General features: G+C 37.6%; 7 protein-coding genes across 10 annotated transcripts; 3 read left to right on the top strand and 4 right to left on the bottom strand.

Annotated features, from left to right (window-relative positions):
• The first annotated feature begins 4,525 nt into the window (after positions 1-4,525).
• Positions 4,526-11,727, top strand: LOC131982129 (uncharacterized). 2 transcript variants are annotated; one of them, XM_059346704.1, is made up of 4 exons: positions 4,526-4,661; positions 5,556-5,690; positions 6,197-6,354; positions 11,414-11,727. In XM_059346704.1, exons 1-3 carry the CDS (start codon positions 4,578-4,580, stop codon positions 6,329-6,331), a joined length of 354 nt encoding a protein of 117 aa, XP_059202687.1. In that variant the 5' UTR covers positions 4,526-4,577; the 3' UTR covers positions 6,332-6,354; positions 11,414-11,727. The 2 variants fall into 2 exon arrangements, with proteins under 2 accessions (XP_059202687.1, XP_059202686.1); XM_059346703.1 differs by lacking the exon at positions 11,414-11,727 and having other exon boundaries at positions 6,197-6,918.
• Positions 11,728-14,253: 2,526 nt separating this feature from the next.
• On the top strand, positions 14,254-19,162 carry LOC131981969 (zinc finger and BTB domain-containing protein 11-like). The gene is made up of 4 exons (XM_059346514.1): positions 14,254-14,558; positions 16,750-16,946; positions 17,255-17,326; positions 18,592-19,162. The coding sequence occupies exons 1-4, from the start codon at positions 14,435-14,437 to the stop codon at positions 18,961-18,963; spliced, it is 765 nt and encodes a 254-aa protein (XP_059202497.1). The 5' UTR covers positions 14,254-14,434; the 3' UTR covers positions 18,964-19,162.
• Positions 19,163-24,256: 5,094 nt separating this feature from the next.
• On the bottom strand, positions 24,257-32,590 carry hopx (HOP homeobox). Its single transcript, XM_059346356.1, has 2 exons — positions 32,245-32,590; positions 24,257-24,560 (listed from the first exon to the last, which is right to left on the bottom strand). The coding sequence occupies exons 1-2, from the start codon at positions 32,389-32,391 to the stop codon at positions 24,483-24,485; spliced, it is 225 nt and encodes a 74-aa protein (XP_059202339.1). The 5' UTR covers positions 32,392-32,590; the 3' UTR covers positions 24,257-24,482.
• A 16,029-nt stretch (positions 32,591-48,619) lies between these two features.
• sec24b (SEC24 homolog B, COPII coat complex component) lies at positions 48,620-79,171 on the bottom strand. Of its 3 annotated transcripts, none has more exons than XM_059346362.1 (24): positions 78,915-79,171; positions 77,150-77,812; positions 75,403-75,543; positions 73,638-73,778; positions 67,077-67,160; positions 65,725-65,888; positions 64,993-65,177; positions 64,764-64,866; positions 61,314-61,440; positions 61,003-61,112; positions 60,141-60,253; positions 59,822-59,940; positions 59,082-59,137; positions 58,762-58,968; positions 57,952-58,075; positions 57,240-57,398; positions 56,650-56,823; positions 55,833-55,943; positions 55,095-55,270; positions 53,789-53,926; positions 53,379-53,483; positions 52,483-52,575; positions 51,757-51,860; positions 48,620-49,947 (listed from the first exon to the last, which is right to left on the bottom strand). In XM_059346362.1, the coding sequence occupies exons 1-24, from the start codon at positions 79,006-79,008 to the stop codon at positions 49,833-49,835; spliced, it is 3,606 nt and encodes a 1,201-aa protein (XP_059202345.1). In that variant the 5' UTR covers positions 79,009-79,171; the 3' UTR covers positions 48,620-49,832. The 3 variants fall into 3 exon arrangements, with proteins under 3 accessions (XP_059202345.1, XP_059202346.1, XP_059202347.1); XM_059346363.1 differs by having other exon boundaries at positions 61,314-61,437; XM_059346364.1 differs by lacking the exon at positions 73,638-73,778 and having other exon boundaries at positions 48,621-49,947.
• A 1,124-nt stretch (positions 79,172-80,295) lies between these two features.
• LOC131981759 (thiosulfate sulfurtransferase/rhodanese-like domain-containing protein 2) lies at positions 80,296-85,881 on the bottom strand. Its single transcript, XM_059346207.1, has 9 exons — positions 85,485-85,881; positions 84,340-84,629; positions 84,124-84,232; positions 83,449-83,568; positions 83,039-83,144; positions 82,780-82,895; positions 82,370-82,528; positions 81,696-81,834; positions 80,296-81,589 (listed from the first exon to the last, which is right to left on the bottom strand). The coding sequence occupies exons 1-9, from the start codon at positions 85,614-85,616 to the stop codon at positions 81,354-81,356; spliced, it is 1,407 nt and encodes a 468-aa protein (XP_059202190.1). The 5' UTR covers positions 85,617-85,881; the 3' UTR covers positions 80,296-81,353.
• Positions 85,882-86,587: 706 nt separating this feature from the next.
• Positions 86,588-96,828, top strand: LOC131982298 (nuclear cap-binding protein subunit 1). The gene is made up of 23 exons (XM_059346916.1): positions 86,588-86,799; positions 89,710-89,798; positions 89,975-90,075; positions 90,165-90,321; positions 90,406-90,513; positions 90,656-90,777; positions 90,934-91,003; positions 91,275-91,490; positions 91,568-91,665; positions 91,765-91,828; positions 91,923-92,033; positions 92,344-92,408; positions 92,515-92,577; positions 92,675-92,749; positions 92,978-93,081; positions 93,256-93,378; positions 93,472-93,574; positions 93,882-93,975; positions 94,116-94,219; positions 94,353-94,470; positions 94,585-94,725; positions 95,593-95,706; positions 96,224-96,828. The coding sequence occupies exons 1-23, from the start codon at positions 86,763-86,765 to the stop codon at positions 96,335-96,337; spliced, it is 2,391 nt and encodes a 796-aa protein (XP_059202899.1). The 5' UTR covers positions 86,588-86,762; the 3' UTR covers positions 96,338-96,828.
• Positions 96,829-97,836: 1,008 nt separating this feature from the next.
• On the bottom strand, positions 97,837-113,611 carry slc49a3 (solute carrier family 49 member 3). Its single transcript, XM_059346875.1, has 10 exons — positions 113,135-113,611; positions 108,056-108,214; positions 107,327-107,546; positions 106,237-106,313; positions 104,741-104,878; positions 103,359-103,475; positions 102,549-102,701; positions 101,532-101,689; positions 100,571-100,674; positions 97,837-99,779 (listed from the first exon to the last, which is right to left on the bottom strand). The coding sequence occupies exons 1-10, from the start codon at positions 113,297-113,299 to the stop codon at positions 99,613-99,615; spliced, it is 1,458 nt and encodes a 485-aa protein (XP_059202858.1). The 5' UTR covers positions 113,300-113,611; the 3' UTR covers positions 97,837-99,612.
• Between the last annotated feature and the right edge of the window lie 4,729 nt (positions 113,612-118,340).

The following is a 118,340-nucleotide window of genomic DNA, read 5'->3' as shown; positions in this document are numbered from 1 at the left end:
AGTTAGTGGAGGGAAAGCTGTGATAGCAGCTCCAGAGGCTTTTATTTTGATATTGTTTGTTGTTTCTCCTGCCCGCCTCAGCTGTCAGATTAAAACATGTAGTGTAACTCAATCAGAAGCCCACACAGGAAGTGCAGCTTCCACAACAAATGACAGTCATTTAGTGTAATTGAAGATGACGGCGGTCACCTGCTGGTTTGCTTCTAAGCTGGATGTTCATCAGAGGTTCTGCTTTTGATTTAAGCTGTTGAATACATGCAGGATTAACATATACACATTTGTTTTGCATTGATTGGTTGAATGCAAAATTTAGATGATAAATATATTCTGTTACTTCTCATAATTTCACTGCTGTTCCACGTCTAATCACATCACTGCAGTCGAGAAGTCTCGTCCATTTTGTTAATTTCTAATCTGATTATGTGGCAGACTGTCTGGTCCTGCTCCACAAAATCAAATATCATAATATTAACAGTGTATCAACTCAGTATCAAGAGGGGAGTAAAATGTAGGGTATGGCAGATGGTGCTTTCGTTTAATATAACATTGCAACTACTGATGATTTACATTACGGATTAATCTGCAGATTATAATCTTTCGGTCTATGAAATTGTAAAAAATTATAATTTCACAGTTTCTTAAAGCCTCCGCTGATGTCTTTAAAGTGTTTGTTGTGTCTGAGCAGTGGGGCAATATCCAAAGATACTCAGTTTGCAATTATTTAAAAATGGAGAAAAGCAGAAAATCCTCACAGTTGATAATCTGGAACCAGTGAATGTTGTTGTTGTTGTTGTTGTTCTTGTTCTTGTTCTTTGCTTAATTCAATTGTGAAAATAATTTCTGTCCATTGACTTGTCCTGTTTTTGAGAATCTAAAAATCTAAGAAGACAGAAACTTTCATACTTTTTTGATACTACTGTAGGTGTTTAAAACAATATAATTTCCAATAAATATATATTCCACAGTATTACAAATACAAATTTACTATCAGATTTTCAACCCAAGGCTACAATAATAACATAAAGAATGTGTAGGCCGACAAGGTAGTGAACACATTTAAGAATAGTAATAATAATGCTTATTAGTTACTATTGACTTTATCATCATTTCTTTTTTGTATTACCAAAAGAAATATTTTTTTTTAATACAAGTATCTTAGCATCTTAGATTAACCTTTATAATCATATATTGAGCAAAAATGGCAAATGTTTGCTATTTCCAGCTTCTCAAATGTGATCATTTCTAGCTCTTGTTAATTTTACATCATTTTATGCCTGTTTATGGTGCTCACCCCTCATGGGCTCATTGGTTCTTGAAGACGTACATGCTGAAAAAGGCCGCACAAAAATATATTTTCACTTTTGTTGAAACAAGCACAGTAATTTCCTAAATGTTGCATTTGTATAGGATTCTTTTCAGTGGGATTGAGTCAATACTTGTTTGAAATGTTGGTCTTTTATAGAACAGAATATCCCCAACCAACCCAAAGGCATATATTATATGCCTGAAACACATGTGCTTGAAAAGCAGAACAATGAGCCAAAATAAAACTGTCAGCAGGGAGCATGTGACCCTGGTTGTGTGTCCTCCCTCCGTCTCGACTAAGTGTTTAACAAATTAAAATGTTTCTGTGGCTACAGATGCTTTTCCACTCGTATCTCCGTCATGAACCGTGCACTGACACTCATCCATTGTTCTGTGTCTCCCTCCTCCTGATTCCTCCTGGCTCAAGACATTCTTTTGTCCCAGACACACAACATAACATATAATGGATGTGGTAATAGCCTCCACTTTCCTGCAGGAAGGAGGAGGAGGTGGAAGACCAGGACGAGGAGGAGGAGGAGGAGGAGGAGGAGGAGGAGGCGAGTTTCTCCAGGAAGACCCAACGTCCTTCCTCCAAGGCATCCCAGTATGAGCACATTGTCCGCTTGTCAACACCCAGAGCCAGGAGCTGCAGCTCCCAGGAAGTGCGGTAAAAGCCTCATTAGACATCAAACACAACAAGTGAGGAAAATGAGGAGCTGAAGCAAACAAACCCAGGTCAACTAGAGCTCTGGTGTTTAAGGTTATATAGAGGCCAATTATTTGAGCTTTGAGTTCAGTAAGCATTGGTTTTCCTTGGAAATCATCACTGAAACAGACAGCCAGCAGTTTGTTGTGGTGCTACACTCTCACTATCATTACAGCAATTATATGAAATGTTATGGTTAATCTGTTTCAAATTAATAGATTGAAAAAAAACAGACAAATAAGAAAAATACTGAGAATAAAAGCCAGTTTTACTACTGACAATAACAGACTTGTACTTGACCCAAGTCTAAGTTGTGTGGGGTTTTTATTTTGGTGGTTTATTGGTCAAAATCTAGATGCTTAGATTATAATTGGGCTATTTTTCATTTGGATTGGTCGTTTCTTGGAAGAATTTTGGGTATATTTATGCCTTTCATGACAAACAAATGATAGAGAAATGATAGAATGATATGTAAGAAGCTGGCCTGTTTTAACTTAGTTTCAGCAGATAAACTGCACAGTTGAATGTGGCATTTGTTGGAATTTCTGAATGCTGTTGTAACCTAGATGTCAAAAAAAAATCTGTGTATCAACATGAATATTAGAAGTCACAAAATGATTAAAGCAAAAAAATATATATATATTCATGACTCTTTTTTTAAATCTTTTTTCTAGTTTTACCACTCTAAGACTATCAAAAACAATTTTGAGAACTATTTGAGACGAAAAAATATTGTTTTGGTTCAAATGCCCACTGTTTATCACACAAAAAAGAGAAACCTGAAGAAGTCATGCATGGGCTTAGAATCTCTGATGGACATTTTTCTGAAGTTTTTTGACATTTTATGGACTAAACATTGAATTGATAAATCTGCAGCTTGAAATGTAACTTAACCAAGGAAAGGAAAGCATGAGTCAGTATTCTTCGATACAATACATTTTTACTATTGTATTTAGCTTCATTTTTCTCCACTGACCGCAATAGTTTGGAAACATCCACCATATCTAACAAGTTATTTCTGTTTCTATGTGAAGGAACATTTAAAATAAGAACACAAGCAGCAGCTTCTGTTTTAGAGATTATTTCCACATTCCACATTTTTGGTAGATTTGTGGCTTTAAAACTCCAAAAAAAAAAGCTTTTTCTTCTCCCTCAGTGGGGTCCACATACTAACCAAAGTCTAGAATTGAATCTTAGCAGAATACAACATATCATAAAGTTAAATATGAGAAGCCAAGGCTGCGCTCCAACACTAACGTCTCCACGCTGTGTGAGGAAGCCAGCGTTTGGACATCTGTTATTTCAGTGTCAGACTGTGGGAGAGCGAGGAGAGAGACAATAGAGCTTATTGTCCAAAGTTCAGATCCCCCGGGACGCTCGCAGACAGCCGCGGAAGTCTTTTTATAAATCCAGCAGGAGAACATGTTGTCTGACATGGAGATAGATTTTACAATCTAGATTCAATAAACAAAGTGTATTTGTGCTTCTGTCATTTAAATAGTAGACATTACATTGATTGCTGGATTTAATTCTCTGCACGAAAATAATCATCTCCAGCTGTCTGAACTTAATCCTCTCATCTTGTTGCTCCAAAAAAACAACACATAAAAACATTTAAATAAACCAGAAAAAACACAAAGCAGCAGATAAAAATCGAATTCCTCTGAAATTAAACATATAGTATGTGCCACTGGGGAGTAAAACTGCTTACCGAATAGATTACTGTAATAAAAGTTACTGGAACTAATTTAAAAGTATAATATTTAACTTATATCACGTAGACCTATGTTATATATTTTGTTGATTTTTGCACATACATTATCCCAAATGTAATTTTCAAACCAAGACATATTTTTTTTAATGGTGTCATATATTTTTTGTTTTCTCCCAGAAGTCATTAATTGATTATTTATCCAGTTTAAAGCCACATTTTTATGATTTACATGTATTTTAACCGGATGAAAGATTTAAGTCATCGGACGTCTTGATCTTAAGTTAGAAGAGAAACAAGCTGAGCAAACGTTAGCAGCAGCTTCACTCACAGCCCCTCCAAAATGTCTATTTTTCAATTGAACAGTGTCAGCAAAACGCTGTTTTTTTTTTAACATGAAGCTGCTTTATTCAATATTTTTACTGTTTTTAATCAGCGGGTCTGTTTGTTTTGGAGAGGAGGAGACCTCTGTGGATATTTTTTGTCACAGTCCAGCTCTTAGGCTGCAACGAAAATGGGAGACCCAACAAGAGCATTAAATAAGCATTTATTTTACAATTATTGATCAAGAACAAAAAAAAACTACTCCCATAATCCTATGCTATTTCATAATGTCACCAAACTCTGTCTCTTGTCATTGTTTTGATTAAGAGACCCCTAGCTGCAGTTAAAAGCTCCAGTACTTACAGTAAAAGCACTTCATTTAGAAGAAAAGGCCTGTTCATGTATTTAGGAGACAGTACATGACTGTACAATACAGCTCAATAAGAAGCCACTCGATTTGTCTCCCACAGGCCTCCTCACACACCTCACTGTGACAATAACTGTCCTATCTGGCACGTCGTTGATCCCAGCATGAAAACTGCTGTTATCACACCGAGACTGCTGCAGCTCTCCAACCCCAAACTGAACCACCCAGACTTCCAGAGCAACAGAGAGGTAAGATCACAGCACACTTATACACTGAGAAAATAAACAGACGGTGCACAATGTCAGATGACAAGTTGCATCAAGATTGTTGATCAAATGGATTTTTAAATGGACCCTGATAGAGTAGTTCTCTGTGTTTCAATTGTTTTTATTGTGAAGCATCATTTCCCTATAAAACACAAAAGTCGGACAAAAAAACTTAACAAATCAAGGCAGCAATAAACCAGCAACTCCAATGATCTGCGAGGTAAAGTGAATGGCTGGTGGCTTTAAAGAGAGCATCAGCTTCAGTTTCCCCACTGTCTGACAGCAAAGTAATATTAGTGGAAATACTTGTGGAAATATTGTAAAATAGCATAGACTAAAGCTAAAATACATTTTTCTGTTGCCCCCGTCCACAGCAGTACATTACTGCTGTGGCTCAGTTGGTAGAACAGAACATTGGCAAGATACTGAACCCCAAATGGCTCCTGATGCTGCATTCATCTGTGTATGAATGAATTCACAATGGTGGCAGGTGGCACTGTTTAAGGCAGAATGTGTGTGAATGGGTGAATGAGCACAGTCTGTACTGTAAATCGCTTTGAATAAAAGTGCTATATAAATGCAGTCCATTTACCATTTACTTTGTGTTTCATTACTTCTGTACCCCACTCAGTGTGGATGAGTACCTCATACAGCCCCACTTCAAAAAATCTGAACTATCCCTTTAATAAGCCTCTAGTCATAAATGTCAGGAATGAGGATAATTTGAAATGGAATTTCTGAAAACTGTGTTGCGTTGTGATGATAATAAATCTTGACCTTCCTCAGCAAGTTCGTCTTCAGCTGATGGTGGAAGGCCAAGTTGTCTAAGATCATAACCACAAATATATATTTACTCCTTCTGTTTGTGCTCCACAGAGTATTGCCTCCATCGTTTCTTTTGCTTCCAAGACGGCTCGAATCTCTCAGCGGCTGCTCCAGCTGTCACGGCCCAGACTGAAGCAGAGCAACATCTGCCACGAGCTCGGACGCCCAGCGGATCCAATCTGGACTGTAAGAGCAGCTACTGATAAATCATGTCATTATTCATCCCTCTTGAAGAGGAGAGGACTCATAAAACAGATATTATGGTGCATTCTTTCAAAATAATCTTGGATGAAGCAAAGGAGGAACAGTTTTCACTGTATGCTTGACCTCACTCACTTAATTAAAATATTTTCCAGCTGTTTGAACCAGCTCTCTGTCATAAGCTGTCGAGTTGTTTTCACATGATGAGTCATTCTTTCAATTAATTGTGGAATTTTTCAATCATTGTCGTCAGCCAAATAACTATTGATGCATCCATTTGTATTGGCCTTAAGATCAGTGGTTTGCAGCCTGGCTCTTCTTATGATAAATGAAACACTAAATAACATACAGAAAAAAGTATATTGACAAAAGATCCTTTGTTTAAACTGCAGCTGCAACATTATTAACATCTTTTAAGACAGGATTTGGGACTGGTAGTTTCTGATTTTTCTACTGGAAGCCACTTTAATACCATGTTTCTCTAAAACCAGGTTTCAAAGGCAGCGAGGAAAGCCACAGTGAGCGCTCGTGTTGAAATGCTGGCGACACCAAAACTTCTTTCCGAGGACTACATCCCTCCACGAGAACCGGAGTGGAGCCGAAAAAACAACTTACTGTCCACCTGAGCTTCACTCAACATCTTAACCAAGTCAGTGATAAAGCTACTAAAGAGGTCTTAAATATATTTAGGTCCTGATTTCTTAAAGTGATAAAGACAGTAATGACAATCATTGTGGAAATTTAACTTCTTTTGGTGCTTTATGTACACCAGCGTTTCATATTATTTTGAGCTAAAAATGATAAAGCTGTAATGCAATAAAAAAAAAAAATTGACAATGAGAGTCAAGTAAAGATGAGAAAACACACCAGGATTTAGTAACATGATCTAAATGTCAGAAAATGAACTAAAACACGTTAATGTAAACTTTATAAAACTATTTTAACAAATGACTACATTTGTAGATAACCAAGCGAGTAGTGCATGTTTACACAACTTCAAATGATGTATTAAAGCTACAAGGCCTTTGTATCATTCATCAGATTTACAATTTCTGTAAATATTCTTAAGTGTTTACTTTTTCTCTTTTCTTATTTGTGGAATACAATGTGACAGATGTACACATCCATCCATCCATTATTACTGGTATAACAAGTATTATTACTGCAACTATTTACTGCAACTATTACTAATGATTATTTTACTGTTATTTTAATAAGATTTTATTCATTGCTAATAGTTTTTTCTTACCCAATGCGAGGGTCAAAGGACTGACGCTGTACAGACCGTAAAGTGTGTTCAAGGCATTTTTGTGTTTTTGGGCTATTTAAATAAAATAAAATTGAATTGAAAATCAAGTTGAGCAAAGACACCACAATTCAGTGAGATAATCTAAATGACAGCATGAAAATGAGCTACAACAACTTGTAAAAAAAAAAAAAGCCAAACGATTCTTGATTCTTTCTTCAACAGTCTTGAATATGTTTAAATCCCAAATTAAATTTGAGACGTCTGGAGAGGAAATGTGAGTTAGAACTACCAACATAAGTGCTCCTGTTTCTTTGCAGCTCTGTTGATAGCGTTACCATGTGTATAAAACCTTGAATAAACGTTTTGGAAAGCGATGTTAGACTATAAAAGATTGACGGTTTAAATGTCAACCTTTTGAAAAATCAGAGCCGAGAAGATGAATAATATCAGGAATAAAATAAAATCTGAGCCTCAGTATGAAATGGTGATCCACAGGGTTTTTCCTTTGCAGTTCAGCTGGATTTTGCATTTAAATATTCATATCATGTGTGTAAGAATCTTTGCACACAGGCTGTATCAGTTTCCTGACTTTTATTTTGTAGGTAGTTTAGCCTTCAAAGAGTTCCACTGAGACGACATTACGCTTTCTTTGTCAGTTTCACCACTTCCTCTCCATCTCTCTCTGAAGTTTTGATATAGGACAGATGTGTGTCTGCCTTTTTTTCAGTCTTAGATATTTTAACCAGCTTCTTTTGGAGGTCATGACTTTTGAAAATACCACAATCTGGTTATTTTGTTTACAAAGGGTGCTGCCGGGGCCTCAGTTTGGAAATCCACTGTAATCCCACTTACACTAGTGTAACACAGTGTCACATGAAAAATAGTTATTTATTATATATATATTAAAAAAAAAAAAAAAAAAAAAAAAAAATATATATATATATATATATATATATATATATATATATATATATGTCATCTTACTTACCTTATTGTAAATTGTAATTCATATGTAACTTTTTATATATATATTTTATATATATAAAAGTTACACATATATATATATATATATATATATATATATATATATATATATATATAAAAAAGTTACACACATATATATATATATATATATATATATAAAGTTACATATGAATTACAATTTACAATAAGGTAAGTAAGATGATAAAATAATTTAAAAGGTTTTGGGGGAAAAATAATTAAATATAGTAGATTAGTTTACAGATGTTCATACGCTTACGTAGTCAGGGCTTTCCCATATATACATACCTATAATATCTACGTTTACATCTCCACCGACCTACACATATACATTTAAAATAATAGCAATAACACAATAAACAATAAAATTAAATAACAAAGTGTAATAAAAAAGTGAAACATAAATATCAATATTGATTTTTGAAGAGTCACAGTTGATGTGTTTAGAGATGGAGGCCGTGTGCTGTAATTTGATTTGGAGCGCTTCAGGCGGTGGCGGCCAGCGGTGGCGGCCAGCGTGGCTTTAGATCAGCGCAGGTCTGTGACCAAACTGGGCTCAGCTCGGCTAGACATCAAAGGAGATTGACTCTGTGTCCTGCTGGGAGGCTAATCTGGTCTTAGCCTGCCGCGATGGTGACCTGGGTCCACAAGGTAGTGAGGAGGAGGAGGAGCTGGGGACAAACATTGAAAAAGAGAAAGCTGAAATTTAACAAACAAAAATTTAAGGAGCGAGTTGAGGTGGTTTGGGCATCTGGTAAGGATGCCTCCTGGGCGCCTCCCGTTAGGTGTTCCGGGCTCGTCCAACTGGTAGGAGGCCCCGGGGAAGACCCAGAACACGGTGGAGGGATTATATCTCTGTCCTGGCCTGGGAACGCCTCGGGGTCCCCCAGGAGGAGCTGGACGCTGTGGCTGGGGAGAGGGGCGCCTGGAATGCCCTGCTTATCCTGCTTAGTTTAGTCAGTCTAACCTTCAGTAACCAGGTGGAGCTAAAGGGCCGTAGTTATCTTATTCTGGTTTCTAGTTCACACCAAAACAAAAAAAAACACTGCTCTGTAGCACCACTAGTGGTCAGAAACTCCTCAGTCCACCTTTAAGGACTATTCTGAGCAGCGTTTTATTTTCTGCAGATAACATTTGTGTTTCTGAAGATTGTGCTTTCCATTTTTTTCCAACCATAATGTAAAATTTTCCCTCCTGTGACAGGAAAGAGTCAGAGGTGTTCTTTGTATCTTCTCCACCTCTTTAAGCCATGATACGTTGGTAGGCTGTCACAGAGTGACTCATTGGTATTGGTACGTTTGCATGGCTGTTTTATTGTATTTTTGTATCCAGATGTTGCTTTTATTGTGTCCAGACCCGTGCACTGTACATGCAGATGCATATTTGTATAAACGCTTTATGGGTTGCAGTATAGATCATTTCTATGAAGGTCAGTTGTGCACAGTTAATATGTTTATTTATACTTCCTGTGCTGATTTCCATTGCTATCTTGGTATTTTCACGTGTTCTGTGCCAACAGACTCACACAGGATGTTGGGTACATTCAGCCAACACCTTCTGCAAAACACAGGAAACAGTTAAACCAAGATGTTCTCATGTCATCGCCCTGCCCTGCCTGATAATGATACAATCACTTTAGCCTTCTTTTGGAGGCTTATATTTAAGGTTGTTCTTATATGATAGCTTCCTGCTTGACACCTGAGTGATATAACTCACATTTAACAGTTCAGTTAATAAGAACAATCTGCTATTTGAAGAAAAACCTGCACCCATAAAACTACTGAAGATCATTAACTTAACCCAGTTAAAATAAATCTCATAAAGAAAGTAGAACTATCCCTATTTATCTTCATTTTTGATTGCACGGTGTAACTCTGCAAACAACCATGTCAGGGTGGAGTTACAGGAACTCTCTCCAAACAAAACTGTCTTTGGTAAATATTCCCTGAGCTGTGAGAAACTGGCAGCAGTGGTACTGTGTGTTTATGGTTTTGAACTAGAACCAGTTGGACCAATACATATGCTGGACTGGAATTCACTTTTTAAACTTAGCATTTACTTAATTAATCGCCATTTATGCTGCATGGGAAGAGGTATATCCATGTGGTTTCACTTTGGTTCATTCATTGAAGTAAATGGCCCAAAACAGGAGAACCAGATGTGTGAAAAAAATGTATTTTTAAAGGATAAAGTGACTTCCAGCATGACCAAGTTTATCCAAAAGTGTTTGAGAGGGTTCTATAAGTCCAGAGGCGGTCACATTTTAGTTTGGAAGTACTTAAAAAGATTCATGTTGCTTAACTTTGTTGCTAAATTCCACAGATTTTCTAAATGTATTGATGAAGTTTTGGTGCACGATGAATCTCTTTTGGTTGTTTATTTAAGTGTCATATTTCTCCTTACTTTTTCAAAGGCTCTGTGGTCCTCCACGTCCTCAGTTTTCCTCCCACATGTTGATGTTTTGAAAGTCTACTTTGAACTGTGTTGACATTCGGAGCATCAACAGGGACATGTTTTGTATGTGGGAGTGGTGCTGGATGCTAATACTAAAACAGGGAGTGTGCTGTAAATGTATGATATCAACTGTTGTTTTCAGTTACTGCTATCATCTGTGAACATTTAATGCTTGATAGATTCAGGAAACAGATGCATCAGGCTTGAATTCCTGTTGCATTCAGTTAAATTAGAGAGAAGCAATGCAAGCCAGATATCAGACTAACCCCCAGGCATGTTAAAATCTAATATATATAAAATATAATCATTTAAAAAAAAATCATAGTATACTATTACATAAAAATGTATTTTTAAAAAACCCCATTATAGAATAGTATGCCAGGTGAAATCATAAAAAGTGTTATTAAAAAAAGTACATTTTCTTTAAAAAAAAACCATCATAGTATAATATCTCAAAAAATATTGTCTGTCCAAAAATGCCAAAAAAAAACTCTTTAGAATAATATGTTGATAAAGATAATAGTACAGTATATCCAAAAAAATATGTAAAAGCCCTACCATATTATAGTATGTCCAAGAAATAAAAAACTGTTTTACGATAATATGTCAAAAAATGTAAAATGGTCAAAGTTTAGTTTGTCCAAAAATTCTAAAAATAATAGTACGAATAGTACCTTGATCATTGAGATAGTATAGCATGTCCAAAAATATATATAAAAAAACATATTATCGTATCCCCAGAATAACCTCTAGCAAAAGTTCAGTCAGGAAGACTATCTCTGTACATGCTGAGGCGTAGTTTTATTGTCATATGTGCGGTGTTCACTCCTCACGCATGCTCACTCATATTTCCTTGCTTGTCTTTTTCTGAGTCTGTCAATCACATTATTAACTGTTCTTTCAGCTGACCACATATCCAATAACTCAGTGATACACGGACCTTGTTAGCCTGTCATTTTGCTGCCTCTACCTGCTTTTAAATATAATTATCTCTCTGCCTTAGTAGTTCATGCTGCTGTTACCCACCTCCCCGTCCCCGCCGAGTCTTTGCAGACTCATCACCTGCAGGATCTGCAGCCAACACCACTGTCTGGACTCCACAGGGAGAGTTATCTTGCTGCTGGACAGGGTGGATGCCCCTCAATTACTAATCTCCCTGTAGATCCTAAGCATCAAAGACTTTCTATACAGAACAATTTATGTCATCTCAACTGTTGAACGACACATAATTTCCTTCAATTACCACATATCATCTGTTGTAATTCAGTATTTCTTATAAGTCTCTCGTGTTTTCTGTGAAATCACATCATATGTTATAATAAAGTTTTTATTTACTTCGTCTCTCCTGATTGAACTATAGCAAAAAAAATTGTCATAGAATAACATGTTAATCATGGTAAACACCTCCATATTGTAGTATACCCCCCCCCCCCCCCCCCCCCCCCCCAAAAAAAAAAGAAAAGACCATAGTATAGTATGTCGAAAAAATTTTACAAAACAACCACATTTTTTGTGTCCAAAAATCCTTGAAATAAATGGTATAGCACGTTGATCATGGTATAGTATGTCCAAAAATCTTTTTTTAAAAACACAATATTGAAGTACGTCCAAAATGTGTGGCTTAAATGTGGCAAAAACACCAAAGTATAGTATGTTAAAAAAAAGTTTCCTAAAAATGTTTGTTGATAAATATTATTGTATAATCTGTTCAAAAATGGCAGAAAAACACCAGATTTCGAGATGTCCAAAAGTGGAAGAACAAAAAGGATACATTTGTCGAAAAAAGCAAAGAAAAAGGGTCCAACTTTTTTTTCTTAAAAAATGCTGTAGAAGATCATTTTAGTATAGTATAGTATAGTATAGTATAGTATAGCAAGTCCAAAAAATATCACAAAAAGCACTATTGTAGTATGTCGACAAAATTCCAGAAAACAACCAATTTTTTTTCCTCTAAAATGCTTTAAAAGTCTCATAGAATAGCACGTTGATCATGGTTACAGTATAGCATGGCCACAAATATAAATAATTAAAACATATGGTACATTGAAAAAAGATTTTTAAAGTGTCATAGTTTAGTATGTTGCAAAAACTATTGTGTCATATAGTGTCATAGAATAGCAAGTTAATCATAATAATATAGGTATGTTAAAAACATGAAAAATCACAATATTATAGAATGTCCAAGACAAACAAAACAACCAATTTTTTTTTATGTCCAAAAATGCTTAAAATATGAAATAGTATAGCCTGTTGATCATGGTAATAGTACAGTATGGCTACAAATGTCATGAAAACATATTATGGTATGTCAAAAAGTTGAAAAATAAGGCTTTAGTGTATGGCAGAGGTGTCAAAATTAATAAATTATTATTCCTTAAAAAATCCTTAAAATTAGAATGTAAATGTGTAAATATGATAAACATAGAATACAGCATTGGATTAATTAACATATTTATTTTGTTTGCAAACATTAAAGATGGTTTATGAATTTAAAGCTTGTATCACTTGTACTCATGGGGTCCTTTTTGACCCCAAATCATTTTCAGCATATGATTAATATAGGTTAACTTTCATTGCTTGAAGTTTTCAGCATATATATTAAAATATTCAGGTTTTATTATTTTATTTTAAAATTATATATCAATGTGTTGGTCATGAGTTGCCTTAAAAGGTGAAAAAAAGTTGGTAATTTTTTCTACATGTCCTAAAACCAGTCAAATGTCATGGGGTCCTTTTTGGCCTCTGAGGACCATGGGTGTGATTCTTTTTTACATTTTTGCTGACATCCAAAAACAATGCTTTCAAAATGTAAGTTTCACTAAAAGCTGACATAATCTACTCTGTGCATTCCCATCAAGAAATGATTTCACTATAACTCTTAAAAAATATATTCAGGTTTTATTACTTTTTTTTCTCTTGAAATGAGGCCTAATTTTGTATATTTGACTAAAATTGACCAATAATAATGAAAAAAAAATTTGAAAATTATATATATTTTTTTGGTCATGTCCTGCCTTAAAAAGTGAAAAAAAAAAGTTGGTAATATTTTTTTTTCTACATGTCCTAAAAACAGTATTGTGTCATGGGGTCCAACTCAAAACCAAGCAGTAATTGCACTTACCACGGTCTGCTTTGGATATATATACTAATTTAAACATAAAAATAATAGAAATTATATGTTTATTTGAAAGGTAAATTATTATCTAGATAGTGATCAAGTAAAAAAGTAAGATAAAATTATATTAAGACTAAAATATAACATTACTTTATAATATTAAGTCTAAAATATGCAAATCTTTGAATAGAATTGTTAAATACATTTAACAAAATCAATTTGAAAATGTTTATTCACTGAAAGCAAAATACGACAACATTGTAGTTACTGCACTCTGTTTGTGCATTACTATTAGAACCTTTTACAGCAAAACAAGAGTGCAGTAACTACATTTTTGGGATCAAAGTTCAAATGAATCATGATTTTTGACTATCAAAATTACATCATCAATACATGTAGAAGTAAGTGGCATATCACTGACCTACCTATTAACCCAGTTGGCTGGCCAGTTAAGACACGTTAAAAAAACTTTAAAGCAGTTTTCCTCAGTTTTACCATTTGCATACTTACTGCAGTTAGGCTTTGTATGGCAGCACAAGTATATAGTCGACGGAAGGAGTACACAAGGGTTAATAATTATGAGTATTAATAAATTATACATCTATACATTTCCAGTCGCTTTCTATCTAACAGTCCAATCACAGTTGAGGAGGGGCGGGACAAATGCCTCAGTGACCAATCATCACAGCTAACATGTTCACGTGCTGAACAACATCAATAACAACAACCAGGGAGGAGAAATGAATACCGGTGGACATCGAGCTCCCGCTCTGTACCAGATCAGCTGATGTCAGCCAGCTGATCGGGATATTACTAATCAATCCGCACCGGAAACGCGAAATGATGCTACTTCCGGTCACCGCTATCGTTTACGTTGGTGAATAAAGTGTTGTGAGTTCCCCTGATATCATGGATCCTTTCACCTTTTACCGACATTTACTGAAATTCATCTTAAAAGGTGAATTTGACCCGGACGTTGAACGCGCAGATCAAGCCAAATTGAGACGCGTATCCTCAAATTTCATCGTTAAAGGTAATAAATAGGTCGATTTTTAACAAGAAAAAGTAAAAGTAACGCCAGCTAGCCAGAGATACACGAGTTACTGTACTGTTCTAAGAAATGTTTAAGAAGTATTTCATATGGCGGTTTAAAAGAACTGGCACTCTCTGTTTCATAACATTTTGTGATGGGTTTAACACACAAATGCAAATTGTTTAACATCGTCACTCTGTATAAATAATCGCCTAAGTAATTTTTTGTCAAAATTGTTTTTTTTTTTGCCTAAATCATCTCCTCATGACGCCGGCCACCTGTGGTAAAATCGCCTACATCCTCAGTTGATCAGATCATGTGATTTTACCTCTTTAAGATCATCACTTCTTTGACAATTTGCCACATTCATAGGCATCAGATAAGAACCCAGCAAAGAAGAGCTAGAGGGAGATTGTTTAGTTATCAGTTTAGTTTATCAGTGTTTTATTGTTGACATGAATATTGGTAACACTTTACTCTAAGGTATCTACATAAGAGTGACATGAGCGTGTCATAAACATGACATGGGATGTGTCATGAACATTAATGACACTTTGAAGTGACATTAATGCTCATGATACTTGTCATGTTTCTGACAGGCTTGTGTGACTCTTATGTAGACACCGTCAAAATAAAGTGTTACCATATCTTGCGTAAGTCACAAAGGCATGTTCATAAAAATTGCCAAGTCATTTATTTCTCTTAAGTTACATAATTTACACACAGTGTTATTACTTTGCCAATAGCCATCCTTTGTTACATCCTTTTTGAGTGAAATGATCAATAAATATCATATTTTAAACTTTTGGTGAAGTTTTTTGTGTTTCCAACAAAACTTTAAAAAATGAGTTAGGCGATTATTTTAACAGAGAGAAGAATGAGACCCTGGGCAGAGACCTGCAAAAGGCCCCAACATCTTTGTTAAGCAGGAGCAAAACTCTTGCTGCATCCCACAATCCATGATAATGTCCAATTTAGTATGCTAAAACAGTGAATGAGATTTTTAGTACATCCAAAACTTTGAAGTTTGAAGGAGAGCGCCATCCACTGTGCTTTAATGCCAATTTGACGCATTTAAATACCTTGAGCTATCAGAAGGTTATGTCATTGTCCCACAATCCTGTCGAACACTTTTAATAACAGTCAGAGCCTGTCAGCAGAAAAAAAGTAGTTTTAACATCCATAAATTCCCGCTGCAGCTCTCCTCCTTTATACTCGAGTGATTTCAGAAGTAGTTACCTAGACAGACACATGAGGGAATATAGGGTGCAGGTTAAAAAAATACCAAAATTCACTTATTAGGATGTTCTCAAAATACAACAAAGACTTTATTAACTGAGATCTGTTGGTCAATGTCAATTGGTCTCCTGCAGCATGAAGTAAAAGGTTAAATCTGGATATATACTAGATATCAGAGTAGAACAGAACCATAAAACCAGACAATCAAATCAGAATACACAGATAACCTGTCAAAGCTATTTCTTCTTCACTGTCAATATAAAACAATATATTTCCTCTCTTGCTGTTAAAACATAGGCTGTCACATGTAACATTTTATTTTATAACATTTTTAACACAACCTTTAGTCCCCCTGCTCTGTTTGTAAAATGACACATGTGGCCAAAGACTCCAGGAAGCCTCTCTCCTCAGTCCTCAAGACGTATTTAGAGAATTGGGATGTCCTTTGAGATGCTGTGCTGAGATCAATTTATCAATTTCTAGGTCTCAAGTCAGAGGAGTGAGGAGAGACAAAATCTGGAATTGAAATCCACTCTTTCTAGTTGTTGTGGACTCTTTGTGGTCTATTTGTAGTCGTTTTAAAATCAAGATCAAATCAAATCAAAATTACTTTTTTTATCCCCAAGGGGAAATTCAGAAATACAGATGTCCAGAGATCTGAGCTTCCTTTTTGTAGAGAGCGTCAGTGTTTAGGGACCAGTCCAACTTATTATCCAGGTATACACCTAGACACTTATAACTTGGCACCACCTCGATGTCCACCCCACAGGTATTCACTGGCTGAAGAGGGGGCTTTATGCTTCCTTATTATCATTTTTGCATCACTTTATGGTCATTGTGTGTCTTCATGTTGCAGATGAAGTCTTTTGATCAGATGTTTAGTCATTTCTTTTTACTTTAAACTGCAGCTTTCTCATTTTGTTTTCTTTTTTTTTCTTTGCTCTTCAAACAGACAACAGACTCTTCTACATCGGCCCCAGCTATCAGTACATGCGGCTAGTTGTGCTGTCAGAGGAAGAGAAGACATCTGTTCTGGCAAAGTGCCACATTAACCCTGGTACTTGGAATCACAACGGCGTCAGGAGCACCAGGGACAAAGTTATCGCTGGCTACTACTGGCACAACCTGATACAGGATGTTAAAGACTGGGTAATGCACTGATCAGTGATAAATATGCCTGTGACACATCTGCTGATTTTAAATGACACAGTTTCACAATTTGAATCTTCCAGGTGGAGCATTTGTAACAAACAAAGAAAAAATATGTGAATACATCACCAAGGGTTAGGAAATGATTGCATTCTGTGTCATTAATTTTATTTTTTTATTTAGTGTTCTCAACATTTTGGAATCAGGGTTGCAGGATGTGATATTGTTGTTGGATGCTGTTTTTATTGTTATCAACTTGCAGCTGGATATTAATTTGGTTCTAAAAATGTGTTCATTTGTTTTTTTAGGTCAAGAACTGTGAGCGCTGCCAGGTTGATGATCGCATCAAGACTATTGTGTCAGTGACACAAGCCATTAAGGTATGTTTCCTAGTTAAATTGAATCTTTTTCTTGCCAGTGTTGCATTTATATTACTGTTACCTGACACGGTTTATAAGTGCCATGACATTGTGCCAACGTCACAGTAGTCAAAGGAAGTTTTTAGAACATTAACCAAGTTGTTTTGGTGCATAAACCTAAACACTTCTTAAACACAGTGTCACACCACAAAACATTATTATTAAGAAGCAAGTCTGCATAATCCTTGATTTTAACCATTGCGTTTGCAAGGTTAGAATTATGCTTGACTTGTAATATACTCCTTAAAAATGATTGAGTCGCAACATAATCTGGCGTTTCATCTACACAATCACACATGTAAATCAAAAATCCTTTGAAATGAAACAATCCATTCACCATATTTGTTTGTTTGCAATTTGAAGGCATTAAACAATCCTGATCGAGACATACAATCAAAGTTATTAATAACAGCTGGTAAAGTCTCAAAATGCATTGATTGCTGTGGTAAAAAATTTAGTGTGTAATTTTTTTTTTTTTTTCCAATTGCATCTATAGAAACTATTTAGATGTGACAATATTTTATATAGGTCATGAAAGCAGAATATTCTGTTTGGATATTAAAAATTAGGTATTTTTGAGAATGTAGCATTTTTCAATTAAGACAAAAGGGTATTTGGTTTTAGAATCATTTTTTGGTCATATATACAGCACATTCGGCAGTTTAAAGTCAGCTCCGTGTGACCTACTTTTAAATTTTATGTACATCAACATGTTTTTGGATATGTGCAAATATTAAAACATTTCAACAACACGTTACATAAAACGCTGTATGCACAGCCGCAAGAGGGTTATTAGTGTAATATTCATTAGCACAAGCCATATAAACAGCTTTGTAGTAATAGTCTTTTTCAGAATAAGGGCAAAATCTAGAATAATCTGTGCATGTAGAGGCTCTCTTTAAGTTTTGATTAACCCATTGAGGCCTGAAAAATCGCTGGGCGATTTTAAAATAAGCCTCTAATTTTCTGGAAATTCTGGAAAATTCTGGAAAAAAAAGTGTCAACTCTTCTACTAAATAATAGATTTTTCAGCCTCTGTAGCAGATAGAAATGAAATTCAAAAAGGTATTTGAGAGCTTATACAAATACTACAAAACGACGTATCCGCTTTCCAGGCGTCAATGGGTTAAGCCCAGTGAGGGTAAAAAGTGCTGCTGTATTTGTTTTAGGTCTGTTAAGAATTGTAGGGATGTACATGTTTACAATGTCTGATTTGTCCCCCACAGAAAACAGAAAAGAGCACACTCAAATCAGAGATCAAGACGGAACAACAGTCCATTACCATACAGCCTAACTCTCCGGACTCCCCTCCTCCAGCACCCAGCACACCTGAAATACCTGATACACCTGCTGCCCCGACTCGGAAGAGAAAGGCAGAGCCCGATGTGTCCGACTCTCAGCACCGCGTCCTTAATGTTATTAGTTATCAACCAGACGAGGAGGAGCATTTTCTTCTGAGTCTAGCTGGGGCTTTGAGGCGACTTCCTCCACGCATTCGATCAGAGGTTAAAACCAAATTTCAGTTGATTCTACACGACGCAGAATTTTGCTTTGACACAAGTAAAACACACACATGCAGATGCTCACAAACCGAATGAATATGTACAGTAGACATAGCTTTATTTTTTATTCCTGTTGACACTTTGTTTTGTTATTATAAATCTCTACTTGAGAATTAAAATATGATTGAAATGATTCATCCTTCTCAGTAATTACTTTTCCTCTTTTGATCAAGATAACTGTTTATATGTTGCATTGTGTAGCTTTGTAGAAAAATAAAACTTCTGCTACAGGAAACATGCTCATTTTCCGATGTTAGTCCTGAAGCTGGTGGTGGGAGTTGAAGAGGCATTAGATCAGTTATTCCCAGAGTCTATTATATATTTGGATACAAATATGAGTCACAGGAGATTTTATTTGGCTTGCCAAATAGGTTTGCAGAGTTTCTCCCATAGTGCAATATTAAAAAGCAAGCAGGTCCTCCAATCACATTAGCAAGGTGTAAGTAAAATGATATCTAATGAGGTGTGAAGTGGAGAAGACCTGATGTGGTTAACTCTATGGAGTCTTGGGCTATTTTGTCCATTTTTTAATAGTTTTCATGTATTTTCGTGTCTTTGTAAGTCATTTGTGTCTTTATTGGTTATTTGTGTCTTTTTTGGTAATTTTGTGTCTGTTGTGTCTTTTTTTTAGTTATTTTGTGTCTTTTTTTTTGGTCATTTTGTGTCTTTTTTCTTTTTTTTTGTTATTCTGTCTTTTCATTTTGTGTCTTTTTTTGGTCATTTTGTGTCTTTTTTTTGTCATTTTGTGTGTCTTTTTTGGTCTGCTTTGTTTTTACATCTGGATGTGATGAAGAAGACATTCTTTGGCGCTTTTGGAGACTCCAGAGGGTTTACAGGTTGATTTGTTGCATGCTCAAATTGATTGACTTACGGTATGGACAAATTTGCTTGATATGATTTGTAGATAAGGACAATATTGGGAATTTGGTCTTCATTTTTAAAACGGTCCTGGGAAAAAAACTTTGAGAAATACTGCACTAAATGACAGAACTGCCGTGCAACTTCACCCACTGGAGAGAACTAGGTGACTCTGTCTAACTTCCAGAGCTCCTCTAGAGGTGAGGAAGGGAGGTCTACTCACTGGATGGGCTCCATGGTGAGCTGAGGCTCGTATGGCAGTGCCGTACACCTTTTTTCCTCTTCATCAGCCTCCTCTCGCCAGAAATAATCGTGGAGGATACAAGTGGCCCTCACTACTGTGTCTGAAAAAGCTCTGTGTCCTAGAAAATGCCATAAAAACGTAGTAATAGTCATAGGAATGTATTTAAAGGACAAAGTATAATATGCCAAAAAATATAGTATGTCATAAATATTTAATGTCAGAAAATGGAAGTCCTAAAACTCATAGTCAATTTTGCCATAAAAATGTATGTCATAAAAAAGTTTTTAAAAATTGTCTAAATGATATCTTGTATTATAGTATAATATTCTTATTTTCAGTATCTTACATTTAATACACAAAGTAGCTACTGCATCAAACTAACGTGCTACTGTGTTGGCTAAAATCTGTGTAAAATTTAGGACAACTCAACAGTTTAAAGTGGAGTTGAGATCCAAAAAGATAAAAAAAATTCTATTTGTCATATACTGGCTTCCCAAATTGTCACTAAGTCATCAAAACTTTGAGAACCCCAGGTATAGTGTGTCATAGAAGATGGCATTAAAAGGTTATTTAAAAAAATATCTATATAATCTGTAATGTAAGAACCCCTGCATTAAGTGGAACAAAGTCAGGTTTCACACAGTGACGCAGACTGACCCTGGCAGCTTCTAAAAGGCAGATTCCTCACAGCTCTGCAGAGTCTGCTTAGCAACTGACAAAACCAGACTCCATTCAAATTCTGCACACACTCTTATGGGCTCTTATGGCACGCCATCAGACACTCAGATCATCCTTTCACTTGAATGACTCGAGGACAGAGAGAGAGAGGCACATGTTCTGTCGCACACGATGAGTGCAGGAGAGAAGCATTGTCTGTTCAGGCTTCATGACCTCTGACAGTCATATTAGTAATCAGGGAATTAAGTTTATTCTAATTCTAGTTTTTGATTTTTCTTGAGCCAAACATCACCTTGCTAAAAAAAATATTAAATCACGGGTTTTAATCCAGAATCCTGAGCAATATCATGATCATTTTAAGACTATTAGAGGTAGTAACAATCTGCCACATCTCCAGCCGGGGAATGTAACAAAGTTAATTTACTTAAGCACAATTTAAAAAAGGCTTGTACTTCACTTGAGTATTTCCATTTTCTGCTATTTGATGCTAAGAAATATTTTACTTGGGTTAATTTTATATATAAAAACATGAAAACAATGACATTCTTCATGCTTTTATGAAGTACTATACTACTAATCTACCCAGTAGTAAACAAAGTGTCTAAAATGGGTCCAGGTTGACAAACTACAACTTTAAAATGATTATACATTTAAGTTGTTGGTTATATTCTGTATATAAAATGAAACACAGGAGTCATTCTGCATAATTAGGTTTTTTTTATACTTAAGTATATTTTGCTGATCTGTTCTTAAATTAATTATCATTTGAATCCAGGACTTTTACTTGTAACAAAGTATTTTTTGACGATGGTATCTGTACTTCTCCCAGGCTAAGGATAGGAGCACTTAAATCACAACTACATATCACCAGAGGTGGAAAAGTATTAAGTAGATCCCTTACTTAAGTACAAATGCTAATACAAGTAAAAGTCCTGCATTCAAAACTTACTCAAAACAAAAGTAGCATGAAATCGTATTTAAAGTATCAAAAGTAAAAGTACTTGTTATGCAGAATGACCCCACTCAGATTGTTTTATATATTCTAAATATATTATTAGATTTTTTTGTATTGATACATTTTTGTAAGCAGCTTTTTAATTCAGTAGATAGAGCTTATTTTAACTACTTGATATACTGTTATAAGGTTTAATTAAAAGAAAAGGTCAAATCACTTTAAATTGATCATGTATTTTATGTTAAATCTCGACCTGAAAAGTAACTAAAGCTGGCAGCTAAATGTAGTGGAGTAGGAGTATGAAGTTTCATAAAATGGAAATACTCAAGTAATGTAGACATACCTCAAAATTGTACTTTAACTACTTAAAGTAAATGTACTAATTACATTCAATGGCAATATAAACTGTATTATTAAATTGAGATTTCTGAGTGAGAGAGAGAGGGCCAGGCTCTCACATATAATGTATATTTTCAGCAGGGGTTTCAGCAACTGCATGTGTTCCAACTATTTAAAAAAAAATGCTTGTTTTTCAGCTGAACTGAAGAAAACACCTCCAGGCTCGCAGGAAACAGACGCCACTGTGTGATTTGTATTTTTTTATACTCATGAGAATTCAGATGATCTTATATGCAAATATAAAACAGTTAAATCATCCAAAAAGAGGGGGTTTCTGCAGATTTACTGTTAAAATTAAAGCTATCGTTTCAGGAGTATCAGTGTTAATGTGTTCATACTTTATGAATGTGTTTGTGTGTACAGCAGATGCCAGTGTAACCACTCTGTCACAACAGCCTGTTAAAAAGCAGCAGAGTGTTTTATGAGCACTTGAACTACCTGTTGGGTCGGTGTTAGTTTCTGTCGAGCTTGCTGTGCAGACTGTTCCCACAATCAGAGTGTTTTCACTCCAGGCTCTTTGGCAGGAAACTTCATCCCCTTTCTCTCTTTCTCTCTTTCTCCCACCTTCTTCAGTCTCGTCACACAAACACACAGGTCAGGATTTTATTTCTGTCCTGTAAAACGAGAAACTGTTCTCACTTCCTCGCTCCAGAATATTTTCATCCATCTACAACAAATATCTAATACTCCAAGTTCTTTAAATATCTCTGTCTGAGTCAATCTTCAATCATAAGTTCATTCTTAGAAGATTTTGTTGAAACTATCCTTAAGACCTTTATACCCAGTTCTCCTCAAACCACACCCTCATTTATTTCTGCTAAAAACAACACAAAGAATTTATTTTACCTCTCATGTGAGCTTAAAACTCGAAGTGACCTTTTGCTTTCTCTTTTTTTTGGCAGCTGAAGAAAGAAGTGAGGGCTTCTTTTGTTCTGGAGGACTGACAGCAAAACCTGACCTTTTAGATTAAATATAAAACTCCTGTAGTTCCTTGAAATATCTCCAAATCACATCATGTCCTCTGTTTACCTAATTCTTATTTCATGTTTGTTCATTTGTTTTTGGGGCCTTTATGTGTACATCAGCATGATGATCTTATATATTATGAGTTGGAATATATGTCAGTAAAGTTTCCTTTTCGGGTTATCAATTGTTTTTCAATAAAAAAATATATTTAAAAAAGTAAATAAATACTGGGCTGGTGCAGGACTTAAAAATGAAAAAAATGCTTTAAAAAACTTAAAGGTTGTCTGGTAATCTGGTGCTAAGCACCAAGTTGTAAACCAATTTGTTTTTAAAATGTCCTGCCAACAAACAAACACTCAAACCATCATGACTAAACAAAAGATGTCACTGGAAGCATAACAACCCCACTAAAACAACAGCAAAAGTAGGAAACAGAAAATTGATATTTTAAAGATTCAATTGTTGTGTTATCGTCATCAAATCCAATGAAAACACAACAATATTGTAATCTGTCTCTCAATATTAACCTTTCCTTTTTGTGGCATATTTAACCGAGCATGCTACTTACTACTGAAAATGTAATATTAAAAAATAAATAAAAATGTTTTTTTAAATGATCGTAAAATAACTGGGAACTTTAGCTTTTAGCAAACGTCACTCAAACAGGAGGAAAGTTAAGCACTTTTTGGGGACTATTTACAGTATTTTTGGGCTCCATTAAGAACTAGAGGAGCCTACTAGATAATACTTGATAACAGGAATTCATTGTTGGTTTTGATGTTTTCATGGAATAGGCATAAAGCTCAATCAGGCTGCTGAGATCACATCCTTTTTTACTAAACAGTGATCATGGGGGAAAAATGGACAATGAAATGACATCACCTGTCATTTGTTTAGCCCAGGATGCCATTCAGCTGGCTCACATGTCAACTTCCCTCCTCCTCCTCCCTCTACAGCTGGAAATGTTCCAGATTTGTCCCTGGAAGTCCCTTGACAGCAGCAGCTGATTCCAGCAGCATCTATTGTAATCCCAGCACTTCCCCACATCTTTTATAGTCCCGCGTGAACAGCTAAACGCCCCGCTCTGCTCCCCTGCTGACAGACATACATGTAAACAAAGCCTGAAAACAAAAGAACACTATCCTCAACGCCCCCTGCTCTACCGACACCATACTATAACTCTGCTGTACCGTAGCCGCAAAGCACTCTCAAGAAGTCATTTTAACTTATAATAACAATATGTTTATTTCTGTAAACATGGTGATTATATTGGCAACAACACAGAAACACCTTCACATTCCTTACAGTAAGTTAAAATAGCTTCATAGATACAAAAAGAGAGACATGGTGGGGAGGTGTATGAGGAAGAGGTGGTGGAGTCAGTTCGTCCAGGAGAAACAAGGTCAGCGTAGACTCTACGTAGAGCTTCAGGCACCCAGGAGATTCTTCTCCGTCTCAATCCAACACTGATCCGCGTTGAGCTGGAAGACCCTCCGCCTGCCTCCACTGTGCATTACGTAGCTTAAACCATTTCTGCAGGACACAAATAAACAAAAACGGAAAATTACAAACACACCCATTGGAGTAGTGAAAGACAGGTAACACAAGGTTTTGTTCAGAATAAACTGCTGCAAGAGCCTGAAACACGAGAGCAATGAGGTAACAGAGGCTGACAGAAAACAGTCATGACATAAATATTCCTGAGAAGTTTCACAGGTGGAGTTTTTGTATTGTCAAGAATAATCTGAACTGAATACTTAGTTCTCCAAACTCATTGTTATACTTTTCTCATCCCCAGGCCACTGGTTACATTTACATACACAACAATTATTTAACGACCTCTGAGAAGTGTCAGACACATGAGACACCAAAACAACTATGCACCTTAAAGACCTTTAATATCCTCCTCAATAGTAGCGAGCATGGCAAGTAGGATGAAAAACACTAAGTCAATCGCATGCCTTTATAATAAAAAAAAAAACTGTTATGGTTAATGTTAACCTACCTTAGCACTATGGAGGTATTGCCAAATATACTCTCCAATTGCTACCTTGACTGTGTACGAAAAAACAAAAAAACTACTGAGCTAGCTGCTGGTAGCCAAATGACAATTTGTGATTCTATGGGTGGTTGCATGTTGAAGCAAAATGTTGAAATATTCAGTAAATGAAACAAGATCAAAGCAACACACACATTTCATAATATTGTTAATACTTCTAAAGTTAGCATGTTAACATCAATTTTATAGGCTATCCAATTGATGACATTTAGCATTTAACATGAGGTATTTTAGGATGCTATTGTTTGTGTAGTAATATCACACTTAATTACTTGTCAGCTTGTTAGCTATTGTTGTCCCTAAAGTTGGTTCTTTAAAATGCTAATGTTTAGCACATTTGTAATATATTTGTAACATCAGTTGGCAGGCCAGCATGCTAATGATTAGCATAGGCCTATGTACATCTACAGTTGGAAAGTTAACATGCTACTGGTTTGCATAATATTTTAACCATAGTTGGTAGACTAACATGCTAATGGTAAGCATATTAATGTCACGACAGTTGGCACATAAACATGATAATGTTTAGCATTATTAATTTGCCTAAAGTTAGTTTAAATTCGAATGATTAGAATATTTGTAACTTCAGTTGGTAGGTTAACATGCTAATGTTTAGCATATTTGTAGCTACAGTAGGTCGCGTTAACATGCTATGTTTGGCATATTAATGTGTCTACAGTTGGCATGCGAAGAATGCTACTGTTTAGCATAAGAAGGTAGCTACAGTTGGCACCGTAACATGCTAATGTTTAGCCTATTAATATAGGATGAAGTTTGTGTTTTATGATATCATATAAAGTGCACATTAGAATATTATGTCTTGGCTAAAACAACAAAATGAAAGCAGAGGGGTTTTGGTCGTAAATTAAATAATAAAAAGGTTTCAGGATGGTCTGAAAGTGAATATCAATGCTCATGGACATGTTCATACCAGCTGTGAAACAACTTTCTTGTTTTGTTTGTTTGTTTGTCTGTGACCATAGTGCGAGCACCAATACAGAAACCACAAATATGAAATCTATTATTAAAAGAGAGTCATTCACTTTCTGACATTCATTATCCTTGTAATCACATCGCAGTCACATTTCTTGGTGCATGTAAGTATGGTCACTGACTCACACAGACACAGCAGTGACCCTGAGGCTAAGTTGTATCAGGGAAACCACAAAAGACGAATGTTTCCATCCAATTTTAACAGACTGCTCCGCCAATAACTGCTCCACTGAAACTCTGACCAGATGATGACTGTGCTGAGAGCCTTGACACACACCCGTGACCTGGCGCATTGCTGCTTTGTGGTTCGTGTTGTCAAGGGACTCACAACAATGCTGACATCATCCCGATAACGCCAAGAGGAAAGGGAGGGATTCGGGATGGCGGCCTTAAGACACGATACCCTGGCTGGATTTGTGAGACATGCGCCTGGCAGGACGGACAGTTTCCACATTTTGTAATGAGATTCCCATTTGGAGTCGTCTGGGCTTGCACTTAAGACTGAATCAATTGGATAACTTGGCTGCTCAACTGTGTGTCGGTATTTCATATTTGTGTACCTCGTTTCTACAATGCAGGGCAAACATTTAGGGGGAAGTTACTATAGTTTGTCATTACACAATTCACAATACAGTTTGTAAAGGTTTAGTCCTGAAATTGCCATTTTCTCTTCCAGGTTTTGAATGGAAGTCAGCCTTTTTGTACTGTCTTTTGTTAGTGGCTCTTTTTCAAGTGAATGTCTTGAAAAAGCATTACACACATGCCACTTCAGAACAATGAGATTTATAATCCTTCTGACCCATACAATGGTGCTTGTGTCATTTTTTCCCCCAGTTGACTAGAACAGGATTACATAATGAGGTCTTTCAAACTTGACTCTCTACCTTTACTGACTGCAGCACTGAAAACAAATAAAAAAACGTCTATGAAAGGGGCTCAAACGTGCCGAACAGAGGCTGAAGCACGTTGTAAATGCTGTTAATGTGAAACAGGGAGTGGTAGCCGGGGCTGCAGCTAAACCTTCACCAATGAGAGCTTTGTTAGCACTTGACCGAGGGGGGGCGGCAGGAAGAAAAAGAAAGCCAGAAAAAAAGAAACCCACATCAGCTGGAAATGAAGTCAGGTCTTTTGATGAGGGGCCAGACTTTTACCTCACCCTGGACCAGGCTTCCCCTGTCAGGTTTGCCCGGCACCTCACACCTTTGTTTACAATGAATGGAAACAGTCACTAACACTGGAAGGGGATTTAGGAGGCAGCACAGTGCAGTTTTAGTCTATCTTAAATTGTTCACAACTGCTCTGTGGGCAGAAAAAGCTGCACCCCAGTGATGGAGCCAAATAATGAAACACCCCTGCTATTCTACAGTAGTAATGAAGATTGGGCTTGGCAGCAAGAGTTGTTAGCTAAATCAAGTGGGCATTTTTCTAAATCTTTTCTTGTGCAAAATTCCCTCTTTGTGTTGCCACTCAAGTTTTTCACTGCTGAGCTGTTGCACTAAGGTCCAACATCCTGATATAGTTCCATGTGGGTTTGTTGCCAGGAAGAAAAACAGGCCATAAATCTTCACACAAATTCCAGGATGAAGATACCCACTTGGTTTGGTTTACTACAATTGCTTTTTTTGCCCAAACAGAGAACTGGATTTAGTCCCATCTTACACAACCTAGTGAGGTGAGGCTGAGAATAAAGAGCAACAAAGTCCGCTAAGGGTAGAGGTTGGATGGTAGCGGTCAAACAGAAACAGACTTTGACCCAGGAGACTGAAGCTTGAGATAAAAAAAAAAATCCGTTACATTCTGAGAGTCAGCTTTTTCAAAACCAACATGGCACAGTTCAAAATTTTGTTTCAAAACAAAACTGCTGGTTTTGAAAATTGGACCATGTTCTTTACAGGGCTAATCAATACTCAGACACACTCTACAATGTGACACACAGATATCAGATTACTGGTTATGAGGAGTACTCAAAAAACTGTATTCTACTGAGTTATAATATAGGCACAATAGGATCCAGGGTCCATTTATACTAGGTGTTAAAAGCTCTGTCCATTTTAACTATTATTTAACCCGTTTTTTCTGAAGTTCCTTGTGGAAAGGCAATACTCATTCACGTAATACCGCTTTAAGTTTTGATGTTGTAGCATACTTCTCTGGGCTGAACACAGATGTTTGCATGCTTCCTTTATAGGTGTATGTACAATTTGAGTAATATTGTATCTTGGGCATTGTGAATCCACCCCCTGACAAGATTTTGATTAACTAAGCTTTCTTTTTTTTCTGAGCAGTGTGATGTTGTGTATGTGTTTTGTTCAGATTTTACTTTCTTTTGTCTTACCCACATCAGATTAAAATCATAAAGATGACCATATCGGTTACCTAACCGCTGGTGTTTCACTCATTCTTTATGCACGAAACTGCAATCCAAAGCATTAAATATTTCTTCCCTACATGCGTGACTACAATGATTTTGCTTTTTCTATGCAGCCAGCCAAGACAAGGTATAATAGAGGCTATATCTGCACCTATACTACAAATGCTTCACCTGCTTCAGATTTGCTGTGCCTGCGCTACTTCAGCCCTGAGAAATCTAGAGGAACTGGTTTTACGGAGTCGAAGTGGAAAAACCAGTCACAAGCATGAGTCTTTCATTCACCACTTATTGACTGGTGAAAGGTTTGTACTGTGCGAGCTAATTATGAAAAGGACACACGCTCTGACATGTGAGAGCCCCGTCATTTATTATCTGTCAGCCTCTGGAGCACAGACACGAGCAGAAATTTGCCTATGATATGAACCTGACGTTACGTCAACTCTAATGACAGAATTTACATGTAGGGTTTCGCCTCCTGATGAGTACAGCTAAGCAAACAGTCATGTCGTTTCCCTGCCAAACCCTGAAGAGGAATACCAGCCCAAAAACTAGAGCTCATTATGATGACGACTGAAATTCTCAGAGTGCCTTTACAATGATCTATCTATCAGAGATATGCTACTGAAGGTGCCTGCAGAGCTTCAGAGCTCTTTCAACATGTTGTTATCGGCGCTCTGAAGCTTCACATCTGGCTCCTGATGTGACAGTTGCACAGACTTTACAGTGAGACATTCCTCAGATAGAGGGATGGTGGGAGTATTTACATGTGGGAGACAGGGGGTGGTGGTAGAGATTAAATACCGAAGTAACAATGTGATGTTTTATATCATTGTCAGTTTTTCTTCTTCAACTATAAAAATGGTCTTAAATGGGCTTCTTGTGCTCAACAATTATGTGGGAGCTCTTTCCCACAGGAGTGGAAGATGTCTTTCTGGTTTGATTTGAGTAATGATGTGTTCATTTATAAACGTTAGAGATGCAGTGTTCAATCTATAAACTGACTAGCTGATGAAATTTTGATAATCATTTTTAGAGGGTAAAATCCAAACATTATCTTGTTAAGCTTCTCAGTTTTGAAAATTTGCTACTTTTCCCCATTTTAATATTATAGTATGTTGAATATTTTTGAGTTTTGGACTTATGTCGGACTAAACAAGACATTTGATGACATTGCAATAGTCTCCAAAACACTACTATGGCTATTTTGAAAAAAAAAAAAAAACATTCATTTTTATTGATAATGAAAATAATTGTTACCTGCAAATCTATTTTTCACTTTTTAAACTTTAAACTCTTTTTCTTACTTGCACACTGAAGAAATATCACTGGAAAAAGAAACCTACAAATGTACTATTTGTTAAGATCACTTTGTCCAAGAACTGTCCAAGACTATACTTTCAGGTTTGTAAATCTGTTTGCCAATCAAATTTGTAACTTATGCTGCAACTAACTATGATCAGCTGTGAATTTACCAATTGATTTGACAATGAATAATTTCCTTTGGTCAATACAATGTCAGAAAATGGTGTAAAATATCCATCGCAGTGTCATAAAGTGATGTCTTCAAACTATTTACTATTACTACAGTGAGGCTCGACACAGCCTGTCGTTGGGGAGGGCCACATGGTGCTTGCAGTGGTGGTGTGGACGCAGGATTATGGCACAACGGATAGTAACATCTTGTCCTGTGTATTAACGTATGTATTCCCAGAGTACTCGCACTTTTCCTTGCTCTCTCTTTCACAGGGTGTGGAGCTGTGGTCCTGCTCGGCATCACTCCTGCTGGTCTCACTGCTGTGGATCTGGTTCGGCCCCAGATGGGAACGCTCCTCTCCTGGTCCACTCTACACTCACCATCACTACTGGCCAATGGTGGCGCTTCATCACCTGCTGCTGTGCCCCTCCCAGAACTCCTGCTCCTCTCTGTCTCTCTCCCTCTCAACCGTCTCTCTCTATCCTCCCTCCCTCTCCTCTTTCATCCTCTATCTACTCTATTCTACTGTTGATCTGCCCGCGTACAACAACATCTATTTCACATCTGTCCGTCCAGGGAGATGGATCCCTCTTCTGTCGCTCTCCCTGAGGTTTCTCCTTCTTTTTCCCCTGTTAAAAGGGTTTTGAGGAGTTTTTCCCTGGCCGCTGTGAGGGTCTAAGGACAGAGGATGTCAGACCATGTACAGTCTGTAAAGCCCATTGAGGCAAATATGTGATTTGTGATTTTGGGCTATATAAATAAAATTGACTTGACTTGATTATTTGTTTTCAGTTTACCGTCACATAAAACAAAGAAATGCAACAAATCCTCACATTTAAGAGGCTGAATGTAGGAAATGTTTGGAGCACCTTTGCCTCAAAATATACACAAACTCTTAATAAATCATCCAAATAGTATTTTTTTCTTGAGCTTGACTGATCAATGAATTGACACATCATTTCAGCTGTACATTAAAGTTCCTGCTGCATATTATTAGTAGCTAAGCCAACCCTTCCCCACATATGTTTTCAGTTTTTTTCCCCTCCTTGCACATCAAAGCAGCTCAGTAAAAACACATTTCCCACATCCGACCAAATATGAAAGCAGCATAAACACGAGCAGCAACAGCGACCACATTAGAAACCCAAACTTTGCCAACAAATGTGTCGTCACAGTCCTGCCCTCACGGTTTGACAGACGGATGATCTTTCCTTAAAGTCGCCTCTTTAAACTTTAAGTCACCCTGAACAGATGAATCAGTGTTTGTGACAAAGGAGCAACAGTTTGTCTCAAACAGCAGCAGGAAACTCGGCTCTGACATGACTTCATCAGGAAAAACAAGCTGGAGCTGCTCCAGAGACAATCAGAGGGCAGTGTTTACACTCAGAGGGGGATTATTTCATCAGACTGTGACACTTTAACAGATTTATTAGCCAGGATCACACTGAGCACTGACACTGTCCACAGAGCTGCTCCTCTCACTGTCAGCAGAGCGGTTCCTGAACTGCATCACTGATTTAAAGACTTGTTCTGCTTTTGGAAAAACATCTTCCTGCAGACAAATATAAACATGTACTTCTTGTCTCTTTATACTGGAAACACTTGTGAACTTTCTTGACACAGTGATGTTACCATAATTTGCACGTTTTTTGTTGTTTGTTTTTTGTGTCTGTGCTGGTTATTTCAGTTAAAACTCTAAAATTTAAAAAGATGGAGAGTAACAAATTACATTCACTCAAGTAGGCCTACTGTCGTTAAGTAGTTTTTTCTAGGCATTTTACTTTTTCTTTCTATACCTTTCTAGTTAGGTATAGTTAATTCATATATCACATATTATGACCACCATAAATTTGTATTGCTTTTGATTACAATAATTCATTCTTCTATAGAATTTCACTATATTAACACTTAGTATCACTGGAATCTGCATTTCAACACATTACAGCAATGTTTTAAGGAATGTGCTACTATTACAAATGTGTTTTTTGCTATTTTAAGTGTGTTGCTTAATTAAGAGCGCATATGGCACACAGAGACTTCCTATGGGGGTAAATTAAACTGTATAAATATCACAGGAAAAACATAATTTACCAAAAGCCTGAGGGAGAATGATTAAATCACCCTTAAAATAAGAGTGACCTCAAAGGAAATCACAAAATGAGCGTGTATTTGTTACAACATAACAAAAAAACAAAACATTTAAATATCGAAATAGACTCATCAACATTAGAAAAACTTTGACCCTCCTATTTTCTACCAATCCACACAAGCACACGGTAAAAAGAAAAGAGCGATTTGACATTTTTAGGCTGTTACTCACTTGTGTTTCCTCCTCTGACAGCCCGCACTCCGCAGCCACCAACGTGAGCGTCATCCCGTCCGGATGCCTGGTGACTTTAAAATTGTCCTCCAGCACTCTGACCTGATCCTCCGACAGGTTCAGACACTCCATCGCTTTAGAAGTCATATTCCTGGTTTACTCCTGATCTCCGGGAGTTGTTGAACAGTTCAGCTTCAGTCTTGGTCGGAGCTCCGGGGCGCGCAGTGGACGCACAGCTGGGCGCGCAGAGCAGAAGGCAGCGCGGCGCGGAGGTGGAGGTGGAGATGGAGAGGCGTGGAGCAGCGGCGGCTCTCTGGCAGCTCGGCGGGAAGTGTGCGGGTGAAGTGGAGGCAGTGTGCGTGTGTGTGAGGGTGTGTGTGTGTGGAGGCTTTACTACTGTCAACAGAGGCACGTCATAAGGCCAGTCCCACCAGCAGAGCCCTCCCATAAAACACGCAACTCCCCCAAACAACTCCGCTTAAAGGGACACCAGGCTGTGGGAATATTATAAGGATTATTGCAGTATCACGCTAATCACTAGAACATTATCATAAACCAATTAAATGTATTGGCCTGCACTGTTATCACGAGGAAATGCCATGAAGTGAGGTAGTTACTGGAACAGAAATTAAAAGTATTATTACACAACGGAGTAAAGCACAACAGTAAAACTGAAGCATGCAAGTTTTTAAAGCATATTTCAAATTAAAATTATTATAAGGCTACCTCTGTCACAGTCTCATTATTATTATTACAACCACTGGGGGGAGCCAAAGTTGATTTTCTTTTATAGTTTTATTGGTGTTTAAGTCTACTTTTATGTTGCGTTTTAGATAAAACTTAAAAAAAAAGTTTAAATTCACGTTAAAAGGTTTTAAATGGTTTCTAGGTTATTCAAGATTGAAAACAATCATTAAATGATTTCCCCCCAACATTTTAAGAACGATGGATATGCTTTTTTTTTTCCCTACAGCTAGCTTATTAGCATAATGACTGAAAATAAGTGGGGAAAAATATATATCTAAATCTCAACAATCAACACACTTGTTTTATTTACTTATCATTTACTACAAAGATATTTTTCTTTGTATATTGACTTTATAGAATCTTGTGGTTAAATATAACTTCATAAAATAAGATGAATGCTGTAAAGAAGGATAAAGGTCTATAGAATCATACAGAAAAGTGCACATTTATAGGAATATTATGCAACAAAAGATAACAAAGATCACACCGGTTTACCATTAACTTACCATGCTGCAGTATTACAGCTACATACATGCACCTGTAAGATCCTATAACATGGTTAGAAGATTTTTGAAAAATAACAAGGCTACTCCTTAAACTGTAGAAAAATATTAGGAATTGTAATATGAAACAGGATAAATGTACCACAATGCAAACTTAAGGTTGCTTTAAGACATAAATCCCTTAATAACTCACTTTTTTTAAATACAACAGACATTGTTTATGCACCAACAGAAATATTAAGGTGAATTTATCGGCATAATCTCTATAAATGTTCATACATCTTATCTTATCCTGTTCACTGACTTGAGGAGAGCACCATACTTTAGGAGGCAGCTGTTCAAGCACAAAGATAAGATACTTCTTTTGAATCATAAACCTCCTCACTCTCTCTCTCTCTCACACACACCCTTGATATGAACCTTTTAATGCAGTTTTCTCTGTGCTGTTCTGAGCTGAGTATTTACAGGACTCACTTTGATCAGATAGATGTCGACTGTTGTGTTGAGTCTGCTGCAAGGGAAACATCCTGACCAAGCATGTAGAATTTCACGTGGTACGAACAGTAAACGCGGACCTGATAATGCTCCTCAACACATACACACAGAGTTCCTTTTGATGCTATCTTTGGATTTTGATTAGACCCGTAATTATGTGGTATTCTCAGTGAAAAGCTTCGACTTAAGCGATTGCAAAGCTTGCTGGGTGATTTCCTTTTGCCTGGATTTTGGTGGCAAATAATATATCGCCCACACAAAGCTTGGACTAGTTATAACATATTTATCTTGTTTGTATATCCTTTAATGGAGTCATTTTTGCACTATTGTTTAGGATTTACTTTATTTGACTTGTAAGCTCAGTCTTTAAGGTGTTCTGAGGCGCATTAAACATGCCTGGAACTGTTTGTTTATGCTCCAGAAGGGGTTTCTCTTTATGTTTGAATAGGAAAAAGGATCTTTTTCACTGCAAAATTGCCCTCTGTAGCAGGGTTGTGGGACTGTTTATTTGTACCCAAAACGTAATATGAGCTAGCATGAGGAAATGACCCAGAAATGCAAGGTTTTATGGGTAAAAGAAGTCGGATGTTTGTGTCCGATAGCCAGCAGGTCCTCAGGCATGAAAGAAAATATAAAGAAAGAAAATAAAGACATTTGTGTATTTCCAACCAACTGGAATGGACACCAAAGAAGAAGATGGAATATAAGGCATGGAGTCACTTATTGTTTTGCTTGCAGCATTATGTAGAACTGGAGGACTGGGAAAAATATGTAAAAACACATTTATATGGTTATAGGTAGCAATGCATTGTACTAAAGGTAACCTGATCTTTTTAGTCATATTTCAAACAAACAGCCTGGCATAATTAGAATAGTCTGGATACAATGCCCTGCAGGGACTAAAACTGATATATGGTGTCTCCTTATATTCAAAGTCATTTCACCACATTGTCTGATTGCACCAAAACAAACCAGAGGAAAACAACAGTTCATGTATATTTATTAATAGTTTTCTAGGTTTGATTTAAAATAAAACAACATTAATACAAGCAGTGACACAGCAGTAGTAACATGGTGCTGATGTCAGAAGTTGTAACTGTTTTTTTTTTTTTTTTCATTAGTTTTATTTAGTTTATAATTTTTGTTGTCAATTCAGTTAACTTTCACTTAGTTTCTAGAGTGGGCTGTTTGTTGCAAGTTAGCTTTTATTATTTAAAAATGTTAAGTTTTATTATAATATGCAGGGTATTTGTAAGGGGTTAGATTTTTTTTAAAACTTCACAATAGGAATTATAATACAAACAACACTAAAAGTGTAATGCCTCACAGTCATGTGAATAGTGTATTGTATTGTATATGTGTGTTATTTTAATATTATTATAAGGTAGTTTTGTAAGTACACAAAATTGTTTGTTTTCTTTTCTGTTTTAAGTCTAGATTTTATTTCTAATACAAATAACAAACAGGTTTATTTTAAACACCTGAGGCAGCTCAGATGATCACTGAAATCACATCAGCTGAGGCTTCGTCCTTATTTTAGGTACTTCAAAGAGGAAGAAGTTAGACCTCCGAACAACTTTATGAAATGTTGTCTCACACAAGGCAGACATGTGTAAAGAGGATGATTATTATCCGGACTGACGCTGCAGCATACGGTGACTCTGCTGATAACAAGCTGTCAGTTTATGACACAAACATAACGTACAGTCCAGTGGAAACATCTGCTGATTGGCTGCTGCAGATCGCCCAGGTCATATTCATTGATAAGAAAAGGAAAATCCTACCCGAGCGATCCAAAGTTCACTCCCAGGGCCAGATCATATAATTTTCCAGAATTTCTTTCACTGTTTGCACAAGTCATTAAATGTTGATTTGAGCTCCAGTGTGGCTCACAGTGTGATCGCTCCCACCTGTTGCACCACGACTTCAAAGCAGTTTAAAATAAGAGAAACATGAAAAAATGTGCATGTGTAAGAGGAAAATGGTCAGATATTTTTATATTAAATTATGGAACAGAACAATAATTATTATTTAATGAATTAATCTAAAAGATATGATCACAGTATAATATAGATATTAAACATTTAAAAAAATATGTTTTTATTTTGTGTTAATGTGTTGTATTGTTTTACTAGTGTACTGTCTCTCCCCCCCCCCCCCAAGAGTCCTGTCTAATTTCAAAACAAATTGTTAAATTTAATGTATTAAAAATTCTATTTTAAGTTAAATTAGCTATTTAAATCTTGATAAAATATTTAAACCAAGTCATTGTAACTGTACAAAAAGGAAATATAATTGATAATAAATTCATTATTCATTATTATTCAAAAAATAATACATTTACTATATAACCCAGTTTTTATGACTTTATTCAACTACAACTTTTATAAATAATTATAACATTTTGTAAAAATGTTAATTTGAACCCCTGATAAATGACCTTTCTTCCTCTACGTTACATCAGTACATCAGAAAACTGGGATTTTTTAGCGCTTGTATCACACAGGAGGAGTATATTTTGGCAACAGCCCGTGTGCTGCAGCTACTGAGGGTAATGTGTCCTTAAACCTTGAATCTTCACATAAATAAACACAGATAATCTGACAGACTGCTGACACAGTAAACAGGTTGGTAGTTTTCCCCTCCATTGTAGCTGTGGGATAACAGGACTTATGAAGCGCCTGAAATAGAGAAACACTATGATAACAATGAGTGGCTGTGAAACCACCACCAGAGTAAAAATATCTCAGGTTATGACCCTTTATTTCCAGCCGCTGCAGGAAATAGTACATATCATGTGTGAGCCAAAGTTTGTCTGTCGTGATAAGAAAAATGAGAAAAGGAATAAGAAAATACAGGATACTTCTGCATTTAATGCATGCAATAATATTTGACACAAGATGATTGGTTCATCTGCAGCCAAACCCCATTGGTATGTTATCACACTATTGAATAGGCGTTTATCAGCTGTTATCATCCCATAAGTATGGGTGAGTCAGGGCCTGTTAGTAGGTCCAGTAGGTTGTTATCAGCTTATTTGCTGGGAAGCTATAGACCCTTTATCAGATCACTTCACTTCAGTTGAACGTCACACATACTTACATGTAATTTTATACATTTACATTCAGATGATTTTTGTGATGACTTGTATATCCCAGAGTGACAAGTTGCTATAACCCCTTTCATAGTGCCATTTCATGCCGGGACTCATTACGGCTCTGTAACGTCTCACCTGCACTATGAATGCGCCTGAAGCGGGATGCCGGGATCAAGTGATCTCACCAATTTTCTGCCTCCAGAGGTATTCACAGAGGCGCAAAATTGGTGGGACTGTTGGAAGCGGGACCACTATGAATGGGCCATCCCGGCAAGGTGGAATATTTGAGGGCACATTGTCAGCCGCTTATTGTAAACAAACCAGCATGCTGACTGTACACGTGGTGCCCGCTGCTGATCGAGTGTCTGGTGTCTGGTCTGGTTGTAAACAAACAGAGGTTGCTAAGTGAACACATGCTGCTGCAGCACATACATACTGTACTGCTACAGTGCTAACTGTGTAGCCTATTAGCACTGCGCTACTGCGCAGCACTGCTGCTGCTCTGTCGCACGTCACTATCCTCTCCTACCACCTTGTTCAGCAACGTAGGACTGCACTATGAAAGGGCACATTATCACGGCTTCGCTGGATCACTATGAACGCCCTAAGGCGAAAAGCCGGCACAGACCTTATAGCAGGACATTTGTGGGACCGCACTATGAAAGGCGTTCATAATGGAGACATCATTCTAACAGTAAAAAAAAAAGGATAAATAAAGTCCCATCAGAAAGTAATCTTTTTGCTAACTAGTGTTTTACCCGATCTGTGTTCTCATTGGTGGTTTGGTTGTTTTGCAAAAGGCATGCGCGTATCGTCCATGATTGTATACAACATTTGGTCTATATTAACAGGAATTGTTGGCGGCGCCCCCTAGAGGTCATAATAATTATGAACGGAGCTGAGACAGAGATTACGTTACAGAATGTGAAAGCAGAGGAGGAAGTATGGTAAAGTACACGGTCACCCATAAAGTTTAAATTATTTTGTTGTCTGCTATCCTATCTAACCTCAATCCTCTATTGATTGTGGTTTCATTTTCATTGTGATATGTTTGGAAGAGATTGATAAATAAAGTTTTGAGAATATATACACTTTATCTGTCAAGAATAAATCACATTGTTACAATAATTTAATGGAAAGAGGTAAAAAATATTTTATTCCAACTTTTTGAGGAACATAACAAAAACGTGAAAAGTTGCTTTTAGGGTGGTGGATGGGTCAAAGAAACCCAGGATTTTGACCCAAGAGACCGGCATTCATTTCCAAAAAACAAAAGTTGACAATAATATTTCATCTTCAAATACGTCACGTTTTTTTATGTAACCAACGTATGTCACTCCTGGTATTAACATCATTCTCCTAACTACTTTAATTTCAGCATTTATGTGCATTTATTTTACTTTTAAAACTATCTCCTATAACGCCTAACCAGAACGTTTTACACCCTAACGATAAAGAAGTGGTTTTGTATCTTAAATTGAAAAAAACTGCCTCTTTTTTTGGTAACAGAGACCAGCCACTGAATGGGCCGAAAACAACCTACTGTACCTACTAGAAGGTTCAATAATATTATATTGTCAATATATTCAATAGTGTGATAACTGCCAGATTAGGTGAATGAAAATGCCAATAATTATCAATTGACTTTTTCATAGGAATATACAAAAAAATGTACTTAATTCAATTATTTATTGACTAAGTCCTTCTGAGCAACAGAGGAAGTATTATTAAACTTTTGTTTTTGCCCCATCACTGGTACAGTGCTGTAGAAGGAACAGCTCGTGTCCGAAACAACTTTAAAATGTTTTAAAGATATTTTATCTGCAGGACAATTTGCTCGTCATCTGACAGCTTCTGTATCTTTCTACAACAATCTTCTTCTCGGTGACGGTGATCCCAGCGAGCAGCTTCGTTCACAAACTGTCCAGATAATTCTGAAACACTCGACACTGTTTAGAGAACCGTCCAGTCTTCACTCACTAACATGTAGATAAGAAACACTCTACAAGTTGAGTCCTCTTTGTTTTTTGCTCTTGGTATCTTTCTCCATTTGTCGACACATTTCCAGCTGAATTTATTTATCTTATAGGTTCAATTTTCATCAACTGTGTCCAACATTCAGAACATAATAAACAGGTGATTATCTGTGTTTTCATTGGAAAACAGAAAAATAAAGTGATGTAGTAGCTGCTCCAAGCTGGAAAAGAAATATATATAATATACATACATATTAAATATTTAAAAAAATGCTTTCTCTTTGTGATCTGTCTGATAGACGCATTGTATTATTTTCTGTTAGTCTATGAGTGTGTTTGTATATTAACTGCTAAATCAGTGTACTATATGACGATATATAAGTAGTATTTAGTACACATTGTATGTAATTATTATTTTTTATTACTTTGGGACAAAGTGAGTGAATCTTTATAAATAATCTTGAGGTCTGTTCCTTGTGGAAACATATCTGAATTTCTATTTTTAATCCTGATATTTTAGTCTGTTTTTTGTTTTGTTTTATTCTTCTCATTTAATATTCATTTTTGTTGATGTTCCTTGTCAAAGAAAAACAATAAAACAAAGTATTCACAGGTTTTGATAAGCATTATATACAACTTTTTACTAAATCATATTATCTGCACCGAACTGATCCTTTATTTCAATCTTTATATAATTTAATTGACATGATTAATGAGATTCAAAAAGGATCAAATTAACTAAAAACATTAACTTCTACTACATACTAGAGAGATCTTGTTATTAAATACATTTTGTGAGAAGAGACTGGATATTGTCTAGGATTATGCACTGAAAAAAGAAAATAGTTGAACCAACTTAATTGAATTGTTTCATTTGGTAACACCTAAATGAATTAAGTTCTTTCAAATTAATTTAAAATAAATTGTGTTAATCTAACTTATTAAATTGATTTGAAAGAACTTAATTAATTTAGGTGTTACCAAATGAAACAATTCAATTAAGTTGGTTCTTTTTTCAGTGTGTCTATTATCTATTTTGTTAAACATACAAAATTGGCAATGTTTCTCAAAAGAATAGCCATTTTTTAGCCAAAGTTTTATGAGGTTTAATGATTTGTTCAAATCTGGCTTCTAAGAGCAACACTATCTTTTCATTTTGATATAAAAAATAATAGTCAGCAGCCCTCTGTTCCCTCAGGATGTGATTTCTGTTGGGAAAATAAAACGACCTCGAGATAATCGCACTCGTGACAAAGTGTGAATCACGATGATCCATGTGGTGTTCCTGCAGCGAGACATGGGATCATCTCCTCACAGTCTGGAGGCGAGGCGGATTATTGCAGCGTACAGGCACGCAGTAAAGTGTTGTTTTTACACGTAATTACAGGTAAAGTGTCAAAGTCCCGTCACCAACGCTGCTCACAGGAGCTGCTGGGATTCTCACAGACAGATACAGATGCTCAGTCACATCCACAGCTGTCCCCCTCTGAGTCAGAGGCTGATGTCAGGATATCAGTACACTCATTCAACTACATTAGCTCATACATTATAATGATTACATGTGGATGTATATGCAAGAAAAAACTTGTTCTTTAGACTGTTTTGATAACAGTTTTTTGTTCAAACACTTTTTGATGCATTCAGTTGCAGCTACAAAGAGTAAAAACTGTTAAAAAATTCCCTCATCACAGCTTCTCTAAGAAGGAAATTATTATTTTCAGACTGTTTTTTGTATTAGTAACAATTTTCTTTTTTGCAGAACTAAACATTACAAGGAATTCAATATTTTAAACTGCTATCAATTTAATTTTCAAACCCTTTTTGATGCATTCAGTTATAGCTGCAAAGATGAATAGATTAGCTGTCAACTATTAAATGAATCACCAATGATTTTACAATCCTGGCTTCTCAAATGTGAATATTTTCTGCTTTCTTTAAGAAAATAACTTCTTTAGACTGTTTTTAAAGTATTGCTAATCATTTTCTTTTTTTGCAGAAGTAAATTTAATCAAGGAATACATTTTAAACATTTTTTGTTGCATTCAGTTACAGCTGCAAAAATGAATCGATTCTCTTCCAATTATTAAATTAATTGCCATTTTATTTTACCAATATTTTTAACCAAAAAAATGTAAAAATTCTCTTGAAAAAGGTCACTGGTTTATGACAGTAAACTGATTATCTTTGGGTTGTGGAAAAAAACAAGATATCTGAGGATTTTCCTCTTTTTGAGGGGAAACATTGACATGATCATGAATTTCACCATTTTATAGATCAAACAACTAATCAATTGAACAAATAATAATATTTGACAGAATAATTGACAATGAAAAGTTAGTTGCAGCCCTTTATTTGAGAAATGTACAATAACTACCTAGATAGGTCTAAGGTGACACTATACTGCCAATAATTATCCAGCAAAGTAAAATTTAAGCTTGATAACAGTAGTGGAAATTAATATTTTCCATAGAGTTAAAGGTTAGATAAAGGGTTTGAAAAAGTTTCTGAAATGGTAGAAATAAATTTGTTTTTTTTTACTTATTTTGGGAAAAAGATCTTTACTTTAGTTAATCTTTCTAAAGATCACTGAAATAGCAATGTAGAACGTCACAAAGTCATAAATAGATTCCTCTCTGTGTCAAAAAATAAAGCAACAAAAGCCGGGAGGATGTTTAACCCCGCTGCAGAAAAGGAGGAGGAAAACCCAAAACAAACAGTGGGGTTTGTGTTCAGAAAAGGAGCCTCATCCTCCTCATGAGACAGTAAATCCACGGAGGATTTGATACATACAGAGGGTTACTATTAATAAATCTCTGTGTCTTGTGGGAAACAGTGAAAGCAGATCTCTGAGAGTCTCACCAGCCACCGTTTAACCCTCGTAATTCACAGGGACTTGTTTTCATTAAAGGGAGGCCTCGAGTCACGACCGACGCCTGCAAGACAGAGTTCATTATTGGCCGAGCACCGTGGCCGGCACATGGCGCTTACATAAGTCTCACCCACTCCCTCGCCAAACAAAAACATCTGGGAATGAAGAATTTAATTCACAATGACCTGGGAGAGGCTGCTGACAGAGACAGACACGATGAAGGCTGATCGTCTTTTAGGCTGAATAAAGTCTGAGCAGTGAGGACCAAACCATGAGATATTAATTCACAAGCTGCTGTACATAACCAGCACATCCAGGCCTACTCCACACCTACGTGGGTATTTTCTTTCTTGGTTCCCACAAAAAAAATCCATCCACACAAACACTGTTTTCTCTGTCCAAAAAAACACAATTGAAGAACTGTCTGGAGCAGCCAAACCAATAAGCAGCAGTAAAACTCTTACCCTAAAGCCTTGTTGACCAATCAGGCAAAGAAGAAGCCAGAAATAAAGCTGATACTGGGAAGCTGCCTGGCTGCAATGATGCATCAGCTGCTCCACAGCATATTCTGATGCCTCTGTTCCTCAATATAGTAGAATAACAACGCGTAAACATGTAAAAAGTCTTGTTAGCAAGGTTAGAAGCAGGACTATTTTGACCAAATCCACCATTGCATGAAATGCTGACTCATCACAGATGAGAGCTCACAACAGAGCTCCTGAAAACCTTCAGTCTGGAAAAGAGTTTTACAAAAGCTCCATTTTAGGTGAACTTAAATGCACTCTGCCTCTGGATGCAAGGCCACAACACATTGCAAAATAGATAGGTTAAGTAGCCAAAATGCTATATTTTTAGGGATGTGCACAGTAAGGATATTGCTTACATTAAATTATCATTTTATGGAAATTACAAGTAGCACTGATGTCATTTTCCTTTCAGTTTCTCCCTCTTAATGACTCCTTCTTGTTAAGTTTCCAGCAGCAAAAACACAAGTTTGAGGTTGCTTTGCAATGTGCAAGTGCCAGAAAACCACGCAGACATCAAAGAAAAGCAATGATTAAGATCAGATACGTACGATTCTGATGTGTTGGACTATTTGGAACTGGTTCATGATTGCAAGCTCTAGTCAGACATACAATAAATAGCAGAAGTAGTTGTGTAAAGCATGAAAAAAATGAAGAGTTTGACCACCAGCAAGTCAGCACGATAATCAGATTATCTCTTTATGGGACATTTTCTTTTTTATTAAAGTCGTCTATCCTCTTCACCAATTCTGTGGCATTCCCAGGTCAGGTGGAAAATGTATGTGCTGCAGCATGGACTGGGTCTTCAGCAGAATGAAGTTATTCTTCAGATTTCCTCAGTGGTTGATACATCAAACAACCTAGGATTGACATCAATATAGGATTGACCGAAGGATCAGCTCGTCTTTTCAAATACCTCATGAGACCAAGAGTGGTAGAAGTTTAAAGGCTTTAATGGAGCAATAGTTAAAGGTATAATATAACTCATTTTTTCATAAAATTACTAAAAACAACCAGACCTGTACTACATATTTTGTGCACATTCGCAGGACAGACTGCACCTTTAATTCTTTGCTTCAAACATCAGTGCATCAAATCCAGCCTGTTCTCACGTCTGAAGTGAACTGTCCTATAGCACCATGTGGAGATATTTTTAGCATGTTTTCCTTCACTGGGGTGGGAACTCTTCACCCTGGTAGTACAAGAACCACGTTGAACCCGTAAAAAGGAACGTGGAAGGCGACAGAGAGATTTCTATCAGGATATTTTTCTGTTCTCTTCTTCTCCGATGCTCAGGCAGGCCTCCTTAGAGGAAGTGCTTAAGACGTTTCAAACGGCCAGAGAGGGAAGCCAAGACTTGACAGCAGGAAACGACTTCCTGAGTCGGTTTGGGGATCTAACCATTTCAGAGGAAGCACAACACTTTAAAGGAGCAGCATAAAGGCAGGATCTCTTACGCAACTGGGCGGATTCATACGTTCCACGTCAAACACAGGGGGCCCTCAGTAGGTAAGCGACTCCTCTGGGGAAGGGGCCGGAGTCTGAAACCCTGCTGGAGCTGCGGGCCAAGTACAACAGACTGAAGAACCAGCACCTTTTTATGGAGGAGTGCTAAACTGAACTCCAAAAACAAGGCAGTTAAACCAGCTTTTCGTCCAGTTAGGCAGCACTAAAAAGCTGTTAATCCTGAGTATCTGACACATTTGTTTTACTTTAGCTTTGCTTTGGTGACTGAACAGAATGTTTGGAAGAATGAAAGATAAAACAAATGTTTGAACCTGAAACAGCCTGTGTTTTCAGATGACATCATGTGACCAAGCGTTGTTGAAATTAAAAGGCTATTCATGGAGCAATAGTTAAAAAGTATTATATGAAACTTTTTTGCATTAAATTATTAAAAACAACCAGATCTGTGCTACATATTTTTGTTGAGCTATGTAATGACATTGTATCCCAAATGTTTCAGCCATTTTTTAATAAAAGGAACTGGTTCATTTAGTCATAGATTTTTGTCTTTTAACTATACATCTTAACCAGATGGAGGATTTTAATCATTAGACAACTGGATCTCAAGTTGTCTTCACCACCAGAGGAACAAGCCGAGCAAAGGTGGGATGTCCTGTTACTGCGAAACTGCATCAGACAATCACTGATTTCTTGCTAAATTCAGTGTTTCTACAGGTTTTACCAACTGGTCGGTTTGTTTTGGACAGGAGGAGACCTCTGCAGATAATCTTGCTCTCGCAAAAAAAACTCAGCTGAGGCAGCCCAGGAATGCAGCCTCGCCAATCTGCATTGAGGAAACATTGATTTTTAACATGAAGCTGCTTTATTAAGTGGCTTGACCAGATTTAATCAGCAGATCTGTTTGTTTCGGGGAGGAGACCTCTGTGGATATTTCGGCTCATAAACAACGAACACTAAAGGAATCCTGACTGGATTCTGACAGCAGAGATGCCAATGGTGGTGAAGACAACAACTCCCATGATCCAATGCTACTTTAAGATGCCACCAAACAGTTATTGTTTTAATTGAGAGACACTTAAAGGCAGAAAATTAGATCCAGATGAATCCAGTTAAATTTGTAAGCAACTGTTTTGTTTTTTTGGCCCTCTTTCTCTGCAAAAACATTTTACCAAGCCAGAATGAGTACAAAAATAAAACAAAAAATGCCAGCCGTGCATTTTAGTGTGCACAGAGAAAAAAGTGCTTTTGCAATACAATGTTGTAACCCAGTGAGGGCCGGGGCTGTGCAGAAGTACACTGTTAGACAGTCTTTATTCGATTTGGCGGCATTCCCACTCTGAAGTCGTTCTGCATGTGCTTCACGTTGAGGATTCGGGCCGGTCTTGAGGAGGACTGCTCATCCAAATAAACTCAGCTGGTCTTCTCCTTTTCTTCCTCCTGACAGCTGAAAAGCTCCATCAGGAGGTGGAGGGGTTAGCATGCGGAGGGCTGGCGTGTCGCTGAATCAAGCTGCCGGAAAGCTGAACAAACATCAGTGTTTGTTCGTCACAAAGCGGCACCTTGATGTAGAGACGTGATGAGAGCCAAACACATTAATGATGCTCCGACAGACAGGCGTTATGAAACCAGCCTTTTGTTTGTGCTCATGGAAACGTCAGAGTTTAAGTCGTGTTTAAACCGCAGGTAATGAACTCTGCAGAATAAATCTTGAAAAGGATACAGGTCTCCTTTATGAAGTCAAAACATGCAACCACATTTCTTTCTCTTCTACTGTTTGAACCCAGCAGAGGGGAAAGAGAGGTTTTCTGAACCACGGGGATGAAAACACATGAGGTCCTTATCTGGCCCCAGACTCAAATATTTTCCCTCACCGACTACAAAAAGAAGTCTTCTCTCTATTTTGACTGCAGCTCGCGACTATCTGAAGTATATCCGGTGCAACAATACCCCATTGTTTGCTTACAGCACGAACACAGAAACTGCTTTAGAGTGAAGCCAAGAGTACAGACTCCCAGAGAAACTCCCACAGACTGCAGAGCAGCATATCAGTGGCAGATAACCTCAGAGAGCACAAGACCGGAGCTGCGTATGTGTCGAACAATCACGCTTGGATTTCAGACAGTAGAGAGGAGAGAGGAGGAGAGAGGAGAGGAGAGTGGAGGGGAGGCAGTTATCTTTTGACGGCTGACTCAGATCAAAACTGAACTCACTGCGTGCAGGAGTCAGTGATGAATGCACCTCCACCTCACTGCTGCTTTCTATATGGTCAAATGTTGTAATGGCTGGGAAATTAAGCGTTTTTTTTATCTCATAAAATTAAAAAATAGATGGAGATTTGTTGCAGAAACTGCTTGTGTTGACTCCAGTAACAAGTGCTGCTTATGATGAAAAATGTATGACATTAATGTTCAAAAACAAGTCACTGCCTTGCCTCTATTTATTAATTTTTGGGGGGAAAAATCCCTAAAAAAAATAAAACTAAATTAATATTTACGGGTCTCATGTTAATTATCCAATTGTGGTGCAATATTCAGATAGTGTCCTTTGGTTACATGAGTTCATCCTGATTTTATGCCAGAATAAAAAGTTTGTTTCCATTTTTTATCAAATATTTACAATGTCCTGTAATTTCACAGATAATTAAAAGTCTTTTCAAATCAAATTTCCATAACCAGAGAGGAAAAAAAAACCCCAAGCTTAAAGCAAAACCATATAAGGCCAAAATTAACATGCATACTGATAAAAAATAAAAATGAAACGAATCTTTAATAGCACACAAATTGAGGTATCTCTTTGGGGAAACTAAAACCTTAACTCCTTAAGGAATTCTGCTTTCTCAGATGCCAAAACCTGTAAGTAAAAAGGCAGTGGCTATTTTTCCAGTTATTCCGACACCACATGAACGCAGCAGTAATGCCCCATCTAGCAATGCAAATAAAGTGAGAATAATTAGAATATCTGCCCAGTAATTCTTTGGCCCATGCTTCAACCTTGCACCATGTTTAATGAAAATCAGGTTGGTAGTTTTACTGCATTCCTGCTGACAAACAGACAAACTGAACAGAAAACACAACCTCCTCTGCAGAGGTAAAAAGGACATGATGGATTTTTCTACTTCGGCTGTCATTGTGGATTTTTCCTCTGTCACTGCTTTTAGTTTCTTGTCATTTGGATTGTAACTGTAGGAATCAGAGCAGAGTAAAAAGCTGGAGGTAAAATGTACAGCCTGATTGGGAAACTGTGACTTCACGATCATGAATTTATCAAAGAAGGTCTGTAGTAGAAGGAAAGTTGGACCGGAGCTGTGGCAGGGGGGACGGGGGGATGGGGGAGGCTTGGACACACTGAAAGTGGGTGTGTGTAGAGTTGGACCAGTCACAACTGGAGTTTAATATAGCGGACAGAACAGCACTCACTTGTTGTTTGTTGTTTAAAAAAAGAAAGAAAGACAGGCTCATAAAGGAGTGCTGCTTCAATGTGTTGTTGACTGTTAACGGATTTAAAAAACAAAGAAAACCTCTGAGCTTCTTTTGTTATGTGCACATGCACGAGACAAACATCTGGCCTAACAAGTCAAATCACTTCTAGATTTGTAAAACATGAAAAGTATGTGAAATACTGTCGCTTTGAAGTGCTTAAAATGACTTTTCCGACGCCCTTTTCCAGCTGGATGTGATCTATTTTTTTCTTCTTTACTCATATTTTAGACTGTAACATGCTTTATGTAATTTAAAAAATGAAAAACTGAGAATGTGCAGCCAGCGAAAGCATGGCCGGGTAAAATATTTGAGGTCCAGTTTTCCATGAGAACAGCAGCAGTCAGAGCATGTGGGAGCCAGATATGTTTGCAAATGGAGCAGAGAGCAGTCCACTCACTGTTTGTGTGTTTACAGGCGATTAGCTGCAGAGTATTTTACAGCTCCTTCTGAAGCGGCTCGACTCCGTTAAAGAAAACAAACTTAACTCTCGGACAGAGGTCCTCTGCAGGTCTGCGAAGTATGAAAACTACTGGATTTTTATCATTTCCTGCTGCTGAGGAGTTTAAGAAAAACACACAAGTGTGGAAAAGCATGGGAAAGATTTTCTGATTCTAGTCATTAAATGTAGTGTTTGAAACATACTAATGAGTTGGTAAAGTATACATTGACAGATACTGTACATTCTCACCCTCTTAAGAATAAAATGCTGGAGAGAATCCAAAATAATTAAGTTGTTGGCACGAGAACAGTCAAATATAAAGATACTGAACATCAACTTTCTGCAGCATTAATTAGGCATATATGATTTATGACTGTAAAGTGGAGCTGCTGTTAGAGCGTAAAATATTTGATGGTATCGATACAAGATGTAATCTGGCTCTTCAGGCTGCAGCCTAAACATGTGATTCCCATTTAACTGCTGGAATATATAAACCAGAGTGCTGTCGCTATAAATGTATCTGACATATTGCAGCGATCATGGTTTGCAGATAGATAGGTTTCTTAAAGCTGGGGTAGGAACTGCTTTTTTGACTTCATTGGAAAAAAAATCTCAAAATAACCTCAGATAATTGTAATTCAATTGGTCTGAGAGAGAGTTAGACTCCTGTTCCTCCTCTTGACTCTGTTTTCAGGCTTTCTAAAAAAAATAAAAAAATAAAAATCTAGGCCATGATGGGAGACTTAGGCCAATCACATCACCATCACGTGATTTATAAAGTCAAATATTCTGAAAAATATATGGAGTCACAAGGTTCACTGAGATGTAAAGTGGAGGGAGTGAGGATGATGTAAACGTGTCGAAACATGAAAACATTTAGTCGAGGTCCTGAACAGTCACATGAAGTCAGAGAGTCGTGACATTACATCAGCCCGTTTCAAACATAAAAGTCTGTTAGCGTGGGAACACGAGTTGTGTGAAACCGGTTTTTCATCACATTTACTGTATCAGCTGTTTAATAAATCTTGGTTATTCTTAATGTCACTGCTGACACCATGACACGAAACAAGCAAAGTTCTGTTTTTGTTTTTTATTTAATAAGCTGGTTCATAAATTATCGCACATAAAAGATTCTTTTTCAATAGTTACAAAGTGGATAACAACTTCAGTTAGCGCCTGGAAAAAATAAAACAAATTAGAAGAAGATTGTTGACAGTGGAGTGGGAGGGGGGAGGGGGGGCTTTTTGAAGTTTGATCTCGACAAATCAGGAGTTCACACGGTGGAGAGAGGAGGGGGGCCAACAGGGGGGTTTTCAACATCCAACCATTGTCGAATTATATTCCCGTTAACACAGACTGGTTGTCGTCTGTGCTCAGACTAGCAGCAAAGAAAACGGTGACATGCGTTTCGTATTTCATGCCGTAAAAAAAACAGAAGGAGTGCTCGTTTCTGTTCTCCAGTGTATTCAAAATGAAATCAAACTAAGGGAGTGAGGAGGGGGAATAAATTATAAAATAATAGTAAAAAAGAAAAAAAGACAGCACTAGCTACATGTGAGGCTCACAAAAACAAAACTAAAAACATGTTGAAGTGGCATCTTCTTGGCTCGACTTTCCCCTTCTTATCTCAGGAGCGGCGGGATCGACGAGAGGCTAAACGGGGGTTTGACAGTGGTTGAGAGGCAGCAAGGAGACGCCGGAAGAGCGTTTCCATTTATTTATTTCTGTATCTCTTTATTTTTTTTCTACATCTATCACCTTCCTTCCCTTCTGATGGCCAAATCCCGGCTGACCAACGAGCCCAGAGAGTGGATTTGTTTAATAAGACTGTTCGGAGGAACGGGAGGTGACCCGCCTCGCTAAAAACTGGTCTGAAGGAGCGATGGGTGTCCGTCGTTTCTAACGCTAGTTTTCACTCTATGAGGCCGGAATCCTTCCTCGCTGTGGCGCGAGGATTCTAGCGGCCAGAGTTTCTCTCTGTCTGATGGGGGCCTACTTGGATATTTGCTGCTGAACGTGCTGCAGGAATTCATGGTAGGAAGAAGCCGACTCCGAGCGATCCTCAACCAGGTGCTGGAAGAAAGAAGCTTTAGCCGAAGGGTCGTCCCTGCAGCAGGAGACAAAAACAAGGATTAGAGGGTTAGAGGGATACAGAAGCACTGAAGTTTAGCATTTTTACTTATATCATTTTCTTCCTTACACAAATATAATAACCCATTTATTTATTTATTCATTTACAATTTTGTTTTTAACACATTTTCAGGGCACACATGGACTTGTAGTTTCTAAGTTTCAGTGCCTGTTTCTGGACAGGCAAATGTGCATATGTAAATACTTTATAAAGACTACGAATAAATAATAATAAATAAAAATAATAAAAATGTATAAAATAAAAATAGAGATAAAATATAAATGAAATAGATAAATATAAATAGAAGAGAGCTTACAGTGATATAAAAACCTGAGAAAAATAAAAAAAAGTTAATAAAAAATAGATTTACAGTAAAAAAGGTAAATTATAAAAGATAAGAATAACAATTTTATTTTAAAAAATGACATTAAAATAAAAAATGTTTTAAAATTTATTTAAAAATATGAAAAAATTAAATAAAAGGTCAACAGAATTTAAGGTAAAAAATGACACCACATAAACACATAATAACCCGACAAATTTTCGACAAGATAATACATTTGAATGAAAAGTTTAACTTTATTGACCATCTCTCATCAGTGATGTGAACCTTCTCGTGTGTTTGCACTGACATCAGCCGCCCTCTACAGCAGCACTGTGGTGTAAACATGTGGTGCAGCAACAATGCAGCGCCACAGAGGAGAGAGAGGAAACAGAAACAATGGAGGCTTTTAACCACCGCTGTCAATCAATGACCTCACTGCTTACTACGTGTTTACTCTGGAAATATTTTTCTGTCAGCCTCAGACCAGATCTCTGCTGGGAGAACCATTCCAGCTCAACACAGAACCGGTCACACCCTGTTTGTGTGCAGTGCCAGCCGAGAGCAGATCGCTGGAAATGTGAGGTCCTCGGAAAGCTGACAGCAATTACATCTATAGTGCTGTCAGATTTTTGTTGGCTTTTCTCTTTAACAGATCAACTTTGGGACACAAAATCAGATGGTCGCAGGGGAACTGGTCACTGAAATATGGCTGCAACTTATTCGTTTTATACAGATAAATCTAGACCACTACCAAAGATAAAACTGTTCACTAGTTTCTGATTAACAGTTTACACTTGTGTGTGCCAAAACACCAGGGCACAGTGCTCGCAGCTGCTCATAGAATACACAGCATGTAGATTGATGCATGTAATGGGGAACCAAATTCCACATTATGAGTTCTGCCTGCAGATATCTAGCTGTACACTGTAAGCGAAATGTGGACTGGTGTGATAGACAGTCACACTATGGTAAGAGGATCCAATAACATCCAACAGATGTGTTGGTCACCAGGATAATAAATGTTTTGGTGCTTCTGAATGTTTAATAATAATAATAATAATAAAAAAATGTTTTATGTATTCTATGTTTTTTGGATTTTTTTTAAATTTCAAAGCGAAAGAGTTGTTTTTTCAGTTTTTGTCTTTGGGTTCTTGATTGTACTCCTTTCTACTGCATTCAGTCTCATAAACTGTCATTCTTCTGTGTGATCTGATGCAGGACCCTCCTAAGTTTTGGCAGTTGGTTGAAGGAGAAGTGAAATTCAAGTGTTGCTGTAATTTGAGGTCAACTGTCGCAACATTTCACTAATATTTCAATACAATAAAACGACAACAAACAAAAAACAAGAAGGAAAATGAAGAAAAAGCCTCTCAGACCTTCTAGAATTCTTCAAGTGGATGTTAGAAGATGTGAGTATTAGTTAAAGTCAGATGTTAATCCAGATGTGCGGCTGTGCTTACTTGACGACGTGTAACATGGAGCTGAATGCTCGGTTGTCCTGCAGCCAGTCGAGGAACGCTCGCACTCTCTCAGACAGAGGAGTCTCCAGCTCAGGAATGTGACTCTGGGATTCATAGAGAGAACGAGAAGAGAACCAAAACGTCAACAACATTGTTTTCACTGCTGTGTGTCTCAGATTGAAAGCAGATAATGCAGCTTCATGTCTCGGCTACAAAGCGTGGTCAACAGAAAACATGCCTGTGGTTTGAAAATGTGGCGTTCGTAGGTGGCTCTGGGATGTATCGAACCCTTTCTAGAAAAATACAATAAGCAGCATAAACAATCGCTGACTGCTGCCGTTTGTTCTGGGTGTCACCATCACGCCCACTCTGTGGTAATGACAGAGCTTTCTAGGTAGCTGCACAGTTTGCTAAAAAAGCTACACCAGCAAATCTGTTCTGCTGCACGAGTTGTTTTTCTTTTTACAACACTGAGAGAAATGCAGAGTTCTTTTATTGTGGAGCAAATCTGTGACTCACATTCAGGGGAAATTTGTACAATGCTACATTGCATCATTTGTGCAGAAACTGGGCGGTGGTGTGGAAAACAATGCCGCCATTTCCCTAATCATGCTTATTCCCCGTCATTTCCTGACATCTCCTCCTCAATATAAATGCACCAACTTTCACCTACATTTTAAATGCTGGACATTTTGAAACGATTGCTGCTTGTATAGTTTTACTCACCATGTTGGCGGGTATTGAAGCGAAGTTGGGGCAGCCCAGAACATCTCGGATGAACATGTCATTGCAGCATTTGCCGATCCACAGATAAAAGACCTGCAGACATAAGAAAAAAATTCTTTAGGTACTGTTTATTAAGAGTTAAAAACTCTAAACGTTGATTGGTGGACAGAAATATAAAATATGTAGGATTTATCACTTATACGAATAAAGCGACTGTGAAATTAGTTACAGGGGCTTTTGAGAGACAGAATGAAAAATTTAAATACCCAGTCTCTTTCTTTTTTTGACATATTTCAAATGTCTTCCTTAGAAAATACATAAATAAATTTGGGGAAATAAATAGGAAAAAAATCAAATATATTACAAAAATAAAGACAAACATTTAAATATGAATATAAGTAAATTTAAAAACAATAAATATAAATAGATACAATAAATAAAAGGGAAATAAATATGGGAATTAATGCAAAGGAAAAATAAAACAAATAATTATGTCAAATTTCATCAATTAATTAATATCTACATTATTTTTTATTTTGTGGGACATTCAATGGCTTATTAATTCATTTATCAAGTCATTTTAAACCACCATAACCTGAAACTACCATCCAAAGAAAATTATTAATAAGTGATATTTTGGACTGATATTTAATATCTTTAAATTAATGATTCAGTTTCTTCTTTGTACTTTGCTTTTGTCTGGTTGGGAAATCCCTCAAATTATGTGACACAAAAAAATCAACAAAAACTGAGCTGTAATGCTGCTGTTATGTTATGGTTTATACTGACAGAATTGTGGCAAAAGAAGAGAAAAGATATAAATGACATTGTGAGGTAAACCTTTGAAGAACCACTTCCCTGCAGAGTGTTATGAATAAATAATAGTGAAAGCTTACGTTGCCACAGTCCATGAGGAAAGCTCCATCTCTGCTCACTCTGTCAGAAGACAGGTGGAGGAGATGAGGCTGGGGAACAATTGTGTCGTTTAGATGGAGCGCCCCCTGCGGGTACGAGACAAACAGTGCAATGGATCACTCAAGATTGTTCCTGGTTTTATTTTCATATAAAAGTCACTTTGTTCACAAGTACAGTAAGTGCACACAATCCTCACATTTCTAAAGGTCTATAAAATAAAAAGAATCATTTGGAACTAAGTTTTCAATGCATTTAAATCCTAGATATCAACTAATAATTTAAGTAGCTTAAAAGGTGAGTCCACCAAACAGTTCAAAGTAAAAGTCCCACACTTTTGAATGAACTTCCCACACACAGGAAATATAACTCAGCTCACGTGTCCGTGTCCTACCTGGTCCGACATGTTGTCCAGCCGGTACAGGTCAGGATGAACCATCCGCATCAGCTGCTGCAGTGGCTGCGTCTTGAACTCACACATGGCGAAGACTCGCTCGTCCAGCCGCGTGCTGGTGCCTGTCCGCAAGGCTTTCTGGAAAAACATAAGAAAACGTTTTTAATTTGTGTGTTCATCTGTATTTATTTTTCTTGCATTTGCTTTTGCCATTTCCTGTTTTTCTACATGCTCAGAGCTGCAACAGCTTTCTATCAGAGACCGATACTGCAAATTAAAACTGTCACACAAAATAGAGTTTAATTCTAATTTTCTGCCTCTGAGCCGATTTTCTAATCAGCCACTGGAGGATTCAAACAAACATCTGCTTAGGCTTTAATTAGACTGCTTAAGCATGTACATATACTAATTGAACATCATTACATTGTAGGACTGTACATTAAAATTCTAAAATCAACATTTTGTGTTTTTGCACGACTATTCATTCTGTTTAAACCCAGTATTTCTGCACAGCCACAGATAATAATTAAATTACACTAATGTTATTAATATTGTACTAATTAAGGGATTAGCTTTCAGTGGTGGCTGTGTAGGACTGTTCAGGACTTGTGTGATCCAATCATTTCCAGTGAGAGAGAAGAATAAAAAAATGAAAAAAGATAGATGTATCATTGCCAACACTGCTGCACACAAAGGGAAACACACACTTGTATTAACAGAGGCCTCTAGTGGCAAAACAACTTTCAAATTATTTGTTTGAAGATTTTCTCTTCTTTTTTATAGCTATGACATCATAAAATGTGACAACAGACATCCGAAACTAAATTCACAAACCCCAACAGAAGAAAGAATTTTATTAAGCACTTTAACATTGTAATGAAGACAAATAAAGCAGTGACAGCAAACAGTTCTGATGATTCTTGTGTTTTAAATGTTTAGGGTGTACACTGTAGTCAGACCTGTAGGGGTGTTTGTCTCAAATGACTCTGTGTGTGTGTGTGTGTGTGTGTGTGTGTGTGTGTGTGTGGACACACCCTGGAAGAATGAATGAACAAGTCCTTGGTGGTAGAATACAGTCATTGAACATATAGGGACTCTGTGTGGCTGTAAACTCAGCTTTTAGTTTGTGAGGGAGGGGTGGCGTTGATGTAAACTCAGTTCATACTTTAGGATGTGTAACAGTGATGTATGGGCGGATTATTGGGTGTGAACATGGAATGTGTGCATTTTTCCTATGTGACCTCAGACAGTGAGTCTCCAGTCTGTAATTCAGGTATAAGACGTGTATATGCGCCGACAGCCACACCTGTTTGAGTAGAGCAAGGATGTAAACGGGGAAGAGGCGCATGGACGCGGGGAGGACGAGGCCGGACTGCTGCAGGTTCGACACGTTGCTCTTGTAGGCGCTCACCAGATCCACCACGGCGTTCGTCAGGGCGTCACGGGCGTCTGAAAGGCTGGACGTTATCGACCGGTCGATAGCTGAAACACAGATGTGTACAACATGTTATCAATCAAATCAAATCAGATCAAACTTACTTTATTTATCCTTGAGGGAAAATTCAGTTAGTCTGGTAGAATCTCTGTTAGAATGAGACAGCCTGATGGCTGTAGGAGAGAAGGATCTTTTGTATCTCTCCGTCCTGCAACAGAGAGAGAGAGGAGCCGTCCACTGCTGTTTTTTTGGTTTGGTTTTGTGTAGCAGATGATCCGGGAATTTCATATATTGTTAGTGCATTTCTAAAAAAGCTGTAAGGAGGACCTCGAAACCAATATGTATTCTACTCAATTAAATTCAATCTGAAGGCAATTTGATTTTAGGCATAACTAAAAAACAGACAGGAAACGGACACAATAAAAAAAAGCTTTTTTGTACTATATTGAGCTGAAGTTAAGAAATAAAGAAGTTAAAATACAAGATGAAGTTGATTTTTGTCGCAAGTAGGATGTTTCTACTCTGCTGATTCTCTATGTAATTACCATTTATACCTACAACAAAAAAAGCTAGAAGCGATGTATTTAAAAAGAAAGACAGCTGACTCACCCATGTCAGCTAGCAGACAAGTGACGGCATGAACATCAGCTCCTGCGTACACATCACTCAGCTGGTTGACCACCGGCAGACACAGAGTGTGGACCCGGATTCGCCTTTTTCCTACAGGGCCAGATAAATGAAAAATACTCGTAAAAATAAAGTCATACTACTATATACTACCATACATATTAAAAAACAGAAACATTGGCATTCACACAGCGGTTTGTAGGCCTGTCAAGATAACTACTTTTGTTAGATGTTATCCCAGAAATGATTCCAATAAACAATATTATGGTCATTGTAAGACCACTGATAATAGGATTACAATGCAAGTACACCCTTTTAAAGAGCAATTCACTTTTAATTCTAAAGAAAATTCACACATGAATATGTAAGTAATATTAAAATATCCTCAATAAATAAAAGAACAGAGCAGAAATGATGTGTCATTTCTGTTCATAGGTTCTTTGGCTCTGTGAAAACATGCTTAGGTTAAACCTGCTGTTTGTCAAACATCATGTTTGCTCAAGTGTTAAACCTGAATGTAAACACCACCAAAGATATTGAGATCAGACAAAATTACCGTTGCCATGTCCATATATCATACGATAAGTCCATATTGTAATTATTGTGACAGGCCTCTCTGTAGGTCATGCATGTACAATATTTTAACCTGGGAATCCGCTAACAAAACCATAAGTTCTTACTGCTGACTGCAGGTGAGGTTTCAAGGGTTTTACTCAAAAAACTATTGTGTCAGTATTCAGTTGTACTTTGCAGTCTGACTCCACATGATGAAGTGAAGTGTGTGTGAGAGTTTGCGTACCTTTACTGGAGGTGTAGAGCAGAGCAGCCTGGAAGCAGGCCAGAGACGAGTCTGCCAGAGAGTCTTCAATGGACATCTGGACAGCGAAGGCAGAGTCGGGGTTCACATTCGCCAGAGACAACAGGTCGGTGGAGCGCACGAAGAAGTTACCGTGGAACGTGTGGATGGACAAACCTGAAGGCAAGCAGAGGAGAGGGGAAGGGACAGAATCAGTGTTTGAGAAATCTAGAAAAAGCAATCTTTAATGCAAAAATACAGTTTTATTAAATAATATAATGCCAAATTTGAAAACTGAAAAAAACAAAAGCTTTGAATGGTTGAAACCTAATGAAAAATATTCATAGAAGTTTTGAAATCTTGCCTAGTGTTTTGGAAAAGAAACTTTTCTCTACAAACATTTTGTTTTCCTTCTTCGCAGCTGCAGCACGATTTTTGTGGGGTGGATGTATAGATTGACACAATAAATGAAAACCACTCTCACATTGGTCCCTAGAAGTATCTTGGAAAAGAGCAATAGTAGGCACTGAATTTGATGAACTTTGATTTGATTTTCACACCTGAAAGCAGAGCTTCTGTGATCCTAGCTTTACCTTTGGTGCATCGTATTCTCATGACTGCCTCAAAGCCGATCTTCCTGGTGAGGTAGCGCTCCAGATCTTTCTGGAACTTCTCCAGTTGAGCTGGGTTGTGGATGTAATGGAAGGAGGGGTAGTAAAAGATGCTGCCCGCCGAATACTTGGAGATACAAGCTGAAGAACAGGAGAGGAGAAGTATTAATTTACAAAAACTCAAATACTATCTATTATTAATATAGGAAAATAAAATTTTCTCATAGTACTCAAACTTGTCATGCTCCCACAAATAAAACAAAGTCTCCTATAAACGTCTGTTTTTCATGTTGAGCTTAAGGGAATACTCTGTGCTAAATTGGTCCGTTTCTATCCAGATTCTCACTTTCTGTGGGCTCGAAAGTTAGCTCTAAAAAGTTTAAAGTGTGCTCTCTTTGAGAACAACAGAGGTTCCAACAGAATTTGAATACCATTTGTGCTTTTTTCAGCTACTCTCCTGAATGAAGGAGCAAGCTACAAACTTTCATATCCACCTTCTTAGCAAAAAGTTACCATTTGATACAATAAATACATGTGTGACAAATCTGTGACCAAGTGACTAAAGGAGATTTTAACCCAATCCAACAGTTTTTGAGATATTTCACTCTGAGTCAAAGTTTTGGGTCAGCAGGAACCACAGCCCTTTGTGGATAAAGACATGGTTAGTGAGGTTGGATTGTTGGCGTTTTCTTACCTAGCGAGGCCAGGTCAGAGTACTGAGAGCTGAGCAGGAAAAGATCCACCCCGATCTGTTGTCCCGAACAGTCCAGTGCAAGTTTTTTATAGAAGTCTGTGGCTGGGCCGAGGTGCTGAACTCCCTGGAAGGAAAAAGACCAATTACAAAAAGAAAGCAGGGAGTTTTTTCCTCAAATTCTCCAATTCTATTTGATTCTTGTGCCATCTTTGTGCTCATTAAAGTGTCCACTAGATGATATATAATATGAAAATGAGAAGGTCTGAGTAAAGAGAATATTTCATTTTTACTTTCTGCTCAGAATCGTCCTAAAAGCACAGAAGCCAACGAACAGAAAATCACTTTCCCTGAGAAAGAAAGCACATCTGTTCTGAGTTCACCATTGCTGTAACTTCTTGGCAGTTTATTCAGATCAAAAATAAAACACAGATGATGAGGATCAATAAATCACACAAAAACACAGAATATAGCTCAGCATCTTCTGTCCTTCAATAAACTGAAACGTGAGATCCAATTATGACGCTGGGGCTGGTAATAAAAGTGAGTTGTGGCACGAATATAAATATAACACAGCACTAAAAATGCCAAAACAATAAGGATAAATCCACACAGCAGGGGGTGTGGAATCCTCATTGTCATGCTATATTTCATCTGTCATATGGTTTGGTTTAGGCTTCGTAAATCACAAGGAACGCAACACCACCATTATTATTAAGAGGGCGTGTTTTACTTGAAAAATTAGGTCCTAAAAACACGCTGCAACCACAGAAACTCAAACTTTTTCGGCAGTATCAGCCATCTCGTTTGTACCTTTGAGCTGGAGCGCTGGTTGGGGTCTTCCCTGGACTGCAGCGACCCGGCCCCCAGCGTGGGCAGCTGGGTCTGGAACACCGTGACGCGGCCGCCGGTGGGTGACATGAGCTTGAAGGCGGCCTGTAACGCCGGGCCGAGGGCGCTGTGGGTCTCCCTGCTCTGGCTGAACATGCCGGGCAGCGACGTCAAGAGGTCCTTCACCAGCTGGAGGAGCGATAATGACATAATGAGAGAATAATGAAGGAATTTGAAAAATAGTGTGGGATTAAACAAAGTGTTGTTGAAGTTATTCGTTTCACAGAAAATAAAGGGTATACCTCCTTGCTTTCCTTCAGATTCACCATCAAACTGTCATGAGATGGTATGAAAACATCTGGGGGCAAAAAACAGACCTTTGGATCACAGCAGAAAAATGTATGGCAATTTTCCTTTGACTTTCAGAATGTCGAATGAAATATAAACTAGAGTTAGTGCCTAAACCAACCAGTAAAAGCTGCAGTTTACTACCATGTCTGTCCACACATTGAAGGAATGTAAAGTTTTAGGTGTAAGACATGTATGATACCAGTGAATATTTTCTAGTGAGAAACCTCATGTAGTTTACTTAGAGATAATTTCTGCACAGAGACACAGAGGACTGATAGAGAGCTTCATCACATGCTGCAACAACAATCACCTGAAGCTCAATTTATCAGTAAAACCAAAGAGGTTGTGTTGGACTACCAGAGGAAAAAAACAAAGTTGCAGCTAGATCCCAACCAATATGGGATTTCACAGATAACTAATATGGCAGCCAATATAGTCATATTTTGAGCCTGAATTAAAAAAATACATTTTTTTACATGGATTGTGCACCAATTGTGCATCGAATATATTGTACGAAGGCACTCAGAAGAATTTTTTTTTGCATCTAAGGACGTTTCCAACCTTGACTACTTTACTGGTGATATACAGCTTTTTTATTTCTGGAACTTTGGTCACTTTAGTTTGCATTCTCTGTGCTGCAACCAACTATAAGTAGTTAAAACCAAAGTCTTATTTCAGTGAGCTGACGTACCGTCTATGTCCGACACCACCAGCATCTGCGGCTGGGACAGTCCCTCCTGCAGGTTGTAGAAGTGGATGGTGTTGTCGAAGGTGAGGAAGCCCACCCTGGTGCGTGTATCACCTGGCAATCTGAAGCATATAACAACCTTTTGTCAGAGCTGGTTAAGATGGAACGTTTTCCAGAGAATTGGCTGCATAACCACCTGCTTTTTTCAAAATTCTTCCTGATTTGTTTTATGAAGAAATCACACTAATACAGTGATGGTGATGGTTCTTGTGCCAAGCAAAACTGCACCACATTTACTGTACTTTTTATCAGCAGCACTCACTTATCCAGGTTGTCCAGAAGCGATTCACAGAAGTACTTCAGGTAGCCCGCTTCCACAGCATTGTGAGACACGTCGAGGACAAACAGGTAGGCTGCAGGCTGTGGGGGCCGCAACTGGACACACAACAGGTGGAACAAAGACACAACATCAGTGGAGATGGAATCTCCATACTACAACCCCAAATCCCCAAAAACGTTGGGACGTTGTCTAAAACATGAATTAAACACAATGCAATAATTTAAACAGTTTTTGTTGTAAAAATACACTCTGAATTCAACCAACCTTTTTTGGAACTGGGGTTGTGTTATGCACCAAGCGGCTGGAACAGTCTGACATTATTCCATTTATGTTTTTATCTATTATTTTATTATGATTAATATTATTATATTTATTTTATCAATTGTATTTATCCTTTTTGTGCTGTGTCTTATAAGTATTTTATTCTACATATATATTATTATTTTCATAGCCTTTAAATCTATATTATTGTTTTTATTGTCATAATTTTGATTGTTGTTTCGTCGTTTTTGTCACTTTTGTTATTTCTATAGTCTACTTAAGTTCTTCGCTCTAATCAGGCTTGTCAGTCATCTGTGATACACTTTGTACTTCACTAACATGAATTAAAGGTGCTTTATGGATAAAGTTTATGGTAAAAGAGTTCTATTTTTCTTTTTTTTTTTTACAGTTAAGTGCCACTATCTTTCTTTTGGCTGTCAAATTAAAGTGCATACAGCAGAAACACTATTGCCCCACAGCGTTAAGGCAATACTGCCCTCTACTGGACAAATAATATATAGAATAACACTGCAAAAAAAATAATTCACAACGCCACAAGCTGAACAGAAGTTTGAGGATGTACCATGTAGTCTGAGGAGGCGATGAACTCCACGGTGGCGTTTTGGACTTCTGGTCTCTTATGAGGCTCCCCATACGACCTGGTGACTGGGTTATACATAAACTCATCTGGAACTGAAAAAAGAAGGACAAAAAGAGTGAGTTTTGCATCTGCAGAACTATGCGAGACACAAAATGAAGAATGCTAGATTAATTGAAAGACTGGAAAACAAAAAACAAAAAAAACAGGACAGAAAACAACAAAGAGAAATAATTAATAACATTATATTCTGACTCAAGGCATGAGTCAGAAATGAGTCATTGTTGCACTCATACCATCATTGACCCGATAACAGAGGTTGCACTTCCACCTGCGCTGGTCCAAGAAGGTGACGAATGGATTGATGTAGGTGCGACAGGATCGGCAGCGCACTATCGTGTTCGACGTGATCACTGGTAACTGCTGCAGAGAGAGGAAAGATAAGAATAAAAAAAAGGGAGAAAATGGAGTAAATACTGAGTGGAGAAGACAAATGTGTCCTGTGAGCTGATTAGTTCTACATTATGTGCTTCTTTTCATGTTTCAATTGTGACCTTTTCAAAACATTCCTCTGTTCGTGCCTCAGCAGTCGACTGAAGAGAAGCTTTGTTTTGGTGTTCTGGGGAATGTGGTTGAAAGAATCTTTGGAAATGTAGCCTTTGTTTTCTGTCTCTGTCTCTCGAGTTTCTTTAACGGCGTTCTCAAGGACTTCTCCTGCTCATCTAGCAGGGTCATCTGAGAATATTTTACATTTTTTTCTTAGAATATAGGCCATTTATCCTTCAGTACATCTGACAGCTATACTGTATGTTCTCATCATCCTGGCTTTTATTTTCAGGCAGCCAGAAAGCTGTAAAACGCTGCTCACAGGATTATCTGAAAAGCATCTCAATCAACTGCAGCTACTCCAGAATGCAGCTGCAAGAGACGAACTAGAAAAAGGAAAAAACAACCACAGAACACCTGTCGTTATACTGGCTTCCAGTGCATTTTAGAATGACAAAAATGTTATTGCTTGTTTGTCAAGGCCCTACATGATCTAGCACCCAAGTATCTCTTTGACGAGCTTGTGAGCTACGACGGAAGTTCTTATTCTTTTTTCAAGCAATAATCCTTTACAAGATAGTAAATATACCAGGGACTCCCTCATGGTGCCCCTGTTAATATTTTTTACCCTTCTTTTGTCTCAGTTATATGAAATAACAACACAAGAGATAACACAAAAAAACTGATTAGTCAACTAATTGACTAAGAGGGGGCTATGAACTATGAGGTATTTGTAAATTTAAATGATAAATATCAAAATATTTCAAATAAATTAATCTTTTTAGCTTTTTAGCTGCATCTTTCAGTAGTAATATTTTATTTTTTACATCTTTTATTGCTTTTAACTCACTTGTTGGTCAGCTGTTGATCTGCATTATAATTTATTTAATTAAATTTTTTTTAACCATTCTAATTTACGTCATGTCACAAGTCTTACCGTTTGGTTGCAGATCTTAATTATTTTAATTTACATTCCTACTTGTTCGCAGTTTTAACTCACATGTATTATTAATGTTCTATCTTTTTTGGCAATATCCACATAGTTAATGGCTGCAACTTCTGCAGTAGTTTGCACCTTGTGCACTTGATTAAATTTGCTATCTAGCGTTTAAAGTTTGCTTGGTATATTCTCACACAACTTATTTCATTCCCAAGAAAAAAAAAACTTGGCAGTGTGGATGTCTAGCCAGATTATGAAGTGGTAGTAAACAAAGCAGATTTCTTTTGGAACTAAAGCAAAGCATATTCATAGCTGTTTTAGTTATTAATAAATGATCAGATGTGCCAGGATTTAGAGGTGGACGGTGGAACTGTAGAGGAGAACCAATGTGTGTTTTATAATTCAAACAGAAATTATTCAAAGTGGGGAGTTGTGTAGTGTGAAATTGGCAGGAGGCGTAGTGTGAAGTGAGGCTACATCCTCGGCGTTACTCATCTACTATAAGAGCAGGAAGTAGTAACTGAGCAGCTGTCTGAATGTACCCTGCTGCCAACAAAAATCCATAAGTCCGACTGAGACTGTGGATGCACTTGGTAGTTTCAAGGTTGTTAATCTGTTTTACTGCATGAATATAAATAGAGTCAAATCATATTTTATTCAGCAAGTCCCTTATTAATAGACTTAAAATATATCTGACCCTCTTACAACTCTTTCCAGCCAGTGTTGCTGCTTGAGCGAACCAAGTTTCCAGCCACAAGGGTTCGGCTGTTAATACTTTCCTCCTTGTTCCTCCCGTGGTTTCAGTGCATCCCTGTGCTCCATCACTTCATACCTTCTGACGCCTCATCAACTCACACCTCTATAAATACACTCATCTATCTCCCTGCACCTCATCATCATTCTCCTGCTGCTGCCTGTCCTGCTGTCGCTGCAGCTGCTCGTCACAAAGCACTGAGTCTTAAACAATATATGTGATGTCTTTAGTTAGTGAAATACTTTTTAACCCTCTGAAACCCACAACCTGCCAGTGGGTTTTGAAAGCATGTTTTTTCTAAAAACAATGGGCAAAATTACACCATATATCATAGCCAGAAAATGTAAAAACAGAAAGTTTTGTCACATTTTGACAATTCTGACAGTCTTTCAACAAATCATGTGTAACCAAAGATTCAATCTGAAAAAATATCTAAAACAAACTTAAAATACAGTTTTCCATTTGAAGGGGAAAAAAAGCCTAAATGATGCACTCCACAGCTTAACTAGGAAGTAATAATTGACTTGGCTGAGACCAACAGCCACGGGACAAAAATACAGCGAACATAACCATGTTTTTTCGATTATTGTAAAATAAATTAGAAAATTGAAATTGGATATAAAAGACAGCAGCCCTCGAAGGGTGTCTTTTATTACATTTATATGTTGGTGCAGAGTGCTGAGACCAAAGCAATGACTACTATATTGAATTTGTCAGACAGAATGAAGACAAATTAATCCAGCAACATCAGGAATAACTCTTTTTTATATAATAATAAAAAATAATACATTTTGTTTTAATGCATGTCAACCTTTTCTGGTAGCCATAAAAATATGAACCAGAAAATGAATTCTCTAGAATTAAATCTAAAACATAAAAACCCCAAAGACCTCAATTATTTGAAGCTAATTTTTCTTTAAGACAGAATGTCGACAAAGCACTGAATGGTCTCGGACCAAATTACATGTTTGATCTGCTACCTCTCTATGAAGCATCCAGACCCCTTAGGTCATCTGGAACAGGTTTGTTGCGTGTACCAAGAACAAGAACTAAGCGGGGTGAGGCAGCTTTCAGTTGTTATGCTCCTCACCTCTGGAACAAACTACCTGTAGATCTGAGGTCTGCCCAAACGGTCAGCTCCTTTAAATCAGGACTGAAAACACTATTGTTTACTGCAGCGTACTCTTAACTTTAACACTTATCTGCTGTACTCTACTTATCTACTTTTATCTTATTTGTAATTTATTTCTATTTCCCTGTTTTAATTGACTGTTTTTACTGTTTTCAATTGTGTCTTGCTGTTTTCAATGTTTATCTAAAGCACTTTGAATTACCTTGTGTTGAATAGTGCTATACAAATAAACTTGCCTTGCCTAGCCGAGTTAACAAACAGTGTGGCAAAATGAACAGGAAAAAAACTTGTATAGTACATGAGACTAGGAAGGTTTATGTCTGGATTTTTTTGGTGTAATTAAGTTTTTGAGGCTTTTAAACATCATATCATACCTGCAAGTCTCTGAAGGGATGGAGGAGGAGGCCCAGAGGGAGCCTGGCCTTGTTGAGTAAAGCCTGGGTCTGAGGGATGCTGGTCAGGGTGCACCTGAATGTCCTGATCAGCAGAGACACACACACACAGAGGAAACATATTAGATAACACATACACAGATTAGACAAAGACGGTATGTATGTATGTATACACAGAGACAGTATGTCCCCCTCTGTACAGTTTACTCACTGTGGACTACAGTTGACCTTCTTAAGGTCAGGGCTGAGGTTGGGTTCAGGAGCCTCAAGGGGTCTGGGGGGCAGCAGGTGCCTCTCCTGCAGCAGGTTGACCGGCCTCAGGGCCTCCACCTCCAGCTCCGGCACCCCGCTCAGCCCCCCCAGTGCTGCAGACAGCTGGGACAGGTTTGGGAACGGCTGCAGAGGAAGAGCAGAGACATAGAAGAGTTTTACTCTTGTGATAAATCAGGACTGGTGTGTCAATATGATCATATGATCTTTTAGCTCCGTTTATAGTGTCTACCAATTCCTGAAGAGAATATAATAAGAGCTTTGTTGTTGTTTTTTTTACTGAAAACAGCTGCCTGCTCTGACGGAAAACAACACTATGAGAGTGGTGTAAGTGAAACAAGACAATAAAGTAGTGGGCTGGACAGCTAAACAATGAGCTGAAACTGGATATTAAGCTTTATGAATAAGAGGAAAGCTGCAGATGTAAGGCTTTGGCTTGAAGAAAAAAAAAAAGCTGAAATGTATCAATATAGAGCAATAGTGCAGTAAGACTGTTGACTGTACAATATGGAACAATCACTGTTAAAAGGATCATAAACTGGTTTGGTTGTTTCTCCAACCAGAGGAGTCAATGACAGCAGACCTCCAAAAATTGAGATATGGTTGAAAATAATCGCATCAACAGCAACAAAATGCATTCCCAGCATGTATTTAATTCAAGCCGTGGCCTCACCTGGGGGTACTGCTGGTAGCTTGATTGGCTGTATGGGTCAAGAGTAGAGGATGCGTCAGCATGAGAGGCCGCCCCCTGCTGATAGGCCGGCTGCATGCTGGGATAATGATAGCTCCCATAGGGCGCCGCCTGGTTGGTCATATCGTTGGAGGGCGGCATGGAATCTGGACAGGAGAGAGTTCAGCATTAAAGACAGTTGGTTTTAACCCGATTACGAGAGTAAAGGTCAGTGTGGCTGTGTCGTGCATTTTGGAGATAAAATATTTCTGTGGTCAATGTCTGTGTGTGTGTGTGTGTGTGTGTGTGTGTGTGTGTGTGTGTGTGTATTTGTATGTGTGTGTCCCATTTTCATCACAGGCTTTTATATAAATTGAGAAGTGCATCTCATCATCATTTCACTGCAGAAAAACACCACCTCCCCCATATCTACTTGTTGAACTTGCTTTTGAAGCAGAAATGTTTTTGTTATTTGGCTGCATATACTCAGTTTGTTGTTTTCTGCAATTGTTTATTTTGTTATGCTTTTCTGCCCCCTTTTTCACTGTCCAGGGCCCTGTACTACAAAGCATGTTCAACATACCCAGGATTTCTTTTAGTTATCTGACTTCACTAGACCTAACAACCAAAAGCAAACCAAGCAATCCTACAACTGTGGTAATAAACTCTTTAAGTAATCCCAGGCTTTCCCAATCTGGCCCTTTTGCAGCATCTGACCAATCGCAAACATGGACAAGTCTGCTTTAATTTACAAACTAAGCGCAAACTATAATATTAAACAGATGCAATCAAGTTAAACACATAATTCAGGCTAAAACAAACACTGTTACAGCTACTAAATTCAGACAGGACAGCTGGCAAAAAGTTGCAGACTGTGTGCAAACTTACTGTATTATTATAGCACTGTCGGACTGTTCGTGCACAACTCCAACATACAGCTCAAGTATCTCACAGATAATTCATTCCTCTATTGAGAATCTATATTATTATTGATATTCCAAAGAATTGATTGGTCAGTAGGTGGTGCTCTAATACATCTCAATCATAATCTGCTCAGGGTATGTCACCACATCAATATGTCACATGACACATTTTCTCTTGTTAAACTTGATTAAAATCCTAAAATTGCAGTTACAGACAATAATATATTTTCAGAAATTTTGCTTATCATTTACCCTTTTGATACACGTCTATATGTGATGTTAACAAAAGTAATGGCAGTGTAATTTACGGTTTTGGATCATGGTTACTCTCAATAAGAGCAGAAGACTTTATGAAATTACAAAGACGACCCTGGTGAACAGCATAAATTAATGTGTATGCCTGTTACTTAGGTGAATGTGATCAAAACATACCTGGATAGCTGCCCCCTTCCAGGGAATCATAGCTGTTGGGCACCGGAGAGGCACTGCCAGTGGAGGAAGAGGAAGTGTCACCACCTGAGAGATGCACAGAGAACGAGTGAAACACATGAAAGAATTAAAAACTGAAGTATATAAAAGCAAAGAATAGTTGAGAGATCTGGAGGAGTAAAGAATTAAATTAATATACTTTAACAAGGACCCATGGGGACAGCAAAACAAAAAAAGCACAACAGAACAAAGTCTAACTTAGGAAGCAAAACAAAAACAAGTCAGACAGGCGGGCAAAAAAGGTTGAAAAATAAAAATGATCAAAAAGTGACGTTGCAACTTTAAATGAAGTCAATAGGATCGAAACAAAGGGGGTCAAGACTACAAAAAATGAAAGAAGAGGAGGGAAAGAACAAAAGAAGAAACATTAAAGGGAATAAAAAGTAGTTTCTCTTTGTTTGGCCATGAAGAGGCTGTGTTTGGACTCCCTCAGGCCTCAGAGAAAGAAGGAGAGAGAGAGAGAGAAGAGGCATTGTGAACACAGGAAGAAGACATGATGAAAAGATGCACTTAAGTCTTGAGCAAGCTGGCGTACAGGCCTCTGAGGATATAAAACATGGAGGGAGTGGAGGAAAAATATGGAGGAAAGAAACACGAAAATGGCAAAAGATTACAAAGATTATGTGATGGCTACAGAACAGCACTCATTATCATCATCTGTGTCTCTCTCTCTCTCTCTCTCTCTCTCTACAACCCTCAGTTCTCTCATCTACTCACACTTTACTTCTCATACACAATCAGACATTTTCTCTGCAGGGTTCCTACAGATTTTGAGGAGTAAAAATTCAAGCACTCTCAAGGTAAGGTTCAAAGTTTAAAGAATTCCTTTATATCCACCTTAATCAAATGTCACTTAATGTAATTGTAACTTTGTATGTTTTCATAACACTTTATTTAAAGCTGGGTTTGGGTTCATCTGATTTTTACCCTTACCCTTCTATACTATAAATATTATATAGTATATTTCAACATACTATATCTGCCAGTGGAATAACTATAGACATATAGAATATAATATCTATGAGGATTTGGCACCAACATAACTTGTAAAAGTATTCAGAAGGCTACTTTCTAAAAAAAAAGTTTAATTAATATCTAATATTATACTATGCATAGCATTGTCATCCAATTCTACAAATGATGATTCAGAAAATAAATAGAAATAAAATAAATAAACATCAATACCTTATGTTCAGTGTCAATTGCTGACAGAATTAAATAAATAAATAAATCCATAGCCACCATTTCTAAATCACCCCAAGTTTTGTTTTCTGCTTTACGTACTGTATAAAAACTGTTCCTATACATATATATATATATATATTCATATAACATAAATGGATATACTGATAAAGAGCAATATGTTTATAATAGGCAATATATGGGCTGATAAATCAGTGCACAGATACATCTGTCGAGCTCTACCTTTCGGTTTACGAGGCATTTGAGGCATGAGGCATTTTGTCTGTCAAAGACCAGATTTTGTAAAAAACAACACTTTTTAAGTAGGATTCATTCAAATTCAAGCTAGTCCTAACCTTGAAAAATATAAAGGTTGAATCAAGCATTTCCTAACGACTTTGTATGACTCCTGTCTTTATAACATGCATGACTTGGTGTCCAAACCGAGAGTATGCAAAACACCCCCAGACTTAAATATTCCCACCATGTTTGATACACTGCAGTAGGATTCTGTCTCTGGTTTGTCTCCTCTCATACACCCTTCAGTTTCTGCCATAAATCTCCAATTTAGATTAACCACTTAACATGACTTCTTTCCAGTCCTCCACTGTTAAATGCTGGCATTTTTCAGCCAACCACGAGCACTTGGCCTGGTTTTGCCTCCAGAGAAGCATTTTAGAATCTGCCCCTCGTCCTCTGAGAACACTACGAGACAGCCTCTCTGACAGTACTTTTGCTGATTCCTGAGTTCTTTATTTAGCAGATTCTGTATCTGTGATGAAGTTGCTTTTCTATCTCCCAGGGATCTAAGCTTGATGTATCGATCTTCTGGTGGTGTAGCCACTCTTCGTCTGCCTGATCGTGCTTTGGATACAAGTGATCCAGTTTCTTCAAAGCACTGTAGCGTTTCATGCACTGCCCCTTTAGAAACCTTAAAGTAGCCAGGATTTGACACTAAAAACAACCTTTGCCTAGAATAACCATTTCCCATACTTCTTAGTTAGCAATGATCTGCTGGAGTTGCAGCAGAGCCATATTTATAACATAACACTGGCTGATTTCCTGTTTGATTCTCTTTTGTACCTGACCAAATAAAGGCAAAACTAATCTTAACAAAGCAAGTCTTGTAGATACTTTATGGTCTATTGCAGCCCCCAACTTTTCCCCCTTATATCCAATAGTGAGTGGGGTTTCCAGATGGATTACAAGAGTAGAATATTTGAATGAAGCCATTAATCCATATGGGCCAAAAGGAGGGATCAACGACAGCAAACCAAGACACGACAGGCCTCTGGCAGGCAGCTCATTGGACAGGACGGGATCCAATTATCTCCGACTAAATCGGAGCAGCAGACTAGTGGATTATCTGCTCTGGAAGAGGAGGACAGCTTAGCCTTCTTCCTACTCCTCAGAGATTCTTCTTCTGACACCTCCTCGTCTTCCTCTTCCCCATAGACTAATAAAGGGGATTCTATCAGGGGTTATAAGAGTGAAACAAATGTGTTCATAGTAAGAGTTTCCTAGTTGCAGCAGTTTTCAATTTCCTTTTTTTTCTAAGCCTGAACTGTTGGTCTTAATATTTTTAATCACTCTGCTTGCCCCCAGGCTGTTGCCAAGTCTGATTACTGATAATTAAAGCTCCATTCATACTGTGGCTGACAGTGTCTCCATTCCAGTCCGTTTCTAACAAATGACACTGATCTGATTATCTACAAGCAGTGGAGAAAGACATTGTGCTTTAACAATCACCTCAGACTTGCCACTGCACTGCCTTGACAACAAGTACATCTCATGTCATTCAATTGACATGACTTTCATCATTGTTGCACTAGTTGCAGGGTGACTCAGCAGGTTTGAATACGACGACACAGTAAGATCAAGAAAGCAAACCACTGTTGGTGATTTGAATGAGATTGCTTTACTTAAAACCATCATGAGTGCAGCTATTTTTACTAGCAAAAAAAGACGCCAATTCGATGGCTCCAGATTTTCTAACTTGAGGATTTACTGATTTTCTGTGTCTAATGTCATTGTAAACTGACAGATTAACAAAGAAATGATTGTGGCTGCTGATGGCACCTTGAATTGTGCCAACGTTAACAGCCCCAATTGCAATTATCCGTGTGGAACAGTATAAATGTTGCCTTTGTGCCAAGAACATAGAAGGCAGAACAATGCCTCAGAGAAAAATAAAAATTACAATTCCAGACCGCAAACTCCAGGTCCTGACCAACGAGGTGCTGAGGCATTCCTCAAATTGTCCAAATAACAAACAGATTTATTACCCCAGTCTGTCAGTTCTGTCACCTTCAGACTGTAAAAGAAGACTGCATCATTAGAAGTGATGGACACTGCTTATAAATTAGAACAAACTCTCTAAAGGCGCTAATAATGTCACTGTAATCGTGCGGCTATACGCACCAATCTTTGTGAGCTGGGTTTTTTTGCCATGAAGCGCATTTGCATGAAAAGGGGGAAATTTCGTGCCAAATGAAAGCATATTACCTAATGTAAATAGATGCAAATAGCATAGGAGCACCTCAGAACACCATTCCTACTTTCAGAATGACATGGTTTGTTTATGTCTTATTTATGCAGGTTTAGCAGGCACAAAACCGTGCACAGTATCAAGCAAAAAGCAACTTTGAAGATGTTGGCTTGGGCTTTAGGAAATTGTAACACACCTTTTTCACTATTTTCTAATACTCTATAGATCGAAAGATTAATCAAGGAAATAATCGCCAAATTAAATCATAATGAAAACTAATTATTTGCAGTCCTGAATGATATACATTTTTAAGTTTATTTAAGTTATTAAAGAGTTATACCTGATGCAAAGCATTACATGTGACACTAGATGACTAGTTATGTTATTTTGAATACATGTGCCATAAAGAGATAAGCATCTGATTCAAATATCGTCACGGCAGCAAGAAATCAACAACTGGCATTTTGTTGCAGTGAACGACCTGTGAGAGACCGGGGAGAGTTTAAGAGATTACGAGGTGCAAAGTGGAAAGCTAAAACAAGCTCCTCTTTTTATTAAGAGGTGTAAATGAGAGCTCAGTGTGCAGTCAGTCACCTGTGCTCTCTCATGGGGAGCAGGCAAGTCAGCAAACATGTACACACAGAGCCTGCACCTGCTGGCAGGGGAGTAGCTATATTTAAAAACTTGTTAACCTCTGGCTGATGACACAGCTCCTGAGGGATCGTCATCAGCAGAACACCTGAGTGGTACATAACACACATATGCATGAGGCTGTTAAAACCCAGCACGCTACAGTACTGTTTCCAAAACTTTTTTCTCTGGACCCAATTTTTAAGAATAACAAACCATCATGACCGAATTCTCAGAAGCCCTCATCTACAAATGATATCATGCTAATTTGTGCATAAATAAAACATTTTGGACCATTCTTACTGCCGTTTCTGCATCATCTTACATTATGTTGAATGGGTAAGCCAGCCAGTGTTTATTTTCTGCACGTTTTTGAAAGCATAATACGTTTTCAGTAACATTTCACATGTTATGTTTACACATGTTCAATACTTTATAAATAAGACCAAATAAATATATTTAGGCAGAGGTAACAGGCTATCATTTTTCCCTCTCATAATGTAGACAAGCCTTTCAGATTAGATTCAATGTTATAGTCCAAGTACAATTACCTGAACAACACAAACATTCTGTACTATCAAAAACAGACTTCTTGAACGTTTTTGAAATAATCCTGCTGATTATCTGATCAAATATGCATGTGTTTAAAGGCAGCTATTGCAAACCGTTCTAGATACCCCAATCAGGTCTATTCCATCAATTTACTTACACTTTGCTAATGTGATAGGAGAGTCTGCTTGGATTTTAGTATCGCACAATGAAAGAAAATCTACGACCCACATTTGGGCCCTCAATCATTTTTTTAGAGCAAAAGTTATCCTTAGTAGTGTATGAAATGTTATTTTCAAGCAAGGAAATGTTATTATATTCGTGTTACATATAGACATTACAGTAACAAACAATCAGAAGCATTTTTATGGTGGACAATTTTAGGGTTGCAGCTAATTATTATTTAAATTACTTATTTGAACCATTATTTATTTCACTGAGAGCAAAACCTGTGACCAGCTACCATCTCTTAAACTCCACCAAAGAGACTCTATTTTAGGTTTGTCTGTTTGTGAACAGGATTATGAAAAAACTACTGGCCCAATTCTCATGAAACTTGGTGGAAGGGTGTTGCATGGACCAAGGAAGAACCCATTGAATTCTGACGTTCATCGAAATCACAGGGCAGATTAGTTTTCACTTTTGTTAGCATTGCGCGATAGGGCACATGTGCTTCATTCATGTAGTGTTGAACAATCAGAAAAATGATCTTCCCTATAAGGTTTAATGACTCGCCTATCAGTTTTCTTTGGGCTTCATTGTCACACAAATACTGTAAACAGTCATTAACATGTTGTTTACATGCTCAAACAACATCATCAAGTTTCTGAAAACATGCCTGTTGAATGAAGGCGGCTAAAACACAACCTAAATGCCATCCATTTAAACATGGCTAAATAAAATATTTTTGGTCCTTATCTGTAATAAGTCATATCCAAATAACAATAACTAGGACATGATTTTTGTAACAATTCTGCTAACCAGCACATACATTCTGCATCCTCTTAATCACATCTGTATAAAATTCCAGACCTCCGGGTGCAACCTTATGGGAGCCAGGGAGTTTTTAGTTTGTGGTGTCACTGGTGTTCCCAAACCTGTTCAAAACTATAGAATGTGCATTATTCAGAACAGCGGTACGGGGTATCTTTATATCATATATAACAGCCAAAGCTTTCAAAGATGAACCAAAATGTTAACCCACTTACGTCTCACCTTTCCAAGAGATAAGATATCATGTCAGTTTTCAGTGTCAGAGCAACAGAGCACACAGATTTAAAAGATGATTCAGCACTGATGACTGTGAGAGGGGAAAGATGGTGAGTACTGAGTGAACTTTGGAAAGCTGTTGAGGAGGCAGCAAGAAGGAGAGCAGAGGGAAAAATCTGATTAGCCTTTCAGAAAGGGGAAAGTATGGATGATGAGCGGCAAACTGATTAAGCTTGTTGGTACGTAGAGCAGAAGTGACACAGGAGAGGAGAGCGGTAGACATTAAAAGTGACGTTGCATGGTTAGGAGATGATACGCACAAATGGTTAAAATGAGTTTAGGTTTTTAATGGCCATGGGAAGGTTTAGGACAGAGCTGAGTGAATGTATGAGGGATGGAGAAACTGGTAATTAATGGGTTCTGGGGAGGTAAAAGCTAAAGCAGACCTGCTTCCTCATCCTCCTCCTCCTCCTCCTCCTCATCATCATCATCCTCAGAGCTGGATGACGAGGGGGCAGCGGCTGGGCCTGAGGTGGTGGCAGAGGCAGAGCTAGCTCCACTATTAGCAACATATCCATACTGCATGCCTGTTGGAAGGGGGTAGTGGGAAAGGTACAGAAGAAAACTGTCAAGGCTGGGTGACTGACAGCAGACAGAGCGGTGGAGGTCAGGTAGAAAACTTCAGTCCATATCATGTGTGCTTAAGTGTGCATTAAAGTAGCTGGTGGTTTCCCCATTTTGTTAGACAAACTACCTCTAAGACCAATAATGATGATCTTTGCTTTGACCAATAACAATCCTAGACCCTCCAGAATATTTCAAAAAGGGCCAGATATTTGTAATTTTTCTGGCAATGAGAGAAGGTGAACTTGTTTTGCAACAAGCTGAGTTGCACAGCATTGCTTACCATTAACTCTACAAGAAACCAGTAACATTTTAATGGTCACCTGAGAAGTTGGAAGAAAGCTTAAAACTTTGAACATGCACAACCCTGATTCCACAGAAGATATACCTCGATCGGTCTCAATCTTTGAGATCAGATCGCGGCATCCCAAAGTGAACATGTAACAACAAAGCGTGCCTTTTAGTCTGCCTATTAAAGAGGTGTGTCCTTTGCTTGAGCTGTTATTTTCTTGCTATTGTATAATATGTTGCCTGAGGCTACCTGTACTATCACTGGGATAGAGGAAACTGATTAAGGCATACACTTTACCAGCCACAGAGGGTGAAAAATCTAGAGAAAGGTTTGGTTCTCTGTGACTTTCAGCACCTCGTAAGAAGTAATTTCTGTCTTTGTGGTGAGACCACACAAAGCTTCAAAGTCAATTGTTTTTTTTGCAAACCAAATTATGATTAAATGCAAATGGAGCTGGTGCAAGAGTCATTTCGTCTTAACTTGCTAAGATTACAGTGGAAAACTTCACAGCTCACAAACAAGATAAACCAACAGCTGGCCTGTAAGCTCCAACTTGAAACCCTCACATTTGTATAAATACACACACTTGCACATATGAAAGTGTGTGTATGTGTGTGTTTGTGTCTGGAAATGTACCACACGTAATCAGCTGCTCACACAACATGCAGATGTGACCATGTAAACTATTCACACACTGCAAATTGACAGCAAGATTTTTCAGACTGTACACCTACACTATGGCTTGTTGAAGACTTTGCACCAGAAAAGACAAAAACAACAGGCACCAAAGCACAGCAAAACAAACATTTTTCTTATTATGACTTTGTGTTCAAACACCAAAATGAAGCAGATTAGAAAATGATTTCGCTTCAACACAAATTTCGACCAAAATACAAATGAAAGGACACCTTTGGAAACTATTGCACTGGTGTGGAGTTTCTTCTGCAGGCAGTGAAACAAAAAACAGGAAATGGTTTCATTTTGACCTTTTAAGTGTTCTGGGGCTCAACACTTGAGCAAACTTGAAAAACAAGTTTTAACTATTTAAAGGATTATTTCAAAACATCTGTAACTCATATTTTGTTGCAACATCCACTGTTGTACATACAGAAACATACACACATACATAAATAAATAAAGCCCACTCTAACATTCAACTACTTAATTTTACAAGCTGGCATTCATCGAGACTAGCAGCACTGTAGAGCAGTAACAATGCTGATTCATCTTTTTGTGTATGTGTTGTGTCAGCATCTTAAAAAAACAAACAACTAACATTTAATAGTCATTGTTACCTTGGTGGCCCGGCGAGGAATGGACTGAAGTGGAGGGGGTTCCTGAGGGCGGTCCGTCTGTGCCACCACTGCTGTGTATCACCCCGCCATAGGAGTCGTAGTTCAGAGAAGCCTGGTGGCTTTGGTCATAGTGTTGGTGGACTGGCAGCAAGGAACAAAAAAAAAACACAAAGAGTAGGGAAATTTCAAACAAGAAAATGAAGGTCTGTGTAAACAAAGATCTAAGACTGACATTCCGGATGTACAAGAGCTTGACACACCATTAAAAGTAATAAAAGCCGCCAATCAAACATCCTTTGACTTTTGGCAGTATTCTCAACTCTACAACCAAGACCTTGGTTATACTTGTCTTTTCGATGCGACTTGTGATCAGATGCTGCGGATCAGAACTCCATGTGTCCACATATGTGTGATCACACTTGACACTTCAATGCAACCTGCCTGAAAGAATAGGCATCTGATATATTCCTATATACTCCTTCAAAATGGCACTTGAGTCTTCTTTTCTTTATATTTTGTTCATCTTGTAATGGTGACAGGACCGCAAGAGACATGGTTTGTTGAGGAGAGAGCAAGGGAGTGCGGTGATTAATGCTATAACTGCTGTCAAGTTTAGGTTGAACACACAGTGGTGTCAAAGCACAGAGCTATAAGACAGCAGGTCTCAGCTGTGCTCCAGCTCCGGGGATGAGGTCTGTGATTGCATCACCAGAACCGAACCACTGTGTTTAATCCCTCTCGTCTCATTTGTGAAGATTGGTCAGGGGATCTCTTCCCTTCGCTCTCGCCCAGGAGAGGAACTCCCGTGTGACGTCCCATGTGAGACCTACATTTGATAAACTGTCCGGATTGTGCCCACGTGGGGTCCACACCTCACTGAGATCCGAACTCAAGGTCAGGTCAGCACGGCATGTGGTCTGACTGATCAGATCCCAATGGGAGCAAGATCCAATCTTGGAGCAGACAGGCTTGACATTAATGCACCCTGGCATAACTGGATGACAAAAGCCTTTAAAAGACAAGTGTGACCATTGCCTAACTTTCTAGGGATGCTGGATGCTTAGTTTTTGAATTTACATGCACAGGTAGGTGCATAGCAGGTGCAAAACAGGTTATTCCTTTTAGCCATGCCTTCTCAAGATAACTGACTTGAGAAAAAGGTAAAAGACTATGACACTTTTGTTCTGTAGCTAATTTGAAATCCATGGGGCCATTATTATAGCAGAACTATTTGCAAATATGTGTAGAGAGTCATGCAACTGTATCTTAATCTGTGTGCGTGTAAATGCATAAAATAATCTCAAAATGTGGACTGAAATTTGTTAATGTGTACAGTAATCTGTAAATGTGTATTTAGAGTCTGGGTGTGTGTAATCAGATATTTAAAAAGGTGAAAATTCAGATTTCAAATCTCAACAAACTCAATACACAAATCTAAATACAGATTTGGATTATAGAAGAGTAACATTTACAAATCTGAGTACACACACACAGATCGAGAAAGTTACACAATAGAAAGCTATATTTAGTGACACAGACCTGGAAAAAACAAACGTGAAAATGTAAATTATCAAATTGTTGACAGCAAAACATTCAAATAATACCATTACTCCTTATTACGCTTGATCCTGAACAATACAGCAACAGGGTGCTTCTCATATCAATTGCATATCTGGACTAATAGTCAAGTTGTAAGGAATGTTTTCCAGCCAGCATCTGATCAACTAAATTAATCATTCACACATACCTGTGCTTCCTTGACCATTGACTGTCGGCGCAAGCTGACTAGGAGGAGCCGCACTGTACCCAGAGGTGCTGTATTGATGCAGGGGTGCACTCATCTGGGTGGGCATGACTCCATGTGTGGAGGTGCTCTGGGAGGAACTCAGGGTGCCGTATTGGCTACTTCCTGGTGCAGAAGGGTACGAAACAATTGGGTAGACTGGAGCTCCAGGGGCGCCAGCTGGTGCAGGCACCAAACTGGGCTGCTGCTGCTGCTGTTGTTGAGAGTGCTGTGCTGGGGGAGGGTGGTATGTCTGCTGTCCATAGTAGGATCCTGGAGTGGCATACGGTGTGTGCTGCTGCTGCTGGAATGGCTGTTGGTTGTAGTGGGCATTTGATGGCGGTGGTGCTGAAGAAGGGAGGGTGGCATATGGCTGAGAAGGAGGAGCAGAGTTTGAGGGAGCACTGTATGGGGAGGGTGCTACATGATGCTGAGAGAGGTGCTGCTGCTGCTGCTGTTGCTGATGGTTGCTCTGGTAGTAGTTAGCACTGTGGGCACTGTTCGTGATAGGTGCTTTGTTGGGAACAGGAGTGGAGTGGGCAGGGATGGTGGGGTAGCTCTGTTGCTGAGGTGGGGCTCCATAGCAGCCTGTAGCTGGATGCATGGACTGGTATGTCTGTACTGGACCTGAAAAGAGGGAAGGGGTGGTCAAGTGCATCCACAACTACTTTAAAAAAATAAATTGTGCTTCCATAACAGCTCCCAAATAAAGCATTGAACACAGGTTATCAGTAGCTGCGAACAACAAGCTTCATCAGCAGCTGTTACTACTACAGCAGTGAGGGTTAATACCCGGTTAGCATCCCTGACAGCACAGCCACAGCAAAATAATACATTATTTCAGCCTAGATTCAATCAACTGGTTGATTATCAGAGGTTAAAAATAATGTGGAATTTATGAAGTAGTGGTGCGAAATCTGTCACACTGCTTTTTATCTTGCTCACACTTATTATAGCCATCGTTATAAGTTAGCATTAGCAACATTTTTCATCCACAAGAATATAGTTATGAAATCATGTCCTAAATTTATTGGCTTCATGAATTAATTCAAATTGTACTTAAAATCTCTAAAAATTCCAACAATAACAAAGGCACAAAAATGATATATCTTGAAAAAATTTCCCACTGAAATGAACAGTTAAAGCGAATTCGAATCCCCCTTATTGAAACATTTAGACTGTTTTATATGCATTTTATTTTTATCTACTAATTTTTGTATTTATTTTAATTTTTTTCAACTGCTCTGAATTTACAATATTGATGTTATTATAATAACTTTAACTGTTGATTGATGTTCACCTAGCATTCTCTCTGCACTTATGCAAGGTATGTACTGTGAAAAACGTGCCAGAAATGTTTATTTTTGTAATTTTCAATGAAGCATTGAAAAAAAAAAGTTAGCATTATAAGCTAGTGCTAATCGTTAGCCATCTCTTCTGGTGCTTCAATAGTTAGGTTAGCTTTTATATTAGCAGCTAACTAGCATTAGCTAAAGCCGTCAGTTTATGTCGAGTTTACGCGTTTATGTATAAATCAATGTTTCCTTTTACGATTAATACCAGAGATTAGGTGTAAAAAATTAAACATTCAGCGCCTGACACAAACCATCTAACATCCCAGCGGGTTAGCATGCTAACGCTAGCGAGCCGGCTAATCGCATCATCCGGCCTGTTACCGCTAGCATGCTAACGCTAGCGAGCCGGCTAATGGAACCATCCGGCCTGTTACCGTTGTGGTAGCGGGGCGCCGCTCCGCCGTTCGACGCTGAGCTCTGGCTGTAGCTGACGGAGCTGTTCAGGTTGGTGAAACCCGGCGCAGACATCGCTCGGTCCTCCCGTCCTTTAAGCCCACAGATACACGGGTGGGTAAATACACATGAGCGGCACTGTCCCTGAAGCCTGGGTGTTCTCCCCCCTTCAGAAAATGCGGCAGAGAGGTCGCTGCTGGTCGGTGAAGACCCGGGCAGCCTGGCCAGGTCCGCTCGGCTCGGCTCGGCTGGGAGCTGAAGCTTCCAGTCTGGATGTTGAGGGTCTTAACCGACTCCCGGCTGCTGTGGTCCTCCCACTCCCTCTGCTGGACTTTCTATATATGTGTGTTTAATATTTATCAATTGCATTATTATATTGAAAAAATACTTTATCTATAATTAAACATAACTATATCGTCACCCTGTTAAAATAATCGCCTAACTCATTTTTTCAAGTTTTGCAGGGAAACACAAAACACTTCACCAAAAGTGTAACATGACATTTATTGATCATTTCACTCAAAAAGGATGTAACAAATGATGACTATTGGCATAGTAATAACACTGTGTGTAAATTATGTAACTTAAGAGAAATAAATGACTTAGGCAATTTTTTGAACATGCCTTTGTGACTTAAGCAAGATATGGTAACACTTTATTTTGAAGGTGTCTACATAAGAGTCGCACAAGCCTGTCATACATGACAAGTGTCATGGGCATTAATGTAACTTCAAGGTGTCATTAATGTTCATGACACATCCCATGTCATGTTTATGACATGCTCATGTCACTCTTTTGTAGACATCTTAGAGTAAAGTGTTACCAATATTAGTGTCAACAATAAAACACTGATAAACTAAACTGATAACTGAACAATCTCCCTCTAGTTCTTCTTTACTGGGTTCTTATCTGATGCCCTTGAATGTGGCAAATTATCAAAGTGATGATCTTTAAGGGGTAAAATCACATGATCTGATCAACTGAGGATGTAGGCAATTTTACCATAGGTGGCCGGCGTCATGAGGAGATGATTTAGGCAAAAAAAAAAACAATATTGACAAAAAATGATTTAGGTGATTATTTTAACAGTGTGACGATATTGAAAAAATACTTAATCTGAGAGTACATCAAATTCTAGAGTCTGTGTTTTCAACAAAAATAACTGTTTGTTTCAATTTGTGATATTTGGTGGATCTAGAGGAACTGGAGTGGAGGAATAAAGATAAATATTTACTAAAAATATTACTGGTGGCCTGTAAGAAATCAATAACGAAGAAATGTCTGAAGAAGGAGGCACCTAGTGCAGATGAATGGATTGATATTGTGTACAGCATTTTTTGAAATGGAAAGAATTACTTTCAATTTAAGAACACAAAAAGAGGTATTTATTGAAAATTGGCAAAAATGGATTACATATGTCTCTACCAAATAAGACCGGACTTCAGCTAATGTCAGTTTGGACTATCAGAATACTTTCATTTCTTTGTACCTTGATGTAAAACAGCAGTAAAATTATGTTTAAATCCCTTAGGCTTCGACCTGCTTAATTAAGAGCTAACAGTACACCTATTATTACACGAGAACTGCATTTATATGGTTTCAAATTGATATGTGTTTTTACTCATGTCTGCAGAGGTGAATTCTTTACACACAGATGTGATGCTGCTTGTGGTTTTTAAAGTGTTTAAAAGACACCTGCAGGCTCAGTAACCTGTTCTGACCAGAGATAACATGGTTTTAGAGCACAAGACAATTATGTGATAAACTGTGTTTTTGGTCTATCTGTATTTCCATTTTTTATGCAGCATAACTTCAAATTACTTACATTTAAAATGGTCTGAGATACTATGCCAATTTTGGGAAAATAAAACAGGTAACATGTAATTCATATAAATAATTGCAAAAGCACAAATAAAAAAAAAAAGAAGAAGATAAAAAACAGACACACGCACGCACGCACGCACACACACTCAGAAAATAAGCTCACGTCTCTTGGAGCTGAGCTTTCATTAGTGAGTTTTTCCAGTTTCACAAAATACATGTAATAAAAGTCACAGATATATTCTATCATTCTCTCAATAAAAGATGAATAAACTGATTTATTATCTAATGTAGACCTGTCCAGGGTGTACCCCGCCTCTTGCCCAATTTTAGCTGGAATCAGCTCCAGTCCCCCGCGACCAGAATGCGGATAAGCAGTAAAGGATAATGAATGAATGAATCAATCAATCAATCAATCCATCATCTAATATGTGATTCATGGATGACTGTATTCCCAATAAAACTAGTTAGAAACAGTTAATCTGACTTAATTCCCAACATTCATATAAAACATAATCATTACTTTAAAATACATTCGGCATCTTCCACATATTCTAGTTATTCATTTTGATACGTATCCCTCAGCAGGCAGTATTTCTTCATCGCTTCACATCCTGAGGGATTCTGGGACGTCCATCAGTGCACTCGCACTCCTCTTTGTGATGTGAAGCAGCGGGGGATGCCTCACTCTGAGTCTGTCCTTTGGTTTGGCAGGTGGGGCAGCAGGCGGTGTGTCCGTCCTGTCTGCAGCCGAGACAGGACAGAACCAGCTGACAGCAGAACCTGGTGGAGCAGAGCTCGTACTGGTCCCAGGGAGAGCCGCAGTACCTGCAGTCTGACCACAGACACAGAATTAATTATTGGTTTACGTTTTCTGATACTGTTGGCAATTTTTTTATATTTTGTTTTATGCTGGTAATGGCCTTTGTGCACAAACTGACCAGAGATGATGTCATTGTTGGAGGAGATGGCGTAGCGTTCATCAAACACAAAAAGTTTCCCTCGATAGAAACCTTCTGGGAATTGCTCCAGATACTTGTGGATTCCACCTTTCAGCTGGTAAACCTCTTTACACACATCCTACAGACAGGGCAGTAATCAAGAATTTACTATGTAGCCTGCATACATTGAAAGTAATCTTAATAATCTTTTGTGCTGAAAATTTGAATTTGAAGCCCCCTCCTAAGCATTAAGGTTTGCTTACAGGACATTGTGCAACCAAAACCATCCCATATTTTAATGTAAATTGGATGGACAGTCGATATCATCAGACGATATTGGCCTTTAACATCAATATTTTGATTTATTCTTTATTTAAATGTAAATGGTTCTAATTGTAAATGGTTCTAAATGTAAACTTATTTATTTATTGTGAAATACTGCGAAGTAGAATACAGTGTTGTGAAGTTTGGTCACTCAAAGATTTTAGGATGCATAATTGCATTAAGCATTTGCTTTAAATAACAGTTACTACGAGGACACAAGCAGACAACAACTAATCAGCTCCCTCTAGTGGAAAATGTGAGTTACTGCACGACAACACAGTTCCATAATCTGCTTCAATAAAGAGTCCAAATAGCATTCTTTAGTTCACATGGAACACAGGTCATCTTACTTTGGAGCGGAGGTATGCAGAGCCGCGCTCACAGCGGATCCCTCCTGTGCAGTACATCAACACCTTCTTGTCTCTGAACAGTTCGAGGTTCTGGTCAACGTAGTCCGGAAAGTAGCTGAATTTACGGATGCTTGGGGCCAGACACTGAGTGAACTGGCCCTGGAATAATAAAATAATCAGAATGACAGTCATTAAAACCTAGCTTTAGTCCTGTTTGATTCTGTTGAAATTGTCTTTTTCCACCCATTGTTAATGATACAAGATCAACAGTATTTCTTTAATAATGCATCTGGTGTAAATACGGCAGAAATGGTGTAAATTAAACAAAGATTTTACAGATTTTAAATCGACGTAGCATGTGGAACTTGTGTAAGCCAATGTTTTAGGAGGAAAATTGATTTATTACTTACAATTCTGCTCTCATAAAAATTGCGGCAGTCCAGCAGAATGGTGTCATTGCACACGTCCCCTTTAGCCAACAGAGTCTCCACTTCTTTATGAAAGTCCTCCGGCTCCAAATGAACTCCTGAGTGGTCGGACACACACCAACAACAAAATCAAAACTTCTTACAGAAAACTACACAGAATCAGCTTTATATAGCCGTAAAAAGAAAAAAAAACTTTTATTGTGGTATTAAGAGCAAAAGCACTAGTATTGTTAGACAATACCTGCCAGTTGGTAGGAAACAGCATCAGGATCCATTCCCATTGGGACAATTTCCTTATAGACCCCGACCCTTAGGTCTCTAAAACAGTCTGTGCCCCCATCACTTGTCTGAACACACACACACACACAAACAATTTGTATGAATAATCTAAATCTGAGTAATGATAAGTAACCGGTGACTTATCAAATAAAACCTCAAAATACATTTTAATTATTGAAATTATTAAAAGGAAAAGCAGTAAATCTTGAAATCTGAGACACTGGAAACATGAAATGTTTTTGCATAAAATAAATAACTAAAGTTGCCTATTCATTTTCAGAATTACTAGGTAATGCATGTTTAATAAACAAAGGCATATCTTCATATTCTACAACATGCAAAGTGAGTTTTTTTTAAAAATCCAAGCCTGACCTTAAAATCCTCCTTATCCATGTTGAAGAGAGGGTGTGAACACATTGCGTTGATGTAAACATCAGTGGCTGTGTTGGTGCCACCGACTGTTCCATTGATGCCTTCAGTCCCCACTCTCACCTGAAAAACAAGATTATTATATATTTTTACATAAACAACATGTTTGTTCCTTTTTTACAATTATAGAAACATGTTTCATTATCTTGTTCCCAATGTAAACATTATGCAGTATCTCAGTTGGATACAGAATACAAGGTTCATACACTTTAGCAGTGGTCAATTTCAAGCATTTTTCAAGGACTTTCAAGGTAAATTTTCAAGCTTTTCCAGTATCATCCACCTGTTGTAAATTGCATGTTTTAGATGAGTACTTACATACTGAAAGGGGGAGATTTCACTGAACCATACCAACAGTGATGGTATTACACTTTTAGGAGAAACGGTATTCATTTCAAATAGGCTACTCATTCTTTTTACATTGAACATGTGATTATCTATAGTCTGTAGATGGATATAGTCAGATTGCAAGAGAAATACAGTAAGAATTTCAAGCATTTACAAGCACTTTATCCAAAATCCAAGCACTTTTTAAACCTTGAAAATATGTTTAAATTCAAGCATTTTCAAGGATTTCAAGCACCCGTACGAACCCTGAGAATGAGAGAATTCATTCACCTTTCCAGTCAAATGGAGCTTCTCACACAAAGCTTTCTGCCAGGCACAGATGACATGTGGATCCTCAACCTGACAGTAGCGATAATACAGTAGAACCTTACCGGGACCCCTGAAAAGAACAATTACAATGAAATGATCAATATCTTATGAATGACATATTTTGACTTTAAAACAGACAACTGAACCCAGACAGGAGAATCTAAATGCGATCGGTACCGTTGAAGTTGTTCCTCAGAGATGTGACTAGTTTCAGGTATCCATGCAGAAATGTCCACCGGCTCGGCCTCACACTCATTCGTCTGCCGTGTTTCAGGTTCTTCCTCCAGCTGGCTTAACAAACGCTCATATGTGGCACATGTGATCTGCTGTATTTCAGTATCATGAGTGTGTGCCACATGTTTGTGAACAGCAGAGTGTTCCTTGAAGGTCTGGCCACAGCAGCACCACAATGTGCTCCCTCCCTCCTGACTGTCTTTATGCTTGGACGCCACAAAGGCAGCAAATGACTGTAAAGGAGAAGAAGAATAAAAGCATTATTATTATTATTATTATTATTATTTTTATTATTATTAATAATAATAATAATAATAATGCTTTTTTTCTTCTTCTAATAATAATAATAATAATAATAATGATGGTGATAATCATAATAAATGTCTCTTTCAAGATATCATGACCCAGTAAGTAAAGATAACCCAGGAAGGTCTATAGATTATCATGAGTGAGCAGGTCATGATTACTAATCTAGATTGAGTTCTGCATAATTTAGAAAAATATATGTTATTTTGACAGAAAATTGTGTTGCATACCTCAACATGCTTTTGCAAGAATACATCATAGGTTTAAATAGGTTTTAAATATTGATTGTCCTTGTCAAAGTAACTAAAAGTCTCCTGATAACTTAAAAAATATATGCAATGTCAAATTTTAAATAACATATTTTCAATAGGACAGTAAAAATCCTATAAGAACATAAGATTTTTTCTCATTAAGAGGATAGAAAGTTTCCTATGATTTTAAGAAATGTGTAGGAATCATGAAGGATGTTTTTGGAACAAAATGGGGAAAACAGGTTTAAAATAGGACTGTTAAAAATAATTGTATTATTATTAATAATTATTTCTAGATTTAATAATCTTAATTCCAGAAATCTTGTCAAGTGAAAGTATATGTCCATGCAGCAATTTGAGCATGAAATATGTTAAACAACTGCAGTTTCATCATATCTGGTTAAGTACACGGTCCTATATTTGGCCCTGTGGTATGTGGTGTCGATGAAAAAATTGTGGCCCCCCTCCAGCATTTAAATTGCCCACCCCTGAGTTAGATGATGATCGTAGAGCGTTTCTGTTGTTACTCACCTTCCTCCTGCATAAACTGTAGCACCTTCTTTGAGAGGCAGAAAGTTGTCGCTCTTGTTTCAGTCCATTACATGTAGAGGTGTCAAGTTCCAAGTCCATAAACTCTGAGCAAGCTGTATTTTCCGCTGCCATGATTTTAAGATCTTCTCAAAAATATTATCAACTTAGTTAGCTAGAAAACAGTCTTTATCTAAGTTATAAGAAGCTACTTTCGCTTTGTAGTATGAACATGGAGGGGTAGTGCATCGCCAGGATACTCACTGTTTACCTAATCTTAATAAATATCAAATCAATCGTTTAACGTTAAAACACGAGAATGTATACATTTTATCCAACTGTCACCAAACGTGCATTCTTCTTCTTCTTTGGTGTTTATTGGCAGTTGGCATCCTTTTCGTTGCATCTACCGCCATCTGCTGGACAAAGCTGGACAACTTCTTTCACACTTTCCTTCTGTTATATTTTTTAATTAGTCCTGTTGTGGCAAGGAATCTCAAAAGGATTTTCCTCCCTTCTCTAGATTTCCCACCTTCTATTATATTTTTGAAATTTTCTCCTCTTATACCTGCCTTCTGCATCTTTACCCCCATCCTTTGAAAAGGGAGAGGCCTTTTATACTACTCGCTGTTACCACATGTTCTACTGTCTCCCTCTCCCTCACACTGACCAGTTGCATGTTTTCCTATTATATTAAGGGTGTTATTTAACCTACTGTGCCCTATTCTTAGTCTACTTATAATTACTTGTTCTGTTCTACTATCACCATAACACCCTGCCTCCCCTAATACACTTTTCACTTTGTATAAATTACTCCCTTTTATCTCCCTCTTCCAATGATGTATCCACTGATTGATTATTTATTTCCAGATTAGACTCTTCCCCTCTGCTTTTGATATTTTAACTTTAATTTCCACCTCCTAATTTTTTACTGCTTCCTTAGCCATTCTGTCTACTTTTTCATTTCCTATTAATCTTTGGTGAGCTGGAACCCGCATGAACACTACACAAAACGTGCATTTGAAACATAGACTGTATATAAATAAGATAAATAGTTGAAAACATAGACATATGTCTATGGTTGAAAAGCCCACAGAGAACACCGGACGAAAAAGACCGGTACACCTTCCGGTTGCCCCGGATGCGCATCTCTTGAATCAGACCGCTATTATTTTATAGCGGCCAGGCTGAATGATCTAGAAGCTTGTTCTGCCGACTTATTATTTCACATTCATTTATCTCGTCGAATTACCCGACATTTATAACCAAGCGGATTGAAAAATGTCCAGAAGACGACACAGCGACAGCGAGAATGACGGTTAGTGGACGCTAACTATGTTACATGTGTACAGCTAAATTCAGACGTTAGGCTAACGAGTGGTGGGCTAGCTAATGTTAGCGTCTTTTTGGTAACGTTAATCTTTTACTCGATGCTAATTGATGCATTATTTGAAGAGGCCAGCTTGAAGTCTTGTCATCGTACAAAATATATAAAAAAACAGTTCATGTTTAGTTTGATATCGGAGATGATTGAGCAAACTGTCTTACTAACGCTAGCAGAATAATGAACCGGTACGCGTTTAGTGCTAGCTGCAGGGTTAGCCTCTGTTAACCAGTGTGCTGAACATGGGGGCGGCAACCAAGTCTTTGAAATATATAAATATCGTCACCCTGTTAAAATATCGCCTAACTCATTTTTTCAAGTTTTGCAGGAAACACAAAAAACTTCACCAAAAGTGTAACATATGACTTTCATGATTTCACTCAAAAAGGATGTAACAATGGATGGCTATTGGCATAGTAATAACACTGTGTGTAAATTGTGTAACTTAAGATGAATAAATGACTTAGGCAATTTTTTGAACATGCCTTTGTGACTTAAGCAAGATATGGTAACACTTTATTTTGAAGGTGTCTACATAAGAGTCACAAGCCTGTCAGAAACATGACATGACAAGTATCATGAGCATTAATGTTACTTCAAAGTGTCATTAATGTTCATGACACATCCCATGTCATGTTTATGACACGCTTATATCACTCTTATGTAGACACCTTCAAAATAAAGTGTTACCATAACTTGCTTAAGTCACAAAGGCATGTTCAAAAAATTGCCTAAGTCACATTTTATTTTGACTTCGGCATAATAAATCCACTTAAGTCACAAACTTGACATAGGCCATTATCTTAAAGGGGTAAAATCACATGATCTGATCAACTGAGGATGTAGGTTTTACCATAGGTGTAGCTGGCGTCATGAGGAGATGATTTAGACCAAAAAAAAACCCTATTTTGACAAAAAAATGACTTGGGTGATTAAGTCATGTTCACTTAGAAAAAATTAGATGTACTGTAAGAGGGACCACCAGAAAATGATATGTCATTTGGCAGCCATCTATCTTTGTTGAAAGCATGGCAGCTACTAACATTTCTATGTAACCCAAATGTATATATGTATCTTTTTTTCCTTTTCTCTCTCCGTTGTGATTTCCTTTTTTATTTACCTAGTTTGTGTATGTGTCGGTGTCTGGATGTATTGAAATCTGCTTGGTGTTCAGTACTTGTGAGTGGGGGGCATTAGGAGGTTTGTTTGATTGGACAGGAACTAGACTTGATTGCCTCACGTGTGAATTGTATTTACTTTGTTTGTTATATTTGAAAAAAATTAAAAATAAAAAAAGACCTTGATCAAAAAAAAAAGTGTTTACTTTGAGAATCCAGTTAACTTACTTTGATATAAGCAGACTCCATGGACTGCTGCTGCATTACATATTCATATCCTGTATTTGAACAGGTAAAAGTCTCACTGAGATTAAGATTTCTTTTTCAAGAGTTACCCGGGGCCTGTTCATTGAAGCAAATTAACCGGATAATTTACTGTTATTTCGAGAAGACTAACTAATAATCAGCTTCTTCGCCTTCAAAAGTCAAGACCCAGCTATTTTTTCAGCATTGGTTGACATAGTACCTGAGCTTGAACTGTGTTGAATTTGCTTTGTGCAACTGAATAAACTGAAAACGAGCTGGACTGATCGAAGAAGGATCAGACTCGGCATAAACATCATAACAACAATAAACACAAACAGCAGGTAACGGGTTGCTGTGGCTCAGTTGTTAGAGCAATTACTTATTAATCGGAAGGTCGGTGGTTCGATCCCTGACCACGGTAGCCTACATGTCGAAGTATCCTTGGGCAAGATACTGAGCCCCAAATGGCCCAGCGATGTGTATGAATGAATTCCCAAGGGTGGCAGGTGGCACCGTTGTAGGGTAGCGCTTTGGGGGAAAAAAAGCGCTATTTCAGTGCAGTCCAATACAAACAGACAAAAACAATGTTCACACATTACAAATGTGTGAGCACCATATCCAGTTAAAATGCCATAAAAAAGAAATCAATTACCATCCATAAATGGGTACAATTTTTTTTTCCTAACAATGTAAGTGATACATTTTGCACCTGGCCAAGAGTACTATTTTCTCAATTCTTTCAAATTTACTTTTTTTAACTTTTACTTTTACTCTCCCATAGTAATCAGCTCCGGCAGTTTAAGGGCCCTCTATATATATTAACTTGGGAAGAAGGAAAGTGCATGAAGAGCTTTTTGCCTAGTTCTGTTGTAACCTCGGGTACTATCATTCCTACAGTATGTTGTGATAACATAGGTTATACTGATAATACTGAAGAGTCAGTTGTGAATCAGAAAAAAAACTGTTTATGTCCCAGTAAAATCACTTTAACTGGTGTCATAGTACCCTGTGAATAATGATATGTATCTAACTTAATGGCATTATTACTACACTGGCTTTCTCTGCTAATCAATTTAAAGGAGCACACCATCAATTTAGTATTAAGTAGACCTACAAGCGACAGATTAAAAATGCAATAGCAGCTGAGAGTCCTTCAGACTTTTTGTCACTGGTATGGGCCAAGCTTGGAAAACACAGATTCAAACATTTCCCAAAATGCAATTTAATAGTATCTTCAATTTAATTACATAGTGTTAATGGATAACGCTCCTGACCTATTGTGTCTCCTGTTCATATCTAAATTTGGTGTGTGTCCTTGTACACAGAGCCTAGTAAAATCTGTTTAGAAATGAGCCGCATACTGACACACATTTTTGTTTTTGGATGTATTTTTCCATCAAAGCTGCCCTTGAGTTATTCTCTCAGCTGATGTTTCTCATTTCACTCATGTGATGATTTTGTTGCTCCTTTACCCTTCCAGGAGGTCAGTCACACAAAAGGAGGAGAACGTCGGAGCCCATTGAAATCGAAGACCGCCTGGAGTCATTGATATGTCGTGTGGGGGAGAAGGTAAAGAGTTGACTCTGGCAATGTATTTCTCGCTTTATCTATCGAGTCTTGCATCAATAGTGTTGTGCTTTGTCCCAGTCTGATCCAAATAGAGCACTTCTTCATTTTTTGACAGTGCAATTCAATACACTGTAGTACAACAAAAACAAACAAAATTGCGTAAACTCTCTTTCCAGAGTACATCGTCTCTGGAGAGCAACTTGGAGGGCCTTGCAGGCGTTTTGGAGGCTGACCTTCCAAACTACAAAAACAAAATCCTGCGCATTTTATGTGCTGTGTAAGTTCATACCACTTCTCACTCTCTCACTGTTGAAATACTCACTGTTTGCGTGGTCGTTTTTTCACTAAGCTGCCTTCGCTTTCCAGCGCTCGCCTCCTACCTGAGAAGCTGACTGTGTATACAACTTTAGTCGGCCTCCTGAATGCCAGGAACTACAACTTTGGGGGCGAGTTTGTGGAGGCCATGATCAGACAACTCAAGGAGACACTGAAGAACAACTTGTACAATGAAGCTGTTTACTTGGTAAGCTGACATTTTGTAAGCACATGAAATGAGGCAAACACTTTTTTCTTTTTTGTGTTTTAACACCCTGTTTTCTTTTGATAGGTGCGATTTCTGTCTGACTTGGTCAACTGCCACGTGATTGCTGCTCCTTCAATGGTGGCCATGTTCGAAAACTTTGTCAGTGTTACTCAAGAGGAAGATGTACCACAGGTAGGTGTGACATTTTTTAAATTTAATTTAAATATTTAGAACGTAATGTTATGTTCAGTAGGGTTTGGCTGCATTTCTGGCTATTAATGTGGCTGAATTAAGAAGTATGTGGTTTTCTAAGTGGACCAGTTTGTCTCCTCAGGTTCGGTCGGACTGGTTTGTGTATGTGGTGCTGTCCTGTCTGCCCTGGGTCGGTAAGGAGCTTTACGAGAAGAAAGACGTCGAAATGGACCGACTTCTCAGTCAGGTCGAAGGCTACCTCAAGTAAGATGTCTGCCTTGTTATGTCACTCCGTTGCTTCAGCTCCGGTCTCTTAGATATTTGTATTTTTGCTAACATTCTTGTTTTTTGTTTAAGTCTCTAATCAACCCTTTCAATGGGTCATTCAGCTCTTTCTTAACACTTCTTTATACTTTTTAGGAGGCGAGTAAAGACGCACGTCCCCATGCTGCAGGTGTGGACAGCAGAGAAGCCCCATCCACAAGAGGAGGTGAGAGACAGAAGAAAGAGCTATGTTTCTCCTTTTTATTGTTTATAGAAGAAATACAGTGAATCATTTTCATGACGTTGTTGAAGTATAGATCACTTCAGTTTCAGTCACTATCTCCATAAGCTGTGTTCTTATTATAAAATAAAATGTAAACACTGGCATGATCTCGTAGAAATATTGAGTCTCTTCGGAAAGATTGTGTTTGTAGATCTCTGTTCTAACCTGAATGGCCTGTTAAAATGTCCCCCCCATCTACCTGTCCTTCCCGCAGTACCTGGACTGCCTTTGGGCCCAGATTCAGAAGCTTAAGAAAGACCGCTGGCAGGAGCGTCACATCCTTCGTCCATACATCGCCTTTGACAGCGTGCTGTGTGAGGCTCTGCAGCACAACCTGCCCCCCTTCACCCCGCCGGGCCACATGCCTGACGCCGAGTACCCCATGCCCCGGGTCGTCTTCCGTATGTTCGACTACACCGATGCCCCAGAGGTGAGTTACCTTATCTCCTAATCTCCCTTAATTGCTGTTGTGCAGCGTCTACAAACTTCTGTCCTCTTTATCCTCAGGGTCCCGTTATGCCCGGCAGCCATTCTGTGGAGAGATTTGTCATTGAAGAAAACCTGCACTGTATCATTAAGACTCACTGGAAAGAGAGGAAAACATGGTGGGTGACACACTTCATCACATTTCAGTTCTATCAAGTCTGTACATGCAACTGACTCAAATGTTGTATCACTTCTGATTCGTCTTTTTTACGTTTCAGTGCTGCCCAGTTACTCAGCTATCCAGGGAAAAATAAGATCCCACTCAACTATCACATCGTGGAGGTACACAGTTTTTACAAACGCCGTGCTGAGCCATTAGAGAAAGATTAAAAAGGCTGTTATAAAATATTTATCTGTTTTTCTTTTTTTGTTCAAGGTGATCTTTGGAGAACTGTTCCAGCTGCCGAGTCCGCCTCACATCGACGTCATGTACACCACGCTGCTCATTGAACTGTGCAAACTGCAGCCGGGATCGTTGCCACAAGTTGTATCCTTGATTTTTGGGCTCATCACCACTTAAGTTTAAACAATTTCATGTCATTTAGAATTATCTTTAAAACTTGATTTTGAGGATTGATGTGTGATGTTTGACTTAAGTTTCTCAAACTGTTGCAGAAAAAAAAAAGCTTTAAGACCCTGCATGACCCATCCCATTATAAAGAGCCAGAAACAGTAATTATAATGACATTAAAGATGTTATAATTCTGAGTTTTAAAGTGCTCAAGGTATGAAACAAAAAACCAAAACAAATATTTCTCCACTTTAAAAGAGACCTTTCCTTAACGCCTGTCTGTTAGTTGGCCCAAGCCACAGAGATGCTGTACATGAGACTGGACACCATGAACACCAGCTGCATAGACAGGTCATTTAACTGCACATTTACAGTTACTGGTTGAGTGGAACAAGTAGTTCCTGTCTGTGATTTAACACTGTCTTCCCGTCTCTTCCCATTTCCTTTTTATTTCCAGACTAATCAACTGGTTTTCTCATCACTTGAGCAACTTTCAGTTTCGATGGAGCTGGGATGACTGGTGAGTCATCATAGAGTGCTTTTATAGCAGCTATTTATTGTTTATAATGGACCTAAAAAGGCACAGCTGACATTATTGTATGTCTTTTTTTTTTAAGGTCTGACTGCTTGGCTGTGGATATGGATAAACCCAAGCCCAAGTTTGTCAAAGAGGTTCTGGAGAAGTCTATGAGGTATTTCAGCATTATGCACATGTTTTCTACAAACATTAAAGGCTTTATGATGTGATTTTCTCTCTTTCTCATAATTGTAAAGGAAATTTACAAGCAATATTTACTGCAGTTAGTGGAGATTTAAGGCATTTATCCCTAAATAAGTTGAATGTTACTCAAGTTTTTACACTATTTGTCCTGTTTTCTTTGATCCTTCAATCAAAAAACTGTTTCCTTCTTTCCCTGCAGACTTTCATACCATCAGCGAATAGTGGACATTGTCCCTCCAACCTTCTCAGCACTCATCCCAGCTGAACCCATCTTTGTTTACAAATATGACGAAGAGGGTGGCTGTAAGAAAACATATTTTTACTTAACAGTAGTAAAATTTATTAAACAGTCAACAGGAAGAATTTATAAAACACCATTTAAATTATTTATTTTCCTCTGTCGGACTGAAATGGTTCCACAGATCTCTCTGTAATTTAGACATGAATACCAAACAAAGTGTCCCTCCTGCCTCACAGCTTCGTTACCGGGTTACCCAGCATCCATCAACGTCTCCAACGCCATCAAGAACCGAGCGACCAACGAAGAGATCCTGACCATCCTCAAAGAAGTGCCCAACCCCAACCAAGAAGATGATGATGGTAAGTTTCTATATTCTAAGTAGTGTTTTTTTCTCTTCTTCTGTGCGCTCTGCAAAAAAAGCCTGAGCAATCCGTCTCTTCCTCTCCCTCCAGATGAGAGCGAGAGCTTCAACCCTCTGAAGATCGACGTGTTCCTGCAGACTCTTCTCCATCTGGCAGCCAAATCCTTCAGCCACTCTTTCAGTGCCCTCGGCAAGTAAGTGGAGCCGCCATGAACTAAAACTAAACCCAATTCACATTGTCCTCATACCTTTTTATTTTACTAGTTTATAATTTTGTATATAATAATAATAATAATATAAAAACGGCTGAAAAAATCTAAATAAACTTCAAACTCCACCTCAAACTTCAAAAACAGACAAATTTCAAGGATATTTTTCTAAAACTCTATTGTAAAAGTTGTAAGTTCCCCAACAGGATTCAGCAGTTATACACCAACTCTAAACACTAAAGTTTTGCATTGTTTGAATCCTGCTGGCCTCACTTGCACCTGATTCCTCCAGGTTCCATGAAATCTTGAAGGTCCTGACAGAAAGTGACGAGGGGAAGCTGCACATCCTCAAGGTGGTTTATGAAGTGTGGAGGAATCATCCGCAGGTACCAACAAACAAACAAAAACAAACCCTTCAGTAAGATACATAAAAACATAAAAAAAACTTCAGTGATGGAGAGTTACAGTGTTGATGTCTATTTAGGAGGATGTGCATCTTAAATGTAGTGTCTTTGCTGCCTTGTAGATGGTCGCAGTGTTGGTGGACAAAATGATTCGGACACAGATCGTGGACTGTGCTGCTGTGGCCAACTGGCTCTTCTCTCAGGATATGGCTCACCAGTTCACCAGGTAAAAACACATTTAAGCCTTTTTCCATGCAGCCAGGACATAAAAGCTGATTCTTTTTTTGTCGTGCTGCATCTGGAATGAAATGTTTTCTCTGCATGTCTTTGTTAAATGAAACTGTCTTATCCTCATGTAGACTTTTTGTCTGGGAGATTCTGCACTCGACCATCAGAAAGATGGACAAACACGTCCAGAAGATCCAGCAGGAGCTGGAGGAGGCCAAGGACAAACTGGAGAAACAGCAGCATAAGAGGGTAAGTTCGTCCGTCGTGGCCATGTCAGTCACTTTTACATGAATGATTGAAAATGAACGTTGGGATGATTTTGTAGGTAAAGTTTAAGGTATTAATGTTTGTGTATACTGACAGAGGGACAGCGGGGACGACGAGGACATGGACAAGAACAGCGAGGATGAGGAGGGTCAGTTGGAGGAACAGATCGAGAGGCTACAGGAGAAAGTGGAGTCGGCTCAGAGCGAACAGAAGAACCTCTTCCTCGTCATCTTCCAGGTACTGAGCGCTGTCATGCATTCTAGATCTAAGACTTCTGGATTTTATATGCTTTTCGCTCTGTTTCACCTTCACCTGAAACACTGATGTCCCTCAACTGTTACTAAAGCCCGCTTGAATATTGCAACTTCAACTCATCCAGTAAACACATGGTGGTTTTAAGCAAATGCTCAGAAAGTGAATGGAAATGCACTTGAATTTGCTCTCTTTTGCTGATTTTGTAGAAATTTGACAAATATTTGTGCTAACTTTGGATGGAAATCTGACTTTAGAGAAGAGAAGAAAGCCATTTGAGTCTAACTTTATAGTTTGTTAATACCATGAAAACATTTGAACCCGGTTGACCGATATTATCAATACAGCTGTGTATGCTGTCTGATATGTGCTATCAAGAAAACAGTATTATAATACACAAAATGTTGCTTGGTGTGATTTTTTTTTTCTTTAAATAGTCAGCAATTGACTGAAACTGAACAGTGATGATGTTTTTTTAGCTATTTATTTTCTTCCTATTTATTCTTTATCTTCTTCTATTTGACTGACAATGCAATACATTGTTTTCATAATGTATAATGTTTTTTTAATATTACTTAATATTGTATTTGAGAAAGTAGCTCTCTGGGTACATTTACAGAATGGTTAAAAACCAGTGCACAATCCACATAGAGAAGGTCTATTTTCATTCCAGCTGAAAACATTACTCTATCAGCCACTATATTGATTATCAATGCATTTTCCCCCTCTAATACCAGCATTGTCATCGATCAGGGCTCTAGAAGACATTATTACACATACAGGCCCTGTTTTGTGCAGCTGTATCATTTGTTTGTGTGCACTTCTTTTTAAATGGCATCTCCCCTCCCGCAGCGCTTCATCATGCTGTTGACGGAGCATCTGGTTCGCTGTGAGACGGGCAGCGTGGACATCAGCACCCCCTGGTACAAGAACTGTATCGAGAGGCTGCAGCAGGTCTTTCTCATGGTAAAACTTTCTCACACACACACACACACACACACACACACACTCTCTCTCTACAATACAGGGTTCGTACCGGTGCTTGAAATCCTTGAAAATGCTTGAATTCTAATGTTGTATTTGCAAGGTTTAAAAAGTGCTTGGATTTTGGATAAAGTGCTTGTAAATGCTTGGAATTCTTACTGTATTTCTTTTGCAATCCGACTACATCCATCTATAGACTATAGATAATCACATGTTCAATGTAAAAAATAATGAGTAGCCTATCTGAAATGAAGACCATTCCTACTAAAAGTGTAAAACCATCGCTGTCGGTATGGTTAAGTGAAATCCCCCCTTTTAGTATGTAAGTACTCATCTAAAACATGCAATTTACAACAGGTGTAAGATACGGGAAAAGCTTGAAAATGGACCGTGAAAGTCCTTGAAAAATGCTTGAATTTGACCACTGTTAAAGTGTACGAACCCTGACAATAACACACTGTATTCTCTCAATGACATCATGCCTCTCTTCGTTCTGCAGCACCATGTGACGATCCAGCAGTACATGGGAACCCTGGAGAACCTTCTGTTCACCGCAGAGCTCGACCACCACATCCTGGCCGTGTACCAGCAGTTCTGTGCCCTGCAGCTCTGAGACACACACACACACACACACACACACACACACACTGACATGTAATTGGATGAAATGTGTGCTTGTGTTCACACAGTACCTGTGATAAACCAACACATTAGAAACTACCAGCTCTTGCATCAAGAATCTCATTACAGTTTTTTTTTTTAAATTTACTTCTGTTTTGTGTTTTGTGCCATTCGACATTTTAGTTTTGTGCAGCTGAGGTCGTCTTTCCAATTAGGAATATACACAAGAATTTGATAAATCCTCAGTCATTTATTTGCTGTAGTTTTTTTGCTTGTTTTTCAGTTGTTTTTATTTTGAAATCCTGCTCGTTTTCTTATGAATGGGTCTTTTTAAAACTGTCCGAGCTGTCTGAGCTGGAGACGTGATCATAGCAGACAAGGTTTCAGGTCAGCTCTGATGATTCTGAATCAAGAGAGCGCTCTACTTTTTTATATTTGTTTTATGTGGAATTGGGAAATTATTAAAATTCTCCAGAGTCTTTATCTGCCTGCTTGTCTGTGTCTTCTTATTTTCTAACATCTTCCCCTCTTGCTTTATCTTATTCTGATGGTGCAAATTATCTGAAAATAATAACATGGAGGAACCGAGATCATCCAAAAAGAAACTTGTTGTGTAAAAAGTGATAGTTTTCAAAATCATTTTTGGCATTGTGGTAAGAAAAAAAGTTGTAGGGGAATTTGTGCTGGTGGCAAAGGTTAATTTATAAAACACAAGCAAAATTCAGGTCAATGCTTTTGTTTTCAGAGAGTGAAATGAAGCTGCAAATACAAATTTATCAACATTTTTCAATTAGTCTGTAATAATCCCTTTATAATTTACAAAAGTTTAGTTTATCAGCCGAATATTAACATTTTTAAAGCTTTACCCAGGATATGTTTTGGTATTTTTAAACATTGTTTTTGTTAAACATTTGGGAGCTGAAACAATCAATCCTTCAATCAATTAGCTATCGGGATGATTTTACACCAACATGTTACACTACATATTTTTAAAAACCAAATGGGAAGATCCAACCCAATTTTTTGTTAATGTATAAAAATGTGGAAATTACATGTCCGTTTATAATCTGTAAACTGTCAATGTCCATCAAAAGTGTGGTCGCAGTTCAATGTAAATAACTCATTTTAAAAATATATTTTAAAAGTGATAGTATATTATTCTATTTTCAAACATATATATATATATATATATACCGTGTATATATATATATATATATATATGTATGCTTGTGTATATTTATGTATACATATGTTCTGAATATTCAAAATGATCTTCCTTCATATTGAAACTTGTTTTAAACCAGTGCAACAATGTCGTCATTCAATTAAGGATCATTTTTAATGATTGATTGGCTTTAACAGAGCCATCAAATGTTACATGTCAAACCTGTGTTTTCCCTTCAGTCTTTATGAAAGACCTTAAAGTTTTTTCTGTCTAGTTACTTGACTTCATCTCTGTTGTAAAGAATCAGAGTCAGGGAAAAGAGTGGATCCTTGAGGTAACATTTTATTGACATTTTAAGGCATTCAAGCATTAGAGCATTAGAGGAACTGTCATTATTGCAGTCTTGGCTCTCAGAAACAAACATGCATTTACAAGTGTGTTCAGGTGATGAAATCTAAAACATTGGAGGTAAAGTCAAAGACATTCTTCAACTCCAGATTACATCATTCAAGTCCTCAAGTTTCCTACATCTTTAACACAATACCACACTACCTCTTTGGAAAATACATAAAACATTATTGGTCAGTACAGTACAATATTGAACCCTTGTGCCTTACTGTAAAAAAAAAAGTTGTTCTGTTGTCCTTAGAGGACAAAAATGTCTGTATGACATAAGGAAAAGTCCTATTATTTCTTTCACTGAGTTGAACGTTTCAACCAACTTCAGTCCTGCTCTGAACAACCAAATACCTATTGAATTGTAACCCTTTAAATACTCGTTTGTTTACATAAAGCCACTGTTGTTTTTGTATGAATAAAAATACAAAAGTTGAATTATTCTTTGCACAGTGAGGCACAAGGCTAAGTGTGGTGCACAAATGTGTCATTCCTATTCATAAGATGTAGAAATCATCTCAGAAATGGTTTCCGTTTATTGCACATAACCCACAACCGTGTCTGTCTTTAAGGCAGCAAAACTGTTTTACAAAGTCTGCAGTCCTTTAACTGGAAGCTATTTTACAATTTTTAGGTATTAACAAGTACAGAACATTATCAGTGGTACACAGTATCATTCTTTTTGGTTCATCTGCTCATTAATTCAGTTAAAAAACAAGCCGTCTAGTTTTAGTTCACGTTAGTTTGGTCTTAGAGCCATAGTTTACAGAGCACCCGTAGAAACCCAGACTGATATGAAAAACATTTTAAGTTAGTAAACAGAATCTCTTCTAGTGGTTTTAGTACAAGTTGAGATACTAATGTACCAATGATGATGTGAAAATGCATAGAGTTACTTCGAGCAGCTCCGTGTGGAGTCTGATGCCAGAAAATGTTTCAAAAGATCGTCAGTAAACATCAGGTTCTGTTGTCAGTCCCTGAGAGTCAAACAGAACCTGTTTTTATCTGCACAGCTGCAGAAAATAGACAAGAATGCAACTGTGTCAGTGACTGCTGGAAGAAATCAAAACACAGAAGCAGAAGTAGAATTGATGCACCGAGGGAATGTGGACCAACCTTCAGTAACTTACTAAATATTTCCTTTGACAGAAAATGTGTATTTGTTTAGAGCATGTTCTGTAAAGAGCCACATTTTTGGTCTGTCTTCATTTTTTTCCTAATTAAGACAGCGACGCCTGGTTTTGTGAATAATTCGCTTGACTCAAATCCTAGTGAGAACCCCCAAAATCATCTCATACACCTAACCATTCAGAGAACTTTCTCCCAGATAACTGGCATTTCTAGAACAAAGTGGATAAAAATCAATCATTTACACAGATTTCCTCACTACGAACTACTTTTGTTATATAAAAAGTATAAAATATTTCATTACAATCTGCTGAGCTTATTGATGCATATATATCTTTTTGTAACATCTTAAGGATTTCATTTACATGTTAGGAGCAACAATATTACTGTATAATCTGTTAGTTTGGCCTCAGTGTCATACAAAAGAATCATTGTGAATAGGAATGTATTAAATATACATACAAAAAAACAACTGAATCTGAGGTTTCACTATGTTTAGTACCAAAGAAAACAAACCGTAGGAGTGGTGATACCCATAATTCCTGTGTCTCTCTCTCATCATGAGCCTCTCAGCAGGTTCACGTCTCCACACTCTGATGGTGCTCAGAGGGTGTCAAGCTGTTTTTCTGTTTGGTCCCGTAGGTCGCCTGTTCCTCGGCCTCCAGCCGTCTGTATCGTGTGTGGAAGAAGATCACGAAGCAGCACGTGAAAAAACTGCACAGTCCCGCCATCACCAGCATCGGCACTGAGGGCAACAAAGGTTCAGATTACAACTCAACATCCCAAAAGCCCAAGTTTACAAGTTGTTAGAGTTTACAACATAATAAAGTTAATGTCTGGGAGGATGCTTGCTGGCCTGCAGGCTGATAAATAACCACATAAACAGAGGGAATTAGTGGGAATTTAATGTGATTAAGTGTTAAACCACTGGTGCATATGTTCAACTTCTGTCAAACTCACATAAATAAACAATGTGTTTTTAATGTGGCTATAATTGATTGATCAAAGCACAATCAAACACAATGAGCAACTAAATATGTATGTGTGTGTGTGTGTGTGCGTGTGCGTGTGCGTGTGTGTGTGTGCTTGTATGAGGTGTCAAATATCTGACAAGTGGGGGGGAAATCTAAATATTAATGTATAAATATAATTCATATGAGATGTGTCTTCAGATTAATCTGATGATTCATGCATTTTATAATGCAGTTGTTGGTAATGAACGAAAATATTGCTACTTCTCTAAATCTTCTTTCGGTTGCGTTTTTCACAAAAATGTACAATTTTATTCCCATTTTTTCCAGGTCTGGAGTTACATTTTGCAAATTTTGTGGCACCTAATTTATATGCAGGACCAAAAAACTATATTAAACACTGCACAGACTCCAACTTTGGTTGAAAGAAAGTGAAAACTAGTGGAGATATTCATTTTTGAAAATGAAAGATTCTTTGTTTAGGTAAAAAACAACTTTTTGTTGATTTGTTTACTGTTCACACATACAGTACAGTACACTCATGTCATACAATCATGTGACCTACCCTTCCAGCTCAGCACTGCAGCTCCGCAGGTGGACAGAGGAGAGTCTGCGAGCCGTTTGGTAAGAGCCTGAAGGATGACGATGTAGAGAACCGACTGAATCTGTCTGCAAAAGGTCACAGAGAAACAGTCGTGATTAATATGAATTCGAGTGAACTCATGAAATCTGTGTGGAAATTGGATTTAAAAACTACCATCTGTGACACAAACAGAATTTACTTCTTCACATACTGAGGGTTTCTTTTTTTCTACTGTGGTGCATAATCAACAGCTAATTTACATTTTCCATCATTTTTCCATTTTATTTTCTATTACATGAAACATTCTGAGCTGTGCCAGCTGAAAAAGGCCATAACTGAACTGAATACTGCTTTCTTTGAGCAGAAACAGAAATGTGGAAATAACATCTGGGTAGAAATGTGTTTAAACCTCTGAAGTCCAGGAGATTTTGGTTCAAATTTGTCAACTTACATCACATGCATGGCTCATTTTTCTCCACACAAACTTGGCTATCAGTCAGATTTTTCATTTTATTTTAATTAACAAAGTATGAAGCTGCTAGGAACCCAAAATACAAACAAAAGACACAGGTGTCTATGGAAAAGTAACATTTTTTACCATTTATACACAAAAAACAGCAGAAAAAATATTAAATAATAAAACTACAAACAGTCTATTTGCATGTAAATTAAAAATAGTAATAGTTTTCATTGTAGAAAGAAAATTCACAATTTAAAAATGGTCTAGAAACATAAATGACACACTGTGAAAGCTCCTATTGGATTGCACTTTTAACTGGCTTTCTCAGCTTGTCTACATATCATATATAAAGAAAGTTATTACTGTCAATAAAACATGTGTATTTTCAATAAATAGATGTACCCCAGAGGGTTAACCTCCACATTATTTATATTTTGACTACAATCCACCATTTTGTACAGTGTGTGTACGCTGTGCTCGTACCCTGATACAAAGATGAGTCCGGCTGATGTCGCCTCTCCGACAGGATACGAACACTCCACAGACAGCTCCATGGCCACCGGGTAAATGGAGAAACCAAAAAAGCCGAAAAGAGAGCAGACGACGGCCACGGCGACTTTCTGCTGCGGCATCAGAGACACCTGAGAGGAGAAGAGCAGCTCTGAGTGTCACAATGTCAACAGGGCAGGAAAAAGATTAATCATGAAACAAAAAGTTGCACCAACATTCCCTAAAAAGCTATATTAAGAAGTGATATCTCAGCTCAGAAAGCTGGATCTATAATAATGAACCATCCCTTTAAAGTAATGCCACATGTTTCCTCTGAATATTGAGTACTGTATATAGAGAGAATGACTGAAGCTTGATCATCTTTATGACGACGGGATATTTAAATATCCATGTAGATTTTTATCCTTTAAGTGCATTTACTTATAAAGTGCTTCCTCTACTGTAAATACATTTAGGGCTTCTTAATTATGAGCTTGACAGAAAAGGGAAAAACAAAGAAAGTTTTCTTTATGTTGTTGGTGTCCTCTCTGTAACCTCTTTGGGGATTTATTTATACTGGACTTAATTGAACTGCTGCATTAAAGGGAAATATAGGAACTGTCAAAACACACTGATGATCAAAAGCTTTCTTTAAAGAGTGTGCACATCAAACACAGACTGTATATTTGCTTTGTTTTTTGCACTCTTAAACTTTAGTCAAACTTTGCAAACGTGCCCCTACAACACCTTCAGAATAAATATACCACAGGATCGCAGCATCTTTCAGCTGAAATCTACCTCTCAGATTCTGTAATCTGAATGTTTATTTCTGTTCGTTTAGAGTTCTCAAAGGTAGGCTTTTAAAGGCAAGATGTTAAAGTAATGTGACAGTACAAAGTTATTTTAAACTTTGCACAAAAAACAGTAGTTACTATTAAAACAGAGCAAAGGAACTCAAAGGAACACAGCATTTTCTCCTGTGGTTCTTTATCTTTCTTAATATTTTCTCACCACAGAGAAGGCGATGCATGAAAGAGCAGAGAAGCTCATGTTGATCTTTGTGGCTTCGATGAACTTCTTGGTTTTGTCCACATAAACGCCGAGAGCAGCGGCGCCAACGATGCCGAACACGATGAAGAGAGCGCCACAGATACCAGCAAAGTCCTGCAGAAATGAGATGTTATAGGTTTATACTGCATCCAGTATGTAAAAGATAAAATGTATCCTTTTGTTGTTTCATTTCATTACTTAAGATCTTTGTAATATCAAAGACAATGTTATTTATATAGCAAATAACCATTTTTTTGTCGATCCATGTGTGTTTTTTTTTACTCATTTGACCCTCCGAACCCCACAACCTGCCAGCAACAAGCCACAACTACACCACTTATCATCGGATTCAACGCTCCTTGTGTGTGTGAGGAACACCTCTATCAGAAAAACCAAAACATTAAAACATTACTCTTTGTGCTCCTCAGTGGATGGGAGGCCATGAACAACCCGACAGAGACCAACAGTCACATGACAAAAGTTCAGTGAATATTTCAAAATGTGTATAGTTCAATATATGTATAGCTTATGAAGCCCCTTTTTACTTTCCTCAATATCGGTTTACATTTGTGGGCACTTGGAGAAGTTTTTTTTATAGATTCCATTCTTTCCAAGTATTGTGGAAATACATTTTAAAATACATTTGCAGTAAAAGAAACTGTGCCACAGTAAATGACATGTGACAGAAGCAAAACACAAAACGCCCTGAAAAAGCTTGGAGTTCAGAATGTGGATGCTAATTGGTCTAACTAGCACGTAATTGTCCCTTACATTGGTGTATCCTTGCACACACAGGATCTGTTCCAGCAGCGTGGAGAAGCAGGTGAAAGCAGCGATGCCCGAACCAAAGCACAGCAGCAGGATGAGGTAGGCTTTGTTCTTCAGTAACTACAGAGGAAACAGATAAAAGGAGTTGTAAGATAAACCTCAAAATAAGGTCACTGCAGCTACAGCATTCAACAAGGGAAACAAAATATCACAGAGAACACAAAGTGAGAAATAAAACTGAAAATAAGTGAATGAAGTGATAAAACTCAAATAGTAATTATGGTAAAAACTAAAATAAATAAAGTAGACTGTTAAAGGGTGGACTGTACATATTCAATAAAATTATTACATTCACTAATAAGACATTAAATACAAATGTAATGGTATCAATGCAGGAAAAGTAACCATCATTAACTGAAGGCAGCTTGAGTCGAGTTAAATGTTGTGGGAAAAGAATGTGCATGGTCAGCCGGTTTTACCTGGACTAAAAAATATTATGTGTGGTTGAGATTATGACGAGGAGTTTTTTTTATTTTTCACCTCAATGTAAATAAAGTTGGTTTGTAAAAAATGATGGATGTTTCCACATAGCTTGGGTAATATTTTAAACCCCCTTCAAAGAAAATCAAGTTTTTAACCTCAGTAACATCTCCACCTGATGTATTTATATGAAGACATATGAGTGAAATAAGCAGTTAACATCATGGCTCAGCAGGCTGAGCAGGCTCTCATTCATCATAAAACTAAGTGATGTAGCAGTCCTGTCAACTTGTGGGGTGTTGCTTTCATATCATTAACACTAGAGCAAGACAAGAGGTATTAAAGGAGAAGCCAGGTGAGCTACAGATCATAATTTTGCGAGTATGCACCACTATATTCATTCATAATATTCATAAATGACGGCAGAAACCATCATACTCGGATTGTGCCATCTGCTAGCATGGAGAGGGCTTGATTTATGACCTGCACTGCAGCCAGACACCAGGGGGCGATTGAGATGTTTTGGCTTCACGTTATACGACTCAAACATGTAAGGCTGAAACTCTCCAGTGTTTCCTCTGACACCAACCACCTTGATGCACAATGCTCTTTTATTTGCTAACCAAGTAGATGTACTTCCAGCCCATTTTCAGAGTTGTTTTGTTTTTTTTACTTTAGGGCAATCCATGGCATACAAAAGTAGTAGTACTTTTGCATACTTTGTGTGACTGGAGGGGACTTTAACCTTCACTTTGTTTGTTTAAAATCTGATTATTGGCTCACTTGTGATTCTTGTCTGTCCAACCTTTTTTCTGGAGATGTCTCTGTGTTGCCAGAACAATATTCATTTTGTTTACAGTGTGATCCTGCATTGGTGGTTAGACCTGTATGTGTTGTGTCCTCACCAGTTTGATCCCCTGTACAAACGGCTCGGAGCCCGAGGACTCTGCACTGGCCGATGGCGGCGTGGGGGGCGAGCTGCTCCGTATCCCCACTGTTGCTAGGAAACAGATGATGCATGCCGGGACAGCGTAGGCAATCAGCTAGAGGAGGGATGAAACACACATAATGTGATGATAAATGGATGTTAGCACCTGAAATCAAAGACAATTTATCATCATTAGCAGGTGAGATGCCACGGAGCAACAGAGTTCAGCTGTTGCAGTTTTATGTATTAGCAGCTGCAATCCCACAATGCCCTCTGGAAATCCTCTGATTCAAGGCCAACTGATGTCTTTTTTTCTTGTTTTTTTGGACAGTTTTGCTGTTATTTACAGTAGACTGTGAGAGGAAACATGAGGGAGAGACGGAGGTTTATATGCCCCAAAAGGCCCCAAATAAGATTCACTCCAAGGACATTACAGTTATCTGTATTATCCAAGTCCCATCAACCACTCAGCAAAAAATGCATTCATACTTTATTGCAATTTCACTATGACTGTAAAGTATAAGTATGTGAAATCAAGCAGAACCATCACAGTACTTGCACCCAGTTACTTTTAGCCGTACACCATTAGCAACACGTGCTGAGACTGGCGTGCAAGTCAGTCACACTACAGCACAAATGAAACAGAGAAACTGGGGAAAGAACCAGACAGAGGTTGCCTACAGCAGCAAAGGACTGAATGGTAACAGCCAAGATGGAACAAACTCTCCTTATAATGCACAAGTTTTTCTCTGTATTATTCTTAATATTTTGTATTTGCTGTTTTACAGCATTAGAGATGTTTTTTCAGTTGTATAGCCTGTTGTAGCCTGGTGCCTTTTGTGGACACTGTTTGTTCAGTGTGTACAGTGTAATACAGACATTTTTTGAAAAGTTCCTCCATTCCCAGCAAGAGGATTTTGACACTGGCGCTACTGTCTGTTCAAAATAAATAACAAGAAAATGATCCTTATATATTCGTTGTTGCTATTTTTACCACAGTAAAGAATCATGACTCAAAAGCTGGTCATCAGTTTCCTCGTTAAAGCTGCTTTGCCCACTTGAGGACAGAAAAACATGGTCCTCCAATATATTTTTAACTTGTATAGGTGTTTTTTTATGAATCTGGTGTCGTGTTTGTGTCCAACTAGTGGGTGCAAGTCCAATTTTCACTCTCCTTTTAGCTCTGGTCTCCACAAACTCCTGAGGAAAAGAGTCTTCACTCTTTAAATACTAAATGACCCACTTTCTTCATCAGCTAGCTGTCACACTCGTCTTTCTTTCATTTGGGTTGGACAAGTTGTTTACAGTGGGTTTATCAGCACTTGACTGCTGAAAACTGCAGCAAAATCCTGCCATGACTGAGATTGAACCATGCAGAATAGTGTTATGTCCTAGCTTCATAACACTAAACCTAAAACCTGACCAGACTACTACTCATTGGATTTTTATAGACTTTATCTCAGTTCAGCTCACCAGAGTTGGGATCTGTCCAGATTTTTCAGCCACCATGGGAGAGATGATGTTAGCGAGTAGGATACCCAGAGGATTGGCTGAGGAGGGAAAAGAGAAGTGTAATTGAGGGTTATTCTGGTTTCTGTCTTATGTTAAGAATCCACACAGCATCTCTACACTTTCTGTTCCCCGTTTCAGTCGAGCCAGTTCTTATCTACAAGTAATGGTGACGACATGGACTACAAGAAAAACTGTATCTTCAAGAAATATCTCATATAACTCTCATCTTTAAAGGATAAAAAGATACAATTAAAATAATTTGATATGCAATGGAAATGTATCTTTGGACACATCCTGCAGTTTGCTGTGTACATGTAAGAGTTTGCTGACATGCAAATGTGCTCCCCTGCACTTTGCAGCATGTGCTGAAACAGAATCACTTCCTACTTAAATTTGTAACACACCACAAAAACTGGGCCAACATCAGAGGCACCAGCACTGATGCATAAAAAGTATTAACGATGCAAGAATAAATAAATATTAATAATGATATAACAAGGTTTTTTCCCCAATTTACATGGAAATATGTTTAGAAAAGTAAATAATTGTGTTTTACAGTAGGCATTGCTGGAAAAGTAAAAAGCCAAACCAAAGTGCTCCTATTCTCCACAAAATAAGAATACATTATTTGAAGCACTTTCCTTTTCTTTTTGACAAAAGCTTTAAGTTTACATGTCACTGAGTTTATTCCTACTGAAGTTGAGAACGATTTTATAAAGGTTTATAAGTTGCTGTAAAATTTCCACCCACCAAATGTGTTTCTTTTAAATAAAAGAAACCTCTTAAATTTAGTAAAAGTATTATTCATTAACGGTGGAATACATTTTGATTGTTTTCTCATGTTGATACTCTAACACGTATCAACATAAAACGTTATATTGGCTCATAGTGGCTCTCTTTTTAAAATTAATTATGATCAACATCCAGAGGAACCCCTTTAAAAGGTTGTGTGGTCACAGCTGTATTGGAGCTGCATTTATATCCAGCTCTCAGTAGTAGTAGTAGTAGTAGTAGTAGTAATAATAATAATAATAATCAGTAAAGCACTCACACATAGAGGCAATCATATTAGCTGTGGCACGCTGGTGGTCAGGGAACCAGAGAGCTGCCAGCTTGGTGGGGGTGAAAATGATGAGGGGCTGAGCCAGGGCAGCAAGAGTCTGACCAAACATCACTAAAGGGAACTGAGCCTGAATACCCGCGCTAGGGGCCAGTGGCCCTAAGAAGCGCAGCACTGCTCCAAACATGTTCAGCCAGGCTCCCAGAATCAGCTGCAAAGGATCAAGAAGGCATACATTAATTACATTAATAACTGTACGGCACTTTGGTCAACTGAGGTTGTTTTTAAATGTGCTCTATAAATAAACTTTGACTTGACCATAAAGTCAAAATGTTGAAACAGATTCAAGAAGGAATCTATCCCTCCATTATTGGTACCAAGGGACAATACCTGTAGTGTTTACGCAATTTGTGGTAATGAGGCAGGGCTCACACTTAAAGTCCAGATACAGTAAAATCAGAGATTTGTATGAAAATATATTAAACATCTTACAAAATAATAGCTGAAACAACATGTCCCTCTATCCCAGTGAGGAAATAAAAATTATCGGGACGTTAAAAAATTGGGGGGATATCGGGGAGATTTAACCATAACCTTAATCTCTCATAGAGTTGGCAATGTAGAATTATGTGAAAGATCCCCTTCTGTTATGATGTTCATGAGAATATGACAGGAAGACAGATGGAAGGAGGATTTGTAAACAGTAAGTTAGCTTCATACAGTGATCCGTAGCCCGAGGGTGTCCAACATCCATGTGGTCCCAAAGCTCAGCGGTATGGCCACCACCATAAAGATCACTGACAACCAGTTGATTTCCTCCAGAGTGACCTTCAGAAACTGGGCAGACTGGTCCGCTACTGGTGCAAAGGTCAGCCATAACTGGTAGGACACATGAAGAGATTTATTTATTTGAAAAATGAGGTCTGTGTCCCAAACAGACAGGTGACAATTACAACCCCAATTTTAAAAAACCTGGGATGCTGTGTAAAAGGTAAAAAATAAGAACAGAATGCATTAAGTTCAGTGTATATATTTAGAAATATTATGCGTTTCCCAGTTTGAGCATTAGATCATTAGTTTAAAACATATTTTGTAATTGGTGCATAGTATTTTGCACCAAGACAACAGTAACATAAATGTAAATGTTTAAATGTGCTTCATGTGTGGAAATACAAAACAATAAAATGTCTCAAAATTGAGAAAAGTATGGTGAGTTATACAGCTAGTGGTTAGATCTGACTGTGCTTCAGATATAAATGATCAGTACAATCTTTGGAAAATATTTGTAATTCATGGTCTTTTGGTGTTTCAGTGAAATCAAACCAGACATGATAGAAGCCTGAGTACCCTTTTGGAAATCTGCAGTGTGAAGGTTTGAGTTGACCCCAGTCAGCATTTTAAAATGTCAACTCACTACAAAAAAAAGATAAAACTGGAGGTCTATTTTGTAAGACACCAATACTAAAATGTCTTTTTTTGCTTTCAGTTTAGAGCTAGGAGTTGGTTTTAGGCACTGTTATTTGATAAAATGTATTGATTACAGCTGCAAATCAATTTATTGAGCATTTAACAACTATTTATCAGCTGTATTTTAGTGATCAGAAGTAACTTGTCGCCATGTCGCCATAGAGGACAGACTTACTCATGTGAGAAAAAAAATAATTTCTAGGATTTTTAAAAGAAATTGTGCTCTCATGTGACACCAGTTTATATACATATCACTCTGCCAATGAAGGCACAACATAATGTTTTCATGCTGCTCGACAAACTGGGTGAATGTGACAGTTGAAGGCGTGAAAAGTGACTGTTTGCTCGCTGTTGTAACCATATCTCTAAAATGTCATGAACAAGGACTCTGGTTTCTCTGATTACAGAGGGAAGGAGGAGATGGAAAAACCAGTTAGGCAGCTTCATTTCTGCAGGAGAAACATGACTTCTTCGCAACATAGGCATAACTTATTTTTAACATGTGTGCATATGCACGACATATCTCTTTGGCAACAGTGCAGAGGGATAAAAGGATGTTTTATTATTATTATTAGCATTGCATTCTTGTTTCCAAAATATTTTTATCCAAAATCTAATTGAGAGCAAGCTCCTAAAAGTCTTTATATGTTGACTTTTTTGACTGTTTAACAGTGAAATGTTTGTCACATTCAAACTATAATAAAACAAAATAAGTCTGTTCTCTCACACTATAAACCCTGTAAGAATCTTGATAATAATGATTATACAGTTGCCACGTTGCTGCAGTTAATGCGTGCAAGTAACTGCCATAATCAGATTTTTTTCCCCAGGCAATCTGATTTGTTTTGTGCTTGTTAATGCAGCGAACCTACATCAAGGTTACACAGTGCAATCATAAATCTTATTACACTGAAATGTGACCAGTGCTTATAGATTAACCAGGTATTTAAAGAGTGCAAGACATTCTCACACATTAGTGTGGAGAACTGCAGGTAAAACAGCAACAAAAGGTGTATTTAGGGGATTGATTCCTAGACTGACTGAATAAATCTGACCACTGACACGGCGACCACAGAACCAGCACCAGTACAACTCTTCTGTGTGGCGGACAATAAAGAAATACAAACTCACGCAGCCGAGTTAACATAAGCTGGTCAGCTGATTTCGGTACACAAAGCCAATCCTGTCCCCTAAAAGCTGAAATGCTTGCACTTGGAAGACTGTTCGTTTGACCGTCTATTGATGCTTCACACAAATCTGGTCTGCTTTTTAACAAAACTTGGATCATGTTGGTTTGAAACTTCAGATATGGTTTCATTACGATACCACTCTGTGTCTCTAGTTTCCTATTGTACTTTCATATTGTACTGAAACTACAATGCTTCATTCAGATGCAGACTTCTGCAAAAATAATCAAAACAGTTTATAATCACAGAACAGGAAACACTTTTTTACCATTAAAAAAGTTACCATATCGACATCAGACTTAGAGCCATTGGTTGGCTGAATTGAACAGCTGATATTGACCTGTATATGTTGTCTAAAATGGGCCAATATGAAAACTCTTTACAGGACATAATGCAGAAATTGATGCTTATGAATGATTTGGGAATGCTATTAGCTATTTATTTCAGTTGTACTTATTCTGAATTCGTAAAAAGTTTGTTGTTGTATTTCTGTACATCTGATGTTTAATTTTCAGTTGTGAAAACCAATAAATAAAGTGGGGAAACTTTGCTTAAATAATACAGTCTATATCAGGGGTCAGCAACTTTTATGTGCAAAAGAGCCACTGTTGGCCAAAAAAAGGAAGAAAAATGTGGGAATGGAGCCGCAAACCTTCTTTCAAACCTTACAATGACGATAAAACAGCCCACTAAGTCTAAACTACCCTACCAGCTTTACTAATAGGTCATAATTAGCATTTATCAATATGATTTTGGCGTGTCGTAGACTTTTGTAAGCTATGATGCACATATAAATTGACCAAAAAGTAAAAAAATATATTTTTATGCCGTATAAAAGCTGCACATTTTTACAATTGAAGAACACGAATTGCTTTGGGTCTCCACCAATGTTAAATAAAAATTAAAACGTAAACAAGTAACCCTTTTCTTTCATATAAATGTTTTGGTCACAGTCACAGGGAGCCACTGCAGATGGTCTGAAGAGCCACATGTGGCTCTGGAGTCTCAGGTTGCCTACCCCTGGTCTATATGTTCTAATCTATTATTAAAATAAATAAATAATATATATATATATATTAAAGCTTTTGGTTTTTGATCGTTTTTTAATCCTGAAGTCTTCCCACATTTTAATATTTAAGTCTTCCCACATGACCAATACACTTTCTGTGGTTGAAAACAATGTTAGTCTGGTTATAGTTCTCAAAATTCATCCCAAATCAATTTGCAAGCCAACCATCAAAAGCCCACCCCCGATTTTAAATCCCACCCTGAACCCTCAGTAGTGCTTCTAATGTCAGGCTGATAGATGTCTAACTGGCTCGTCGGCTGTTATTTGCCACATCATGAATGACTCTCCGCCAGCTGAGCATCTTTTGTGAGTGGGAACACCAGCTCTGTGGAAACAATAGCTCCCATAGAGGGGACGTGTCTCGTGGGAGATGAAAATAGGTGAGGGAGGGCTCACTTTGCATGATTGAGAGGGGCACACTTGCCTCCAGGCACACTCTGCTTTACAATGACAAACATCCCCGGGGAATTATATCAAGTTCCACCCAAACATAAAGGAGGCCACATCATCTATCCACACCGTTCACAGCAACATCTGCTGTTTAACTCTAGAGAAAGAATTTCAGGGAAGGACAACAAGCTGCCAGTGAAATGTAATAGTTTAAGGTGCAGCTACTCTGCATTTTAAAATATGGTGACACAGATTTGTGTATAGAAGTGCAGATATTGTAATTCTAAAATGTAAACATCCCATGGCTTTGAATTTGTATTTTGTTATTTTCATAAACCAGGATGCTGAGTTGGGGCTTATTAGCAGTTATGATTGAATTACTCCACAATTACTCAAGTCATGTATTATAAAGTATAATTGCTTGTACTTTACTTCCCATTTTTATGCCACTTTATTCATTCTCTTCTACTACACTTATTTGACAATTTAAGTCACTCTATAATTTGCAGACTCAGATTAATGATTAAAAAAGTATCCATAAACTCCACCTTTGCCAGGTGATTGTGGTCATTATGAATAATCTGCAGATTAGTTTCAATTATTCTTGCTTGGTCAAACATGTCAGAAAATAATGAAAAATGTCCATCCCAGATTTTCAACCTCTTTAAAATGTCTTGTTTTGTCAAGATTTTTGTCAAGATTTTCAGTTTGTTATGTCATAAAAACAGAGAAAAGCAGCAAATCTCTATTTTTGAGAGGCTGTAAACAGCAATAGCTGAATGTTATTTTTTTCTGTTGATCAATTATTATCATGTTTAACCATTAGTAGGAATCTTTAAACTGTATTTTTACACTATGGGATTGGTGTGTTTACTTAAATAAAGATATTTTAGATTTTTTTATCCACCTTTATTTTGGCAAAAAAGTCTTCCGTACTTTAAGAATTAAACGTAGGTAAATGATTTCTACTGATCAGAGGTATTTTCTACCATTAACCCTATAAAGCCTGAGCCATGAAATAATTGCCAGAAAATTCAATTTTTGTAAAAACTGAGTGCTTATTAACCTGCTGACGAATTTTAAGAAATAAATGAATTGCATATATGAATTCTAATTTGTATCATATTTGATACATCAGGTCTTTTTGTGCAATTTGTTGCTCACAGTTTGTTTTTCCCGAACTAACAAAAACATATAAACCCTAACATATTTAGCCTATTAAGACTTTGACTTTTCCTTTTTCCTCAAACATGCAAAATACATATTTTTTCCATATAACACAACATCCTACATCTGCTGATATGAAGTTTTTTAATGCAGCAATGATCCATTCGTGGAACCTGCATATCATTTTTGCTACATCTGGTATTTTTGTGCAATTTGTTGCTCAGTTTGTTTATCTTCAACACATGTATACATCAGGTTTTTGATGATGTAGAGGTCTCAAAAATAACTGTATCTAATATGATACACTTGGCTTTATAGGGTTAAACAGCATGTTTTTAACATGTTTTAAATAGAGGATTAGTTTGTTTGTTTATTTGATGATGGAAGCTGTCAGTGCAAACAAACATTTACGTTACTAAATATTGACCCAAGATACAACTTTGGTATCTGCTTGGCCTTTAACTTATCGTCGGTTGTTATTAAGGGTCAGGTAACCGAGCCAATGCAGTTGTCACTCACCGTTGCGTTGGAGCAGTTTAATAGACACAGCACCAGCAGAACAAACCACCTCCTCTTGTAGACTTTGAAAAACAAAAGTTTCTTCAGTTCAGCGTTTGGTGACCCGAAAACACGAGAGCAAACCGTCTGAACCTCTGGGGAGGCGTCGCCCCCGACATCCTCCATTAGTATTCAATTAAATTACGGTGTTGACAAGTTTACCGGTTAAGCTAGGTATCTAGCTAGCAGCGTTAGCTAACACTGTAAAAACAACCGAGGCATAGTAAAGTTTATGTAGACGGTCCCTGGGTCATCTCAAATATGGTATAAACACGTTAAAATACAAGCTGTAAAACCATTGCGTTGTCTTCTGATGGAGCATAAAGTCAAAGAAGTTTGACAACCAGGAAAACCGTCAAACACCGACTCATGATTCAGGAGAGCCGCCGGGAGTTCCAGTACTGTACCAAAGATCTTCTACATTCAAGATGCGTCACTCTGATGTTTGGTTGGACCGGATGGGAAGTATAGGTCTTTCATAAGCTGTCTGTAATAATGAACAATGATCATAGACTGTATAAGACAATGATACGTCACTCTGTTAAAATAACCGCCTAACTCATTTTTTCAAGTCTTGCAGGAAACACAAAAAACTTCACCAAAAGTGTAACATATGACATTAATTGATCATTTCACTCAAAAAGGATGTAACAAAGGATGGCTATTGGCATAGTAATAACACTGTGTGTAAATTATGTAACTTAAGATAAATAAATGACTTAGGCAATTTTTTGAACATGCCTTTGTGACTTAAGCAAGATATGGTGACACTTTATTTTCAAGCCTGTCAGAAACATGACATGACAAGTATCATGAGCATTAATGTTACTTCAAAGTGTCATTAATGTTCATCATGACACATCCCATATCATGTTTATGACGCGCTCATGTCCCTCTTATGTAGACACCTTCAAAATAAGAAGTCACATTTTATTTTGACTTAGGCATAATAAATCTGCTTAAGTCTTACACTTGACATAGGCCATTATCTTAAAGGGGTAAAATCACATGATCTGATCAACTGAGGATGGAGGAGATTTATGAGATGATTTAGACAAAAAAAAAATTGACAAAAAATGACATAGGCGATTATTTTAACAGTGTGACGAATAATGATATGTCAATAGCCTAATAATTATAATCATAATAAAAATTATAATAATAAGTCGAGTTATGAATATTATTTTGGGTCATTGTATAACTTTTTATTTAGTTGCAACATATACAAACAAATAAGTCGTATCAGTTCATTTAACAGAGACATATAATAATTATTACATTTGTTTAATTTATTACAATAATTTACATCAGAAAGGTATATAAAATAATTAATATAATGTATTTTTTGTGACAGACTAAATTTTAGCTGTTCTTATTTGTTACAAACTTCAATGCCTCAAAAACAACATTCAGTTTAAATTGAAACCACCACTCCAAAAAAAGTTCAACGTGGTGCAAATTGTAAATAAAACAAGATGCATCAAATTCAGAATTCAGAGTACATGAATACACAGTCAAAAAATTAGACATGAAATATACTTGGTCTTGGTAGAGTTTTATTAATTAAATGTCAATGCAGTTTACCTAATACGTTAACAGTAATACTTACATTGTTATCATCACATTCAAGATAAGTAATATTTGTTTTCCTTCAATAATAATTGCATGTGTTGGTTTACACATTGGGCCATAATTCTAAAAAATCTTTCCAAAATGTTATATGTTCTACCATAAAACAAATTCCAAATCGAGTGTTTTCAGGTGACTCAGGGATCATAAGGAGTGGTGAGTAACATCTTAAATATATTGGAAATAGCAAACTTCTAGTTAAACCTTATCATTGCAAAATGTTTGTTTTTGCACGTTATTTGGTAAAGGGACACTTGTTTACATCCAGTTTAACTGTGCAAACATTCTTGCTGCATTATAGAATATTTGTTTTTTAATGTTGTCCTACTTGTGATTTTTCTTTTTGCCAAAAGGAACAGAGTGAGACATCTTCATCTTTCAACTTCTCTGCTTGCACTGAGCAGAACATGACAACATACTCCTCCCTCTCCTTAACCCTTTGTGAGTCTCTTCTGTGTTTAGTTTTGCTTTTCAACAAAGTTCATATTTGGGAGAAATTTAATCATGACCACTTTATATTTAGTGATTAGACTGTTGAGTTTTTTTTTTCAGTTGAACTCATCTGCTATCATTTATTCTGTCTCTCTCTACATACATCTCCTTCCACCTCTTGGCCTGGTTTTACACTGCCAGGCATTGAGACCTTTTTATAGACAGGTGTGTGCCTCCCTTTACCACAGGTGGACTCCAATCAAGGTGTAACATCTCAAAGATGATCAAGAGGAATCGAAAGCACCTGAGTTAAAATTCAGGTTCTGAACAAAGGAATTTAATTCTTCTATCAATGTGACATTTTGGTTTCAGTTTTCTTTTTCACAAATGACAAAAAATAAAAGAATTTAGCATAAGGCTAGAACAAAATATAATAAAATGTGGGGGTAAAAGTTTAGGGAGCTGAATACTTTTTGAATGCACTGTAAATGGGTAGAAAGTTTTTGCAAGGACATGCTTACTTTTTACATTGACAACCTGAGTTTGGAAAAGTTTATAATCTCAGATTTGATACTCTACGTACAAATCTATATATGCCAACCTTCCATAATTATAACCTGATTTTGGCATTTAATTTGGATTTCACCTTACTGTTATCACATTGTTTTAAAAGTTGTATTTATAGGGAATCCCTTGATAGTTCTCACTCTGAACTTGGTTTATATCCTCCTTTAACTTCTATCAGATCTTTAGAAGTCATTCCAACCGGCTTATCTGATATTTTGAACTCAACTCTGGAGGGAAATATCTTAAGTACATTGAAGCATTTTAATATTTGATTTCATGAAGTGGGTTTGAGTAAATATTTATATTTAAGGACATAGTTTAAAGTCACTGCACTTTAAAAAATCTAACTTAACTAAAATTTCCAGGACTGTAGCCTCTTCATACAAATGTTGCAATCTCTTGGAAGTGAGTCTGGCTTGATTAAATTAATCTAACCACAACCGCGGAAGGTTTAAATTGAGTTACTGTACATCCTGCACCAATAATAAAAAGATGTTGTATTATGGTGGAGAGCTACATCTGCAGCTGAAGAGGGACACTTTAATTTCAGCTCTTTAACAAAAAACATGACTGCAGCATGACGATGAATCATCAACAGGAACTTCACGGATTTGGAACCTCAGAGGGTCAGCAGATGTTGGGCTGTGGTTGGGCTAAAAACAGAGATTTTGGCAACTTTTTCAACATCATTATTTCCGATTAGTAGCGTGCAGCCATACTTCCTGACAATAGTTCAACCACATGTGTCCCACCCAAACGCTTATCCAACTATAGCCACACCAAATCTTTACCTCAACCCAACTATCCCCCATCTCAACCTCACCAGACATTTTCAACTTTATATTTCAAGGCTTGTACTTAGGCATAATCAGTTTTCCTTTTGTTCCAGTTATAGATTTTTGGTCATAAATCTGGTGGGATTAACCACAGAAATGAACGGCTTCGTCCTCACAGTTTCCTCCATTTGTGAATTAAGAAAGCTTTTAAATGTAGGGTAGGGGAAGTTTGAAGTTTTAGTATTCAGATGTATGATTTTAAATCAACCTTTGAAGGACTTCATCAGACAAAGTGTTATTTTCTATCTGATACTTATGTATTTGTACTGCAACTGTGGTAGAACAGTTTCCCTTGGTATGAATAAAGTTAAATCTTATTTTATCTTTAATTTTCATGTTTTGATTTGCAACCATTTCATAAATGCAATAAGTGACAAAAGCAATTAAAAAGATACGGAATCCAATCAGAATTATTTTCTGTCAGTTAATTCAATGGCCACAAATAAACCTATTTCTGCTGCCTCTCCCTGCACAACATTGTATGTGTTATCCTTGTCATATCTTTATATTTTATATCATACAAAAACTAAAAAAAAAAATACATAAAATACAAAGCATAGGACTGAAAAATAGTGAAAAAAAACCCCACTGTAACATTGCTGTAAGGATGCATCAGTTGCACTTCATGAGTTTAAAGAATATTATCTACAGTTGGTGGACAATATAACAGCAATGACAGTTTAATGCATTCCATCCATTATAGCCAATATACTTTCCCCATCACCTGACAGCTCCACCCATCCAATCACCTGTTCCCACTCCCCTGATCTGCTCGGCAGTTACATGAACTTCCCCTCTCACCTGCATCTCATTCCCTTGTCAGCCTCTCAGTTCATAAACCGGCCCAGTTCCACTTCTTCCCCGACAGATCAGTAAAGTTCTCACGAGTGTTAAACTTTTCTGGAACCTGACGTGAAACCTGACTCTGCCCATTTTCCTGGAGGTCCTGCCTGCCTGTAAGCTTTAATACAGCTCCACATCTAACTAAACTGGAAGGATTCTTTGTCGCTTTGTGTGTATTTGTCCTTCGATATTGTTGACAACCGTTCATCCAATGGACTTCACACTCTGCAGGTGTATTGCTGAGGACCCAGGGAAGGGAGTGTGAAGTTGGTTGGATGAAAGGACAGGACATGAACTGTGGACAGGCGGCATCAAGCAAATTTTTTTTTTTCAACCAAATGAAACATGCCCACATGCTTATTATGAAAGCATTGACAGCTGTTTTGCATCCATAGTTGCACAACTTGTACCCTTTGTTTTGTGCGTAACTGTTTTTTCCACCATTTGTTCTTCATATAAACTTTATCTTCAATTTTCATCGTATTTAAGATAAGAGAGACAAGGTATGTCTTTATTTATCCTGCAGTGGGGAAATTTATTTGTCACAACAGCTCAAGATACAGACACATAGATATAGAAGACAGAACAAGAATATATAAAAAATAAGACATTTACATACATTGTATACATACATTTCTTCTATTTGGCATTGATTATTGATGTATATATTGTTTGTTTTCCTGAAAGTACTTTACTTTGCATTTCACTGTTCGGTTCCTATGTCATTATTTAACTAGGTATACATAGCCTCTTTGACAAACTGGAATAAAGTTCTGATTTTTTTAAATTTACAACTGTCCCACTTAAAGGTCCTAGGACAATGAAACAGCTACTAAAGCTGTTTTGGGGACTTTTAATCA

The sequence above is a fragment of the Centropristis striata genome, chromosome 12 (genome assembly GCF_030273125.1).
Source record: "Centropristis striata isolate RG_2023a ecotype Rhode Island chromosome 12, C.striata_1.0, whole genome shotgun sequence".
Lineage (NCBI taxonomy): Eukaryota > Metazoa > Chordata > Actinopteri > Perciformes > Serranidae > Centropristis > Centropristis striata.
Note: the sequence above shows the minus strand (reverse complement) of the source record. Positions and strands in the feature narration are given on the sequence as shown.

Coding starts and splice junctions, on each gene's coding strand:
- LOC131982129 (XM_059346704.1), top strand. CDS start 4,578: ATGAAAACTGCTGTTATCACACCGAGACTGCTGCAGCTCTCCAACCCC. Junction 4,662..5,555: donor ACTTCCAGAGCAACAGAGAG/GTAAGATCACAG, acceptor TGTGCTCCACAG/AGTATTGCCTCCATCGTTTC. Junction 5,691..6,196: donor CAGCGGATCCAATCTGGACT/GTAAGAGCAGCT, acceptor CTCTAAAACCAG/GTTTCAAAGGCAGCGAGGAA.
- LOC131981969 (XM_059346514.1), top strand. CDS start 14,435: ATGGATCCTTTCACCTTTTACCGACATTTACTGAAATTCATCTTAAAA. Junction 16,947..17,254: donor TACAGGATGTTAAAGACTGG/GTAATGCACTGA, acceptor TTGTTTTTTTAG/GTCAAGAACTGTGAGCGCTG. Junction 17,327..18,591: donor CAGTGACACAAGCCATTAAG/GTATGTTTCCTA, acceptor TGTCCCCCACAG/AAAACAGAAAAGAGCACACT.
- hopx (XM_059346356.1), bottom strand. CDS start 32,391: ATGACTTCTAAAGCGATGGAGTGTCTGAACCTGTCGGAGGATCAGGTC. Junction 24,561..32,244: donor TGTCAGAGGAGGAAACACAA/GTGAGTAACAGC, acceptor TGTGTCCTGCAG/AAATGGTTTAAGCTACGTAA.
- sec24b (XM_059346362.1), bottom strand. CDS start 79,008: ATGTCTGCGCCGGGTTTCACCAACCTGAACAGCTCCGTCAGCTACAGC. Junction 65,178..65,724: donor GCTACCAGCAGTACCCCCAG/GTGAGGCCACGG, acceptor CTTCCTCTGCAG/CCGTTCCCAAACCTGTCCCA. Junction 61,441..64,763: donor ATCCCTTCAGAGACTTGCAG/GTATGATATGAT, acceptor CTCTCTCTGCAG/CAGTTACCAGTGATCACGTC.
- LOC131981759 (XM_059346207.1), bottom strand. CDS start 85,616: ATGGCAGCGGAAAATACAGCTTGCTCAGAGTTTATGGACTTGGAACTT. Junction 83,145..83,448: donor TGGATAAGGAGGATTTTAAG/GTCAGGCTTGGA, acceptor GTGTGTGTTCAG/ACAAGTGATGGGGGCACAGA. Junction 81,835..82,369: donor CTGCATACCTCCGCTCCAAA/GTAAGATGACCT, acceptor CCCTGTCTGTAG/GATGTGTGTAAAGAGGTTTA.
- LOC131982298 (XM_059346916.1), top strand. CDS start 86,763: ATGTCCAGAAGACGACACAGCGACAGCGAGAATGACG. Junction 91,004..91,274: donor AGCCCCATCCACAAGAGGAG/GTGAGAGACAGA, acceptor TCCTTCCCGCAG/TACCTGGACTGCCTTTGGGC. Junction 91,829..91,922: donor TCAACTATCACATCGTGGAG/GTACACAGTTTT, acceptor TTTTTGTTCAAG/GTGATCTTTGGAGAACTGTT.
- slc49a3 (XM_059346875.1), bottom strand. CDS start 113,299: ATGGAGGATGTCGGGGGCGACGCCTCCCCAGAGGTTCAGACGGTTTGC. Junction 107,547..108,055: donor CCCTCGGGCTACGGATCACT/GTATGAAGCTAA, acceptor GATCCTTTGCAG/CTGATTCTGGGAGCCTGGCT. Junction 101,690..102,548: donor CATGCATCGCCTTCTCTGTG/GTGAGAAAATAT, acceptor TTCTCCTCTCAG/GTGTCTCTGATGCCGCAGCA.